At 58.5% G+C, this 135610-nt stretch overlaps 9 protein-coding genes across 13 annotated transcripts in view; 5 read left to right on the forward strand and 4 right to left on the reverse strand.

Moving 5' to 3' along the window:
* Window positions 1–9190: 9190 nt before the first annotated feature.
* NPDC1 (neural proliferation, differentiation and control 1) lies at window positions 9191–31846 on the forward strand. Its single transcript, XM_032708677.1, is given in 13 exon segments — window positions 9191–9521; window positions 20936–21049; window positions 22622–22672; window positions 22675–22764; window positions 27121–27228; window positions 27355–27534; window positions 27651–27717; window positions 28674–28701; window positions 28703–28759; window positions 28893–28972; window positions 29205–29301; window positions 30259–30283; window positions 30286–31846. Coding segments are annotated over 13 exon segments (1278 nt in total). The 3' UTR covers window positions 30336–31846.
* A 3982-nt stretch (window positions 31847–35828) lies between these two features.
* Window positions 35829–40605, forward strand: LOC116797126 (POU domain, class 5, transcription factor 3-like). Its single transcript, XM_032708388.1, has 5 exons — window positions 35829–36329; window positions 37964–38075; window positions 38479–38609; window positions 39144–39308; window positions 40028–40605. Exons 1-5 carry the CDS (start codon window positions 35829–35831, stop codon window positions 40277–40279), a joined length of 1161 nt encoding a protein of 386 aa, XP_032564279.1. The 3' UTR covers window positions 40280–40605.
* A 2695-nt stretch (window positions 40606–43300) lies between these two features.
* FUT7 (fucosyltransferase 7) lies at window positions 43301–44594 on the reverse strand. The gene has a single exon (XM_032708425.1). The coding sequence runs from the start codon at window positions 44579–44581 to the stop codon at window positions 43538–43540; it is 1044 nt and encodes a 347-aa protein (XP_032564316.1). The 5' UTR covers window positions 44582–44594; the 3' UTR covers window positions 43301–43537.
* Window positions 44595–49519: 4925 nt separating this feature from the next.
* On the forward strand, window positions 49520–84084 carry ABCA2 (ATP binding cassette subfamily A member 2). The gene is given in 65 exon segments (XM_032707925.1): window positions 49520–49701; window positions 56920–57013; window positions 57869–57871; window positions 59313–59424; window positions 59861–60027; window positions 60230–60357; window positions 60574–60678; window positions 61131–61316; window positions 61398–61448; window positions 61450–61617; window positions 62193–62527; window positions 62761–62920; window positions 63147–63275; window positions 63553–63725; window positions 64451–64497; window positions 64500–64547; window positions 64945–65118; window positions 65199–65301; window positions 65836–65847; window positions 65849–65874; window positions 65877–65924; window positions 65927–65946; window positions 66301–66332; window positions 66334–66364; window positions 66366–66492; window positions 66636–66787; window positions 67078–67283; window positions 67745–67826; window positions 67828–67885; window positions 67888–67911; window positions 68210–68390; window positions 68678–68890; window positions 69207–69379; window positions 69382–69402; window positions 69487–69653; window positions 69655–69670; window positions 70105–70289; window positions 70381–70501; window positions 71208–71498; window positions 72563–72651; window positions 72653–72764; window positions 72930–73032; window positions 73404–73470; window positions 73472–73539; window positions 73541–73574; window positions 73576–73726; window positions 74196–74409; window positions 74575–74683; window positions 74984–75095; window positions 75501–75561; window positions 75790–75964; window positions 76050–76165; window positions 76671–76818; window positions 77017–77140; window positions 78017–78149; window positions 78322–78439; window positions 78558–78736; window positions 79056–79197; window positions 79538–79672; window positions 79842–79945; window positions 80222–80314; window positions 80602–80704; window positions 80840–80977; window positions 81223–81429; window positions 81688–84084. Coding segments are annotated over 65 exon segments (7506 nt in total). The 5' UTR covers window positions 49520–49635; the 3' UTR covers window positions 81724–84084.
* Window positions 84085–84509: 425 nt separating this feature from the next.
* CLIC3 (chloride intracellular channel 3) lies at window positions 84510–87195 on the forward strand. The gene is made up of 6 exons (XM_032707924.1): window positions 84510–84548; window positions 85433–85542; window positions 85893–86018; window positions 86153–86259; window positions 86506–86681; window positions 87034–87195. Exons 1-6 carry the CDS (start codon window positions 84513–84515, stop codon window positions 87193–87195), a joined length of 717 nt encoding a protein of 238 aa, XP_032563815.1. The 5' UTR covers window positions 84510–84512.
* Window positions 87196–88122: 927 nt separating this feature from the next.
* PAXX (PAXX non-homologous end joining factor) lies at window positions 88123–90489 on the reverse strand. Of its 4 annotated transcripts, none has more exons than XM_032707920.1 (7): window positions 90398–90489; window positions 90255–90315; window positions 90074–90108; window positions 89775–89965; window positions 89155–89226; window positions 88603–88696; window positions 88123–88510 (listed from the first exon to the last, which is right to left on the reverse strand). In XM_032707920.1, the coding sequence occupies exons 1-7, from the start codon at window positions 90481–90483 to the stop codon at window positions 88471–88473; spliced, it is 579 nt and encodes a 192-aa protein (XP_032563811.1). In that variant the 5' UTR covers window positions 90484–90489; the 3' UTR covers window positions 88123–88470. The 4 variants fall into 4 exon arrangements, 3 of the variants coding, with proteins under 3 accessions (XP_032563811.1, XP_032563810.1, XP_032563812.1); XM_032707919.1 differs by having other exon boundaries at window positions 89155–89229; XR_004360537.1 differs by having other exon boundaries at window positions 88480–88510; window positions 88603–88727; window positions 89155–89229.
* TMEM141 (transmembrane protein 141) lies at window positions 90478–92332 on the forward strand. Of its 2 annotated transcripts, none has more exons than XM_032707922.1 (5): window positions 90478–90609; window positions 90797–90863; window positions 90968–91051; window positions 91204–91374; window positions 92022–92332. In XM_032707922.1, the coding sequence occupies exons 1-5, from the start codon at window positions 90556–90558 to the stop codon at window positions 92099–92101; spliced, it is 456 nt and encodes a 151-aa protein (XP_032563813.1). In that variant the 5' UTR covers window positions 90478–90555; the 3' UTR covers window positions 92102–92332. The 2 variants fall into 2 exon arrangements, with proteins under 2 accessions (XP_032563813.1, XP_032563814.1); XM_032707923.1 differs by having other exon boundaries at window positions 90479–90609; window positions 91243–91374.
* Window positions 92333–93866: 1534 nt separating this feature from the next.
* ENTPD2 (ectonucleoside triphosphate diphosphohydrolase 2) lies at window positions 93867–105221 on the reverse strand. The gene is given in 12 exon segments (XM_032707926.1): window positions 93867–94965; window positions 95952–96086; window positions 96363–96482; window positions 96678–96944; window positions 97270–97497; window positions 97598–97757; window positions 98402–98496; window positions 98498–98550; window positions 99027–99073; window positions 99075–99121; window positions 99123–99143; window positions 104970–105221. Coding segments are annotated over 12 exon segments (1485 nt in total). The 5' UTR covers window positions 105081–105221; the 3' UTR covers window positions 93867–94764.
* Window positions 105222–124565: 19344 nt separating this feature from the next.
* SAPCD2 (suppressor APC domain containing 2) overlaps window positions 124566–135610 on the reverse strand; it is an 11110-nt gene continuing 65 nt past the window's right edge. Inside the window, exons 1-6 of the mRNA XM_032708359.1 lie at window positions 135244–135610; window positions 130157–130290; window positions 126761–126907; window positions 126515–126613; window positions 125862–125975; window positions 124566–125005 (exon numbers count right to left, since the gene is read on the reverse strand). The exon at window positions 135244–135610 is cut by the window's right edge and continues 65 nt beyond it. Coding sequence (XP_032564250.1) covers window positions 124877–125005; window positions 125862–125975; window positions 126515–126613; window positions 126761–126907; window positions 130157–130290; window positions 135244–135610 — 990 coding nt within the window. The 3' untranslated portion in view covers window positions 124566–124876. The remainder of the gene's footprint in view (window positions 125006–125861; window positions 125976–126514; window positions 126614–126760; window positions 126908–130156; window positions 130291–135243) is intronic.

Here is a 135610-nt window from a genome sequence, read left to right on the forward strand (position 1 = left end):
TCTACACCATCTTTGCACAAGGCCAGCATTGTTTGTTATATTTCCTATTAGCCAGAGGAGATACCAGCCCATACCGCTCTCCCAGCTACTCTTATCCCCCAGGTCCTTCCTGTCTCTCTGAAGATTGGCTTTTGTTTGTCAGCTTCTACTCCTCCATCACAACCCAAACTAGCAAGTAGAGTACACGCCTCTCCTTCAACCTTCATTCCTTTTGTGGTGCAAAGCCTGGCATCACATCCCTGAAGGCTTCTCCCATCCTGCTGGCACACCTCCTTGGATTGAGTCCATGAATGCTCCCAGGTGCTCAGACAGCCTGAGCAGCTGAGCTTCTGAGGTTGCTCCTCCTCCCTCCTTGCTCGCACACATCCACCCAACGCTGGGCACCAGGACAAACCCACAGCCCACCCTGGCCCTCTGCATTGTGGAGCACATCTTCAGCATGGAAATGTTGTCCTTGTTCCCTCTTGGAGTGCAATGTCATTTGAAGGTGCTTAATCCTCTCAGCCTGGCATCCGCTTCCTCTTGGCTCCTAGGAGATGCTCCCACCCTTCTCTCTGGAAGGACCTGGTGATAGCTCAGTCAGCAACAGCAGGTTCCTGCAGGCTTTTGTGAATGGCTGATCATGTCCTGGCTGCTCCTCCTCCAAGCTTTAGATTCACACTCAAAATCTTCTGTATCTCATCTTCCTTTACTCCTGAGCTCCAGCTTCCCATTAGACCCAGAGTCTTCCCTTTTCCTGCATGCTAATATCTCTGCTTTTCCTTACCGTCCTCAAACCTGATGGAACTGCATTTCTGTCCTCCTGTGATCTCTCAGACACTCAGAGGTCCCTCCCTTGTGTTGTTTTCTCAGGGTGACCATGAAGCTGACATCCTCAGTGCCGTATTGGCCAGAAGGAACCTTCTCTGTCCTACATATAAACATTGTTTATTTTTTTGAGGTCTGCTTCCATGATCTGTGACAGAGAGGGCAAGCAGGAGACCTTTCTGTATCTTCACTAAAGGTGTAAACACAATTCGTTCCCAGCAGCAGCTGTTCAAGCCAGTCTCCAACCTGTGGGATCTTTAGACCAATCTCCTGTTGCAGGTCAGGAAACCTGGAAGGAGGAGAGGAGCTGCTCTCATCTGCTCTTGTTTAATAGTCCCTGGGATCCTTACTGATCACAGAGGTGAGGTCCCAGCTCTCTCTGGTGTCCTTCAGGTGTTGTCTTAAGGATTGAAGCCCCATGGGCTCAGACCTGCCCCCACAGTTGTACTCCCACCACGCCTCTGGATCAAGGTGTGGGCAGTGCCTGGACCAGTGGCACAGCTCAGCTCACTACACAGCAGAACCAAGGGCTGGTGATTCCCCATGGCAAGGGTGAGCACTCCCCTTCCTTCTACCTGTCCTTATCTCCAGCTCTTCCGGTAGATGAGCCCCAAGCCCCTGCAGCAGGAACGTCTCGGTGCCCCCCCATGTTCCTTCTCTTGGAACTTTCCAGTGTCAATGGAGGAGAGATAACCCCCTGTCCATTCTTCTCACTCATTTACCTGATGATGGTGCTGGGCAACCTGCTCATTATCACCCTTGTCCGCTGAATGTGCACCTGTACTCCATCATGTATTTTTCCTGGGCCACCTCTCCTTCCTGGACATCTGCTGTTCCGCCACACCCCTCCCTAAGATCCTTGGAGACTCTTCTCGTCACAGAAACCACCTCCTTTGTGGTCTGCATCACTCAGATGTACTTCTTCCTTGGCTTTGGAGGCTCTGGGTGCCACTGCTGGCTGCCAATGGCTCAGGACCAGTCATGGCCATCTGCCTCCACTACCTGGCACTGATGAGCAGAGGATGTGTCACTGCTTGGTGGCTGAACAGCTCCTTCTCGTCTCTGATCCAGGCCTGCCCCCAGCCCGCTTGTCCTTCTGTGGGTCCAACGTGAGTGACCACTTGTTCTGCGACCACTTTGTGCTGCGGGCCTCCTGCAGCCCCACACTGTCCTCAGCACAGCCGCCTTGTACACTCTGGCTGAGACCCCTGCGATGGGCTCTTTACTTCTCACTCTTGTGTTGTATGTTCACATCTTTGGAGCTGTCCTGCAACAGGGAGCAGGGACACAGAGAGCCTTTGCCGTCTGCACCTCGCTCCTCGCCATAGTGTCCCTGTTCTTCACAGGGACTGGGACCATTGATACCTAGTGCCTCACTCCAGCAGCTCCAAGGAGACAGACATGGTCCTTGCCCTGCTCTATGCCATTGTGACCACCATGCTCAACCCCATCATCTACAGCTTGAGAAACAGCAAGGTCAAAGGGGCCATCAGGAGAGACCTGTGCTGGGGTGTCTTACAGACGTCCACCAAGGGTGCAGTCATCACTGCTGAGCGACCCCCACCCTCCCTGTGACAGGGACAGGCTCTCGGTGACCCAAGACACGGGAAGAGCCTGGGCTCCCAGTCAGGCAGTGCCAGTGAGGGCACAGCTGGCAGCTTCTCGCTTCCCCTTCACCAGCACATCCAACACTCAGACACATAATTACCCATGAGGACCTGGGGGCTGGGTCCCTAGTTCACAGCATCATCTACCTCTGTGACTGAAAGCCCCCACACCGCTGACTCGGACTCCCAGTGCCAGCTTCAGATATGGACCCAGCTCTGCAGATATGGTCCGAAGCAAGTGAGCTGGGTCTCATCCCATTCCAAGAGCCAGGTACCATCCTCCCATTGCACAGCTCTTCACTCTCTCAGAGGGGTGGCAGAAGGATGGCACACAGTGTCCTCTGGAATAGACTAGGCCTAAGAAATAGATACTGCCCAGACAGATAAGCTGTGCTGGCTGTCCATATGTTGCCTTTGGTGTGCTGGTGCCCTTGGTAAGCCTTTTTCTTTTAATCATTTATCTACACGAGGGGCTTTGTCAGGCTCTCTGGAAAGAGCTTTTATTCCCAAGCAGAGTCCTTTTTGAGGTGAAACACTGCAAAGCACAGCAGTAATGCTTGGCTGTTTGCACTCCTGGTTAATGCTGGATGATCTCTTCTGGGCTCGACCTGCAGACACTGCAGAGCTGGATGTCTTTCCCTTAATGCAGCGGAATATGTATGTTGGGATCCTGCAGAGCTGGATGTCTTTCCCTTAATGCAGCGGAATATGTAGTTGGGATCCGGGGCTCAGCTATCCGCAAAGAAGGAGCTGATGAGATTATGTAGCAGGCCAATGGACAGCAGAAGCTGGGGAAAAACTCCTTACTCTGCGGACCTTCCTCACAAGACCTATTGATATTTAACTATGTTGATTGGCCTGTCTCCTGCAGCAAGATACGGAAAGACTTTGTGATGACGTTATCAGACCGTGTAGAAACCCCTTTATTCTTTTCCCCCCCATGTGGTCCTAGCAAAGGGAAAATATTAACCAACTGTGTAACTGTAGCAGAAAATTGTGTAATCTCCCAGTTAACACAATCCATCGCCTAGTTAGCATAACCCGTCCTCCTCATTGACATGTCCTGCCCCCAAGACCCTTGTATTGCGTTTCACATGTTCAATGAAGATTCCAGTTTTCACCCCCAAACCTGAGATTGATTAGTTATTGACCTCTTCATATGTATACATAGAAAAACCATTGTCAGTGGACTGATCTTTATAGTTTTTGAAGTCAAAATTAATTCTGGGTACAGAGAGCTGCTTCCACATGCGAAATAGTGGCAGTGAAGCAGGAGTGCGGGTGGGAAAGCAGATGGATCTGGTTCATGTCGTGTTTTCAGGAAGGGTTCAGGGGGTCCCAGCACATGGAGCTGAGGGGATGGTACTTGGTGGTCATAAATAAAGTGGTGGGAAAGGATGTTGTGAGCCCTGCTCAGTGTGTGCAGGGACTCTTGACAACAGATACAGTGAAATGTGTTCTCCCTGGACCTCGACCCAATGCTGGTTTGGGATTGCTTTACAAGCAAAACCCTGTAAGACTCCTACTGAGCAGAAATTATGGAAACTAGTTTCTTGTGACTGATGGAGTCAAGATTTCCCAGTGGGAACCCAACGTGCCTTATCCACTCAGGTGAGGCTGCACCACATCCTCCCAGAGCACACGAACGAGGCAGGGCCAGTTGGGGAAACAGGATTTTACGACACCTACAAAATCAGCAGCTCCTTTGGAAATAAAATGGGAATTTCCCATCCCTTCCCACCCATGGTCCCCAGGGCACGGATGACCTGGAACAATCTGCCACCCCTCTGCTCTCCTACGGCCAGGGAAACCTGAGAATTCACAACTACTCATACCAGGTGTGCTGGTTTAGTATTTGGCCGGGAATGCACCTCTGGAGGTTATGAGCAGCAAGAGAGGATGTAGCAGGGAAGGGCTGGGCACCATGAGTCTGTGCTTAGCCTTCACTAACTTGAGACACTGATGGGTAAGGTCACACCACAGTATGGACCAGCGGAGCTTGCTGAAAGGACCAGTAGCATTGCCAGGGATAAAAGAATCATAAATCCCTGCTATCAGACTTATGAGTCATGGGAGACTCCCACTTTCTCTGGAGCAGCCGTCTCCAAAGAGGAATGCATGCACCCCTGGGGTGCAAAGAACAACCCATTAGGATGCAGGAAGAAAGTATATTTGGTATCATTAAGAAATAAAATAAAATCATATTTTTAAATCAGTGTTTATTTAATCTTTATCTTGTCCTTTTAAAATGACTATTCATGTATATGTTTTATAATCTACATGTATATAACTTACAAATAAAGGAAGACATCTCTGCTGGGGGGGCTGGAAGTGACTGTGTCCTGCAGCCAAGGGAGAGGCACAAGTGGTCCTGGGGACAAGGCTGGTGTGAGAGGAGATCCCACGTCATGCCAGAATGAAGGCAATGGGGATGGGTGGTGAGCCAGGCTCCGGGGGCTGGCAGGGAGGCACAGGGGATGACATAGCAGTGGGACAGGCAGGTTGGGAGCAGCACCCATATCAAGGACTCAGTGAGGGTGTGCACAAGAGGAATGGAGTGCACAGGATGATGTAGAGGGCTGAGAGATGTGAAAATGGGACAAAGGAGAGGTGATGGGTACAGGGATATGGGGGACACTGGGGCATGGAATGGATGCTGGGTATGGGGGGTGTAAAGGAAGGGTGTGTGTAGGGTGAGAGGGTTTGGATGAAGGGGTAGAGAGGAGAGGTGCAGGGTGAGGCCCATGCAGGCAGGACATACGTGAGAAGGTGTGCGCAGCCGTTCAGAGCCTGAGGCTCCATGAGCTGCCTGAGAACGAGGAGGCCCAACATGGGGAAGCTCGGCAGCATCCTGGAGGAATCCCCGAGCTCATCCCATCCCACCACTTTCTCCTGCAGGGAAAGACCTCACCAGCTGTGGCCTGGTCAATATGGACCACGCCAGCCTCAGCACCCTCCTCAGTACCTGCAGTGACGGCAGGGAGATGAGGAGTGCGGGAGGCAGATCCTCCATCAAGCCCCTGCCATCAGGATGAGAGCTTCCAGACAGCTGTTCTGGGGGTGTTTGGGATGATGGGTGCTCTGGCGGGTCTGCATGTGTGACCAAAGTGCTCCAGTGCTCCAGTGCCACCCCCATGGAAAGAGGAGGTTTGGGGACATTTGTTCAGGCTGCAGACACATTGCTGTCCCTGCAGGCAGATAAACTGAAGTAAAAATTAAGTGAAGCAGAACCAGGGCAGCGACTGTTCCTCTGTACTCCCCGTCACTGCCAGAAAGACATTGAGGTACTGGAGTGTGTCCAAAAATGGACAATGGAGCCGGGGAAAGGTCTGGAGCACAAGTCTTATGAGCTGTGGGCACAGGGACTCCTGGCACGATGGCCCAAAAGCGGCCCCAAGCACCACTCTGAGGAGGGGCCAAGCACTGGATAATAGCCAGAAAAGATACTTCTTAATTTTTTTCCATTCACCAAGGAAATTTTAAGATCTGAAACTCAGCAATAGGAAGAGATGTGGCCTTAGCCGCGTTTTGGAAATTTGGGAAATAGCAGCCATCTGCAACAGACAGTCCGTTGGGAGCTTGGGCTGAGCTTGTGGCAAGCAGCAGGAATTGCTGCAGAGAGGGGGAATGGGACCGAGGCACCCCGGGATAACTCAGGCTGGAAGATACTTCGGAAGGTCTGTAGTTCAGCCCCTCACCACAACAAGCCCCAGCTTTCCCAGACTTTCATCCAGTAGGATCTTGCAAGCCTTGAAGATGGTGACAGCATGGCTTCAGTGAGTCCCTCTCTGGCTCCCACTTCGCTGCCAGTCCTGCTTGTTCCTGATGGGTCAGTGCTGGAGGATCCAACTCAGCCCTGCTGTGATGAGGGCTCCTCCCTCTCCCTACCCACCTCTTGCTCCCAGATGAAGAAATGGTGACCCTGCCCCTTGGCTGGGTGCAATGCTGGGGAGTGCTGAGGTCCTCATAGAGGTGATTCGCGCTCTCATACATCACCTGTCCATGGAGGCAGCATGGGGATGGGGTCTCCTACCCTCCTCACCAGGACTCACAGAGTCTCATTGGCACACACCCAGTGGCCTCCGAGTTACTTCCCACTGCTCTTGCCCAGCCAGGTGGCTGCAGGCTTGACATGTAGATGGGGATGTGGCTGTAGCCCCATCCCCTCTTGCCTCCCCCACAGACACCTCTCCGAGATACCCCTGATCGGGGTCCCCACACTCCAGGCCAGTGCTCAGCTGGCTTTCTTTGCCTCTGCAATCCCATCTCTGGGTCCCAGCCATTTCCCGCGGGGGGTTTATAGCTGCTCCTGGCCACAGCCACATTGTGGACCTGTGGCTTAGATCAGCAGAGGTGGTCTCCGCGATCTTCACTCCCAGCAGAGCCAGTCCCCACCCCAACACTCAGAGGGGGAACCCCCAGCAGCTCTGGGGCTCTAGAGCCTGTGGTGGGGTAGGAGCACCAACCACCCCATGGAGAGTGCACAGGCCAGGTTGGCTGTGGCAGCTGGGGATGTCCCCAGCCCTGTGGGTGAGCGGTCCAGCCAGACCGTGCCCCAAAGTGCCATGCAATGGCACCTCATGCTGCACCAGGGCACTCACGGCCGGGAGCACCATTCCCCTGGGAGCAGCTGGAGATGCTGGGTCTGGTGGCACATGGGGACAGGACCTAGCAAGGACTTGGCCCATCAGATGAGGTCGGCCCCTCCATCACTTGGTGACAGGGACAATGCAAGGCAAAAGAGGAGCTCGACTTCTTCATAATGGGACCAGTTTGTCCCAGTAACTCTTTGGCCCAGAATCCATCCCTCCAACCCCACATTCCTGCAGGGCAAAGGGCAGCAGGTAGAAGATACTGTTACTGGCCCTGGCACAAGCAGTTGCCCCAGTTCTCCTGGCACCATCACCTGGTGGGATTACTGCTCCCCCGGGGGTGAGTGTGAAAACTGAGAAGCAATTAATGAGCACAGAGCTCCAGCAAATTTAGGGAACAAAGAAAATGCATATGTCCTGGTTTCGGCCCAAATCAGTGGAAGGGGGCATAGCCAAGACATTCGATACCATCTTACGTTTATGGCCAGGGTGGGGAAAGGGACTCTCTCACTTCTGAGAAGAAGGGACATGGTTTCCAGTCAGGAGCAGTGTGATGGAGTAGTCCGGGTGGGGTGCTGCCAGCTGTGGTCACAACACATCGCATTGGGTCAGGCTCTGTGAGCCTTTTGCATGTAAATCACCCTTCTTTTTTTTTGTAGATTTTGGTTATTAACATTGTTATTGCTCAGTTTCTTATCTCATTGCTGTTTTCAGTAAATTCTTATCTCAACCTGTAATTTTCACCTTTTCTTGTCTCCAGTTCTCAACTCCATCCCTGGAGCAGGAAGGGGGAGGGGAAGAGAGGAGGAACAGGAGCAAAGGCCGAGGAAATTAAGGAATAAAGAAAATTTAAGAGATAACTATTCTGCTGCAGATGACACAGCTGGCCTCTGCCATGCTGTCACCCATCTCTGCCAGCACCTTCCTGCTCAGCCATGGTGGCAGCGGCAATTCCTGCCAGAGCTGAGCCTGGTGTCCCTGGCACGCTGCACTCCAGCGGCTCGCTCTCGGCATTCCTTGGGCAGGCTCAGAGCAGGCTGACAGCCTGCCAGGGCACCACGGATGCCGTAACAGAGCTCCCGCTGCGAGCGTGTCGGCTGGGGCTGAGCCCAGCCCCGTGGCACAGCAGTGGCAGTGGGAATCCCTCCTCTGAGAATCAGGCAGCACATGTCAGTCAGTAGGATCCGGATAGAAGGTCCCATCCAGCACCATGTCATCATGTTTGTGCCAAGGCTCAGGTCTGTGCCTGGAGCATGGGGCCAGAGATCAGATGCTGAGATTTTGCAGAGCTGTCTGCCTTGGCATTCCCTGACTCCACGGGGGAAAACCTCAGGCAGCCTGGGAGCTCTGCAGCACACAGAGACACTGAGGATGACAACCTGGTATCCTTGCTGGACGTGGCTGTTGGCATGACTAGAGTGTCCATGTGGCATCCCTGGGGCTGGCAGCTGCAAGGGCACATCTCCACCAAGCCCCCACTGTCCTGCAGCCAGATGGGACATTCATGGTCTGAAGGGATATAGGGGTGGAAAACAAACCGTACAGATGTGAAATTAATTCAGGATGTGGGAAGAGGCTTTGCAAGGGAGCTTGCCCTGTAGTGACCCAGGGATGTTCCTCTAACTGGGAAGGGAAGGGGTGGTTGGCCATACACAACTCTAATCAAGGCCAGTGGCTGCAGCTGAGGTCTGACAAACTCAGCACTCACAGCCAGGTGCTACAGCTGTGGAGCAGGCAGGGCTATGTCGCCTCCTGCCATCAGCCCAAGCATTACCCCAGCAACAGCATGACCCACAAGTGGGATTTCCAGCCCCTCATCCCCAGCATAGAATCACAGACTGCGTTGGGTTGGAAGGGACCTTTCAAGGCCATGTAGTCCAACCCCCCTGCCATGGGTAAGGACACCTTCCACTAGACCAGACTGCTCAGACCCCCGTCCAACCTGGCCTTGAACACTTCCAGGGATGGGGCAGCCACAACTTCTCTGGGCAATCTGTGCCAGTGTCTCACTACACTCACAGCCAAAAGTTGCTTCCCAATATCCCATCTAACCCTGCCTCTGGCAGTGGAAGCCATTCCCCCTTGTCCTGTCCCTCCAGGCCCTTGTCCCAGGCCCCTCTCCGGCTCTCTTGGAGCCCCTTTAGGCACTGGAAGGGGCTCTAAGGTCTCCCTTCGGGATCAGCGATGCCGGGGCGGTCCATCAGCGGAGCAGCAGGAGAGGGCGGGGCTTTGGGGGAGGGGGCGTGGCCTATGCGAAAGCGGAGCCCCGCCCCCTCCGGCCCCGCCCCCTCCCGCAGCCGCGCGGCCCCGCGCCCGCCGTGCCCGTGGACGATGGTGGCGGCCCGGGGCGCTGCCGCCCGCCGCGGAGCGCTGCTGGTGCTGCTCGCCGCCCTTGGATCCTGCCCTTTGCGCCTCGTCCGTGCCGGTGAGTGCCTCTCTGTTCCTCCGCCAAGCTACGTCCATGTCCTCTCGCTGCCCCCGCGGATGCTCGTGTTCCCTCCCACGACGAACCCTGGTGCGGTTCCCCCCCCTTCCTCCACCATTATCCCACTCCCACGACGGATCAGCATCCACGGGTGCTCATGTTCCTGCGTGGAAGCAAGGTAGGAAATACCCCCCACGTAGCCCCAGTGGGGTTTCTCACACCCCTCAGCGCTCCCTGGGGACGGCAGCGCCGCACCGTCACCCTCCTGCCCGCTGCTTCAGGCGGGGACCTGGCAGCGGCTGGCAGCGGCGCAGGGCTGGTCCCCAGCAGCTGTTTGGGGGGTTGGAGGGACCCTGAGATGTTGGCGGGGGGCAGGAGGGAACCATAGATATGGATCCTGAAGTGGGGAGACAGCATGGAGTCATGGGAGCGGCCCACAGGAAGCACCTTTATTGGCAGGAAAAAATACTAAAAAAAACCACAAAACCCTCCATCAAACAAAGGAAAAACCAAATAAAGGTACTGCTGTGAGCGAGCCATCCAGGGGAGCTGCCGGGAGGGCTGCTCGGGAGGGAGCTCTGTTTGCCCACCTGCCCCATCGCCCTGGGAGCGGCTGCAGCATTGCCCCGCGGGGCTACTCCGGTGATGGTGACATTTCTGCTCTCTGCTGGGGCAGAACTTCGCTCCCTCCCCCCCAGCACCACCCTCAGCCGCCCTGCTTGTCTACTGAAGCATTGTTTTGGGGCGTTCAGGTTTGATTTGTTTGAGTTCGGGGTCTGAGTTAGGGCATTTCCCCTCCCAGGGGGTCTGGCACTGATATGCTCTGTGTCCCCTCGCTCTGTGCCCACTGCTGGGGTGTGCAGGGCTGCGATGGGCAGAAACACCACCCCAAAAACCCCAACCGGTCCTGAGCATTGCTGCCTGCGGGGAAGGCTGGGGCTGCCCACCACTCCCACACCGGGGAGGCGCGGTGTCCCGGCCTGTGGTACGGCCTGTCTCGGGCAGGTGCTTTCTGCCTCGCTGGCGCAGGAGCCGGGAAGGGCCTCCTGGCTCCCAGCATTGTTTGCAGATCCAATATTGTTTCCCTGAGCTGGCTCCCGGCGGGGCAGACGCTGGGCAGGCGGACGCCAGGCAGGCAGCCTGCTGTCAGCCGGGGCCCAGGCGGCCTTGCCATGCTCCCACCTTCTCTGAGGGACAGCGGGAAGGTGCAATAATTGTTAAATCTCCCAGTGGATCAAAACATCCAGATGCTTCCATGCTGGGGCATTGGAGGTGGACATGGGGATGCTCCTGCACTCCGCCTCTTCCCATGAGCCAAGGCTGGGGTGGCCCAGCCAGGGGTACTGCTGACGCAGGAAGGAGAGCCGGGCAGCTCCAATGCAGCCATCAGTGATCCGGCACAGTCTCTGCTGCTCTCGAATTTAAGGGGTTGGTGTGGGATCATCGGGGCTGGCAGTGCTGCTGGGGTGCGGTCTTTGAGGGGCTGGTGGAGTGGCTGTGCCTGGGGGCTGTCTAGGGGGGTAGTTTCCCCTTCCCCTCCTTTCCCAGCCTTGCGGGTGCTGCTGGAGGTGCGACGAGCGCGAGAGGCCTGGCTCTGCAGCAGCAACCTGCTCCAGCACTGGGATATCGCATGCTCTTGGCGCATGTGGGGTTGGGATTTTTGGCTCAACCTCTTTGCCCCGTGAGATGCTGGGGCATCTTGTCTTTGAGCTTTTCCTGATGGCAGCATCCCTTTGCGGGGAGGTCGAGGTTGTGCAGCATATGGCAGTGGGGAGCTCCAGGCGGGTTTCTCCTAGAGATGTCTAGAGAAACATCTCTGGGATGCTGGACAGGGAAAGGAGTCACTGTCCTGCCCCCACCACCTTCCTCACTGAGCACAGTGGGGCACAGGAAGCGTTGACTGTTTCTTCCCACTTTATAATTGCCCTTTCTGGGTGGGTGGGCCAGAGCTTGGCTTTCTCTGGGGACAGCTGTGAGGTGGAGGTGGTAGGGCCAGGGGCAGCTCCCGCCTGTGGTGTGCTGGTGAAGCTGGCTTCTGAAGGGCAAGGAGAGAGTGGGGGAGAAAGTCCTGGACCACCATACCCGTGTCCTCCTGCCTCTGCGGCTTCATCAAAGCTTTTTCAGGTGGGGGTTGGCATCTCCTCTTCCTCGTCCAGCACTGCGATCCAGAGCCCCTGCAGCAGATGCCATCTCCCAGGATGCAGCTGCACATGGCACGGTGACATCCTCATCTTGCCGTGGGCCTGATCCAAGCTGGAGGAAGGGCAGCAGTGCTTTGGAGGTGCTGTCAGGGTGGTTTAGGTTGCTTGCTGCTCCTCAACTGTTTTTCTCCCACGTGTCCCTATCCAGTGCACCTGGCTTTGGGAAGGGCCCTGGCCTCGCCTCATTTTATGGCTTCATTTCCTGGAACTTGAGTGAGGGCCAGACTCTCCCCCCTTCCTAAGTAATTGAGTTGACAATTTTATCTGTTATTATTATTAAAAGAAATGTTTTACAAATGTGATGATGGGCTAGAACCCCATCTTTTAATAATCCTGAACCTCCCGGCTCACTACAACAGTCAGCACTTCACATCCCAACATCCAGAGAAGCTACTCAGCACAGCCCGAGTGGTTCTTTCCAGTCCAAGTGACCCACTTGGCCGCACGTGACCTGCCAGCTCCACATTGCTGCTCCTACTTGTGCTGCTCTGCCAGGATGCAGGTGGGAAACATGTATTCTGGTGCTGATACCAACTGCCCCAGCTTTGCGGTGGTGCAGGGACTGCTCAAGGTCCCCCAGCTGGGCACGGCAAGGCAGGAGCCATCCCCTGGGAAGTTCCCATGGCTCAGCCTGTGGATGAGATTGTCCATCTCTTGGCTTTTCCTTTGCTTGCTTGGCCATTGCTGCACTGGGGAGGCGTGAGGGGCACAGTGGCTCCACAGACCCCCCATGCTGACCATTGAAGCTGGGACAGCTGTTGGGAGCAAGGCAGCAGGGCTGGTGCTGCGTCTGTGGTGCTTGCAAGGGCCTGGCTGCCCTGCCGAGCTCCCTGGGGCTCTACCCAGTGGGTGAGCAAAGGGTGGTCTCTGAGCACCGCAACATCCTGCAGATCAGTCTGCAGAAAGCAGCCCCAGCTTTTTCTTGAGGCACATTGAAGGTTGTCCAAGTCCCCCCGGGAGCAGTTGGCGGTGGTGGGCAGTTGTTCTGCTCAGCCACTCCATCCCTTTGAGCCCCTCATGGCTGCATGTCAGAGTGTCCTCTGCCACGCTGGTGCAGACCAAGTGTTGCCCCACACTGCAGCTGGGGTGCTGCTCCCCTAGGAGCTGTGTGCCGCTCTCAAGTTTAATTTTCCATGCAGTTCTATTCTTGGAGACAATGTCCCCACCTTGTTCTCTAGGGTTACATTTGCTGAGCTGGCACCTTTCCGTGGGAAAGGAGCTCTAGTGGGGGCTAGATGTGGGGGAGCTGGGACATGGGGCACAGGCATCCCATGGGGCTCTGTAGGCCAGTACCCATGCCAGGGACCTGGGCAGGGCTCCCTGCACAGGCCTGAGGAGGGCGAATGGGTGGAAAGAGGCTCCTAATACCTGTGATCCCAATTGCAGAATCAGCATCAAGGAAGAGTTTATGGAAGAGACAGGGTGAAAGTCCCTCATCCTTTTCACTGCATCTGGCTGGGGGCCCACAAACCCATGTGCATCTCAGCCGTGCCTTGTGGGTGCTGGTGCAGGGAGAGCTGGAGCTTGGGCAGGGAGGCTGAGGTCCTGGAGCCTGGGTCATGTGTAGGGTCAGGTCCTTTGGATGTGCATTTTCCCTGGCAGCTCTGGAGATGGGTCCCCCACCCCAAGGATCCCTCAGTCCCCAGGGGTGCTCGGGTTCTTCGCACAGCACAGAGGAAAGACACACTGGGGACGTTTGCCTGAAAAGTCTCTTCTGGGCCATGGGGGTATTAAGGGAGGTAATCGGCTTAGCCCTGACAGGCGCTTCCGGGCGGGAGCGGGGACAGGGGGGTGCCAGTGTGATCAGGACACTGGGGACAGGGAGGTTGGTGATGGGGATGTTTGAGATAGGAGGGGTGTTGGGGGTATCAGGGGTGACAGTGTAGCAGTGGCAATGGGAACAGGAAGGGTCACGGGATGGACAGTGTGCTGGGCACAGGAAGAGATGTGTGGCTACACTGGGACAGGAGGGGTCATAGCATGGCGGGGACAGTGGGAATGGGAAGGTTGATGGGGGCTGCTGGGGGCAAGAGTGTCATTGTGGTGATGGGGATGTTGTGGACAGGAGGGGTGGTGGGGGTGCCCAGAGACAGGAGGGGTGATGGGATGGCCTCTCCTCAGGTACAAAGTGCTGGGTCCCTGGGCGCAGGGTACAGTACCTGCCATCAGTCTCATCCCTGCATTAATTCCACAAAAACAGTACCCCGGTGCTTGGTAGTTCTGAACAGGAAGTTCTGAATCTACTCAGGGGGACAGTGGCTCCCCTGGGCCAGCTGCCCCCCCAGAACCCCAGGGCCTGGCCCCAGCACCACTGCCAATACTGGGGCGTCTCCCTTCCATGCCTGAACATTAGCCAGTGCTGCTGCCACAGAGTGACCAGTGCTCCGAATGGCAGCTGCAGGCCTGTAATTAGCCACTTGGTGAGCTAATGAGAATTGCAACGGGAAGAAACTGGCCATTAAGTGCCTGGAGCGAGCTTTGAATTGAAGGAAGGAAACATAGCTGGAGCAGGTCCAGGTCCCTGCCTTATCCTGTCCTGGAGCACCACGGGCTGGCAGCTGCCCATCTTAACCTGTGCACACCATGGCGCATGCTGGGGTCCCTCCTGCACGGATGGAGGACGGCAAAGCCTTTGTGGGGGGAGATTTGCTCTTTGGGTGGGAACCCATCTCTCTAGATGGGTGACATGAGAGGTGACATATCAGCTGAGGGTTGGCAGGGACCATGGCTCATGGTGGGACAGAGGTCCCCTGGATCCTGGCCCTTCTTCCCTTCCTGTAGAAAGGAGACTGTGCTGGAGGTGGAGACAGGAGGTATGGAAGGTACAGCTCTCCAGTGCATCCGTAACACCTGTGGGTGCTGCCGGGGCTCAGCTGGGGGTCAGCAGTGGAGCATTCCTGGGAGCCCACAGCTCGTGTGCAGGAGGAGCAGCTCTGCCTTGGGGATTTCATCATCTCGCATCTGTTGGGGATTATTTCCCAGCCGCCTGCTAAATCGGGAGAGAGGGCAGCCCTGGTAAGCTGCTGTAATGTGACCCATCCTGTGGCCATCCTTCCTGGCTAGGATGGAGAGGGTTTCCCTGAGCTGGCTCTTCCTATGGGGCATAAACCCCCAAATCTCTGGGTCCAGCTCTTTTAGCACCATCTGCAGTCCTTTTCCAGGAGCCCTGGGATGCTGCATTCACCCGCATCCCTGGGATGCAGCTGTGCATCCCGTGGATCCCCAGTTTCTGGGCTCTGCCCCATGGGACATGATGACCCCACAGGTCTTAATCGCTGACAGTGGCTGAGTCAGCGCCATCGCAGCCACAGGTGCAGCCCCAGTTGGGTGGGGAGCTGTGGCCCCTGTGTTTCCGCCTGCCTCTGGCCTTGCGTGTCCACTGGCACATGGTGCCCTCCTGGGGTGCCCTTGCCAGCCCTTGTTCCAAAGGCTGTTGTTCCACTGGCTGTTCCTACAGCCATAAAGGTCGGCCCCTATGAGCCCAGTAGCCATGAGTAAGGGGCTGTGTCCCCAGACACCTGTTTCAGGGTGATGGGCTGGTGGGAGCGCCAGGGCTGGTGTGGCAATCAAGGAGTGGACAAGAGGAGCTGGGCAGACAGGCAGACTCCCTGCCCTGACCAAACTGCCTCCGATCTCCAAGGGTGTTTCATCAGCAAAATCATGCCAGTGCCTCTTTCTCAAAGGCTGCAGGATGTCTCCAGTGACAGCGTGGGCTGCAGCGGGGGGTAGGATGGCTTTGACTTTGCCAAAGAGCATCTGACATAGGTGGGCACAGGGGTGCTGCTCCTCTGGGCGGGTATTTCCAGCCCGGCAGTGGGATCACATGGGAGCCTATGGCTGCTCGCAGATGGCTGAGATGTGCTGAGCTGTGCTGGCCCCTGGCCTGGCAGCTCCTCATGTGCATGGGCTGCCCTCTCTCACCTCCCCACCATCAGCAGTGGCTCCACAGGGAGAGCTTGCCTGAGGCTGCATCTCTGCTGTGGCTCACTGGACAGGTGGGCACCCTTGAGGTGGTGCCCTGCTGATGGGCCAGTGCCCAGGAATGCCAAGAGGAAAGAGCTGGACCCTAGTCCTTCTCTCCAGACTGCTCAGCACTTCAGGTGGCTCCATGGTGCCAGGGCTGCCCATTCCTTGCCATGCCAGCACAGCAAGGGTCCAGCACCATGCTGTGCTGCTCATTGTGGTGTCTCAGAGCACCCCAGGGATGCAAGGAGGGGTCCCCATGCCAGTGCTTGCTCTGCACCGTGGCCCTGGCCACCAGCTGCTTCATCTGTGGCATGGTGCCAGAGCTGCCCAATAAAAAGGGAATTAAAGAACCCCACCTCTGTCCCATCCCCAGCCCCGGTGGGCTCAGGGCAGGTGTGAAGCCTGCTGGTTTTTACTTCAGCAAAACCTGATAAACAAGACCTGAAGTGGGTGGTTCAAAGAGCAGCCAGGTGCATTATGGAATGGGGTGGCACCAGGAGCAGCTTGGGGTCCCTGACACGGGTGGATGTGCAGTCAGCGAAGCAGAGCCAGCAGCCAGTTTGGGTGGGCAGCCCCAGGAAAGTGGCATGTGGCACCTGGTTTGCCTTTTGCTCTTTTTTTATTATTTCTTCTCTTCCTGAATATCTGAAGCCACTTGTGGCTGGAGACCCCCTGGCACAGTGGGGGCACAGGGGAATGCAGTGGTGCACATCCTGGATGTAGAACAGCCTCTGCGGGGCTGGAGCTGCGGCTGGCAGTGCCCAGGGGGTCTCACTTGGCTCGATGCCCCCCTCACCTGCCACAGGCAAGGAGGACCACATCTTCTGCTGCCTCCTGACTCTGCCCAGTCCCTGCTGGTGTCTGGATCCATGGTTTGCTGGAGCTGTTTCCATTCATCCAGGTGCCATCTCCCCTTCCCACAGCCCTACCACTCCAGTCCTTCACCTTGCATGGCAGGCAGGCTGCCAGGGCAGGGAACATACATTTTTCTGGCCATTTAGGGGATTTGAGCAGTTATGACACAAAATCCCATGCCCTCAGCCTGGTGGAGACTACTTGGTGCTGCCCCAGCCTACGATCACAGGACCAGCTTGGGATTTCAGAGTGCTTGTAAATGGAGTCTCCCCTAGAGCAGGGGCAGGCTCAGGGAGAACACCGGTGGTTGGGAGGTGATGCGCTTGGGGATGCCAAGGGTTTGGCATCTGCTCACCTCTGCAGAAGCCTCACTCAGCCCTCCTGTCTCTCTCTTTCCCCTTGGCATTGAACCTGGAGCAGGACAAGGCTCTGGAAGCCCATTGTGATGCCCTCAGGGCTGCAGAAGGATGTGCACCTGTGCTGCCTGTATTCCAGGGCTCCATGCTGGTGGCCCCAAAGCAGCAGCAGCAGGGTGGGTGTGGGTTGAGTGCTGATGGAGCCATTTCCCATCAATCCTGGATGTTGCTCGTGGGAGCGTTCCCTCCCTGGGAGCAGGGTGCAGCAAGGTGTTTGCTGTACAGGCAGGGAGAATGCTGCCACGGGGTCCCTGTGGAGGTTCCCTTGTCCTCCAGTCTGCAGCATGGGGCTGCTGACACTGTCCCTTGGCCATGACAGAAGCTGTGCTGGAGATTGTCTCTGCTGGCTGAGCCAGATCTCAGTGCCTACCAGCTGCAGCTGGGAGCCAAGATGTGAGCCCCGATGGCCTCGGGGACGGGAGTTGGTGGCATTTGGCCTCTGCCTGACCAAATCTGCTGAAGCACAAAGCAATCACTTCCAGCTGCTCCCCTCTTGGTAGCATGGCATGGGCCAGCGCTGCTGCAGGATGCGGGGCCAGACTGGTGGCCCTGGCTGTGCCACATGCTCCATCCTCAGCAGTGACATGATGTGGCCAGCGTCCCCCCACTCCCAGCTTGTGGGGTCAGCATTGCAGAGCCCCACTCCACTGCCGTGGGAGGGGGGCTCGACTGCTGCATTTTCGGGGGCAGGAGTACAGAGGTGATTGTGAGCAGCTGCTGGCAGTGGTGGGGCTCCCATGGGGGCTGCCTGAGCAGTGGTGCCAGCTGTACCCAGGAGCGGGGATTGCTCCAGGACTGCAGCCCAGCCACCAGCATAGTGTCTGACCTGCAGTCATGGTGTAACCCTTGTGGTCAGGGTGTGTCACCCATGGCCACTGTGTGCAAAAGGAGTGGTGCCAGGGCTTGGTACTCCAGGCATCCAGCCTGCCATTGGCTGTGTTAGCGCAGCTGTCAGCAGTCATGCCGTGACCACCTGGCTCCCCTGGGGGGGCCACACCCCGGGCACAGGCAGTGGAGCTGGGGTGTTGGGGTGCTCAGCAACCCCTGTTCCTACCTGCTGCTGGACAGGCTGTGGGCAGGGGGAAGTGAGACCTCAGGGGCTGGAGTGTGGTGGGGAGCATCACATCAGCCTGCCTGCCCCAATGCCTCCCTGTCTGCCTGCCCAGGCCTGCTCCAGAGCACTCCTTCAGAGCCAGGAGCAATTTGTAGAGCCAGGAGGGAGCCCCAGACAGTGGCAGCTGGCAGAGGAATTGCTGGGAGGGCCAGCAGGCTGCAGGCAGGGCCCACAGCAGCTCCCACATCACCTGGCTGGAGGAGGAGGATGAGGAAGAGGAGGAGGAGTGACCTTGGAGTGGAGCTGGCAGACACAACACCACTGCAGGCCCCACGGGGGTTGCTGTCGCTGCCGGGGCTCTGTCATATCCTCGCCATGGTCTTTCCTCAGCCACAGTCATGTGCTACCGTGCAGGGCCTCAACACGGGAGGGAGACCTGCATCCCTGTTCCTCAGACACCCCAATATACCCCCATGCCCTGACTCAGTGCCCATGTCCCACCAGGGGCATATCCTGCTGCCATAGGGCCGCTGGACCCCTGTGGTCCTGGGCAGGTTGCTCTGGTGGGCAGGTGTTGCTGGTGCAGGGATTGTGAGCACCCACACCAGTGCTCAGCACTACTTAATTGTCTTCTTACATTCACTTTTATCTCTCTGTCTGCGGCAGTGATGCAGCGAGGGCAGTCCCTGCTTCCCGGCAACCCAGATGTCCTCCTCGGGTTTATTTTTTGTTTCTTTTTCACCTATATGTTTTGGCACGAGTGTGGAAGAGCTGCTTCACCCAGGCTGTGACTGCCAGCGGCTCCATGCTCTGCCCAGGCACCTCCTGTCACAGCATTCTGCTGTCCCCGAGTCCCACCCGGGTGCCCAGCATGGCTCTCCCCAGGGTGGGTCCTTGTGGATGGGGGATTGTGCTCAGCTTTCCCCCATGGATACACATCCAGGGGCCACGGACACACACCTTGCAGTTCACACACCCACATTTCCTCCTGGGCATGGGTCTATTCCTGCTTACATGTGTCCCTAGCTTGTGCCCCACCCACTGTCTGTGCTGGCTGCAGGGTGTCCTGTGCACCTGCTACCCTTGGGCTCAGCTCCTGTCTGGGATCCTGCCTGCAGGGAGCCACTCACCTCCTCCAGCACTGGCGGCTTCGGAACAGCCCTCAGCTTGGTTTAAGGGGTTGTGCTGGGCTGGGCTTGCTTACCACCTGTACGGGAGCTGTGCGCCATGGCAGGGCAGTGACAGCAGCTGGAGCATCCTCCTCCTCCCCGCACCCCACATCATTGCTTGCTCCTCTGGTCTGTACCATCCTGCCAGCAGGTCCATGCTCCCTTCCATCCCTGTCCCCCAGGATCCAGCCTGAGTCTCTCCTGACCGTCCCACCTGTGGGCTGCCTTGCTGGGCTGGCACTGATGCCAAGCAGGGGCATGGTTGGGGTGGGGGCATCCAAACTCTCCCAGATTCAACAGCAGCCTCACCGGTGCAGAGGCAAGATGGGGCAGCTGCAGCGGGTATGCTGGTACAGGTGGGTGGCATGGTGGTGACATGGCCGCAGCTGGGTGGAATTGGGACCCGTGTGCTGTGCCATTACCCACCTTTGGGTGGTATTCAGGAGGGTGAACCCGTGGCCAGGGCACTGGGGAGCCAAGGGGTGGTGGGAAGGTTGGGTACACCCAACATGGACGCTGGACCCCACCACCTGCCCGCTTGAGAATGGACAGATGGTACCTACCCCCCCAGGACATGTGTGGGTGTGCAGGGCTGGGGCAGCATGGGGGGGCAGGGTGTGACAGCCCCCCAGGGTGACAGTGGTCAGGGTGGAGATGCCCCCGGGGTGCCTGGGTTCTGGCACACACGGCACTCAGTCCCTGTCACGTAGCATGGCATTGAGGTGCCCACTCCCACCAGCACAGGGCTCTCACTGCTGGGCTTTGAGGTGGGCTTAGAGAATGGCAAAGCCTCGTGGGCCCCCTCAGCCCACAGGGGTGCCCATGCAGTGATGCCAGCTCACCATCCACTGACTGGTGACACATGAGGAGCTCTGAATTGCAGCCTGTGACAGCTGGGCAAGCACAGCTCATTCCTCAAACAGAGATAACAGCCTTCACTGGGATCCAGCCTGGGCTTTATTATTTACCTGGTGCTGGACTCTGGCTTGGGGCTTGTGCTCTGGCTTGTGCCCCTGTAGCCCCTCCCACTCCCCAAGGTGGCTCTGAGGGTGTTGTCGAGGTCTGGCACTGCAGGGTGACCCTTGCTTGGGTAGCTTACTCCACCAGTCACCAGCTTTTGGCAGCACCTGTTTTGGGGGAAGTGTTTGCATGAGCCTGTGGCACAGGCGCTCTGGTGTCCCTCCCAGTGACCCACGCGGCTGTGGCATGTCCCCAGCCTGGGGCTGTGCAGTGCCACATCATCTTCCTGCCCCTCATTTTAAACGGAGGAGGCCTTGAGAGTAACCCCAGAGAGGTGCAGCCAGTAACCAAGTCCAATTTCTGTGCTTAAACACCTGATTATTTTCCCATTAAGCACTAATTACCTGGCCGAGGCCCTCGGCAACTCCAGGGAGCAAACCCGGCTCCCACAGGCAGAGTGGGCTCTGCCTCCCAGCAGGAGCGAACACCCTCCAGCTTGCTGTGCCTGGTTTGGGGTTCAGACAGCCCTAAAATTGCAGCTGCTGCAGGAGAAACCTCTACAGTGAGGGCAGCTCTGCCCCTGACACTGACAACCGGGAGGGGAAGTGATGAGTGCCTCGGGAGATGCAGTGGGGAGCGGGCTGGGGGCCATTAGTAGGGGTTGCACCCTCTGGTGAGCAGTTTGATGGTGAAATATGGCCATGCAGAGGGCGGGTTGCTGTGGGTGGCATATCCCACTCATCTGGCTTTGGGGTGACATCCCTCCTGTGCCCTTGCCGGGGGAGCAGAACTGTCATGATTCGTGTTCTTGGCAGTTCCGTCTTGTTCCAGGACTCTCCAGTGTGCACAGGGTGCTGCCTCCCTCGCCCCTGGTGTGCTGCAGTGATGGGGATCAGGATAGCCCCCAGCGTTGTGGTGCCCTTCCTCGTGGGGTGCTCGGTGCCAGGGCTGCCCCCCAGTGTTGCTATCCCCAGGATGCAGGACAGGCAGATGGCAGGTGTGTTGCTGGTGCTAGTGTGGGTGGCAAGGGCTGGCAGGGCTGGCTTGGGGTGCGTGGGCTGGTGCTGGAAGCAGCTCCTGCTGTGACTCATCGCCAGCCTGGGGGCGGCCAGCCTGACCCTGTTCCCGGTGCAGCCCCACAGCCCTGCTCCCTACCCAGTGCTGCCTGCAGGAACACTGTGGGCGTGGCCATGCGTGGCAAGGTGAAGGGCAGGGTAGGGCAGCTGTGTGCTGTGCCCCCATCCAGCTCTGCCTCCCATCCAAATGCGCTCCCTATTCAGCCGCACCTCTCGTTCAGCTGCACTTCTCCTCCAGCTGTGCCCCCTCCAGCTGCACACTCCCATCCAGCTGTGCCGTCATCTTTGCCTCACATCCAGCTCTGCTCCCCATCCAGTTGTGCCCCATCCAACCCTGTCTCCCATCCAGCTGTCCCCCAATCCAGCTCTGCCTCCCATCCAGCTGTGCCCAGTCTGAGTGCTGGGCATACTGAGGGTCACCTGGTTCCACACTGCCACCAGCTTGTGAGGGAGGGACACTCATGCTCATGCTGTGGCAGGACCAGCAGTGTCACCATCAAAACCAGGCCCCCAGTGTGTCCCTGCAGCCCCCCGCTGAAGGTGACACCTGAAGCCTGGCTCTGTGTGTCACTGTCCTGTCTGGTCACAGTTCCTCCCTCCAGCTCTGCACATGGTTGGCCACCATCACCCAGTCCAGGACTCAGCTTTGTATAGGACACAGAGACTCTGTGTCCCCCTAGGAGGTCCCACTGGCCTGAGCCTGCCTGGGGTGATGAACCAGGGTGCTCCCGGCCATGACAGCGCTGCCGCGGTGTGATGGGTCAGGTGAGGTGGAGCATTGCGGGGCTCATGCCTGTTCCCAGGGAGTGGAAGTGCCCCGGAGCTGACATGGACATGAGACACCACATGACACTGCAAAGGAGGTTTGGGATGCAGTGCTGGGAAGGGCTGGCTCCCACTGCTTCCCCTGAGCAATGCCAAAGGGATGGGATCCTACTTGCCAGTGCTAGCGCTGACCTGTCACAGCCCTACTGAGGCTTTGGGGGTTGATTTGGGACTTTTGGTTTGACAGTCACCACACGAGCTTCAGTCTGTGCTAGCTGGATTTCAGATCCCTGTGTGGGGCAGGCTGGGGTGGGAGACCCTGGTCACTGCCAGATCTGTGGGGCTCAGAGTGTCCTGTAACACATCCTACCATGAGATGGTGACAACCCTGGGGCTGGAAGTATGGGAGTATGGATACTGGCTGCTCTTCCCTGAGGCAGCAAACTTGCAGGTCATGGGATCACAGACTATCTCAAGTTGGAAGGGACCCATAAAGATCATCGAGTCCAACTCCTCAGTCGTTAAGCCTGTCGTTAATTGCAGCCAGTAATAGCTTTCTGGAGGCAAAGCAGGGCCAACGGGTGGCTCTGGTGAAGCCCTTCCATACCTGGGAGCTGCAGCAAGAGCATCCTGGGGCAGCTGGATCCCATTCCAAGAGGCCACAGACAGACCTGGAGGCGCATTTGACCCCTCTCCTCCTCCTGAGCTCTTTTCTCCTGTCCCCACAGCAGTGTCCTGTCCCCGGAGCCTGGACTGTGCCCTGCAGCGCCGAGAGTTCTGCCCCCGGGGTCGGGTGCCTGTGGGCCCTGCCTGCCCCCCTTCCAGGAGGACGACCACGGGCGCTGTGTCCAGAAGCAGTTCTCACCCAGTGGTAGGTGCACCCACTCCACAGCAGTCTCTTCACTCCCTGCCTGCACACCTGCCCCTCACCTCTGCAGCTCTGGGAGGTTCTGTGCCTCAGGGAGCACCCTGCCCCATCAGCACCCCATCCTCTGCTCTCTCCTCTCCATGGCAGCCATATCTCTGTGGGGATGGCTGCTCTGCTCCCTCTCACTCTGCTCACCACAGCTGAGGGTGGTTTTGGGGTTGGCAGGAGCATGTGGACCCCACTCTGCTCCCCATGCATCCTTCTTGGGTGACTGCGTGTGTGCCTTGCCAGCACCTCAGGGTCCCAGGACCGCTGGGGACAGGAGGGGCCCAGGTGGCTTCCGGGGCTCTCTGGGGTCTGCCTGGCTGTTCCAGGGTGCAGGCTCTGCAGGAGCAGGGAGGCGGTTTCAGCACACAGAGCTGTGACTTGTGCTGACCCTGTGGTTGAGACAAATGGGTGCCCACAGCCTCACCCACCCCGGGGCTGAGTTGAGACATTGGCCTGTGGTTCAGGGCTGCTGCCTCGTCCTTGGTGATGCCCAGCATCTGTGCCAGGAGGGCTGGAGTCAGCAGCGCCAGGCAGGACCGTGCCTGCCTGCGCACTGGGGTACCAAAGGCTGTGCAGGGTATTATTCCTGGCTCCTTTCCGGAGGGATATGAGGGGCTGTGACAGCCTGGGTGCTGCACTGTGCCACTTGGGAGAGAGACAGGCAGCAGCCTGGGAGCAGCAGCCCATGGTCACCCATCCACTGCTGCTGCAGTAGATGGAGGGTGCTGCCGGTGTAGCCACCGGCACTTATGCCCAGTTTGGCTGCAAAGACAGTGCCAGGCACAGGCATTTTTTAGTCATGACCCTCAACTCTTCATGATGCTTGGAAAGCTGTGGCAGAGCTGTCCTGCCCCCTTGTCGTGGGCTTTTATGCAGGTTCGACGCACAGGTGAATTAAGACCGTAATTAGGGCTCCACACAATTATTTTTCCTGTAACTATAGTGGAGCAGCCTCTGTGTCTGGGGAAGAGGCCAGGACTGGCCGTGCCCTTGGGCTGCTCCTGGTGTGTTTCTGCTGGAGACCATCTGGATGCAAGGTGACAGCTCTGGAGCACCTCTGAACCACCTCTTGCTGCAGAGCATATTAGCATCTCCCCCCCAGCCTGCCCTTCTCCATCTGCTCTTCGCTCCCACTGGCCCCAAAAGCCTCCCACTAGCGGGGTGCCAGGTCCTGGGTAACTTCCAAAAACATGCAGGGTGGCTTGTCCTGTGCCAGGCAGGATGGAAAAGTGCTACTCACTGACCCAGAGAGGCAGCTCCCCTTGTATTTGAGTTCCATGCAGATGTGGAGGGGGCCTCTGGATTTGGGGGATTGCTTTATGTTCTTGAGCATGTTCGGGGTCCTGTCGGGGGGCAGCCAGAGCTGCTCTTTTTGCCCACGGCTCAGCCTGGGTGGGCACATGGGGGATGGCAGAGCCCAGCATGCCTTTAGTGCTGTTCCTCGTGGCAGGAGCATCACCTGTAAATCAGAAGGGAGACCCCAAAGTCTGACCCCTTTAGCTGAAATGGGAGTGATGGCTGGAGGGGATGAGAGGTGATGGCATGGGGATGGGGTCCAGGCTTGGCATTTGAACGCAATCAGGGGTTCATCACCCCTGCCACAGGCTCCTTATCCACAAGTATCAAATGGCTTTGGCAGTTGTGTATGTTTTATTTTTTAATATGAAGTCTTGGAAGCAAATTCCCTTCTCAGAAGGGCTGCACATGCGCTGGCATCTCCATAGCAACCCAGCTCCTTTCTGAAGAATGCGACCACAGTTGTATCTTCACCCGGATAGATGTAGGACCACGGTACCATGCTCTGAGGACCCACCCTGGGAGGATAGTGACCATCTGGGTCCTCTCCCAACCCCATTCTATTGTCCCATGCAATGCCACTAGCTTGTGGCAGCAAAAGTGTGGGTACTAGGGTAAATGAAAAAGGGCGATCCCCTCCCAAATCCTCTGTTTTAGCATCCCGAGGATGCCCAGCTCCTCTTGACGGTGAGGCACCAATTTTTTTTTGCCATGAGGGCTTTTACATCCGGCCTGTACCTTGATCTGGCAGCAGCACTGGAGAAGGTTGCAAGGATGAGGAGGGGCTGTGATAGCTGCATTTTGGGGGGGATGCAAGGCAAACAGAGGGGACTGCTGTGGCTCAAGGATGCCTAACCCTTTAAAGGGAGTGCCCCTTTGCTGTGTGGTTAGGGATACTTGAGCCACTTGCAACTGCTACTGACGCTGATACCAGGATCTCAGCTGCTGCCGGATCCCTGCAGGAGCTGGGGATCCTCTCGCGAGAGCAGCTTTTTGGGATAAAAAGCATCATCTGGGGTCCTCAAGAGCGATGCACGTGAGTGGTGTGTTCCTGCCATTTGGTGGCAGTGGGGGGGGGGGGGGTCTCGGCGTACCCGGCACAGACAGCATCAGCACAGAAGTGAGATGGGATGCATAGAATCTCGATGCAGTGCATCCTACAAGCTGGCTGCCTGCACATAGCTGGTGCTGTCTTGTGCAGGGGTCTGAGCCCCCCAAAATCCCATGCACATCATGGTGCTGCATGTGTATGTGCTGTGATGGGTTTGAGTGATGTGCTTTGGGCTGGTGGGTCCCATGCCTGCTTCCGCTTGACCAGCATAGAGACCCACCAGGCTGCAGGAAGCACTTTGGGAAAGGGTATCTAAGCTCACATATAGGGGGGTTCCCCCTTTCCCATTTGCCAGGCTGCTGGCACCAAGGAGGGTATCAGCATCCTGGGGCAGGACTATAGAAATCAATGGATTTGTGCCCTCCTGTGGACACTGTCAGCCTCAAATTTCCTCTGCCCGGGGCAGAAGTCACACTTGTCTCTCCTTGGTCACTGCTGTCCCCGAAACATCACGGTATCTGGTGAGACCTCGATGTGTGTTCCAGGGTGAGCCTTGAGGAGGGAGAAGCCCCCAGGAGGGGCCGGGGGCAGAGGGGAGGGGCTACGGGGCTCTGCACATCCTGGCTGGTGCTATCCTGCTGCAGGCGGCAGTGGGATCCTACCATGAGAGGGCACCCGCTCCCTGCACAAGCCCTGCCTGCACCCTCTGAGTGCCCTGTGCATGTCCTGTTTGTCCTGTGTGCCCTGTCCCTGCCCTGCGTGCCCTGTGTGCTCGGCCATACCCTGCCTGTCCTGTTCCTCCCCAGCATGCCAACCCACTGCAGCATCTCTACTCTGCTGTTCCTGGGACGGTCAGGCAGGAATTGGGGCTCAGCCTGGCCCCCTGTTCCCTGTAGCAGCTCAGGGCAAGTGTCTCACCTGGGAATCAAGCTGCCGGTACCATCTTGCCTTTGTATGTCTGGATTTATCCTCCAGGGCTTTCCATCTGAATATGGGCAGAGGGAACAGGCATAGGGATAGGGATTGGGATGGGAACAAAGATAGGACAGGGATGTCTCCCTGCCTTTGAAATTGAGATTAATCCTGTTAAAGCAGTGGTGAGTGTCAGAGCTGGACTCTGCTCAGTGAGCCTGAGAAGAGCAGCTCCATTCCTGCTCCACACTGTCACCCTGTGGGTGGGCATCTCCAGGCTAGAGTGGGGGTCCTGCCCATGCCTGATGCCACAGGAGCCCTCTGCAGGTTGGATTGTCCCTGTGTGAGCACTGTGCATGAGATGCCACCCATGAGATGCTGGGCCAGCCCCTGGGATACAGGGTGCTCCTTGCTGCATGGGGCACCCCTACTCCCTTCCCAAAGGGCTGCATCCTACCAGGCAGAAAATCAGCCCCTCTGCTGGAGCGAGGGCTCCCACACTCTGTTGGACAGCCCAGCTGAGCCCTGCTCTGGGGTGGCTCCAGGGCCCCTGGGCTGTAAGAACAATTTGGGGTGAAAAACCAGTGTTCAGGTGTCCCCTGCCTGCGACTCACACTGCTGGAGCTGCCCCTCAACCCTGCAGCAGAGGGGCAGCCGTGGAGTGTCTGTCCTGGTCCAGCTCCCATCCCTCCACACTCGGGGCTACTGTGTGGCCCTGGGGGCAGGACATGAAGCATGTCATGCACAGCAGATGCTGGCATTCCTGCCTGCTCTCACAGGATCTGCAGGACCTGCTGCCTCTGTCAGAGGGGCAGACACTGTTGCTCCTTCAGCCTCCCACGCTGGTGGGATGAAAATCCCTCCAAAAGCAGCAAGGACACACATGGGTCCCTAGGTCCCCAGCTTTGGGAGGGCTGCATCTGAGGGGGCTCAGACTCACCACCACCTATGTCTGCTGGAGCTGGGATGCAAGCCCCTTCTTGAGGGGTCTGGGGGTGGGCACACGGCTGCACCCTGCAGTGACCCACCTCATGCCCCACGCTCTCCCGCAGGACGGACGTCCATTCCCAGCTTGGAGGCAGAAATTGATTTTCTGGCCAGATGTGCTGGCAGGCAAGAGGCTCCTTACCACCACCTGGTACAGGATGGCAGACCCAGGAGTAAGTGCTCTCTCCTCCTACTCCCAGTGGTGCCAGGGACCCCCATGGCAGCCAGATCCTGCACCCCAGCTGTTTGCCCTCCAGAGCTGCACGGCAGCTGCTCACAGCTCTGCCTTCTCCTCGCCGCCACGCTGGTGTGCCCTAACGGCAGCAGACAGCGCCTGGCCAGCGGCTGAGGAGAGGGTGCCGACTGCAGCGGGGGTCCCACCAGCACCACAGCAGCCGCCACCCTCCCACCACTGCCACGGTCCAGAAGAACCCAGTGGAGGCATCCCCCATATCCCGCAAATGACAACGTGGTGCTCGGTGAGACCCCAGGGACTCGTGGGAAGGGGTTTCACACCCCTCACCACGGAAGCACGGGCTGGTGGCATCGTGCCACTGGCTCATCTGCTGCCCTCGGTGTCCCTCTGCCTCCACAGGGCTGATCGTGGTGTGCACAGTGGCCGGGAGCTCGGCGCTGATTGTGGCGCCGTCTGCTGAGTGCAGGTGGAGCCGGGGCTGCTGACTGCCACCAGTCCCTTGGTGTCCCTGTGCCCTGGACAGTGTATTCCCATGCTTACCAGGCATGAGGGGTTGGAGGAGAGGCAAATAGCTGCCACTTGCCAGTTCCCCCCAGCCATGGTGTCTGCTGGCCGGGGTGGGAGGACAGTGGTAGAGACATCCCCATGCCAGGTGCAGGCTCCTGTTGTGGGCATTGCTGTGGCACTGGGTGCTCACACTCCCAGCACGTTGGTTGCCCTCGTGCCCAGACCCCATGGGATAGAGGCGGCTATCGCGTGGGGTGCCACCTGTCATGGGTTGCCATCTCAGGGAAACAGGGATTGTGAGTGGGAGAACTGAACCCCTCTGACGGTTCACTGGCTTATTGAATGGAGTCGTCTGCTCCATAGCTCCCAACGTCCACTAGGATGGACTAGAGAAGTAATTGTCCATGGTGCTGGGCACTGGTAAGGCACCTTGAATCCTGGGGTCAGTTTTGGGGCTGGAGCATGTCCAGAGAAGGACAGTGGAGCTGTGGAAGGGTCTGGAGCACAAGTCTCATGAGGAGCAAATGAGGGAGCTCAGGGGGAGGGGAGGGACGGGACAGGGCTCAGCCTGGAGAAAGGCAGCCTTCTCACTCTACAAGTCCCTGACATAGGGAGCCGGGTGGGGGTTGGGCTCTTCTGCCAGGTAACAAGTGACAGGACAAGAGGAAATGGCCTCAAGTTGTGTCAGGGAGGTTTAGGTTGGATATTAGAAAGGGTGGTCAGGCACTGGAACAGGCCTGCTCAAGGAGGTGGTGGAGTCACCATCCCTGAAAATGTTCAACAAATGTGGATGTGGCACTTGGGGACATGGTTTAGTGATGAACTTGGCAGTGCTGAGTTTCTGATGGACTTGATGACTTTAGAGGGCTTTTCCAACCTTAGTGATTCCATGATTTCGACTCCCCTCCCCGGCAGGCTGCAGAAGGAGGTCAGGCTGGCGCAGGAAAGCAGACTACTCGACCCAGCGAGTGGCCAGCCCCCTGCCCTACGACAAGATCTCGGTAAGGCACGTCCTCCCCTGTGGGTTTTGTGGTGCTCTGCTGGAGGGATTCTCACATGGTGTAGGCCCCCCCACCAGCCAGGCTGGGGCAATCCAGAGCCTGGCCTCCACAGCTATTCCTGCTCTCTCTGCAGCCCGGGGATAAGACGCTGGCTCAGAACGCCCAGATGTACCACTACCAGCACCAAAAGCAGCAGATGATCTCCCTGGAGAAGTAAGCAACCCGTCAGCAGACAGCATGTCCTGCCATTAACTGGGGTGCCCCTAATCATCCCCCTGGGCTTCACCCCCTCTCTGTATTCTCTCTCTTTAAGATGAAACTGGATGTGGCACTTAGTGCCATGGTCTGGTAACCACGGCGGTAGTGGATCAAGGGTTGGACTTGATGATCTCAGAGGTCCTTTCCAACCCATCTGATTCTATGATTCTATGATTCTCCCCAACAGGCATAAAGAGGAGCCCAAGCTGCCGGACTCTGCATCCTCCGATGAGGAGAATGAGGATGGAGACTTCACTGTGTATGAGTGCCCCGGGCTGGCTCCGGTACGTGGGCTCAGGGGAGCTGGGGGTCCCTGTGCATGTAGGGGGAGTCCAACATGTGTCTGGGATGTGCAGTTCCTTGTAAGGACCTTTTTCCACATGTTCTTCATCAAACCTTGAGGTAGTCCAACCCCTCTGCTCCCTCTCATTGGAGCTCTCCAGGGGCAGGAGTGCATGTTCTGGCACAAGGCTTTTCGCTGGAGCAGAGAGCCAGGGCAGCCCTTGGCACATCTGACCCACCTTCCCTGGGGTGCCAGGGACACGGTCACCTCAGGCTCCTGAGGACCAGGAGTGGAGGGGCTAGTCCTAGTGCCACCCCAGCGTCTGGAGCATGGACCTGTGACCCCTCAAAGCCAGGAACGTCCTCACTGGCTGGCAGGGGACCCAGGGGAAGGGCACCTTCTAACAGCCTGGGTACAAAAAGCACAAAGGGCTGGTGAGAGGGCTGGTGAGAGGCCTTTCACATGGTAATAGGTGCGGAGCCCGGCCATCAGGGCCCAGATGGAGGGTCATCATTGGGTCTTTACAGGCCCATTAAAGGGCACTTGATGGCAGGGAAGCAGGCAGTCGACTAGGCCACCCCATTCCTGCTGAGGGGCCCATCCTGGGGTCCCCAGTCTGAGCAAGGAGCCCTATTCCTGACAGCCACCCTGGGAATGCTGTCCTGCGATCCCTAGCCCAGCTGTGGGGTCCCATTCCACCTGGGATCTTGAGTTTTACACATCACCCTACCCCAGCACCCCCAGCCCCACCTGGCAGGGAAGCAGCACCTTTTCAGGAGTGATGAGGGTCCTGGTGTGTGTCACCCCATCGCAATCCACTAGGTCACCCCCCTCCTCCCTCGTTCCTGCCACGTTGGGGTTCAGACCCAAACCCCTTTGAATGGGGCAGCTGAACCCCAACTGTTTTTCTGATCTCCTGCCTTTTCCTTTTCCCATCCCACTCCCTCCACCACGGCAGACTGGAGAAATGGAAGTGAGGAACCCGCGTTTGACGACTCCTCCTTACACCTCTCCAACCTCAAGTCGCATCAGTAACACCCCTCCAGACTCCTGCAACCCGAGCTCGCTACAGGACTGTGCCTGCAGCCGGGGCCCCGGCGGGGCGGCCCGTGCCGGAGGGGCACCCACAGCAGGGCCCAAGGGCCGCAGACCCAGCGCTGCCAGACTGTTCGACGCCTGCCCAATAAACACCCACTAACAGCTATGGGAGCGGGGTTGTCCCCGTTTTCCAGCGTCCTTGTTCTCTTTGCTGCTGTGATCGCGTCCCTGCCTTGCCCTTTGCTTCACTGCCCTCGGGGACACGCCAGACCTACACATGGGGGGTGGCTGCTGCTTGGCACAGAAACTGGGGGGGTCTGCGGCACTGTCTCTTTGCAGCTGGCTTAAGGAGGGGGCTGCTGCCCTGGCTGCAGCTAGGCTGATATGCAGCAGCTGGGAAAGGGATGGAGAGAGGGTTAGAAAGCAGGAGAGGGCCAGAAAGGCTGGGCATGCTCATGTCTGGCATCAGGGCTGCCAGCCTGCCCAGAGCCCCTCTGCCAGGGATGGAGCCTTTCCCTGGAGCAAGTGGCATCACTAAGGGCTTCAGTGCCCATTCTACCCCTCCTTCCCAGCCTGGGCAGCCCCTGGCAGCAGGATAGTGCTCTGGGAGCCAAGGGCAGGAGCAGGAGTGGCTCAAGCAGGTGCTGGCATCACTCTCCAGGATGCTTCTTCAGATGCTGCCCCGGGGCGCAGACAGTCCCAATGCCACTGTGGCCTGGGTGCCCATGCCAGGTGGTGCTGGCAGAGGATGAGCTTTTTCTTACCCCAGGCCTTGGTGGGGTGAAAACTTGGAAAAAGGGTTCAGGATTTTGTTTTTAAGCCTATGTGGCCGTGGGGGAGGAAGGACTGGAGGGAGCAGAGGCGGGCTGGGAGGGTAGCCAAGGCATGGAGCCCACGCCCTGGCAGCATCCCAGTGGAGTCTGGCACTGCGCACTCTCCAGGCATCCCTCCGTGGCAGGAGACAGTCTCCCCTGCTCCATCTCAGGCACCTCCTGGGCCTCAGACACCCCCTGCACCCCTCTCTTACCAGTGTCTAGGCTCACCAGCCCTCACCAACACGTCCCTGCTCGGAGCCCAGTGCTGCTCCCCAAAGCCTCCCGGGTGCATTGGCCATGACCTTCCAGCAGAAGGCCCAGGACAGGGTTTGAGTTACTTTTCACAGGTTGTGGCTTCATGTCCAGACCCTGTTGTGGTCTGTCATGACCACAGGTGACCTGTTGCATGGGGGTGACCTCTTGCACTCACGGAAGCCATTGCACGCTCAGGCAGACACAGGCAGGGCAGGCAGCAGTGGCAGGGACGTGCCGGTGACATGGTGGTGGCATGGGACCGTTACTGTCCCTGTCCCTGGCGAGGTGGCTGACAGAGGCTGTCACAGCACAGATTCTGTCCCCATGTCCTGTGCTGCCCCTCCCCATGGGCTGCTGCCCCTCTCCCCACACCTCTCGTTGTTGTATGAATTGTAGTTCTTTTAAAAGATTTTATTAAAAGACCGTGTTTGAGACCCATGTGAATGTGTGGTGTGGGACCCACGGCTCGGGGGGCTCCTCTCGAAGCGGGGTGGGTCAAGGAGACAGGGGAGGGAGCATGCTGTGGGTCCCCCAGCCCCAAACCTTCCTTGGGGAATAGCGAGTAGCCATCCTGCTCCTGCAGCTGGAGGAGCCTTTAAACCTTTTGGAAGGGTTTTCCCACACAGGGAAAGAACTGAGGGTTTATTTTCTTCTCAGTGTTTGCCAGGAGAGGTTTCCCCAGGGAAGAGTCGGGTGGGAGCCCCCGCACCCAGCCCTGAAGCACCGAGCACCCACCCTGCCCTCCGCACATCGCTCCCAGGGCCCTTCGCACCTCGGGAATGGCAGATAAGGGCTATCGCGTCCCCTCATTGTGTGCAGCCCAGCTCCTTTGATCACGCCAGCCCCCCCATCGGGCTGATACCATCTCTCTTGGTTTCGGCAGCCGGAGGTGGGTGCTGACTCACCGCGAAAGCACTAGCCAAAGCACCCAGCCGGAATGCTTCTCTCATCGGTTCTCCCGCTGAAGCCGTGGGTGATGCACACCACAAATAACCCAAGACCCCCCCCCAGGGCTCAATCCTGGGGAAACACAGCCTCCCACCCCCTCTCCCGAGGTCCCCAAATTTGTCCTTCCTTTGTTCTCAGAGCTCACCAATCTCTCAGAGCACGTCCAGACTTTTTGGGAAGTTCTAGCTTGGAGTAAAACCTGTCTGTTCCTCCTGGGAAGACCCCCTTGCTCCTGGCACAGCAGTTGCAGGAGCCCTGTGTCCCCTGGGAATCTGCGTCCCCACAACATGTGCCGGCACGGAAGTATCATTTGTCCAGGGCCAGGGGCACCTGTGCTGCAGACATCCCAGGACACCGTGGGGGCTGGGTGCAGGGTCCATGCTCAGGCCCTCCTCAGTTTTCCCAGCTGTAACACAGCAGGGAGGACCCACTGGTGTGTTCGGGCAGTGTGGTGGTGAGGGTGTGACTGTAATGAAAGCCCAGGGTCTTTGTAAAGAGGCTCTGGGATTTTCCCCTCAGACAGGTTTGGAAGAATCGACTCCAACCTGCCCACCCAGGCCAGCTGCAGCCCAGCAAGCTGCACTGACAGGGAGCAGGTCAGTGTTCCTCCAGAAATGGGGCTTCTGGAGCTCAACCCCCTGCCCACCCTTCCCTAGAAGGTCCTAGGGTGACCCCTTCATCATGGGACCCTGACCCAGCATGTGCAGGGCTGCAGCCCCCTGAGGTGTGATTGCCTTCAGTGGTCAACTCAGGGGGACCCAGCACAGGGCTTCTCCATCACCTGCCACAGTAAAGGGTGGGCTGACCATGAATAAAACATCATCTGTGGTCATCCACTCTCTTAAAATCTCATCCCCAAGTCACACCAGTGCCACACCAGCACACGGAGCAAAGGGAGGTGCATCTCTGCATCCCCCCAGCCTGCTGCCATCTTTGTGAGCCAGAAGAACAGATGCCTTTCTTTCCGTTCCCCTTTTCCTCACAGGATCTCATTGATCCCTAGCTGCCTTAGACCACAGAGCCTGGCCAAGCCTGGAGCACCAGCAGGTTCAGCCATGGGGTGATGGAAGGCTGCATCCATCTTTCTCCTCTGGATCAGGCAGAGGAGACAGTTGGCCATTGGTGCTCAGTGACCCCACACAATAACCAGGCAGCTCACACAGCTCCCCCAAAATCACCCTATTGAAATGTAGGGGGGGACACACACACCGAGAAACCCCACTGACTCCCTCCACATCCCCCAGCTAAAACCATCACCGCCACAATGGGCCTCGCTCCTACAAAGGGGCCGGTTCAAAGTCAACGTCTCCCTTCCCCTCCGTCTGTATATGAAAGGAGCAGGAATGCGTTTGAGGGCCGAGGGGGGGTGGGGGGGAAGGCAGGGCTGGGAGGCTTCCTGGGGGGATGGAGAGAAAGAGCAGGTTGGCAGGAGGAGGGGGTCCAGCCCGGGAACAATAAATCAAAGGAAAGGGGAGTTACTGCCCGGTCAAGGAGCTTCTGAAACCCTGGGCCACAGCAGGAGTCCGGGAGGAGCAGGGCTGATGGCTGCCATCGGGGTCCCGCAGAGAGATTTCCTCTGCCCGCTGGCAGTAGGCAGCAGCAGGCAGGTCTGCCTGCACAACACTGGGTCCAGCATTCCGGGCAGCACAGCTCAGGGTCCAGGTCACCCCTGGGCACGACTGAATTCAGTCCCTAATCAGGAAGGTGCCTCACCAGCTCTGGACATTAGGCCTCCCAGGTCCTGCAGCCACAGAGCTCAGTAAAGGGTATACAACCCCACTGACAGGGTTTTTAGTACCATCCGTTCATTTTCCTGGGGCTTCCCTCCCTCCCGGAGCAGCCTGACACAACCAGGTTGGGCAGCCTGATAGATGTCCTGCCAGGCGTCAAGAAAGAGACATTCATTCCAGTTCATCCATTTGGCCATTATTTTTTTCCTTATAAGAATGTCATTAGGAGGGTTAGCTGTTCAACTTCCCCCAACATGTAGCAGTGCCAGGGGCTGCTGCTGGCACCGTGGATACCAGTCCTTGAATGCCAGTCCCTGCATGTCAGTCCCTGGGTACCAGGCCCTTGGTGCCAGTTCCTGGATGCCAGACCCCAAGCACCAGTCCCTCCGTGCCAGCAGTAGATACGAGGCTTGGGGTGCCAGTCCCTGGGTGCCAGCCGTCTCGGGAGCCAAAGCAAGTGTTTCATAACCAGCACTCAAGCGCTTGCCCCTAGTTCCCCCCCAGAGCCTCATCCTCATCCCGCCGCGGGGGGAGGCTGCTCCAGCCTATCTCCTCGACATATCTCCAGTGCGAGACAGCAGCAGCTCCCGGTAATCCGGGTTAATAAACAGGGAGCAGTGTCAGGATCACTGTCAGCAGCGGAGTTGCTCCTCGCCCTGCTCCATCTGGAGTCAGGGGGTGCCAGCAGTGGGGTCACATCTCACCCTGCTCCAGCTGGGTTCAAGGAGTGCCCACACCACTGGTGTCTGCCCACACACAGGAGCTGGCATCAGGTATATCCAGAGGCTGATGTGATGGCAGTACTGGGATCAGGGAAGCTCCCGGTGCTGAGCTAGGAGGGAAGTAAGGGGGAAAAGCCTAGAGGTGACCCCAAAAGTGCCATTGTGAAGGGCGGTGCGAGGGGAAAGTCCTTTAGAGAAAATATGGAGCGTGCTCCATTGTGGAGCCGGTGGAGCCAACAGCTTGGGCTGCAATTCCCTCTCTAGCAGCACACCCTGAGCTTTGGGGTCTCAGGCTCAGACATGCTCCTCCACACCACAACTTTTCTCTGCAGAAAGAGGAAGAGCAGAGGGACAGTGAGGGACAGTGAGAGTGTGAAAGGTCTAGGGAAGCCCAGCTCTGCCCGTGCTCGCCATGGAGCCACAAGGCTCAGGCGATAACACCAGGCGTCAAGAGGGGCAAGAGGTGATGGCCAAGCTCTGGACCATCCCTGCTGCTGCACGATGGCACTGGTATCCAGGGACCTGTCCACCATCCTGGGGACAAGGAGCTGCTGCAGGCGGGTGGGCTGCCCTCACATCAGCCCCTGGCCACGGTTCATGACGCTGCAGCTCCCCAAAGCCATCCCTTTCCCTGCCCAGGCCCCATAGCGCTGGGAGGGTTCCCAGGTGGGGAGACTCCGGGGCTGGTGCTGCCCTAACACTGTCGCGAGTCCCCCCTCGAGCAGCGCTGGGCCGGAGAGGTGCCAGGCTGCGCGGGAGGGTCGGTATCCTCCCCCTCTCCCTGTCCCGTCGGGGCCGTCCCGTCCACCTCCCCGCGGCAAGGGTGTGAGCCGGTGCTGCCCCCTCCCACCGCACCTTCCCCCCCGTGCCCCCCGCCCCCCCGGGGGATCAAGTTCACGCCCGACCCACTGATGCGGGGCGGCCCGGCCCGGCCCCGCCGCTCTCAGAGGCCCCGGCGGCGCCGCAGCAGGGAGGCAGCGGCCGGCAGCCCCCGCATGGAGCCCTAGGGCGGCGGGCAGCATGTTCAGCCCGGACGGGGGGCTGCCGGCCGCCCCCTTCGGCCTCCTGACCGACGGCGGCCCACCCTTCACCCGTGCCGGCTTCGACGGGGCGCCCGCCCAGCCGCTCTTCTTCCCCTTCGCCACCGCCGCCGCCGAACCCGAGCCCGCCCGCGACCCGCCGCCGGCCCGCACCTGGCTGCCCCCGCCCGCCCCCGCGCCTCCTGCCAAGGCGGAGGCGCGCCCGAGCCGGTCCTGCAGCCAGCCCGAGCCCGAGCCCCGCACTGCCGCCTGCTGCGGCCCAGCCTGGCCGCCCCCGCCCTGGGCCGGCCCCGCGCCCCCCGGCCCCGCCGCCCTGCCTGGGCCGCCTTTCCCCGGCCCGGCCGCCCCTGCTTTCCCCGGTCCCCAGCTCTGCCCCGCCGCGCTGCAGCCGGGCGCCGGCGGCCCCTCGGGGCTGGGCAGCAGCGGCAGCTCCAGCGGCGCCGCCAGCGAGGGCGGACACTCCAGCGACAGCGGCGAGGAGGTGAGACCCCACGGGGTGGGGATGGGCGGCCTTCCGCCGCCCGCACACGGCGTGTCTCGGCTTTCCTCCTCGCCTGGTGCCACTGCCGGGACAGGGATCAGAGCCGCAGATCGCCGAGACTCCGCCGGTGCCTCCTGTTCGGCCCTGCCGTCGGGTGCCCCCGGGGAGAAGCCCTGATACGGCGCTAGGGCTCACCCCGGCTCAGCGGGGGGAGCGCCTCGGGGAGGGTGCTTTGGGGTAAAAGAGGGGGGTTTGGGGACTTAGGGGAGCAGTTTTCTCTTTGTTCTGTCGCCCCTGGTACGCGATGCGGCGGGGCCGCCCCGGGTAGCGATGTCGAAGGCCGGCTCTGGAGGGATACTGGGGGCAGCGCCGCACGGTCCCCAGCCGCTGCTCCCGGAGCTCCGTGGGCACCCACGGCCGCTAGGGCAGAGACAGATGAAGGCGGGGGGGAGGGGTGGGGCGGCAGCACTGCTTACCGGCACGGCCGGACCTGTGGTTTGGGTTAGTTTTTAATATTTTTTCATCTTGGCATAACACGAGCTCGCTCCGGGAGCAGCAGCGCGGCCGATGCCAGGGCTAGTCTGTGCGGGGATTGGGTGTGTTTGCGCAGCCGCCTCCGGGCCGTGGCTGCGGGAGCTCCCACGCACAGTGGGTGCGGGTCCCCGGGCCGCAGTCGGCCGCGCTGGGTAGGGGGTGGTCACGAGTAGTGTTTCCCGGCTGCGGGACGGTGAAGAATGCCCCGTGGGAGAGATATTCCGGGCTTCCCGCTGCTGATCTACGCCTGGAATTATAAGCCGCGGCTCGGTGACAGGAGGAACGCCTAGAAAACCCACAACTGTGCTAAAAAATGGAACTTGGGTAAAAGACTTAAAAATGCCACCGCAGCGGCTGAAGACTGCGCGGCAGGGAGGTGGGAAGCGCCTGGGTAACCGCTTTCCAAAAGGCAAGAGCCTGCTGGTGGCAAAGAGGAGCTTGAGTCCCACGCGTCTCTCGGGCGCTTTGGTCCCTCGCTTCACGGGAGCCTTTTCCCTGTCCCGGGCGCAGGCGGGAGAGCAGTTGGCGAGGGGCTGTCCCAGCCCCAGTGCCATGGCGAAGTGGCCCACGCCGCAGGAGAGCTGAGTCTTGGTGTCGTGTGGTGGGATGCGTGGGAGTGGGGCGAATCGGGGGCCGTCAGTCCAATCTGGCCGTCGGTGCTGCCTCTGATCAGGCCAGAAGACCGCGAGCTAGGGGATAAAGGGGACATTCCCAGGGCGTGTTGAGGCAGACCAGGAGGTCTGGGTGCTCATTGTGCCACTCTTGGCCGCCGCCGCGCCGGCGTGGGTTGATCTGGGCAGTGTTCGTAGTCCGGGGGGGGGTGGGGGTCCTGTGTGGGGCATGGTGGAGGTGCTTCGTGGTACCAGAGCAGAGTCCCTCGTCCGGGGGTTGGGAAAAACCGCTCTGTCGCCCATCCCATCGCCCAAGGACCACATCGCATGAGCACTTGACCCTTTGCATGTCCGTGCTGCCGAGGGCTCAGCTGAGTCTCCCTCTGCGCTGTCCCCGTCCCACGGAGACCTCGTCAACCCGACAGACCCTGCTCTTAGCAGCCCCTGGCCGCGAGTCGTCTCCTCTCAGTGCTTCTCTGTCCCTGCCAGGATGCGCCAACCTCTGGAGAGCTGGAGCAGTTCGCCAAGGACCTCAAGCACAAGCGCATCATGCTGGGCTTCACCCAGGCCGACGTGGGGCTGGCCCTGGGCACACTCTACGGTGAGGGGCAGAAGAGGGTCGGGGGAGGGCCCTCTTCTCCCCCCACAGCTTGGGGGAAGGGAGAAGCTGGGGAGGGGGATGGTATTACCTGGCCCAATGGAGACTTCTGCTCCTTAACGACCCGCAAAAGAGCCGACAAGCACCAGCCCTGGGGCTCCCGAGTCGGGAGTTGGGGGGTGGGCCCAGCCCTGCGGTGAGCTCGGAGGGTTCGATAGCAGGGAACTGGTTTAATTCAATAGCTACAGTTGCTTTTTCAGAGCTTTAAATCCCTGCTGAAGCAGAAGAAAGAATCCGTTCCCTGGTCTTCCAGGGACAGGGGAGGTTTGGGGGTAGCAGATCCTGGGGGGCTGCAGATGGGGGCAGCTGGACGGTGCATGATGCCCTGCCCTCCCTGCCCATGCAGGGAAGATGTTCAGCCAGACGACCATCTGCCGCTTCGAAGCGCTCCAGCTCAGCTTCAAGAACATGTGCAAGCTGAAACCGCTGTTGCAGCGCTGGCTCAACGAGGCGGAGAACACGGACAACATGCAAGAGGTGCGGGCTAGGGAGGGTGGGAGCTGGGGTAACCCTACGCCTGCAAGCCCTCAAGCCACAGATTCTTCTCCATTTCCAACATGCCTTTGGGGAGAGAAGAGGGAAACAGGAGGTATTTTGTGCCACAGCAGCATCTCACTGCATGGCTTCAGTCCGGCTTGGGGGGATATCGCTGGGTATTGCTTTCTGCCAAGCTGAGGGGAGCCCAATCCCCCCACAGACACCTAGTGATTATGGCAGCTCCCATCCTGGAGCAGCCAGGTCCTGCTGGAACCTCAGAAAGGCTAAATGTGCAGCTTACTGCTCCCTGGGGAACCTGGCGGGGGTGCAGGAAGATGTGTCCAGCCTCCCCACACCAGCTGCTGGCAGGGCTGGGATTCTGGGAATGGCCCCAGTCACAGTGGAGTGATGCTCAGTGGAGAGTCACAGGGACACAGTCTGTCCCCAGAGCTCTGCAGCCAGCCACACGTGTGCCCAGAGCCTGGTGGAGACTCTTCCGTCCAGTGACCAACATGTTCCCTCTCTTGTTCCCAGATGTGCAATGCGGAGCAAGTACTGGCCCAAGCCCGGAAGAGAAAACGCAGGACCAGCATTGAGACCAATGTGAAGGGGACACTGGAGAGCTTCTTCCGCAAGTGCGTGAAGCCCAATCCCCAGGAGATCTCCCAGATTGCTGAGGACCTCAACCTGGATAAAGACGTAGGTTGGGAGGGTGGGAAGGGTGGGTGCCCAAATGTCCGCAGCTCCTGAGCATCTGCATCAGGCCAGTTTGATACTTTGTCTCAGAGCAGAAGTGAGCAGTTATGAGGTATAGCTCATCAGTATGAAAAAAACCCCACTTGGCTCCAGAGGAGACTTTCCTTCACAGATGGAGTATTTAAAACTTTACAGGGACAAAAATAATCCCCAGACCCAACACAACACCCATCTGTGTTTGTGTGTATGCGCATAATATATAAAAGTAATCCTTTGATACTAATTCACCTCTAATGAAGCTGATTTTTGCCCCCAAGAACCCACATGGAAAGTGAAAACTTTTTTTCTTCATTGGAAGTAGAAATGCGCAAGAAGACCAACGAAACACAACCTACGAACAATACGCAAGTTCCAGTTGCAAATGCATATTGGCTTCATCTGATAATGCCACTGGCCTTTGGAGAGAAACCTTTCTTTCAATTCGTCTTCTTTCCTGTTTAACATTTTCTACCTCTCTCATCTCTCAGCTCTGGAAGCAGTGGAAAAGTGTTCCTGGCTGGAGTCCATCAGGGCTCAGACCAGGACAGAGATGTGTGGCAGGGAGGGGGCTGCACTGGCAACTTGGGGTGCTGTGGAGGTGCCACCAGTAGAAGGGTCTCCTTGTCACCCACAGAGTGCCTGGGGTCACCCCCTCACCCATCTCTCTGTCTCCCTCCCTGCAGGTGGTCCGGGTCTGGTTCTGCAACCGGCGTCAGAAAGGCAAACGGCTGCTGCTGCCCTATGGCAACGAGGCTGATGGGATGATGTACGACATGAACCAGCCGCTGGTGCCGCCCACCCTGCCCATCCCAGTGACGTCCCAGGGCTACAGCCTGGCACCCTCCCCTCCCATCTACATGCCGACCTTTCACAAAGCTGAGATGTTCCCACAAGCGCTGCAGCCTGGGCTCTCCATGAGCAACAGCGGCCACTGAACCGGGGGCTGTGGGGTCACTGCAGGTGGTCTGGCAGCCCCCACTTTGCCCCGGGCTGGCCCAGGCAAAGCCCTGCTTCTGCTCATTGGGCTGCTGTATGGGGCTTTATGGGGTGCAAGGGGCTGGGAGCCTGTCGCTCGCTGTCTACGGTTGCTTCCAGCCCTTCCCAGTTATGTGATCTTACTGGTCCCAGCAGCATTGGCCCCCCCCTCTGACCTGTCCTAGGGGCAGCTGCTCCTGCCCCACTGCACCCCCTGAAGCCATGTGCGCCCAGCCCCAGCCGCTCTTCTGGAAGACCCAAAAAAAAGTATTTTTTAGATTTTGGGGTGGGGGGAGGGGGGTGGTTTTATTATTTTTTGAAATGGTTTTTGGTTGTAGTTTTTTAAAAGCAAAAATTTTTGTAGTGATCTAGTTTCCCAGGTGCCTCCTCCCTGTCATGTAGAGCAGGGCTGGAACACCATGCCCAGGGCTGAGGGGCCCTGGTGGCTCTGCCCACCCTCCTGGGCAGCCAGGGTGAGCTGAGGCCAGGGGCAAGGGGTGGAGGTGAGCCCCCGCCACCCTTTGAGCTGTGGCACAGGAGAGCTTCACCCTTCTGTGGGTCAGCTGGTGAGGCCTGTTTGGGTCGGGGGGGTCCTCCCCAGCGCTTGTGCCCAGTACAAACTGGGCAAAGGGGACTGAGGACCCTCAGCCCCCTGGGCCCTCCTCACTCTCCAGCCACTGTCCCCTGCCCCAGCCTGGCTTGGCTGCCCAGAAACCACCTTTCCCTGGGGGGTCCCAGCCCAGGAAGCCAACAGCGCCCTGTCCATGCTGCTAGCACCCCAAGCCTTCCAGCCTGCTGTAGTTAATGATGATTTTTATATTTTTTGTTCTTAATCACATTCCCCCTGGCAGTGAAATAAATCTCAGAGTTCTTTGGGGCAAGAATGAGTTAACCCTTTCCTTGCTTCACTTGCATCCCTGCTCCTGCAGCCCAGCAGTGCAGGTTTGGCTGCATGTGAGGGCACAGCGACACTGGACCAAGGCTCCCAAAGAGAATGGACGTGTCCCTGTCACACTGGCAACACCCAGCTCTTGGCTGCCTGCAGCTTGGCCCCTAAACCAGGACTGGTGGCAGCTTGGTTCTGGAGGGGCTGTTCCCCTCCTGAAGCAGAGGGGGTCAAAAGTGAAGGGGCGGTCATCTTCCACCCAGTTTAAACTGCTGGTTTGCTGTAGCTGCTGGGAAAGGGGGAAGCAGTGGGTTCTCATTTGCAGGCTGCTTCAGCAGCTGCCATGGACAGGGAAGGACTAGGGAGGATGTAGACTGGTAGGCAGGGAAGAGGTCTGGGAAGGTGGGTTTGTTCTCACCCACAGGGCTGCTGGTGTGACACTGATGGGCAAAGGATGGATGCTCCCGTGCGCGTGGTCCATCTGAGTCAGCCTCATGCTGGGGTGATGCCAACCCAGCCAGGCAGGTCCAGCGGGCATTGGGAGCTGAGCCAGTGGGAACTGGGAGTGTCTGGGGGATGACTTCGCATTTCCCCACCATGGTCTCGGCAGCTGATTTGCCTCCAGCCCTTTCCCTCGAGGGACCTTCCCCCGAGCAGAATGAAATCCCCAACCAAGCCTGTAGGGAAGCTTCTGGAAAGCCCAATTTTCAGCTCGGCAGCTGATTTGGTCTACAGGTCTGCCTGGAGTGGGGGCACTTTAAGGAGCTGCTAACAGAGCACCCTGGGACTCTGCCGGGCTGGGTGCCAGCCCTGTGTGGCAGGACCCCCTTGGCTCACTCTACATCCCTACTTGTTACCCAGGGATACTTCCCTGCCTGCCTGTGGAGTGGGGGCACAGCCATACATGGCATCCGCTAGAAACTGTCCCTGTCACAGCTGCGCAGTTTAAGGGTGTGGGAGGATGGTGGGGTTGGGAGCAGAAAGCTGAGAAGGGTATCATCTCCCTAAGGTCTGCTTGTCTCCACATTTCCACCACCTGATTTTCTACTTCCAGCCAGGCAGGAGCCCCAACCCCCATATCCCACAGCCCTGGCACCCTGCCCATGGGCACCCAGCACCTGTCTGTGGGCACCCACAGCCCCTGCTGCTCCACTTCTGGTTGACCCAGAAAACAAAGCGGAAATCGGAAGCCACAGAAGTCAGAAGAGCGCGGCGTGCCTGTTCAACTGCCGCCCCACCAGGGCTGGCACTAGGGCAGGGTTGCCCCCTCTACCAAGGGGGATCTGAGTCCTGCTGGGCACCTGGTGGGTCACAGGGTGGCAGGGGTGGAGTTGGGTGACTTCAGAGCTGCAGGGAGGAAAACTTGGGGAAACTTGTGACTAAAAGTTGTTGATATCACTGGGGTTGATGATACCGAGCAGAAGGGCATGGGGCAAGGCATGGGTAGAGCAGTGTGTCTCACTCCCTGGTCCTATCACTCAAACCCAAAATCACCACTGATCCTGGATGGTGCCCATGCTGCAGGGGGTATACATGGTACTGGGTGCCCATAATGTAGGGTGCTGTCTGAGCAGGATGTGTGCATGGTGCAGGGTGGACATGGTGCAGGGTCCCCACAGTGCTATGTCTGTGTGTGCAGGGTGCCCATGGGACTAGCTTTGCTCCCGGAGGCCACTGGCTTGCTTCCTTCCTGCCACAGCAGGGAGGGAGTGACAAACCACAGCATCCCTGTGCCTGGCTGACTTTGAAATTGCCCTGAGAGGATTTGCTGTCCTGTGGCTCCTCACTGGCATAGTGGCACTCACGATTCAAGGGGGGCGGGGGAGATGGGTGCTGCCGGGAAATGGGGGAGCTGGCTGTGTTCCCTCCTGGCCATGGGGTGCTGGGCCCCCCTGTACTGCTTGAGCATGGCTCCTCCACCCCAGCCGCAAATGTCACCATGCGGCCTCTGCCACCGGGGCTTTGGTACCCAGCAAATGGTGCTGGGGGGACACTGAGGATCACAGGGGAAGGTTGGGGAGCCCTCAGCCGCCCACCAGCCACCTGCCCTGCCCACACCTTACACCACAGGCACAGCCTCTGCAGCAACGTACCATTTATTTCCAAAGCACCCTCTGGTCCTGCCAGCACTCTGGCAAGATGGTCAACATTGGGTCAGGAAAATTAAGTCATGGGGAGTTGCTCAAGGTCCCAGTGTGGCAACAGCTGGGTTGGGACAACAGTGGTCCTCCCTTCTCTCCGTGCCCCACATCCTGGTCCGCAGGTGGGTGCCTCACACACCTTCCACCCCTGTATCCTCTGCCTGGATACATCCCAATGGTGCCGGCACACACTAGGAGTTGAACCAGCTCTGCAGGTCGGGATAGAGGTGGCCGCGGGGCAGGTGGGGGTAAGCGGTGCAGATGGTGCAGATCCGCTCCCTCCAGTCAGTGTAGAGCTTCACACTGAACCTCCTCTGCCAGGCAAAGAACTGCTGGTAGCGGCTGGAGTTCATGGTCTTCAGGAAGATGGCCAGCTCCTCCAGGGAGTTGAAGTCATCAACGTGGATGAAGGAATCGGCAGGAATGAACTGCTCATAGTTGGCCCGGGGTGGCCCCAGCACCACGGGCACAGTGCCGGCCAGCAGCGAGTTCCTCCAGAGCTTCTCTGTGATGTAGTCCCGGTGGATGGAGTTCTCGAAGGCCAGGTAGAACCTGGACTTGGATGTCGTTGGCAAGAGGCAGTCCTTGCAGAGGGGTTTGTTGTTTGCTTTCCCGTACACATTCACATGGAGGTACCTGGAGAGGTTTTTGTAGACTTCAGCTCTTTTCTGAGTCCTGTGGTAGTTGCTGATAACCCAGGATACCAAGTTGGTCTTTGCAGGGATGTTCATAGTGGCCGAGCGGTTGGGCACAAGCTTGCCATAGGGGATAAAGATGTCTGAGTCCTGCCTGTAGGTCATCACCCAGTTGAAGGTCTGGTTCCATCCTGCTAGAGCTCTACTGTTGGAGGGGGACTCCAGGGAGACCCATACCCAGTTCTGCCTTGGTGGTCTCTCCTTGGGCAGCCTGTCCTGCCCAGGCTGAAGCCTGGCATGGGGGAACACCACCACATCGGCCTGGTGCAGGAGCTGTCGCTCTGTGGTGAGCCAGCAGCCTGTGATGCCGTACAGCTCGTGGCACACGTCCCCACTGACATTGGGGACCTGCTTCGAGGGCCATTCCCACACCAGCACCAGCAGTGGCTTTGTGTGTTTGGAGTCTTCTCTGGAGCCATTGGAGGGTTTGAGGAAGCACCTCAGGTTCCAGAGCGTGGTTACAAACACCCCAGCAGTGACCAAGGTCTTCACACCAGGCCGGCCCCATGGCGACCATGGCAGTGGTGATGCCCGGGGCATGCTGGCAGGATGGCTGTCACCTCCTCAGGTGACAAAGCTGATGCCTGGGACAGAGGAGAGACCACCAATGGCCATCGTCTCAGCTTGCTGGGAGCAAGGGGTGACTGGGAGGTGCTGGGATCTGAGGGGCCAGAGACAGGCCTTCTCCATGAAACCTGGTCCTCAACATCACCCCTGGACTGTCTGCTCCCCTGTACCACAGGGTTCCCTGTGCACCTGGTGTCACCCCAGGGTGGTCTTTGTTCTCCCTCCCATGATCCCTGGTGTCTCCATCTTTGGGCGAGCACAGATACTGCCAGAAGGTGCAGAGCTGATGGGAAGCATCCACTTGTGCCTCCTGCCCCACTGCCTGTCACAAGAGGTCCTTGGTGCTTGCTCTGTGCCTCAGTTTCCCCACCTGACATATAGCCATGGTCCCACTCCTTACTTTGTCCAGAATATGTCAAACCTGATATGCAGCCAGCCTTGCCGCAGCTGTGCGCCAGAGGATGAGGAAGAAGATCCCAGTCCCACCTAAATAACCCCACGGTGAGGCCCCAGCTGCAAAATGAAGTGTCTCTGGGGCTGACTGTGAAGTCTGAAACTTCATTCAGGGAGTTTCAAGACTGGAGTGTCCTGCCCAAGAAGTGCCCCAGCATTCTCCTGCAACAATGACAAGGCAATCCCCAAGCTCGAGGTGCTCTCCCCAGATCAGGGTGCTATCCCCAGCCCCCAAGGACATGAGGAGCCCCAGCAAGCTGGGAGGTTGTAGCCTCAGTGCCCCAAACACTCATATTTTACATTCAGAATGTCACAGATGGCCAGTGCTTTGCTGTGCAGGCACGAAGGGCAGGGAGGGCAGTGAGAACAAAAAGGGCAGCGTGGGAAGGGAGGGCAGGGAAGGCAGGGAAGGCAGTGCAGCACTTGGGGCTGCCACTGATGGGGCTCAGCCCGCAGGCACATGGGCCCTCCAGCTGTGGGATACTCACCCTCCTACGGTGCCCATCTGTCTGCCTTGGGCCTCCACTGTGGTTTAACCAGCAACACTGCTGGGAACAGAGCAGTGGTGAAGGTGGCAAGGGGGGATGCTTGGCTGGGCTGGAGACTAGCCACCAGCTTGAGCCCAGTCTGGAGTGCCAGTCCCAGGACAGGGCTCAGTGCCTGCAGACCACCCATGGCATTCAGTAGCAAAGGCAGCCCGTGTGTTTCTCTTTTGTGGAAACCTCTGGAAACACACGGGCTGCCTGCATCCTGGTGCCAGCTGGGGCTGGGCCCATTCCTCCAGTATTGGAGTCTCCTGGAAAGCAGTGCCCTACTTTTCCACCCACCCCAGCACTGCAGCTTGGCTGCAAAAAATCCCTTCCTTGCCTTGGCCCGCTCCATCTGTCCTGCTAAAATATACCAAGCTAAGTTTAGGCTCCAGACAAACCTGGCATGGGAAGCAGAGAGGACTGGGAAAGCTTTCCTGGTTCCCTGCACTGCACATCAATGCTGTGGGTCCCTCTCCCCGGCCGTGGGGATGCCGCCCCCATTTTTGGGATGATCTGAAAGGGAACCTCCTACTCCAGCAGTGCCAGGGGCTGCCCCATTTCTCAGCCCCTCTCCCCTTGGTGGTCAGCGATGCTGAACTCAGACTTACCGGGACGGAGGTGAGCAAGATGCCAGGTGCGTCTGCCTGGGCGCTGCCGCACTGGGCTGGGGCACTCAAAGGCTTCCTCTTTTTCTGTGGTTTTTGCCTTGTCCCAACCCCATGGCGGGTCCTTCCTGCCCCATGCGGCAGCTGGCACAGCCCGCTCCCAGCACTTCCCCTGAGCCACCCCAGGGGCTGGTATAAGCCCACAGCTGGGTGGGTGCCCTATGGCCAGGTGGGTACCTTGTGCCCTGGGTGGGTACCCCATGACTGGGTCGGTTCCCTCAGGCTGAGTGGGCACCCCATGGTGGGTGCATGCCCCAGAGCAAGCTGGGTGCCCTAGGGCTGAATGGGCGCCCAGTGACTGTGTGTGTCCTGTGGCTGAGTGGGTGCTACATGGCTGAGCATGTGTCCCATAGATGTGTGGGTGCCCCATGGCTGGCTAGGCACCCTCAGCCTCGACAAGGTGCCACCCATCTGCCACCTGCAGCCTGGTTGCAAACAGGATACCAGCCCGACTCCAACTCCCACTGACTCATCCTGAAACTGTAAATGAATGCAGCCCCAGCACCCCCACAGTGCTGCTGAGCCCTGGGCATTGCCCTGCCTGGGATGTTTCCTGCCAAAAGGGGAAGTGGGCACGTGTGTGCCTCAGTGGTGCATGCACGAGCTGTCTCCTGGGTCCCGGTCCCGATCCTGCCCTGCTCCCGGTCTGGCTCAGTTGTGTTCTCTCCTGGCGTTGCTGTCCAGGACCCAAGTCTCCCATGGCAGGCAAAATGAGATGGCGAAACTGAGGCAGAGGCATGGAGGGGACTACCAAGGTGTGCAGCACTGTTCTTGAAGCTGGCAGGGGTATGCCCTATGCCCTGGCACACACAGAGCTGGGAACGAGACCCCAAACAAGACCTCCCTGGGGGTTCTTGGGCTGCTCTAATGCCCCTGGGGTCTGCACCCAGGGACCTGTCAGGTTCCTGGGATCCCTGTTGGGCATGGTGCCATGTCACTGTGCCAGGGTGTAGCAGGGCTCTGTGGTTTCAGTGTCACCCCGGGGAGCCCTCAGAGGCCAACTGTAGCCCCAAGGCAGGGTGTTCCTTCCTCTGTAACCGTGTCCCCAGCTTCCTGTCATCTTTTCTCACTCTTTTTCTGCATTTCTTCCACTGCATGATTGAGAGCCCAGATACCACAATCTGTGGGGACCATTCCCAGCCTGGCCTGGGCCAGCCCTGTCAGCTGTGGGCAGCAGTCTCTGCCTGGCCGGAGCATTCACCATCATCCTGCTGCTGTCCCATATCTTGAGGGTCCAGGGCCACACTGGCTGGGGCCGTTCCCCTCCACAGACAGCATTGGCAATAGAATTTCCCTGAGGGATTGAGGATGTCTTTTGGAGCAGGAGGGAGCTTTTTCATGGCACTTGTAGCTGTCACCTGCAAGTGCTGCCCCAGGACACCCTGGTAGCAGAGACAATGCCCCAGAAGGACTTGCAGCCAGTAGGTCCAGACACCTTCACCCTGTTGCCCAAGGAACGTGGCTCTGAGCCAGGCTGGGAGCCAGGACCAGTGCTGCCTGGGTGGGCTGGGCAGAGATCTGGGCCAGGAACCAGGCCATGGGACCACAAAACAGCACCAGCACAGAGCAGAGAACTGTGGGTGGGTGGGTACGGCCACCTGCAGATGACCCCACACAGAGAGAGGAGCTTGGCCACCCCAAAAGGAAGTCCCCTGAGAGGTACTCGGGGCTCCATGTCCCCAGGGCTTCAGGCCCCGGGTCCATGAAGGATGCTTTTCCCAGGGCTGTGCTGTCCCATGGTACGCTGCTGTGTCTGTCCCTTGCTGGCCCTGCAGAGGGTTCCATCGTCATGCCAAGCAGAAAAGAGAAGCTCCCCAAGACTCACACAGGGGCAGCAGGAAGGGAGGGAGCAGGAGACTCAGGTCAGGACTTTGATCCACCTGCAGAGCCCCCCCTGCACCCTTCTAAGCTGGGGAACCTCTCTGCTGCAGGACAGGGGTTTTGAGGTGCTTCTTGTGTGGGCTGGGGATAACCCACATGCAATCCCATGCAGGAAGCCAAGGGTGACAGCTTCCCTCCTTTCCCAGGGACCCAGCAAAAGCCCAGCTCCTCTCGATTCTGGGCAGCTCTGTCCATACCCCTGCCTGCACACCCAGCAACCCTCCCAAACTAGCCACTCTCCCCAGGGCACAGAGCTGGGTGCACGATGCCTCTTCACCACTGCATCTCTTATCCTCCCGTGCCTCAGCACAGTGTTTCACCCAGAAGTTTGGGGAATAATGGCACTTTGTGTTGGACAAGGGGAGCTTTTGTTAGAGCCGTGCAGCTGCCGAAGGGCCTTCCCTGAGTACAGGGGACCCTTTGCAGCACCACTGGGTCTGCAGCAGCCAGAGGGCGATTCATCACTCCCAGCTGAACTTGGCTGGAAAAAGAGATGGTCACAGAGAGTTAGAGGGAAGGAGACAGGAGAGGGAGAGGAGGCTGCAGAGAGCAGGAAGAGGGAGGGACAGATGGGAAATGGAGAGAACCAGAGTGATGGGAAGAGAGAGGAAAAGAAGGATGGAGGGATGGATGGAAGCAAGGACGGATGGAAGGGAGAGAAGACAGAAGGAGGGAGAAAAAGAAGGAAGGAAGAAAGGATAGAAGTAAGGATGGATGGGAGGACAGATGGATGGGAAGAAGCATGGATGAATGGAAGGAAAAAAGGATGGATGGAAGGATAGATACAAGTAAGGGTGGATGGGAGGAAGGAGGAGAGCTAGCCTGGCTCGGTGTTTATTGCTGCTGAGAGCATCCTTTCCAGCCCTGGGGTTAGAGCTGATAGTGGACAGCTGTGGCAGCAGGGTTGGTCTCTCCAAAAACACCTGTGGATGCCCCAGCATATGCCCGTGGGAGGGGTCAGGCAGGAGCAGGGGCAGCAGTGGCACTCTGGACGCAGACCCCGCAGCCGCGGGCCAGTCCGTCCTGTCCTGGGGAACACGAGGGGCAGAGGCGCGGGGGTAACCTGTGTCTGGCTGCAGGGAGTGGGGGCGGCTCGGGGGCACCGAGGGTTTCCCGGCACCTGGTGCAGCAGCCCCCCTCCGGACCGGCCGCACGGGGACACCCCAGTTGCCGGTAGGAGCCGGGCCCGCCCATCCAGCGAGGATCCCCTGGGGCCGGTCCGGCTGTGCCGCCGCGGTGCGGGCGGAGCGGGCGGGCCCGGCGGTGCCTTTAAGGGGCGGCCGCCGAGGGCTGGGGGCGGTGTTGGTTCTGCGCAGGGCTGGGCAGGGCGCGACGCGGTGAGGCCGAGGCCGAGGCCGGAGCTGGAGCTGAGGCCGAGGCCGCTTCGCTCCTTCGCAGCCCGCGGCGGGCAGAGGCGGCGGCTGGGCGGGGATGGCGGTGGGCAGCGGGTGACGCGGAGCCGAGCGCTGCGCAGCCCTGCAGCGGGGCCAGCCTGGCCATGGGGTTCCTGCATCAGCTCCATCTCCTGCTCTGGAAGAACGTGACGCTGAAGCGGCGCAGCCCGGTGAGCGGGGGCGGGGGCCGGGGGGCCCTGCAGCCCCGGGGGGCGAGGTCGGACCCCCCGCGGGGGTGGTGCCGAGGCCTCCCCGGGATGTTCCCCTATCCTCTGGTCCTGCGGTGTCCGCTTGCTTGGCGCCGCCCGTGCACGAATCCCTGGAACGTCAGGAGCGCCCCGGCGGCCGCCACCGCGGCCTCGGGCCCGGCGCGCCCCCCGTGCGGCCACAACAGTTGGGGCTCCCCCGCCCCGCTCCCATTCCATGTCCGTGGAACCCCCCCGGGCCCAGGGCCCGCAGGAGCCCGAGGCCGGATGTCGCCCCCCCTCCCCGAGTGGGATCGCTCCCTTTCATTCATCCCCGCTACCTGCCGCCTATAAATAGGTTCCCAACCCATATGTGGGTCGGAGCCGCCTCTCTTCCGTGGGCTGGAGAAGAGCTGCGCGTCGTAGGGCTGGGGGTCGGGGGACTGGTATGTGTCTTCCCCAGGGGCGTAGAAGGGGGGCGAGGTGGCACCAGCTGTGCTGGGGCCGCGGGGTCACACTGCCGGCCCTCCGAGGCAGGGCCAGGGGTCCGGTCAGGGTGTGGGTCCGTGGCCCGAGGGAGCCAGTTATTTTTAGCAGGTGGGGGAAGGGAGCGAGCTGCTGCTTCCAGGCTGGCATCGCTCTCCTCTTCCCCTACTAAATATCCCGCAGGCCCAATCCTGATCTTCCTCACTGGCAGCCTCCAGCACCAGACTCCCTGTGTCCCGATGGCCGAAGCACTAGAGACCCTTGGGACAGGAGCAAGGCCGGGCCTGGTGCTGCAGGCAGGTTCCCCTGCATGGGCAGCCTCGGCGCCCCCAAAATGCATGAGGGGGGGATGATGCTCTTTGGCTGAGTCATTGCCTCTCACCCTGAGCAGAGCTGCGTGACCTCATTGGGAGGCTGCCCCAGACGCCTGCCCTCGAGGGCAAGCAGGCTGGCACAGCTAGGCTATGGCATGTGCTGGCTAACCCAGTCCTGGCTGCCATGTCCATTGGGTTACAGATTGGGGGTGCACACAGCTTTTAGGGACCTATTTGTCTGTGACCCTCCCCAAGTCCTGTGGGCAGCATGGAGGTGCAGCGCAGGAGGCTGTGGTTGGAGGATGAGGAGCCCAGGCCCCGTCACCTCCATGCGTATGGACCGTCACTGGAGTGCCACTGCTGCAGACAGGGTGGCAGGGTAAGGAGCAGCCCCTCCTTGCCCATCCAGCAATGCCACATGTGGATGGGGCATGCGGGGGACCAGCTGTGTGCCAGGGTGAGAGATGGTCCCAGTGCTGCGGGTGCTGATGAATGGATTTGGTGCAGGTCCTGGGACAACCGTGTCCTGTGCATGTCACCTCTTTCCTTGTGCTCCTGCTGCGTGCAAGTCCCAGTCACCTGGTGTCCCTGGATTGTGCAGAGGCCCTCATCCTGCCCATTCCCAGGGGAGCTCTGCCCTCTCCCAGCATCCCTGAGCCGAGCTGTCGGCACTGGGTGGCCAAGGCAGAGCCAGGCCCTGTGCCAGAGCTTGGGAGTGGCTGCGCCTGGCGCTCGGCAGCAGCAGGTTCCCCAGCGCAAGTCTACCTGGCACCGGCCAGAGAAGGATGTTTCACTGAGAGAAAACAGCTCTGTATTCCTCTGGGGTAATCCCAGTGGCTGGGGGGTTGGAGCAGGGAAGGGGGAATGCATGAGCCCCCTCTCTTGGTGGGGATTCACCCCAGCAGTGTGGAGTTGGGGGTCACTGGACTTCTTCCAGCCTCACAGAGGGAACATGCTGTGTGCCAGCAGTTGCCCACTGGCACAACCTGGTGCTGCCGAGGGGTCGGTGCCTCGCCACCATGCGCTTCACTCCCGGCAGCATGCAGAGCAGTGGCTGTGGTCCTGTGGGCTGGGGTGGGAAGCGGAGACACCATGTTCGGCTGAGGGCTCTGGACTGGGATTCGAGAGCTGGGGCAGTTCCCTGCACTGCCTATGAGTACTGGTGGCCGGGAGAAGAGTGCCCATTGTCCCAGCACCAGGAGCTGTTCAGGAGCAGGATTGCAGCAAGCTGCAGCCGTGGTTTTGGGACCGACTTTATTTGCAGGCACTTGACGAAGGCTTGGCCAAGCCACTTGTGGATGCAGTGGCGGTGGGTCCAGGGAGACCTGCAGCATGGCCAGGCACTGTTCCGTGGCACTTCTGTCAGGTCTTGTGTCCAGCCTGTGGGAGATATGGACCATGCCTGGTGTGGCTGAGCTGTTCTGGGTGATGCTCTGGGATTTGGCCCTGATTGTGTTCTTCCCAGAGCAGAAATTCAGGCAGGAACCTCTGGGGTGATAGAGGTCTGAGCAGAACAGTATCAGTGGCTCTGGAGTGCTAATGGCAGCCCTGGCGAGTGCCAGCTATGCCTTGGTTCTGCCGGGATGGGAATGTGTTCAGGGGTGGGCTCTCCTATGACTTTGGTATCTGGATATAAAATTACCAGGTACTCTCTCAAAAGTCACCAGAGGCACAGTTCAAGATGTTCATGTACCTATCCTCTGCCTGCTCTCTGTGCCCATGCAGTTGGGATGGGCAGGCAACCACAGCTGGAGCTCCCAGTGATGGTAGTGTGCTGCTGGGTTTGTTGCTGGGTTGGCTGTGGGTTTGCTTGGCCTTGGGGAAGCATTGGCAGGAGGGGGGTCTTCGGAGGAATGGTGAGCAGGAGCTGAGGCTCTGGGTGCTGCTTCAGTGCTGCAGCACATTGGAGGGGCTCCTTGTGGCATGGGCTGTAGGGGGGGGGGGGTGTAGCAGTGTGGCTGCTCTGGCCTGGTCAGGGTCTGTGCCTTCTACTCCTTGGCCCAGAGCCAGAAAGCTCCCTCCACACAGAGGAGCTGGCCTGGCAGATCTGTCCCTTTCCCTGGCTCTTGGTAGCAGAGCTGGGCAGGTGGGGGGGGATATTGATGCCTCCAGAAAAAGAAAGGCTGAAACTTGGAGGGCTGGAGGGCTTGTAACAGTGCCTCTGCTGGGGCACAGCATCCCTAGGGAACAGTACACCCCGTGCCTGTGGCACTGCCAGCTCCTGCTGTTGGGGCTGGGAGGGGGCTGGTGCCGGATCCTGCAGCAGGAATCGGTTGGGCGCTACCCCACTCTGGGCACTCTTTGGCTCCTCACTGTTTGCAGTGGATGCCGGGAGGGGAAACGCAGGTTTGGCGGGGGCATGTCATCCCTGTCAGTCCCTGCTGACCGGGTAGATGGGGGACACCTGTTGCAGAAGCACCTTCCTCTACACTGTGACTGCTGACACGATGCTGTGCGTGGGCCAGGCATCTTGTGCCCTCTGGAGCGTGGCCATGTCCCAGTGCCATGTGTCCCCCCTCAGCCCAGCACGCTGGTGCCCAGCTGACGTGTTGGGGAGAGCCATGGTGGGTATTCCCTGGGCTCCCGTCTCAGGAGAGGTGTTGGCAAACACCAGCAGGGATTTCCTCCTCCTCCAGCCTCCCCAAGGCAGGACCCCAGGCTGCCGTTCCAAGGCTGCCAGCAGGATGTGAGGGGTGGGGATGTGCCCATGCTGCAGTCAGGGGCTAGTGGGACAGGAGGTGACGGACACAACTGGCAGTGACTAAAGGGGTGAGAGCTTCCAGGCCTTGGCAGGAGGGGAGTTGGCAACCCCTGGGCCTGCCCTTGTCTCTCTCTATGGGGCTGGGTACCTCAGGGAGCCCTTTTGGGTCCACAGCTGGGTGGTGACCATCAGTGGGTGTCCATGGTCAGGTCCCCCGTGGAATTAGGGAACTTGGCATAGCCTCATGGGTCTGCCTGGCCAGGGGGCCTGGCTGCCCCCCCCCTCCAGTGCTGATCTCCCAGTGACCATGTCTGCTTCCTGGCTGTGGGCAAAAGTGGACGTTCAATGGTGATTAAAGTCCAGAGCCATCAAAAAGTTTAATATATTTCTTCTGCCAGCCTTAAAATGCTGTTGGAAAAGCTGGATCCTGCAGGAGCTGAGCCCCATCCCTTGGGGTTCCTGGGGTCCGGCATTACAAGCAGCACTGGCATGGGCAGAGAGGCTGGCAGGGAGCAGGCAGCAGCTCCTTCCTCCTGGGAGACGTGCAGGCAGACTCTGCCCTGGCAGACCTCTGTCCTCTGGTGGGTACGTGTGGGGTTTTTGGATGCTGAGCTTACCCTAGGCTGTGTGTGGTGCTGCTTCACCTATGTCGGGGCTGATAAACCCCTCGCAGGTGCCAGGCTACGGGAGACGGGGGCTGGCATGGCAGGTTTGGGGTCCAGGGGTGTTACTGGAGTTGCCAGCTTGAGGGTCTTAGGGTGGGGCTGCCCAGCACCTGGCTGCCCCTCTGCCGTGCCATGCTAGCTGGAGACTGTGCCTGTGGGCTTCAGGCGTTGCTGGGAGAGGGCAGAAGGGAATTGAGCAGGCTTTGGGGTGACGGTGATGGACGCGGAGAGGTGCCTCTGCCTGGCCTGGCTGTCCCCACAAGGATTGCCGGTGGGATATGAGTGCTGCCACATCCTGGGGACACTGGTGGAGTTGTGCAGTTTTCCGTGACCCAGCACCCATGTCCATGCTGACCCTGGCTCCAGCACATATCTCAGCTGCCCCGGTGCTGGCTGGAGGGTGGGCATGGTGGCACCGCTGCGTGAGGCCGGGCTGTTTGCTCTCCCACTGTCCTGTGGTGCTTGTCTGGCCTTTTGACCTGGCTGTGTGGGAGCTGTGTATCCTGACGGGCACCGCTGCCTCTTCCTCAGCCTCCTTGCAGCCCCTCACTCCCATCTGACGGCATGGCAGAGGATGAGTCCAGGTGTTGAACTGCTGTCCTGGTGCTGCCAGGGGCCAGTACCCTGCTGTGGCATCCACCCAGCTCTGCCTCCCTGCCAGGGGCAGGGCTGAACACGGGGCCCAGCAAGCACAGGTTATCCTACCGTCCCTAGGGTGGCAGGTGGACACCCAGCACTTGTGCAAACCCAGGCAGCACCTACGGCCTCATCCTGCTCACATCCAAGCAGACTGAGGTGAACATGTGCCAGGGGAGATGGATGGGGTGAATACCACCACCCAGGAGTTGCCCATGGCCACTCTCACCTGGGCACAAGGACCCCTGGGACCAGTGTCCTATCCTGGTTCCTGCACCCACACCAGGGGATAGATGGGAGGGCAAGGTACATTGGTTGGTGCAGGGTATGGCCAGCTACTGGCAGGTACTGGCCTCTCTCATCTCCCTAGCCCTACCTGCTGGGAAGCATTTTCTTCCCAGCTGCCTGCATCCTGGCCTCTCCCCACGTCCTTGGTTCCTCACCCAATCCCAAAATGTCCCCCGGGGTCCTGCGCCTGCAGGCAGGGACCCCATTGTCCCCAGGCTGTGCTGGTGCTGGGTGTCCCTGCTGTGTGCCTCTCTGGGGGGCTGAGGCTCCCTTGGGGCCCTGCTGTGTGCTGGTGCCTCTGCAGCGCTGTGGGTGTGGGGCAGCCCTGGCCTCGCCACCCTTGAGAAGCCTCCACTGGGGCAGCCCTGGGGACCAGGGGGTAGGATCAGTCCCAGAGGTGCTGGCTGGGGAGCGCCCCTCTTCTGCCTTGTCAGCCTGTTGCCTTGTCACTCTGGGTGCTAAAGGTGGGGGACAGCCTGCCCTGGCACTGGTGTATGTGGCAGTGCAGGAGGGGATGGGGACAAGGGACATCTCTGGGGATGGAGATGAGCAAAAGGTCAATGACCCCCATCAAAAAAATAAGTAACAACAAGCAGGTTCCTGCTGCTGCCACCAAGGACGGTCCTCATGGGAGCCTGGTACAGCCCAGCATGGGTGTGGGGGGATGGTTCCCCTGGTGCCTGGGCACAGAGGCCCCATTGTGTGCCTGGTAAACAGGCAGGGGGTGGGGGCAGGCAGCCAGGAGGACAGAGTAGGGGCCACGGGACAGCAGTGTGGGTCCCCTGCTACCCCACCTCGTACAGAAACAGTGATGCCAGGGACTGTCCCTGGGACTAGTGGTACCAGAAAGATGGGAATCCCCTGGCACTGCTCCTGGGGCATTCTCCATCCCCTCCAGCCCTTCTTCCTCTGGTCTCTGCCTCCCCAAATCAGGAGCTCTGGGGGTGGTGAGGGCAGCGTGGGGTGGACATCATGCTCATCCTACAGCAGCAGCACTGTGACCATGTGCCAGCAGGGACCCAGGTGTGGGTGTCCCTCTGCTCACCACTGATGGGGGCTACTCTGACTTTCTTGACAGAATGTTGGCAGCCCCTGGGCGAGCCAGCATAGAGGTGGCACTGGAGATAGAAGGGCCTGACCCTGGCACATGTTGCCAGCTACATCCTTCCAGGCAGCTCCTGCCATGTTAAAGCCCACTCTGCCCACCTCGCTGGCTTGCCCCTTGGCAGTGGGTTACTGGTGGGAGCCTGGTGGAGGTGTGGGTGCTGCGGGGAGCACCTTCCTGGCAGTGGAGCTGGGCCCTGCCTTGCCCTGCCCATGGTGGCAGTAGGTTTCAAGGTCTCAGCGCCTGCCTTGGGTCTGATCTGGCCCTGGAGCAAGGGGAAGTTGGCTCACCTCACACTATTTCTCAATTTCCCCACCTGCAGTAAATCCCCCACACTGGCCAGTGGGGCCGTGATGCATCCGGGCACTCCTGGTGCAAAGTGGCAGCAGCTGCACTGGCAGCATGCCCAGTGCCCACTCCTGCTGGCTGAAGGCTCTGATGCCCATCCCCAGGGCCTCTGGGCACAGAGCCCAGTCTGGGCTTCCTGAGCCACTGTGGCCAGGGATTGCTGGGGATCTGCTGTGATTTACCTTATGCTGCCAGTGGAAATCCTGTGCAGCTGGAGCCTTTTATGGGGGTGCCAGGGCACACCACTTGCACCTGGAGCTGGTGCCAACGCCTGGCTGAACTGGAGGTCTGCCCCCTGCTAGGACTCATGTATGGGACCTGGTGGGACTCAGGGCACGGGCACTTCAGGACTTGGGGTCATGTCTGTGGGCAGCCCCAGCTGTGGTGGCCTGTCGAGGCTGGGCTCAAGCCCTGGCACCCCGTTTGCACGGCTGGAGGAGGGATCCGTCCTGTCTGTGCACCCTCCCATGTCCTGCAGTGCCCCAGGCAGCTTGCAGGCAGGAGATCGTAGGGTGCCCAGGAACCTGTTTGCCTCTGGCTGAGCTGTGACAGTACCACACTGCACCAGGATACGGGGACCCCTGCCCTGCCCGCCCTCCTCCCTGGCAGCTGAGTTCTGTCCTTAAGTGTCATGATCCCTCTGCTCTGTGTCATCCCCAGTGGGTGCTGGCCTTTGAGATCTTCATTCCCCTGGTGCTCTTCTTCATCCTCCTGGGGCTGCGGCAGAAGAAGCCAACCATCCCTGTGAAGGAAGGTGAGTGCCAGTGAGGCGGTGCCTGGGGTACTCCTACACTTGAGGGCACCCTGATGCTCTGGGGAGGTGCTCCAGTCCCCTGGTGACAGCCTGGAGATGGGGGGAGGACCCAGAGAGGCCTTTTGAGGGACATAGCACTGGGCAGGGGCTGCAGCCAAGAGCTGGTAGGGCAGACATGGCAGGTGGATCTGTCCCAGCCTGGGGCACTCCCCTGGGAGTGGCAGCACTAACCAGCCTGTGGCTGCCATTGGCAGGAAAGTTTTGTGGGAGGAAGGGTGACCTGGACAGTGCTGGGACAGCCAGGTATTTGAGGAGCAGCCAGAGTTGCTCCTGGAAGGACTCCCCAGCAGCAGGGAAAATGTCCCACAGGAAGCCCTGTGCCTGGGGAGCTCAGGGGCCTGGCAAGGTGATGAGACTGGAGGTGGGGACTCCTGGAAAAGTCCAGCCAGAGCTCTGACCAGGGCACTGGACTCCACTGCCCTCAGGCTGTGCTGCTGGGAGGAGGTGGCAGAGCAGAGCTGCCAGCTCTCCAGGGCCCATGGGATGCCTACCTTGTTGAGTGCCCTGGCACAGGTGGCACAGCAGGGCCAGGGGAGATGCTGGGTACTGGAGGTGACCCCACATAATGCTGGTTCAAGCCTGTGTTTCAGCATGTCCCAGCGAGGGAGAGCCCAGCTGCCAGTGCGGTCCGGCTGCAGCGGGCACTGCCCGGGTTCCTGTCCCAGTGCTGACGTGCGCTCTGTGTTTTGTGGTTTTTTGGTTTGATTTTTTCATTCTTTTTTGCTCATGTTTTCTTTTTCTTTCCCACCATCTCCCCTACCCACCTGCCCTTCATGCCTCTACTGCATGCGCCAGTCTGTAAGTTGATGGGGTGGGTGGACGCCTCCCCCCCCCTTCCCTTGCCTGTGCCGGCCTTGTAGTCTGGGGAGAAAGAGCCTGATTTAGATCAACTCGCTCTGGCCTAATTCACGCCTCTGTAACCCTCTTCCCTTCCTCTGCAGCTGGTGAAGATGAGCTTGGGCAGCACAGCATGGCCCCTGCCTGCTCCTCCCTGGGGGCTGACCAGTTGTGGTGGTGTCCCCCCTGTGTGGATGGTGCTGGGTTTCCCAGGTGCTGGTGCCACTGGTGGCCATGTCCTCAGCCTCCTGGGCTGCAGAGGGCTCTCCAGGCCAGGTGGAGGCTTGTCCTACCCCTTCTTCTCACCTCCTTACTGGGTGCCGTCACCCCTGTTAACACCTAGTCTTACCGGATCACCAAAGGGCTTGGGGTGGCTCCCACCCCAGCACCACCACTAGGTCCCTGTCTTGGCCCCTTGTGGGTGGGACAAGCTGGGATGTGGCACTTCTAGGAGCCTGGAGGCCTGCAAGATGCCACCCATGCACTGACTTTGTCACCAAACCGTGGCATGGCCACCAGTGTGGGTCCCACTACCCTAGCAGGCTGCTGGCCTGTCCCATGCTGCGCCTGTCCGTGCCCTGGGCTGTCCCTCGTCCCTGCCAGAAGCCCATCTTCACCAGCCCCTGCCCATCGTGACTGTGCTAACAGCACTGACCCGCCTCTAACCAAAGGGCCACCAGCTGGGGTGGTGAGAGCAGGGTCCCTGCTTGGCACTGCCTGGTGATGACCTCTGGTCCCCTCATTGGGCAGGGCTGTTCTGGGCTTGCCCTGCCCCAGGGGAGGACATGAGAACGTCCCAGTAGAGACAATAGCTCAGTGCCAGTGGAGGGGGGAAGGTTTACCTGCCCCTTGCTGCTCCTTGTTTCTTCCATCTTCCCCCTGCATGTCTCCATTTCCACCCACCTCCAGCCACCACACGTCAGGGCAGCTGGACTGGGGGGAGGCTGCGGGCTCTGGGAGCTGCAGGTGACAACTCCATTTTCCCTGTTGTATTCTTCCTCGCCTTCCTCTGGAGATCTGCCAGTGCCTCTGAGGTTACTAACAGGAAGGGCCGGGAGCCTGGAGGAGGTTGGTGGCCATCCTGGGGGCAAACAGCAGAAGTTGGCATTGTCCTAGGGCTTGAGGGACCCATCACCCAGGGCAGACTGGGTGGGAGCAAGAGGGCTGGAACCAGGATGGCAGGAGCTGCCTGCAGCCCCACAGGGCAGCCAGCCAGGACAACCCTGGTAGAAAAGCCATCGACTTCTGACCATGGCCGCCAGCCTCCCGTGGACTCGCAGACCCTGGCGCGTGCTTCTCTGAACCAAGTGTCTGTTTCTCTGGTGGCCCCCTCCCCCTTCCTGCCTTTCCTCCCCCGACTCGCACCTTCCCTTGGACTCTTCTGCTCTCTTGCTGGCTCCAGCTTTCTACACGGCGGCCCCACTCACCTCAGCCGGGATCCTGCCCGTCATGCAGTCCCTGTGCCCTGATGGCCAGCGTGATGAGTTTGGCTTCCTGCAGTACTCCAACTCCACGTGAGTCCTGCTCTTGCCATGTGCTTCCCATCCCACCCTGCACACTACTGCATGCTCTTGCACATAGCCTACCCCTTCCCATGTTGACGCTGCAACCCTGGGGGTGAGGCACAAGCTGGTGTCCCCCAAAGTGCTTCGGTGCGGACCACCATGTCCGTGGGGTGAAGGGAACACCTCAGCCCATTCCACTGCTGGTTCCTGAGTGCTCTGTGCTGGGAGGAGGATGGAGGTGGCCCCTGTGGACACCTCAAGGCATTGGGGCTCTACTGTGCTCTAGCACACTGGATTCAGTGTGCAGGCAAGGGCAGTGGTGCCCCATTTCAAGCACCAGTGGTGCCCCCTTCCCCTGAGGGGCTCACTCCCCCCCCCCCGAGCTCTGGGGAAGGTGTCCCCATCCCTCTGTCCCTAAAGCCAGGGCGATGCTGGGCTCTTGCAGGGTGACACAGCTCCTGGAGCACCTCAGCGAGGCAGTAGAGCAAAGCAGCCTCTTTGATCCACGGCACCCGGGGCTGGAGGAGGAGCTGGAGTCACTGCGCCGGCACCTAGAGGCCCTCAGCAGCTCTGAGCCCAGCTCCATGGAGACCCACTTCAACAGCCAAACAGGTGAGCTGTGCCCTGCCTGCCCCTGCTGCCTGTGCGGGCAGGGACAGAGGTGCCAATCTGCCTGGCATCCAGCAATGCAATGGTGTGTGGCAGTGCCCTGCCACTGTCCTGCATCACTGTGTTGGGCAGGGCCAGCTGTGGTGCCACACCGTGTCCCTGATGCTTGTGGGCTGCCCTGACCCCCTCCCCTGCTCTTTCCCAGGGTCCGGTTTCACACTGGCATGGGCAACCAAGGACCAGGGCGAGCTGCAGCACTTCCTGATGCAGAACATGTCCCTCCCCAACAGCATGGCCGAACTGCTCCTGGGCTCCAGCATTGACCTGCAGGAGGTGGGTGACTACCAGGCTTTGCAGAAGTCTGTGCTGCCTCATGAATGGCATATCCTGGCCCAGACTGAGCCCCGACCATCAGACCCATGGGATGGTGGCCAGTAGGCACCCAGCTGGGATTTATCCTGCCCTGCTACCCTGTGCCAGGGCCTTGCTGGGCAAGCGAGTGCCTCTGCTCCCAGCACACCTGGCAGCCCCACTCCCATCCTGGTGCAGGTGTACCGCCTGTTTTTTGGTTCCTTTCCTTTGGTACCTGATGAGACCCATGAGCGAGACCTGCGGGATGGATTTGGCGCCAGCGAGAAGATGACATGGCTGGAGGTGAGGAGTGGTGCTGCATGCAGGGAACATGGTAGGGCAGAGCCCATCCTCTTGTCCCATCCACATCCCACCACAGAGACATCTGGGGGTATCTGTCCCAGTAGAAGGGCTGTGATGGGACCTTGTCAGGGGGCAGAGCAGGAGCAGGGATGATTGGGGTTCATCCCAGTGCTGCCACCAGTTCCCTCAGTGCTATGAGGCGCAACAGTGCCTGTGCCTAGGTTTACCATTGCAGTGGGGGATGGCACTACCTGAGCGCTGGCTGTGGAGGGAGCAAGGGGAGATTGTTCCCTCCGTGCGGCTAAGGTGCAGGGAACCCCTGCACTTTGCATCTGCACATCCTTTTTCTTCCCCTCCCCATGGAAACCGTGGGTACTGTGGGGCTGTTCACGTATGCTTGGGGACTTAGGGAGCTCCCACCCCACTAGCCATCCCTGTTCTTCCTCTTGCAGAAGAGCCTCCCCAGTGACTGGAGGAACCTGCGGGAAGGGCTGGTTCACAGGGCACTGCGGGACCCCGTGGCAGCCTCACGCCGGCCGGCACTGCTCCGCATGCTCTCCCAGGCCCTGGGCCTCGCCAGCGCCGCCATGGCACCCACTGCCTCTGACAGCCCCCAGGCCTTCATCACTGAGATGGAGGTGAGCACCCCGTGGGGCAAGCTGGGCTGCCCTGCCAGGGCAGGCACTGCAGCACTGTTCCCACAACTTCCTGCCCTGTAGGGTGTCCTCTTCACTGGGCCAGTGCTGGAGCAGCTGACATGTGAGCAGAGCCCGGGGGGGGCTGCGCCGCCTCTTGCGCGTGGCCCCTGGGCAGCAGCCACTGCTGGCGGCGTACCGGGCACTGGCCTGCAATGGCAGCCGGGCCACCCGCCGGGAACGCTTTGCCCAGCTGGCCACCGAGCTTCGGGAGCAGCTGGACACCCCCAAGATCGTCAGCAAGGTGAGAGCTGGGCAGGTGGGGCGACCTGGGGGCAGAGATGAGTCTTGGGCAGGGTTTCTACTCACTCGGGGATGTGTTGGGGCAGAGGACTCTGTTACATGGCTTGACCTCTCCTGGTCACCCCTCTCCATGACACAGATGATTCCTCCTCTAGCACCCACTTGGATACTGCCTGTCGGGTGGGGCTACGTGTCCCCAGCATCCTTCAAGGTGTCCCTGCAGGCTTCTCTACCCAGGACTGGCAATGCCCTTGGTGGCACAATTCAAGACTGTCTCTGAGGTTCCCCTTCTAGTCCCACCCAAGTCTGATGCATCCTTTGCAGTCACAGAGGGCCACCTTCCTGTCTTGAGTGACACCTTGTGTTCCTCAATACATCCCTGCCAGCATTTGCCACCACTCCCACTGCCTGATAGCCACGGATGCACAGTGATGAGTCCAGGGCCCTAGCTAGGCACAGCTCCAACCTTTTAACCAAGAAAGTGGAGTTGCCACTGCTTGGGGTCTCCATTGTTTCCCTCCTGCTTGACCCTGTTGCCCCAACAGTGGGTAACTCCTTGTCCACTCATCCTTGCAGCTGAAGCTGGATGAGGTAAACAACACAGCTGCCCAGCACCGCCTCCGTGCCCTCCTCGAGGACCTGGTGGAGATGGAGAAGGTTCTCCGGGACATGGACATCCTCTCAGCGCTGGCCAAGCTGCTGCCCAGGGGAGCCTGTTCCAGCAGGGCCCCGCCACCCACTGCCAACAGCACCAGCTGGGCCGGCACCAATGCCACGGCTGGCAATGCCACAGCAGAGGAGGAGGAGGGTGCTGAGGGGGGCCCAACTGGCAGTGACAACCCCCAGGGGCAATTCTCGGCATTCGTGCAGCTCTGGGCCGGGCTGCAGCCCATCCTCTGCGGCAACAACCGGTAGGAATGCTGGGGGATGGCTCCAGGCACTCCCTGGTCAGGCCAGGGGTGTCACCGCTTGCTGAGCAGGCAGGATGGATGCTGTACTGCAGCCAGGGATGCTTCCTGGGTTAGGCAGCACTGTGCAGGCACGGGAACAAGTGTGACGTCCCCTCATGGGCAGGAGTGGGAGCTGCTTGCAGCAAGGGGTGCTGGGGCTGGAGTAGATGTGGACAGCTTGAGCCCCTTTGCAGGACCATAGAGCCTGAGGCGCTGAAGCAGGGCAACATGAGCTCGCTGGGCTTCACCAGTAAGGAACAGCGGAACTTGGGCCTCCTCGTGCATCTTATGACCAGCAACCCCAAAATCCTGTATGCACCCATGGGCACTGAAGTGGATAAGGTCATCCTGAAGGTGAGTGTGCATAGGCTGGGACCCCCATCCTTCCTCTCCCACCAGTCCTCCTCTGCAGATGGGCTGACTGGCAGGGAAGAGGCTGACTGGCAGACACAGGCAGCCCTGGCCCTTGCTGGGAAAGCAGTGCCTGTGGGAGGTGGGCAGGTACCTCTACGGCCGCTAGCCATCCCAGAGAGCAGGAGGCTCCCACCTCTGCCCTCTGCGTGACTTCCCCCGACCACAGGCCAATGAGACTTTCGCCTTTGTGGGAAATGTCACCCACTATGCCAAGGCATGGCTGAACATCTCCCCTGAGATCCGAGCCTACTTGGAAGAGGGCAGGCTGCAGAGGCGCATCCGCTGGCTCCAGCAGGTAGGAAGGACAGTGTGGTGGGGACCGACCCTGCCTGGGATTTACTGCCCTGCCAGTGGAGAAGGGGGTGTCCTGCCCCCAGGTACCCTGTAGCTTCTTCATGGGGTGCTTCCTGGTACCCCCCTTGCTCTTGTGGAGACTAGTCTGGATCCCTGCATAGGGTGCACACTGTGCCCCATCCTCAGGATGAGCTTTGGGTCCTGCATGTGTCCATGGAGAGGACAGTGACCTGAGAGGTAACGCATAGTCCAACTTCTCCCTCTCATGTCTGTCTCAGTTCACTGCTGACCTCCACAAGCACCCAGAGATCCTGAATGTCTCTGACAGCGATGTTCTCCACAACTTCCTCAACGGCAACTTCTCCCTACCCAATGCCAGCATCCTGCTCCAGCAGCTGGACACTATTGACAATGCTGCCTGTGGCTGGGTCCGCTTCATGGCCAAGGTGAGGTGGTGCCCACCTGTGGGAATGTAGAACCACCCACAGCTAGGCTCTGTGGGATGAAAAGGGGCAGATCCACTCAGACCTTAAGAGCATGGGATGGAGCCCATGGGGGCATGGGAGAGATAGTGGCTTCTGAGGTGTCAGGAGATTTGGGGTAGATGTCAAGGGTGGAGGTGCCCGTACACTGTTCGGGAGCTGTGGGGTGACTTAGGGTGGCACATGCTGTACCGTGTGGAGGGTCTGTGTGCTAAACCCATCTTGGCCTGGGGTCTCACTGGCCTACTGGAGTGTGTCCAGGAAAGGGCAACAGAGTCAGGGAAGGGTCTGGAGCACAGGTCTGATGGGAAGCAGCTGATGGAGCTGGGACAGCTCAGCACGGAGAAAAGGAGGCTCAGGGAGAGCTTTATAACTCTCTGCCATTACCTGGAAGGAGATTGTAGCCAAATGGGAGTTGGTCTCTTTTCCAGGTGACAAGTGACAGGACAAGAGGAAACAGCCTCATGCTGTGCCAGGGCAGGTTTACTTTGGATATTATGGAAAATTTCTTCACTGGAGGGTAGTCAGGCAATTGGAACAGGCTGCCCAGGGCAGCGGTACTATCCCTGAGAGTGTTCAGAAAGTATGTGAATTGGCACGTGGGGACATGGTTTAGTCCTGGGCTTGGCAGTGCTTGTGTTACTGGTTGGACTTGATGATCCAATCTTAGTGATTCTGATTCCCCTCCCACTAGGTCAGCAGTGGACATCTTCAAAGGCTTCCCAGATGAGGAGAGCATTGTCAATACACACTGAACCAGGCCTACCAGGACAATGTCACGGTCTTTGCCAGTATGTCCCTGGGAACCAGCCCCTTTGCGGGGTCCCTGAAGCCATGTACTTCTCCAGCATGCCCAGGAGCCATTGGCTTTGGGACGTGGCTCCCTTGATGCATGCGTTGGGTGGGTGAACAGGCTGAACATCTCACAGTGCCCCTCCTCTGCTCCAGGCCGAGCACTGCTGGATGCAGCACCCTGCTGCTGTCTCGGCTTTCCCACTGCCACTGCCTTCTGTCCACATGCCCTTGCATCCCGTGGGGGTCTCACATCCCGGGGCCATGCCACCCTTCTAATCCGTGGCAGCCCGTATAGCGTCCTTGGTTGGGGCATACTGAACCCTTCCCCATCCCCGTGGGCTGGCCAATGTGGCTGTCCCTTGGTGGACTCCCTGCCTCTCCTGCTGCCTGCAGGTGTCATCTTCCAGACCAACAGGGATGGCTCACTGCCCCCCCACATCATGTACAAGATCCGGCAGAACTCCAGCTTCACAGAGAAGACCAATGAGATCCGACGGGCATACTGGCGGCCTGGCCCCAACACTGGCGGCCGCTTCTACTTCCTCTATGGCTTCGTCTGGATCCAAGGTAAGTGTCAGCATCCTGCCACAGCTGCCCATGTCCCTGGCCCCTGCCCACTCAGTCTGACCTCTCCTCCTCCTCCACAGACATGATGGAGCGCGCCCTCATCAACACATTTGTTGGCCACGACGTGGTGGAGCCTGGCAACTATGTACAGATGTTCCCATACCCGTGTTATACTCGGGACGAGTGAGTAACACCCACCTGCAGGACTTTTCCCCTCCCCCTTTGCAGCCAGGACACTTCAACTCAGAGAAGGGGACGAGTTTGGGGGCCTGAAAGATTAGTGACATTAGGAGTGATAGCAACTAGTTAAGCCAGTTCCTAGACCACCAGGCTCAGGAAGGTGGTTGGAAATTAAAGGGATGGCATGTGGGTCCCCTGGTGATTTGGATCACAGTGGTCTGGAGACAGCACCTGGAGAAGTCCCAGAGCCACTAATGCTCCGGACAGGAGGGTGGAGAGAGGACCTCATCCACACCAGGTGGGCAGGGCCCTGGACTGACGCCTGCAGCTGCTACCTGCCTGCCTACCAGCCAGGACAGTGGATTGTCCTGTGGGCTCACTGGAGAAGCTCTTTCAGGGCACTAAGGAGGTGCTGGGCTGGGGACTGGTTGTCCCTGACGGTGGGAGAGGCCCCTCCATAATCCTGTGCCCCAGGGTCTCCCTGGATCTCGCAGCACTGCATGATCCAGCTCTCTCCTCTCTTCCTCACCTCGCCAGCTTCCTCTTTGCATGAGCACATGATGCCCCTGTGCATGGTGATTCCTGGGTCTACTCGGTGGCCATGATGATCCAGCACATTGTGACTGAGAAGAGCATCGCCTGAAAGAGGTGGGATGGTGGGAGAGATATCTGGGGAGGAGTGGGTGTCTTTGAGCTCTACATCTGTGCTGTGCCCTGGTCACCTCCCTGTGTCCTCTGGTCACATGACCTGGGGCAGATGTAGATCCCACATCCTGGACTAAGCTGGTCTCTTGATGTCCCCAACATGAGATGAGTCCTACCCAGCGCTGGAGGGAGCTGAGCTCCTTAGCACCCTGGCACAGGGTTTCTGGTGTCCTGCCTGCTTCCCAGCAGCCCCCACGACCCTTCAGTGCTACCCCCTTGTTCTCCCAGCCCACTGAGAGTGGCAGCAGGGGCGCACAGGGTCGAGAACAGCCCCACTGAGCAGTTTTGACCTCACAGGTGATGAAGATGATGGGCTTGAACACGCAGTGCCTGGGTGGCTTGGTTCATAACCGGCTTTGTCCCAACTCTCCATCTCAGTCACGGCACTCACTGCCATTCTCAAGTACGGCAAGGTCCTGATGCACAGCGATGTCCTCATCATATGCTTTTCCTTCGCCATCTATGCTGTTGGCCACAATCCATGTTCTGGTGAGCTGCCCCGTCGAGCACAAGTCCCCCCAGGCAGCTGATTTGAGGAGCTAATTTATCACCTCAACACCACCAAAACTGGATGGTGTGGGGAAAGCCCTGGGGGGGTGGGATCTGAGGTGATGCCTGTCTCTCCCTTGCAGCTTCCTGGTGTCAGTTGCTCTACTCCAAGGCCAAGCTGGCCTCTGCATGCGGTGGCATCATCTACTTCCTCAGCTATGTGCCCTACATGTACGTGGCCATCCGGGAGGAGGTGGCGCATGATAAGATAACGGCCTTCGAGAAGTGCATCGCGGTGAGTGGCTGCGCTGCTGGGGAGATGCTTGGCCCCAGGTTTGCCCCATGCATCCCATGTCCAGTACAAGGCCACCAGCTGTCACCAAGACCCTGAGCAAGCCTCCTGCTGTATGAACCAACTCTGCTGTGGGGCTTTGGAGGCATCTCCAGAAGGTTTGTGCCTCTCAGGCCAGGAGCATCTCCACCCAACTGGGTGGAGCAGCACTGGGTAGGAATTCACCCCAACCTGTTCCTCTGGAGCTGGTCTGTGGTTCCTGCTGACCTCCCATTCCCTCCACCTCTTCACAGTCCCTCATGTCCACCACAGCCTTCGGGCTGGGCTCCAAGTACTTTGCGCTGTATGAGGTGGCCGGTGTGGGTATCCAGTGGCACACCTTCAGCCAGTCACCTGTGGAAGGAGATGACTTCAACCTCTTGCTGTCCATGATGATGCTGGTTGTGGATGCCGTGGTGTATGGGGTGCTCACATGGTACATCGAGGCCGTGCACCCGGGTACGTGCAGGTAGAGGGGCATGAGGGCACCTTGGACCTTATGGGAGCTCTTTGTTGGGGAACACCTGCCCACATGCCCTCAGCCACTGGTGACACCAACAGGTTCCTTGGAGATCTTCAGCTGAGTGTCTCAGTTCAAAGGCCAGCTGTAGAAAAGGTGTCCGCAGCTAGGACACTGATCCCCTTATCCTCCTCGGGGAGGTGTCTCACCTGCTCCCTTTTCTTTCATCCATAAGCATGAGCCAACCAACCCAAATCCCAAAGGACGTTTCCTGGCACAGCCCAGAGCACTGCCTTGCGCCCAGCTGGCTGGAGTGCTCACAGCCTCTACCCCACAGTGGTGACCCTGAGCTGGGGAAACCCCCATGCTGTGGGGACCAGCTCTGCCCTGGCCCTAAGCTGACCTCTGTGTGGCCCTGGGGGCAGGGTTGGCCCTGACTCCCCGGGGCTGTGGTTGCAGGCATGTTTCGGGCCTGCCCCGCGGCCCTGGTACTTCCCTTTCCAGAAGTCTTACTGGCTGGGCAACGGGCGCGTGGAGACCTGGTGAGTGGACCTGGCCCTGGTCACACAACCACCGCCTCAGCATCATGGAGGAGGATCAGGCCTGGCCATGGAGAGCCGGAGGCTGGGTGAGGGCAGCTGGGGGTGACAGTGGGTGGCACAGGGATGGCCCTGGCTCTGCCGCAGGGTCTTGCTGTGGCTTGTGGACCCCTGTGCTCTTGTTGGGGTAGGATCCTGAGTCAGGCACTGCAGCCTGTCTGAGAGCTGCCACTGTAGTGCAGGAGGGGGTAAGCTGGCAAGAAGCAGAGGGGAAGGAGCCAGAAGCCAGCACAGCCACCATGGGATGGAGGCGGGTTGTTTCATACTCCAGGAGCCCTGCTCCAAGCCTGGCTTCCTTGGCTTCTCACCATCCCACTGTCACAGCAGAGGAGACACGGGGCATCGAGGAGGAGCCAACCCACCTCCCCTTGGTTGTCTGCATCGACAAGCTCACCAAGGTCTACAAGACAGACAAGAAACTGGCACTGAACAAGCTGAGCCTCAACCTCTATGAGAACCAGGTTGTGTCCTTTCTGGGGCACAATGGTGCGGGCAAGACCACTACCATGTGAGTGCCTGTCAGGGCAGAAAGGGGCCATGTCTCTCTGGCCAGCTGCAGGGGGTGGGGAAAGGGCTGTGGGATATCCCTGCAGGATCCTATGGCAGCTGGTGCCATACCCAGAGGGTAGCAGTGTGGGGCTGGCACAAACATGGGACAGGCAGCAGGTTCGTGGCCCTGTGCCGATGTTGCTCTGCCTGGGGCCCAGCAGATGCTCCCAGAGGTGGTGGTTGGGATCGGGAGCAGATTGAGGAATACAAACTCCCTCATATTGTTGCCTTTCTCCATCCATTCAGGTCCATCCTCACTGGCTTGTTCCCTCCAACCTCCGGCTCCGCAACCATCTACGGCCATGATATCCGTACAGAGATGGACAAAATCCGGAAGAACCTGGGCATGTGTCCCCAGCACAATGTGCTCTTTGACAGGCTGACAGTGGAGGAACACCTCTGGTTCTACTCACAGCTCAAGAGCATGGCAGAGGAGGAGATCCGCAAGGAGATGGACAAGTAGGCACCCTCCAGCTCCTTTGGCTCCATCCATGCCTTTGGCATGAGTGAGTCTCCTTCCTGCTGGCTGTGCTATGGGGGGCAATCTGGTGGCAGAGATGTCCCCTAGAGCAGCTCCACCAGGTGTTTTCCCACCCTTAAATGTATCAGGCTGTGGAAGCAAGCAGAAGAGGCTCATAGCCTGACAACAACTGGGCAGTCCCAGTGGCCAAGGGCCACAGGTACCACGTGGGGAAGAGGTGTCATGTGCTCCCCATAAGCACTGAGCACCAATACAGCTCCCCCAGCATGCCTGGTGCTTCTGCCCTGTTCCCAGGATGATTGAGGACCTGGAACTCTCCAACAAACGGCACTGCCAGGTGCAGACCCTCTCGGGTGGCATGAAGAGGAAGCTGTCAGTGGCCATTGCCTTTGTGGGTGGATCGCGGGCCGTTATCTTGGATGAGCCCACAGCTGGCGTGGACCCGTATGCCCGCAGGGCCATCTGGGACTCATCCTCAAGTACAAGCCAGGTGAGCGGAGCTGGGCAGAGCCTGGCATGTTCCCCTGTCCATGGCAGCCCTGGCCCCTCTGCTGAGGCTCTGTGCTGCCGTCAGGGAGGACCATCCTGCTCTCCACACACCACATGGACGAGGCCGACCTGCTAGGGGACCGCATCGCCATCATCTCCCATGGCAAACTCAAGTGCTGTGGTTCCCCACTGTTCCTCAAGAGCACCTACGGTGATGGCTACAAGCTGACGGTGGTGAAGAAGCAGTCAGAACACCAGGAACAGCACAGGTTGGAGAGCAGCAGGACCCTTTGTTTAGAGGAGTAGGTAGAACCCTTTTTCAGCCCAGGAAAGGAGCGAGAGGTCAACACCCAGGTGTTCCCATCCTGAGTCTTCTTAGGCCGTATGGAGGGCAGAGGGGATGGGAGAGGGGTGTAGGAGGTGCCATGACTTCTTCCAGCGGAGCCCTTGGTCAGATCCTGCATGGTGGCGTTTGCCTCCAGGTGCTGGTTCTCTCCAGCCTGTGGGTTGCCTACCAAGACATCCAGTGTGGACTACAATGCAGAAGCCCATCCCCAGTCAGGCAGGGTGACCGGGAAGCTGCCAGCACCCCATGATGGAGGCCGAAGGAGCCCCCATGGCACTGGGTGGTAGGGGGAACGTGGTGGGTCATGGTGGGAGGCCAGGTATGAAGTGACCGATGGGCGCTGCCCCTCTGCCCCAGAGCCAGGCCAACCACACAGCCCCCTGGCCCACTCCTCTGTCAGCCCCTGCTCTGAGCCCCGCGTCTCCCAGTTCATCAAGAAGTACGTGGCTTCCTGCCTCCTGATCTCGGACACCAACACAGAGCTCTCCTACATCCTGCCCAGTGAGGCTGCCAAGAAGGGCTGTTTTGAGAGGCTCTTTCAGGTACCTGCAGGGGCTGGCAGAGTGGGCAGGCAGGGGGCTGTGGTACTGTGGGCATCTCCTGCCCTCATCACACACCGCTTTCCCCCCACAGCACTTGGAGCAGAGCCTGGAGGAGCTGGACCTCACTAGTTTCGGGCTGATGGACACCACCCTGGAGGAGGTCTTCCTAAAGGTGTCTGAGGAGGACCAGTCTCTGGAGAACAGCGATGTGGGTACGGGTGCTGCGGGGGTTAGCGAGGGGCTGTATGCTCTTCCTTGGCTTGGTGAATGCAGGAGACTCCTCTCCTAAGGGGAGGAGATGTTTCCAGCAGAGCCCATCCCAGCCAAGGGCAGCCAGCCTCTGCTCTGCTCCGGGTTTACTCCCGCCTGGAACACTGTGTCCAGCTCTGGAGTCCTCAGCACAGGAAGAACTTGGCCACAGAGATGCTCTAGGGCTGGACACCTCTGCCAGGGAGACAGGCTGAGAGAGCTGGGGGTTGTTCAACCAGGAGAAGAAGAGGGTCTAGAAGATCTTAGAGCCCTTCCACTGCCTAAAGGGAGCTTGAAAAATTAAAGAGAGGGACTTTATGTGGGCAGATAGTGATAGGATAAGGTGGAATGGTCTTAAACTAAAAGAGGAGAGGCTTAGATTAGTGTTAGGAGGAAATCTTCCCTTTGAGGGTGGTGAGGACCTGGCACAGGTTACCCAAGAAGCTGTGGCTTTCCTATCTCTGGAAGTGTTCAAGGCCAGGTTGGATGGAGCTTGAAGCAACCTGGTCTAGTGGAAGATGTCCCTGCACATGGCAGGGTTGTGGAATGAGATGAGCTTTAAGGTCCCTTCCAATGCAAACCAGTCTGTGATTCTATGATCCATCCCCGCTCCATGCATGCTGCAGTGAAGAGGAACACGACTGATGGCAACCCATTTTTTCATTCCAGATATCAAGGAGTCCAAGAAGGATGCCCTGCAGCCACCCGCCCCTGAGCTGGACCCAAAGCCCGAGGCCAACGGGGAACCCCTGGCCGAAGCAGCGATGCCAGAGAAGCCCGAGGTGGAGCTCAGCAACCTGGTGACCTGCTCTAAGCTGGCACAGTCACAGGCGTCCCTGCGCTCAGCCTCCTCAGTGGGCTCCGTGCGGGGTGACGAAGGTGGGGCTTATTCCGAATTCTTTGGGGATTATGCGCCCCTGTTCGATAACCGGCAGGACCCCGATAACATCAGTCTGCAAGGTTGGTGCCACTGGTGCCCGGCCAGCGGCAGGGGCCAGGGGAGGCACTTGGCTGGGATACGGAGGGTTCACCGGGGCAGGGCAGAGCTGGTCCTGGCCCCCCAGGGTATACGGTTGTGTCCAAGATGGGGGTCTGTGCCTGCTGGGATGAGAGCCCACAGGGAGGGGCCTGATGGTGCATCCACCAACACAACACCCAGAGAACCACAGCCTGGGTGGGAGGGCTGGGAATAGGCTCTTCCACCAGTTTGCAACCCCAAACTGACAGGTAGGGTGTGGGGAGGGGGTCTCGTGCTGAGGCATAGAGTCAGCGGGGGCAGCTGGCATTGGCTCTGCCTCTGCCTCTTGTGGGTCTCCAGTGCCACCTTGCAGACTTCTCCCACTAACATGCCCACTCCCCATACTGGCACCCATTGAGTCTCTCCTGGCCCCTGGGCGCAGCATCACCTTCCAGCTGGTGGCTTCACCTGCCATACCCTGCCCCAGGTGCAAGGCTCTCCCTTCCTGGATGCTGGGATTGCTGGATATGGAGGGTGCAGACAAGTGCCTCGAGGTTGCTGCTTTAGTCACAGATCCTGTTCTGGGTTATCTCAGCAGCTTTTGTGATTAATTCAGGGATGTGCCACCTTTAACCCCCACCAGAGCTGCTCTGAGCACTGTGATTTGGGCTGTGGGAAGCAGACCTGGGACAGTGCCGTGGCAGAGCTCCCACTACCTTGCTGGGCTCCCCACCTATGTCCTGTACCCTGTTCCTGACTGTGCTGACCCTTCACCAGCTAGGAGAGCTGATGGGAAAATGGAGGAGTCCTGCAAAAAAGCACCAATTTAGCTTGGGTTTTTTTAAACTGTTGTCTAAATTTACCATTTGGGGCTAAGAGGAACCTGCCAGCCAGTGGCCTTGCTTCACACCACACTGCTGCTGTGGCTCTGTAGCAGTCAGGGTTGGGTGCTGCCCTGTCCTTTGGGCAGCTGTCCTGGGCTGGGTGTCCGGCTCAGCTTTCTGGGAGCCCTGGCAGGTGTGGGAGCAGCTGTGCCAAAGGGCTGATATCCCTCTCCCCTCCCCAGAGCACGATGCAGAGGTGGAGGCAGGGCAGGGGAGCTTCAAACTGGAAGGCTCGTGGCTGAAGCTGCGCCAGTTCCACGGGCTGATTGTCAAAACGCTTCCACTGTGCCAAGCGCAACACCAAGGCCCTCTTCTCACAGATCCTCCTGCCCGCCTTCTTTGTCTGTGTGGCCATGACTGTGGCCCTCTCCGTGCCCGAAATAGGTGCGTGTGTGCCACCCACCTTCCTGCATGCTGGGGATTACCTTTTCTGCCTGCCCTGGCGTAGCCGATGTGGACACCGGCTGTAGGAGGACAGGGTCAAGGCACAGTCTGCCTGTGTGCGGTGGTGCTGTAGGTGTGAGCAGGTTCCTGTCCTTGTCCCCACAGGTGACCTGCCACCCCTCATCCTCTCACCATCACAATACCACAACTACACCCAGCCCAAGGGCAACTTCATTCCTTATGCCAATGAGGAGCGGCATGAGTACCGGTGAGAACCGCCACTGCTGGTGACCAGTATCCCGTGCCCCAGCCCCATCCCTGTCTCCATCCCTGGGACTTCAGGGAGGGTAGGGAGGAATGCAGCCCACAGCTGGCCTGGCACCAGCGCTGGCTCAAGCTTGGAGCAGAGCCCGGCTGGTGCCACATCCCCTGACAGAAGCAGCCTCTGTCTTGGCCAGGATGTCTCTAGGAGAGGTGCCAGCCCTGACACTGCAATCAGCAGCCCAGTCATGCCAGGCACAGGTTGTGTGTGCCCATAAGTGCCAAGGCCTCAGGGAGGTCCCAGCAGAAGATGGCCAAGGTCGTGAAACCTGTGTCTCCTGCTCCTTGCTCTTCCTTACTGGCTCACTTTCCCTGCAGCATCAGACTGTCTCCCGACGCCAGCCCTCAGCAGCTCGTGAACACTTTCCATCTGCCCTCTGGTGTTGGGGGCCACCTGTGGTGCTCAAGACCCCTTCAACAACACACTGGACCAGCCATGCAGACCCTCAACCTTACAGCAACGAGTCCAAGATGCTGGCAGCCAAGTACTTTCGATGCCATGTGCATCGACTCCTTCACACCAGGGCCTGCCGCTCTCCACTTTGTGCCACCACCTCCATCCCCGGCTCCCTCTGACTACCCCGTCTCAGTGGATGAGGACCTGCTCCGTGCCTGGAACTCTACGACCTCTGCTGTCAAAGGTATTACTTGTGCTGGGTGTTCAGATGTCTGGGATTTGTCTCCTTCAGGGAGATGATGCCTTTCCCCACAGAAGCAGCTCCAGGGACCCCTGGAAGTGCCTGTCAGTCTGGCCTGGCCACAGCAGAACCTTGTTGGGCTGAATTCTTGGCTCAGGACCAGTGCTCGGAACACTGTCTCCATTCAGCCCCCACCATGCCAGTTGAGCCCCAGGGTGGTGACATTGTCACCAGCCCCGTGGCCAGCTTTGTGCCACCTTTGCTGGGCGTTCTCCCCCGCCACTGCTTTCTCCAGGCATACTTCATAGCTCCTCTCTGAACCATTCTGTCCCCCAAAGCTTTTCCTCCCATCCATCTCTTGGACCTTCTTAGTCACCCAGGACCTTGCCCAGCCATCCCATCACCCTCATGCTGTCCCCAGCAGCCGGGGCAGGCAGGAGCCTGCCTGTGAGCCACCCTCTCTGCTCCTCAGGGACCGTGACCTTGGCCCCCGCTCTGCCTCGTATCATCCACGAGCCCATCAAGTGCACATGCTCCATGCAGGGGACTGGCTTCTCCTGCCCCAGTGGTGTGGGGGGCCACCCCCCGCAGATGAAGGTAGTGACGGGGGACATCCTGGCAGACATCACAGGGCGCAATGTCTCTGAGTATCTGCTCTACACCTCGGACCGCTTTCGGCTGCACAGGCAAGAGGGGAGGCTGGGGGGGTCCGCCCTGCACCATGGAGCAGGGGTGAGGATCAGGGACTTGGGGATACCTACCCCAGGGTGCTGGCTGGAGCCAGAAATGGCTCCACTCCTGGAGGTAGGGGGCAGCAGTCACAGCTTCCTCAGCAGTGCCTTGTCCGCCAGGTATGGGGCACTCACCTTCGGCAATGTCCAGAAATCCATCCCAGCCTCCTTTGGTGCCAGGGCTCCTGCCATGGTGCGCAAGATCGCTGTGCGGAGACGGCCCAGGTGGGCGGCACTGCACCCTGGGGTGGGGGAGATGGGTGGGGAGGAGAGGGCGGCGGGTGGGGCCCTCTGGCCCACTGTTCTGCTGCAGTGCTCTCTCCTCCAAGGGCTCTGAAGGGGCTCCAGCTGGGTGGGGGGTGGTCAGCAGGTCTGGCCCAGCACAGTCAGCGGTGGCCTGCTCTCCCCACAGCCCTGAGCACAGGATGCCTGCCCTGTGGCTGGCTGTCCACCCCATCCTGTCCCTCTCTCCCAGTACATCTGGTGAGTCCAGCTCTCTTGCCACCTCCCACCACTCCTCCTCCTCTAGTTCTTCTACAACAACAAAGGCTACCACAGTATGCCCACCTACCTCACGCTCTCAACAATGCCCATCCTGAGAGCCAACCTGCCCAAGAGCAAGGGCAACCCTGCTGCCTACGGTGAGGAGCTGGAAGGGTGTTTGAGCACAGAAGCACATCAGGAACAGCATTAGGCATGGTCCATCCAGGCTCCAAAGTGCAGTGTTCCATCTTGGGCCTGGCTGGGTCAGAGGTTTCACACACTTGGCTCTGAGATGTGAGAGCTGGGCAGAGCCTCTGAGGTCTGGGCTGGGGCAGAATGTCCCAAGTGCTGCCTGATGGTGCCCAGGCTTGTGAGGGTACTCTCCAGGGAGAGAGGGCTTGGCCTCGAGGTGCTGGGTTACTTTGGGGAATGCAGCTCCTGGCTAGCTTCTGGTTGAAAACCTGTCCTGCTCAGAAGTCGGGACCAGACAGGACTAGGGACGAGGTTCTGTGTCCTGAGCCAGTTTTCATGCTTCCATGGTTTCTTCTTGGTCCTTCTTGCAGGCATCACGGTCACCAATCACCCCATGAACAAAACGAGTGCCAGCTTATCACTGGATTACCTGTAGGTCCAAGGAGCTGGCCTGAGGGAGGGTGGCTGTCTCATGGGAGGTGGGGGCTCCTCACTGGTGAACGCTGAGGCTCCTGCCCTGCAGGCTGCAATGGTGGGCGACAGGGTGGCTGTGATGTGGCAGTCCCTTTGCCCTGTGCACAGTGACTGTCCCACAACCAGGATGGGTGGCCTTTCCCCAGGCAACTGATGGGGTCCCTGCTCTCCTTGCTCCTCATCCAGCCTGCAAGGCACAGATGTGGTGATCGCCATCTTCATTATTGTGGCCATGTCCTTCGTCCCAGCCAGCTTTGTGGTGTTCCTGGTGGCCGAAAAGGCCACCAAGGCCAAACACTTGCAGTTTGTGAGCGGCTGCGACCCTGTCATCTACTGGTTGGCCAACTACGTGTGGGACATGGTGAGCAGTGCACGTGGCCCTACTTGGCAAGCCCCCAGGGCTGTGCCAGGGAGTGGGCAGCCACAGAACTTTCTGTCTTCTCCAGCTGAACTACCTGGTGCCGGCCACATGCTGCATCATCATCCTGTTCGTGTTTGACCTCCCGGCGTACACCTCTCCCACCAACTTCCCTGCCGTCCTCTCCCTCTTCCTGCTCTATGGGTACATTGCTCAGAGGGCTGGTGAGGAGGCACTGGGGAATCCCTCCAGAGTCTCATGGGGTGATGGTTTTAAACTAAAAGAGGGGAGATTTAGACCATATATAAAGAAGAAATTTTTCACAATGGCAATGGTCAGACACTGGCCCATGTTGCCCAGAGAAGCTCCTGCTGCTCGATCCCTGGATGTGTTCAAGGCCAGGTTGGATGGGTCTTGGAGCAGCTTGATCCAGCTGAAGTTGTCCCTGCCCACGGCCGGGGCACTGGATTAGATGACCTTCCAATCCAAGTCTTTTTATGATTCTGTGCCCCATCTATGCTGTGGCTGTGCAGGCAGGGCCTGCCCTTGGGGCTGATGTTCTGCAGTCCCCAGAGCTGGTTGGGGTGGATTGACTGCAAGGGCTGGGGTGTGAGAGCCTGGGAGTGGCAGGCTGGGAGATGGGCGATCTCAAGGCTGGGGATCCCTCTCCTGCCATACTGACGTGTGCTCCTGCTGCTCATCTCCCCAGCTGGTCCATCACCCCCATCATGTACCCGGCCTCCTTCTGGTTTGAGGTGCCCAGCTCTGCCTATGTCTTCCTCATTGTCATCAATCTCTTCATTGGCATCACAGCCACTGTTGCCACGTTCCTGCTGCAGCTCTTTGAGCACGACAAGGTATAGGATTCATGGCTCTGCTGAGGGCCATCAGGAAGGGAAGCACTGCCACTGGGTTATGGGATGGCTCAGGCTGGGACAGAACTTAGGAGGTCTCAGCTCCCAGAATGAGACCTGATCAGACTGGACCTTGGGTTCCCGATCTTACCGCACACTCAGGATTGTTTGATGCTTGTGTCTTCTCCACTGTCCCCACAGGACCTGAAGGTGGTGAACAGCTACCTGAAGAGCTGCTTCCTCGTGTTTCCTAACTACAACCTGGGCCATGGCCTGATGGAAATGGCCTACAATGAGTACATCAATGAGTACTACGCCAAGATCGGTACAGCCTCTTGCTCCCTCCCTGCCTCTCTTGCTCCAGGGCATGTGGGGCTGGAGGGAACGGTGATGCTGGCACATCCCCTCTGCTGGCCCAGTGGGGTGTCCCAAGGCCCAGAGCAACCTGGAGCAAAAACCCAGGGGGGTGGACTAGACGGGGCACAGGAAGAGATATGGCTGAAGGTCAGCCATGGCATAGTGCCAGGGTTGCTGAAAGTGGCTCCTTGAGCCTTCTCAAATAGCAGCCTCACGGGGAGAGGAAGGTGTGAGCCCTGACAGAGGTGTGCAGTTCTGCTGCTGCTTCTGCTACTGCACACTGCCTGTGGTGGGTCATAGTGGGGCCGTGGTGGAGATGTGGTGGGCTGTGGTGGAGCTGAGGTGTGTTATACTGGGGCTGCGTTGGAGATGTGGTGGGCCATGGTTCAGCTGTTCTGGGCCGTGCTGGGGCTGTGCTGTGACAGGAGGGATGGGGGCTGCAGGGACTTTCTTCTCCCAGCTGGGGTCTCTTGGCTGCTGCCCAACCGAAACAAGCCTTTTGCCACTCCCAGCTTCAGCCTGGCCTCAGAAGCAACCCTGCTCTCTGCTTCTTGAGTAGCTTTTGTACATAACCCAGATGCTGCTGGCACCATGAGGGGGAATTTTGGGTTAGGATCTGACAAATCCGACTGATACTACTCTCAGTTGGATTTATTCATCCTACTGAGGTTGAGAAGCTACCAGATGATTTCCACAGCACCTGTGCTTTGAGTAGGGAAGCATGTTTTGACCAGCCCAGGCAGCTGTCGTGGGGAGCATGGGAGCAGTGTTGTTGTTACGGTGTGGTCAGGCTGTCCCCTCAGGAAGGTGTCCCCAACCACTCTCTCCTCTTCCTCCCACTCAGGGCAGTTCGATAAAATGAAATCACCCTTTGAATGGGACATAGTGACACGGGGGCTTGTCGCCATGACAATCGAAGGCTTCGTTGGCTTCTTCATCACCATCATGTGCCAGTACAACTTCTTCCGGAAGCCCCAGTGAGTGCGGTGGGCAGCAGGCATGGGGGGCTGGCCATGGGGTAAAGCTTTGCTGTTGGGACACCAGAGCTCCAGGCTGCCCCTCTGGTGGGTGTGAGCGGGAGCTGCCCAGCCCCAGTAGGGATATAGCTCCTAGTCCCACATCCCCCTCCACCCATGTCCCCTACCACAGGCGCCTGCCTGTCTCCACCAAACCCATCGAGGATGACATTGACGTAGCCAATGAGCGGCACCGGGTCCTGCGTGGCGACGCCGACAATGACATGCTAAAGATCGAGAACCTCACCAAGGTGGGGGCTGCACCAGGCTGCAAGGAGACACCTGGGACCAGCCTATCTCAGGGACATCACAGGGCTGGAGATTCAGGTGGCTCCTGGTGAGCTGAGCTCCCATCCCTTGCCCTACCAGGTGTACAAGTCCCGCAAGATCGGGCGCATCCTGGCCGTGGACCGGCTGTGCGTGGGCGTGCGCCCTGGGGAGTGCTTCGGGCTGCTGGGCGTCAACGGCGCAGGCAAGACCACCACCTTCAAGATGCTGACGGGAGATGAGAGCACCACGGGCGGAGAGGCCTTCATTAATGGGCACAGGTTAACGGGGACACGTGTTGGGTGAGGCTATGGGCTGCCCGCTCTCCTGGGGCCTGGTCGAGGTTTGCTTGGAGGGCTCCCAGGATGAAACAGTGTGAGTGAGCCTGTGTGTTCCCAAGGGACACTGCAGCTCTGTGTCCTCTGCGTCACCCACCTCGGATGTGAGGCAAGTGACAGCGGCCCTGGGCTAAGGCTGCCTGGTGGGGTTTTACCTGGGGGAAGATGCTCCAGTGTAAAGACATGTAAGAGGGGCCTCAGCAGCAGGGTCTTCATGAAAAGCAGTTCCTTCTCCCCACTTCCCCTCCATCTTCTCCCACAGCATCCTGAAAGAGCTCCTGCAGGTCCAGCAGAGCTTAGGCTACTGCCCCCAGTTCGATGCACTCTTCGACGAGCTGACTGCCCAGGAGCACCTGGAGCTCTACACCCGCCTGCGCGGCATCCCCTGGAAGGATGAGGAGCGGGTAGGGCTCTGGGTGGGCAGTTGGCAGCACCCAAGGGCTGGTGCTGTGCCATGGGGATGGCGTCTCACTGGGTAGCAGCGGGATCCTGAGCCAGTGCTGCTGTGCCCTCATGGCAGTGCTGCCCCGGCGGTGTGCCCATGTGGGCTGCCAGGGCCAGGCACACATGCTCACAGGCCCCCACTGGCACTTGACTGTGCCAGGGGCTACCATGGGGCTCCCCTGACTGGCACATGGCTTGTGGTCCCATCAGCAGCTGATGTGTGCTGTGTAGCCCAACCCGTGCCAGCTCTGCCAGCCCTGTGGCCTTGGCAGGGTGACAGCAGCCCCCTGCACCTTGCAGGTGGTCAAGTGGGCACTGAAGAAGCTGGAGTTGACCAAGTACGCGGACAAGCCTGCCAGCACCTACAGCGGGGGCAACAAGAGGAAGCTGTCCACAGCCATCGCGCTCATCGGATACCCGGCTTTCATCTTCCTGGTGTGCCTTGGGGGTGCAGAAATAACCCTGGGTGGGAGCTGCCCACCCCTGGCTCCTCCACACATGTCCTGGAGTGTGGGACAGTGTCCTGAGCTAGGCTCAGGACAGGAGGGGGCTGGTAGGGTCCCTTCCGGGGCTGGCATGTCTGAGGGTGCTGTCTGTTCACCAGGATGAGCCAACCACAGGGATGGACCCCAAGGCACGACGCTTCCTCTGGAACCTCATCCTGGATGTCATCAAAACGGGGCGTTCCGTGGTGCTCACATCTCACAGGTCCACGGGGGTTCTGGCTGCGCCCATGATGCCTCCAGGCATCTGGGGTGCTGCATGGGAGGGAGGGAGCTCCCTTGTCCCCAGGGAATAGAATTTGGTAGGGGCATGGGGAGCAGGGTGAGCCTGGGACACGCTCTGTTGCCTTCTCTCATCCCTGGTGGTGTGGCCACAGCACCCGGGTGATGGTCTGGGGAGCCCAGCCCCCTACCTGCCCCCACCATAGCCCTGGCACTGTCCTCCCGTGTACCCCCACTGAACCCTGCCCTGTCCCTCCAGCATGGAGGAGTGTGAGGCGCTCTGCACCCGCCTGGCCATCATGGTGAACGGGCGGCTCAAGTGTCTCGGCAGCATCCAGCACCTGAAGAACAGGTAAGAGCCCTGCGGGAGCCAAACACCCTGTGTTCACTGCAGGGCAGGAAGGAGTTGGGCCCCCATGGTTGGGTGACAGTGTGGCACCGGTGACAAGATGCCAGCCCTTTGTGTGGGTGCTGCTTTGGAGGTGGGCGGGAAACAGGCTCACTAGAGTGCTCTGGCACTGTCCTGGTGTCCAGCGGTAGCAGCCTGAGAGCATTGTCCCCTTCGAAGGACTCAGTCCTTCCCCATGGGGGTTCAGATGAGAGGACAGGTCCTCACAGGGTCCCTTGTCCCCCGTGCAGGTTTGGTGATGGCTACATGATCACGGTGCGCACCAAGTCCAGCCTCAATGTCAAGGAGGTGGTGAGGTTCTTCAATCGCAACTTCCCCGAGGCCGTCCTCAAGGTGAGCTGCCCTCGGTGGCCATGCTGTTCCCTGCCAGTCCCCACCTTGGGGCACAAGCAGCTTTCATCCTCTGTGGGGTGACTGGAGGGGGTCTGGGAGTGAGGGCTCAGTACCCCACCCTGTGCCCACCCCCAGGAGCGGCACCACACCAAGGCCCAGTACCAGCTGAAGTCGGACCAGATCTCACTGGCACAGGTCTTCAGCAAGATGGAGCAGGTGGTGGACGTGCTGGGCATCGAAGACTACTCTGTTAGCCAGACCACACTGGACAACGTAAGACTGGGGACAGCATGGGCAACTGGACACTTGTCCACAGGGATGGTGGCCGTGACAAAGTGCCAGGCAGGATCTACCTTTGGTGCAGGAGGTGGAGCTGGATGGGGAATACAGTGGCAGCCACCACAGGGTGGAATGCACTGGGTCCTGTCCTGGCAGCACGAATGACAGGCGAGGGGTGGCTGAGGGTAGAGGCACCTGCAAGGATACCTCTCATTCTCCTGTCCTTCCCCCACACCCAGGTGTTTGTGAATTTTGCCAAGAAGCAAAGTGACAACCTGGAGCAGCAGGAGACCAGCCCCACCTGTGTCCTGCAGTCACCCCTGGAGCGCTTGCTGAGCCTGCTACGCCCCCACACTGCCCCCACTGAGCTGCGGGCCCTCGTGGTGGAGGAGCAGGAGGATCTGGAGACTGATGATGAAGGCCTCATCAGCTTTGAGGAGGAGAGGGTGAGAGGTTGTCCCTGGATCAGGGTGTCCCTGGTCCCACCTATGTCCCTGCCATGGAGCCCTAGGACTGGGTGCTGCAGCACCAGGAAGGGGACATGGTGGAACCAGGGCCAGGCCATGCCGGGGGCTCTCTGGAAGGGGTGGGGGTTCTCTGGGAGGGATGGCGGCTCCACCACCTGGGCTGGGCTCTGGCCCCAGATGCCCTGGGTGTGGTGGCAGAGTGGGCAATCCATGAAACCTGCCTGTCTCCCTGCCCAGGCTCAGCTTTCCTTCAACACCGACACACTGTGCTGAGACCCTGGGGGCAGCCACATTCCCGTCTGTGAAGTCACCGAACCCTTTTGGCCTCTTTCCTCCCTTTTCCCTGTGGAGCGGAGCTGCCGCGGCTGGAGGCACATGCCAGGGAGGACACAGCAATGCTTGGATGGACCTCTTGAGCCACCATGGGTGGCCTTTTTCTCCTTCAGTTCCGGAGCAATATCACTGTGTGGTGACAGGGGCCATGGTCCTCGGCCTGTCCAGCAGGCACGTGCCATGGATGGAGACTGCAAAGGAAAGGACACAGTTTGGCGCTAGCGCTGCCGGCCCCACATGCCTTGGGGCAGAGACACCCAGGCCTGTGAGTGGTGCCTTTGACTGGACACTTGTGTTGCACTCAGCCCAGGGACCCTTGGCTGTGGGACCCTGCCAGGCCTGGCCCCATGGAGCTGGAGGAGGGATGACTGCTTCTATATTGCCCCTGGCCGGCACTGCCCTGGGCACCACAGGGACAGGTCTGGTGCTTCACCCACAACCGATTTCTGTCCTCAGTGGGATGTCACTGGGGGTTTTGGCCCTGCTGATATGTCCTGCCCACCCTGGGGTCTGTCCACCCCAGCCCTGCCTGGCCTTGGGCACTGACTCCATCCCCAGGCAGCAGCACTCCTGCAGAGGCACGCAGGGGGGCAGAGGGGTATGTCACAGGGTATTTCACATGCTGGCACCAGCTGTTTTCCCCTCTGCCCCTAACCACGTCCCTCCCCCTGCCTCCTGCCTGCCCTCACCATCCGCTTCGCCCATCACAGGGCATTGCTGCAGCTCTGCCATCTTTTTGCTGTGTCCCTTTCAGTGTCCCCTTGCCCTGGCACTCATTCTTCCGTGTCCAGCCCTGTACAGGAGCCACCTGCACTGGTTTCTTATTGTTGGGTCACTGGCGGTACTGGAAGAGGGGTTGCTGCACCCCAGGATATCTTTGGAAGGTGGTAGTGGGTTGGCCTTAAGGTACGAGGTAGGGACAGTCGAAGTGGGCATGGGCACAGCTTGGCAGGGGTGCCCGGGGTGCTGGGGAGGGGAGGATGGACCGTGGCAGTGGGGCTGGCAGTGTCACTGGGCCAGCAGTGGACACCCCCTCGGCGAGCAATGCCCCTCCTTTTTGCAGAGGGTCCTTCTGCCTTGTCACCCACAGGGACCATGTGGGTGCCTGCTGCTCTCAGCAACCTGCAGTTGTGCCCAGAGGCAGAGTGACAGCAGGGCCTGTGATGCTGACTCTGATCCCCAGCCAGGCTTTGGCAGCACCCCAGGGTGGCCATGCACCTTTCTGGGGAGCACGTGAGGCCCGGCTGCCCTGAGAGCTCTGCTGTCCAGCTGGCTGCCACAGGAGGTGTGGGGCACACGGCGTGGGGAGGCCTCTTTGAGCCACCTCTGGCCCCACTTGGGCACAGGAGCAGGGCCTGACCTCCACTGTCCTCGTGCCCCCCTGGTCTCACCAGCCTTGTATGCCACCTGCTATAGATTGTGATACAATATACAGTATTTTCAATAAGGGGAAAACTGGGGGGAGAAGCTCTATTTTCAGATTTTTCAGACCATATTTTTTTTAATGGCATATGGGAAACTGGCTGTTTCTGGGGTGGAGTGGATGGCACATGGGGGCAGCCCCCACGGGCGTGCCCTTGCTCCCTTGCTGGGCACATTCTGCCTTCCTGGGTGAGTGTGGGGGGACGAGCCAGCTCGAGGCTTGCCCTTTGCCATCAGGGAGAGGGCATGGTGTCATCTTTGAGTCCCCAGCTGTCGCTTCAGTGGTGGCACCCTGGGGACCCTGGGGCACACTGGGCAGCAGTGCTGCAGTGCTCTGGGCTTTGTCCTCACCCCACAGCTGCCACACTGCCCTGTTGCTCAGGACTCTGGAAGGGCACTGGCACTCCACTCACAGTGTCTCCCCTTTTCTCAGCCCTCCCCTCCACCACCATGCCATTGTCCCTATGGCTTTGATGGTCAGTGGACATGCTCTGGTGCCCATACAGCCTGGATGGCCACGGTGGTCTCCCTGCCCTGGGCTCAGGGCTGCCTGGGCACAGACCCTGCTGGGGCCACCCCAAGGGTGGCAGCAGGGAGGGAGCAGGAGCGTAGTGCCCCAGGGCATGTCCCCAGGGCAGGGGTGGCTGCTGCCTTAACACTGTTCACTTGGTTGAGTTTGGCCCTACTTCCAGCCTTGCCTCCCCCTGCACGTCCTTGGCCACCAGCCACGGGTGCAGCGCCAGTGCCATGCTCAGCCCCAGGCATGGGGCCTCTGAGGGGTGGGGAAGTCTTGGAGCTGCCTGTACATTGCTAGCAAACAAACAAAAAAAAAAGATGAAATGTGAAAATACTGATCATTTTAAATAAAAAATAATAACTGGATCCAGTGAGGCTGTGTGGTTGGTGATGGGTGGGAATGTCAGGTCTGGGTGCCTGGGAGGGATCAGGCTGAGGAGGGGGTTGGCAGTGCCCAGGGTGGGGGTGTGGGAGCCTGCTGTGGGCAAAGGGTCCTGGGCCCAACACAGGGGTGTGCCCAGTGCTTGGCATCATTTGGACAGTGGTGGGGTGGCTGGGGGTGCAGGCAGGAGCCGTGGCAGCTGGCAATGCCACCAGCCTCCCTCAGCGGCTCAGGGCTGGCGGCAGCTGCGGTGCAGGGGCCCCATGGCAGGGCGTCCCGCCTGTGCCGTGGGGCCAGGTGTGGGTGGGAGCGGGTGCACCCTGCAGAGGAATGTGGGCTGGGAGGGGCTGCGGCTCCAGCTGGGGCACTCAGGGTGCAGCCAGCACTGTGCTGACAGCTGCCACCCAGCATGGCTGAGAAACTCCAAATCCAGCTCTTCATCAAGGTGAGGGGGGGATCCTCAGGCCAGTGGGCACTGCTGGCTGCCACCACTGGCAGTGCTGCAGTGGGGTGACCCGGCTACCCTGCCCACCACAGTGCCCAGATGTGGGGAACTGGGGAGGTAATGGGCAGGGGATCAGGCAGCAGGTAGGGAGTGGGGCTGGCAACAGGCAGTGTGCCAGGTAGAGGTCAGGTAGGAGTAGGGTGGGCAGTGGGCAGCAGGCAGGCAAGGGGGGGGCAGGCAGCAGGCATGGCTCTTCTCCACAGCACTGCCTGCTGCTGCCTACCCCGCAGGCAGGGGGGCTGTGAGGGCTCAGCCTGGAGAGGTCAGACTGGGATGCCCTCCACAAACCAGAGCCCAGCAGCATCTGCCTGCACCTGCCAGGCCCTTCCCAGCTGCCGCCCAGCCGGGGCAGTCTGTCCGGCTGTGCCAGGCAGGACAGGGCTTGCCTGGGATTGTGCCTGGGGGTGGCAGGGCCACCAGCATTGCTGTGAACTTCCTTTGGTGAACAGTCCCTGCTACTAGGCTGTCCCTGCCACAGCTGCCCCTGCTGCCACTGCTGCTGCTGCCCCCAAGCCCTGGCCCCCCTCGGCACTGTGAGGCTGGCACAGCCTGAGGGTCCTGTTCCCTGGGGGGGTGCCAGGGCCAGCACTCACTGTGCCACGTGGCTGCTCTGGGGCATGGCCTTGAGGCCCTGGGAGCACTCAGGGGCTGGGGGCATGGTGCCCTGCCTGGCATAGCAGGTGCCACGGACTGCAGCACAACTTGCCAGCCTGTGTCAGCCAGGCTGGGCCGGGGCACATGCCTTGCCACCCTCATCCAGGGCTGCCCCCACCGTAGCCATGCTGGGGTGAAGGGGCAGCTGAGCTCTCCATCTGTGCCCACAGGCAAGCGAAGACGGGGAGAGTGTTGGGCACTGCCCCTTCTGCCAGCGGCTCTTCATGGTGCTGCTGCTCAAAGGGGTGCCCTTCACCCTCACCACCGTGGACGTGAAGAGGTGAGTGGTGGTCCTCTCCCAAAGGGTGCCAGTCCTCGGGCCAGGGCCATGGGCAGGGTAGGTGGGTGGTATGTCCCCAACAGTGTGGGAAGGGGTGTGTGAAGGGTGGGCAATATGGCACGCACGGAGCTTGTTGTACCCCTCCAGGTGCCCACCACTGCCTGGGGAGGGTAGTGGGCATTTCCCTAGGCACACACAGAGGCAGGAGCAGCCTAGGGGCACCACTTCATCCCTTTGCTTGGGACACACATGCACACATGAACACGCACACACGCGCGCACACACGTGTGCATGGGGCCAAGCAGAGCCCTGGACATGCCAGACATCAGCAGCGTCTCCATCTCCCGCAGGGCACTGGATGTGCTGAAGGACTTCGCACCAGGTGCCCAGCTGCCTGTTCTGCTCTACAACGGCGAGCCCAAGACTGACACCATGATCATCGAGGAGTTCCTGGAGGACCAGCTGGGCCCCCCCACGTCAGTGGCCAGTGCTGCCCTGAGAGGACGAAGGGGCCAAAGAGGGGCAGGACAGCCTGAGAGAGGAGGGGGCTGACGGCATGTGAGCCTGTTGGCCCCTGCCACCTGCCTCAGCTGTGCCCACATCCCCACAGGTGCCCCACTCTGGTCCCGCAGTACCGGGAGTCGAGCCTGGCCGGGAACGACATCTTCCACAAGTTCTCCGCCTTCATCAAGAACCCGGTGCCTGCCCAGGACGAGGGTGAGGATTGAGTAGGGAAGCACCCTGTGCATCTTTTCAAGTGTCAACCCCTTCAAAGCCTATCCTGGTCACACCCAGCGCCCTCAGTCCTCCCCATCTATGTGGGTCAATGTCAGGTCTCTGTGGGAGGGCAAGGAGCAGGTGCCAGCCTGGGTAAGGTGGGTGCTGCCTGGGCACAGGGCTGTGCTGGCAGGGGGGCAAGGCAGAGCAGGAGCCCCCGCCGTGACCCAGCTGCCCTCCCCACAGTGCTGCAGCGGAGCCTGCTGCGGGCCCTGCTGAAGCTGGATGAGTACTTGCGTGCCCCTCTGGAGCATGAGCTGGCCCGGGACCCCAACCTCCGGGCCTCCCAGCGACGCTTCCTTGACGGAGACCACCTCACGTTGGCCGACTGCAACCTGCTGCCCAAGCTCAACATTGTTCAGGTAAGCAGGGGCATCCCGGCACCCTGCCCTTCTCCTTTCCCTGGCATCTCCATTCCACTGGCCCCATGGTCTCTCTTTCCTCTTGGTGCCTGTAGCAACCCCCGGCTCCTTTCACAAATGCTGTCAGCCCTGTGTCCTCTGGCATCCTTCTCCCCAGGAGCCCTGCCCAGCAAGTGCCTTCCCAGAGATCCCATTCCCCTCTACATCCCCTCCTAAGTGCCAGCCTTCAACTGTGCAGTGCTGGGGATGTCCACTGGCCCCCTGCCTTCCTTCCCAGCTGGTTCCTTTCCTGGCAGCTGGGCCCTCCTTGACACACAGTACCAGGCACAGTTCCCCCTGTTCCTGCCCACAGGTCGTATGCCAGCACTACCGCCACTTCGGGATCCCCAAGGACCTGCGGGGCGTGTGGCGGTACCTCAACAGTGCCAGTGAAACCAAGGAGTTCAAATACACCTGTCCCAACAGCCAGGAGATTGTACAAGCCTATCGCTCCGTGGTCCGTGCACCACAGTGAGCTGGGTGTGCACCCCAGTGGGTGCAAGGCCAGGGTTGGGGTCAGGCAGGAGGTCAGTGCCCAACCCATTCCTGCCAGCATGCACTTGGGAGAGCAGAGCATGAGCTGTGCCCCTGGCACCCAGGTGCTAGCAGCAATCTGTGGTGCACTGAGCCCCCTTTGTGCCACCCTCCCTCCCAGCCAGGACATGCTCTTTCCTGGGACTGGGGGGCAAGGGGGCAAAGCCATGGGCACCATCAGTGCCAAAGCTGGGCCCTGCTGTGGGCAGGGGCAGAGCTGGGGAGGACAAGCTGCCCAGATCACAGGGCAGCCCTGCAGCCTCTTGTGTGGGCACGTCGAGCCACCCTCTCATGAGGGTCCAAGGCCCAGCTGTGCCTGGGCAGCAGGCACTGCAGGATACCCTCACACCTGCACTGGGTGAGGGGACCCAGCATAGCCATGGAGAGCCCTGAGAACAGAGCTGGCAGGGGATGGCAGAGGCAGTGGGTACGGGCCAGTTCCCAGCACCCTGGGTGAGGGTAGCAGAGGGTACCAACCCCCTGGAATCTGCGGTTAGTCTGCTCTCAGGAGCAGATTTGGGGGTTGTGAAGTGGGGCAAGCCCAAGCCAAGCTTCAGAGCTCCTGGAAATCAATAAAGGCTTTGCAAGCAAGACCAGCGTGAGTCTGGAGTGACACACCAGCAGCTCTCCCTTACAGGGCTTTGCACTGACCTCCACTCTCTCTCCCAGTGCCAAGCAAGGCAGAGTGCATCCTCCCAGCTCTCTGGAGGGGTTGGGCAGGCTCTAACCACCCATCTGCCAACCCACTTGCAAAAAGCTGGCAGGGAAGGAAACTTCTCTGAGTCCTGGACCTCCGGGTTCAGCTGAAACTGGTCCAAGGCTTCCTGGGAAAGGGAGAGGCAGAATACACCGACACATCCACGGAGACTGGCTGGCTAAAAACACCTTTACTGGAAAGAAGATAAGCACAGGCAATCCTTCCACTCTGCAGTGATACAAAAGTTCCTTCCAAACCCCACCAATTCAAGGAAAATGAAGTCAAGAGGTGGCCCCTGCCAGCAGGGAAGAGCTGCTGGGAAGAAAGCAACCACTGGTGTCTCCTCAAAGGCCCTGCCACCACCCCAGCGGAGGGTCAGCTACCATGTGCTGATGGCTCTGTTGCCTCCCTGGGTGCGAGGGGCTCAGCTGGCCCCAGACACAGGGCACTCTCTCCTCCACCCACGCACATGCTGATAGGGCTCCACAGGGCTGTCATCAGGGCACAGGACAGCACCACTCAGGAGTCCTCGAAATTCACTCCAGATGGTGCTTTCTTGCTGGGAGGAGATGGAGGGAGCATCAGAGCCCCAAGCCCCATGCCCCAAGCAGAGCCCATGGGGTCCCTGTGCAGCCAAGTCCCAGCACTGACCTTTTGAAACCAGGGTTAATGAGAGACTCCCCCGGGACCTTCCTTTTGGCTGGTAAAGCTGAACCAGCAGCCCTGTTCTTCCTGGGGCTGCGGTCTGCCTCAGCCAAGGATAGGCAGGATGCAGATCGCAGGTCAGCCAGGTGTTCTGTCAGCCCTGCCAGTCCCTCCAGGGCCAGGGTGAGCTTCCAGCAGCCCAGCCTGGCAGGGCCAGCAGCCATGCAGGGTGAGGAAGGGCCAAGCCTGGCCTCCTCTCCCAAAGGAGCCACGGACCTGCCCCGGCCCCCAGTCTGGAAGCACAGCAAAGCCTGCCTTTCTTCCGAGGCTGGTGATGACCAGCCTCTGTCCTGAGCACCCCAGATACCCCGAGAGCCACCACAGTGAGCCCTGCCCCTGCTCTGTCGGGAAGGGCACCAGGACAGTGGGTGCCTGACAGCAGCCACAGCCGAGGGCACTCAGTGTGTGCTGAAGAGCACATGAACACAGGACCAGCAGCCTCCGGGAAGGAGAAGGCAGGACAGCAGGACCAGGGCAGGTGCTCCTGGCAGTGCCTACCTGGCAGGAAGAGCTGCTGGCTCTGGGCAGTATTCTTCTGAGGGCTGCAGGAAGATGCCAGTGTCTCCACGGCTGCTGAGACAGGAGCCAGAGCCACAGCTTGTGACAACACACCCCAATACAGCATGCAGCACCCCAAGCCTCCTCAGCTAAACTGAGGCCTGTTCTCCTCTCAGCGCTCCCACCCAAACTGCTGCTGCCACAAAATCTTCCCAGACCCCTCAAATAGAGATGTCTGTAAGGTGACTCCCACATTCAGGATGCTGGTGTGGTGCTGGCCATGAGGACAGGGCTGTGTTTCCACCCAGAGACACACCACTGTGTCCTCTGGGCCCCAGCAGGGATCCTCTGTCTGGAGCTCTGGTGAAGACCCTGGCCACCTTTAGGAACTGGCCAACTGAACGGGGAAGCGATGGCAGCAGCTCTGCTGCTGGCCCACTGGGACTGGTGAGGAGAAAGCACCTGATGTGATACTCGGGAGGCAAAGCCCTCTCCCGCTGAGAGGCCCAAGGCTGAGCTGGGGCACGTGGGGCACTTTGGGTGGGGATGACGATCCCATGAAGGTGGCAGGAGCTGCCGGCCCTCCCCCTGTCCTCACACCTTCCAAACCCACCACGGACCTTCCAGGCGCCTCTCCAAGGTCTCGATGCAGCCGGCCATGCCGAACACCAGCGCCTGCAGCTGGCTGCGCGCCTCGACGGCGGGCAGCTGGGCGAGGGCGACGGCCGGGCACCGCGGCTCATCCGGCATCCGCAGCGTGGCCGAACCCGGGCCCAGGCTCAGCTCAGCGGCCCCGCGCCCCAGGGCGGCCCTGCAGGGATAGGGGGCGAGGGGAGCGGGGAACAGGGCGAGCCCGGGGTGAGGGGAGCCCGGGATGAGGGAAGCCGAGGATAGAGGGTGTCGGGGCGGCGGCACCCACCTGAGCATCGCGCCGTGCTCCTCCGGCGGGCACCGCTGCAGAGAGGGAGGAGGAGGAGGAGGAGGAGGAGGAGGAGAGCATGTCCGACACGGCCTAACCCGGGCCCGAGTCCATCCCCGCCCCACTGGCACGCCGGGCCTCAGGCCCGAGCCCGACCGCCGACCCCGGCCCCGGTACATACGCAGCCAAACGCCGGACAGCCGCCGAGGTCCCCGGCCCAGACTTCCATCGCGTCGGTTACACTGCGGGAGGCAGCGGCTCAGGTCGGGGCTGCTCGACCCCCGCCCGGCCCCGCTCCCGTTCCCGGCCCCCGCCCGCTCTCACTAGACAGCGCCGCCGGGCCGGCAGTAGCAGAGGAACCGGTCCGGCCCGGCTCGCAGCACATGGAAGGGCCCTGCCGGTTCCGCCATCGCCGCGCCGGAAGGGGCGGGCGCGAGCGGCGGGTCCCGCCCGAGGCCGCGACAGGAACCAACAGCCCCGCCATGGTGAACTTGGGGCTGCGGCGGGTGGAGGATGATGTGGCTGCCAAGCACCCGGTGCGCCCTGCGGGGGACGGGCTGGGGGGCCCGGTTGTGCCGGTGGGGCCGGGGCTGCGGGGGCCGGGCAGAGCCCGGCTGTGCCGGTGGGGCCGGGGCTGCGGGGGCCGGGCAGAGCCCGGCTGTGCCGGTGGGACCGGGGCTGAGAGGGCCGGGCAGGGCTCCAACCCCTGACGCGTCCCCGCAGGCGCTGCAGCAGTACGCGGCTTGCCAGTCCCACGCCTTCATGAAGGGCATCGGCACCTTCCTGGCAGGTACAGCCCCGTCCAGCCCCCCTCCTCAGTTGTCCCCGGCCGCTCCCCGGGGGCAGCGGGGACGGCCCGGCTGTGTTCGGTAACCCCGGCCCCGGTCTCGGCAGGCAGCGGAGCCACCTTCGCCGTGCAAAAGCTGGCGCGGCAGAGGCTGCCGTACAGCCCGCAGTGGAGCCTGCTGCTGGCCGTGGGTGAGTGCCTGGCCCGGGTGATGCTGCGGACAGAGAGGTGTTTGCCCTTGCTGTGGGGGGCTCGTCCCTAGCTCCGGTCACCTCTCGACGCCCCGGCCCCGGGGGTTCCGGAGGGTTCTTGGGCAGCTGCATCAGGTACTGTCCCCACCAAGGTGCTGCTGGCGCTGTCAGAAGCACCTCGGCCTCCCCAGCCGCAGGGTCCCTCGCGAGCTATGCGGTAACCAGAGCTGAGACACAGAAATGCTCCGACTTCTGGATTTATCTGGAGACAGGCAAGTCCCCACAGCAGCTCGCCGTGACTGGTGTGGTGTCTCAGCCCACAGGTACGTTCACAACTCCCTGTTGCTTTCCCCAGGCTTGTCGTGCCTGGTTCTTCCCTGCTGCAATACTTAGTTTGCTATTCCTGTCTCATAATTAAACTGGTGACTGTGTAATTGCCAAAATCTCAATGTAAGTCCCACACTGGCACACCGCATCCGAGGAATGGGAGCAGAAGGACATGTGGTGGCTGGAGCTCCATACCTGATCTCATAGTTCCCATGTCCCGCTATGTTCTGGGCACAGCGGTACCTGAGCAGACCTGGAGATGTGGGCTGGGTGCACTCGCTGCTAACTGGTGCCCTGCCTGCTTTGGGGATTCACAAGAGCCAGCATGAAGGGCTCGTTTGCTGGAAGAGGACGGAAAGGGTAAGGGATGGAGAGAGCAAATGAGGTGTAGAGAGGTTTGCTGCTCTGTAGAGTGGATAGAGCTGGAGGGGCACTAAGAGAGGCACTGGACAGTTCCCATGGCTGCTTGCCGCTCTCTGTCACATGTACCTTGAGCTCCCAAAGCACCTTGAGGTCCCAAAGTTGGGCCTACCTGAAGAGGCTTTAAACACTTCACTAGAGCTCTGTGGTTCTCTCTCTGCCCGCCCTTGGCAAACACACCAGGGTAGTTGGAGGTCCAGGGAGCTTGTACTTTCTGTTGCAGAAAACCTGCTCAGCACAGAGGACAGGGGCAGCGTCGCACTGCCGGTGAGGAGGAACAGGTACGGGGATGTGGTGGAGTAGCCGGCAAAGCACAGCACTCTGTACCCGTGTCGCACTTCAGCCCCTGCTGCCTGCCCAGCCTGTCGCTGCCCATGCTGCCTGTGCATCTGGTAGGCTTGATGGCACTGTTGGGAAGCTCAGAGGACTTGATCCTGCAGCGAGAGTGTGGTGGAGGCACCACAGGGATCACTGCTGCCCACCTCATGGCCTCTGAACATTGCACTGAGGGTACAATAAAAGTCAAGAACTGAAGGTGCTCATTGTGGATGAGGTGAAGGCTGGCAGTGGGACAGGCAGAGCAGGTGGTGAATGTCACCCCGAGGGAACAGGTGGCACTCACACTCTATTGGCACGTGGATTGCTGCAAGCTGGCTCTAGGCATGGGCAGGTCTGGGCTAAGCTACGAGGGCAGAGCTGTTGTTGTGTGCTTTCTGTACCCTGAGCCCAGCCAGTCCCCATGTCCCTACCCCTGCAGCAGCAAGGCTTTTCCCACCCAGCTGAACAGGGCCGGGCTGAGCCCCGTAGCTGGGTGGCCTCTGGGGTATCCTCTGCCCCTGCAACAGGGGTGACCATGTGCCCAGGGCCCCTCTCTGTGGTGCCCACCTATCACTGGCCAGGGCACGTCGTCTGGCCAGTCCCAGATTGCCCATCCAGATCCATAACCAGTTGGCAAGGATATGGTACTGTCTCAAATCCCATGCACAGAGAGGGGCATGTGGGGTTTTTCCTAATGTCAGACTCCAAGTCCTAACTAGGTAAACTGGCTGCTCTTGGTGGATGTCTAACTCTGATTCAACTGCATCTGAATTTCTTAGAAGAGGAAATGCAGCCTGGATTCTGGAAGGTACCTGGGTTCTTAGAGCAGTGTTTCAGCTTCAGGGACCAGAAGCACCTCTCCCTTCCATGTAAGATGTGGAGACAGACCCTGAGCCTCACTCCACCATGGGAGGGAGTCCCTGTGATGGGGAGATGAGGGATCTGGGGAAGAAACTCGGGTTTAAGGGTTCAGAACATCATCTGAACTGGAATCAGGTTTGCCTTGTGCAGAGAGATGGGGAGCAGCCAGTGGAGCAGCTGAAAATGAAGTGCTGCTGGGAATGGGTGGGTTAAGCCAAGCACAGCATTCCAGGAGCTCAGCCAGAGCAAGGAAGGGGTGTTGGGAAGTGAGCAGACCTACTCACCAGAGCTCGTGCTGCCGGCAGGAGCAAGGAGGGCAGCAAGAAACCACAACTCCCTACAGCCACTCCTCTCTGGAGTGTTTGGGGAACGTGCAGGGCGGGGGGGAGGCTTCCTGATGGATTAGAGAGCTGGGACTGGACCCACACAGCTGTCAGGTGCCAGATGTGTCACAGTGTCTCTGAGCTGCCAGTGACTGTACTAGGAAATGTGGGTGCCCTGCTTGGGCACCAGCACTGGGGCCCGGGAGTGGAGGCCTGCCAGCAAGTTTTCCGTGCATGGGAGCTGTGGCAGTGAGGGGCAGCTTGAGCGCTACCTGCTCCTGGCTTTGGGGTGACTGCACCTCCAGTTACTGGGAAACTTGAACTCGATGACTGTGGCTGGCTGGAACTCCTCCATCTCCAGGTGGCCCTTGGACTGGAGTGAGGTTTCCAGCCCACCTCAGTCCATCTTGGGGGGTCTCCAGGCTGGTACAAACAAACAAATAAACAAAGTCATGATGGTGTCCCAGCACTGGATGGGCTGGAAGGGATAAGGCCTTCGGGCAGAGCCTGACCCTGGCTCTGCCAGGCTGATCTGCCTGTTGCTGATCAGGAGCCACCAAGCCATAGCAGTGGTTACAAAGGTTTATTTCAGATCATAAAAGAAACCCCAAACAGACAAAATCAAAGCTTCTGCATGTTTGCATGTCTGTGTTCTTAACTGGAAAGAAGATGCATCCCCCCAGCTGCCCGGCATAGGGTGTTGGCAGGCTCAAATCCCAGTGCAGAGCAAAGCCCGGCTCCCACAGCAAGCCCATCGCCTCTGTGCTGGCCATGGCCATGCACCACGGAGCTGCTGGCACCGGGGGATGGAGGAGTGGCAAAGGCAAGTCTAGCATAGGAACCACAGGGATGGGGAAGGCACCATGTGTGGTTGCTGAAGTGGGACCTGGAAGCTGCTGGCTCCCCACATCTTGTTGTTGTTAAGCCCTTACCCAAAGCTGAGAGCAGTGGAAGTCTAGGCCAAGATTTGGCCTTCAGGAAGGTCAGTGGGGTTTGTGTGCTGGCCAGAAAGACAAGTGTGGGCTCTGGGTGCTGCCCAGAGCTCCCCAGGAGGCAGGGCTGTTGCTCCAGGGACAGGCTAGCAAGGTCAACTGTAAAGACTGGTATAAATAATATTCCCCACCCACCCCCATACAAATGAAAATAAATCCTACTGTTGCTTTGGCTCATTGGCCCAGTCCAACTCAGTTCTGGTGGCAGAAAGATGTCCCAGCTCTGAATGTCCCATTCCCAAACCTGCTGCCGCGTCCAGTAGTGCTGGGAAACCCTTCCTCTTCTGTCCCTCCTTTCCTACAGCTTGAGGGCAAGGGGAGGGCAAAAGGGGACAGCTTTCCTTCTGGGACAGTGTCAGGCCTTGGAAGAGGACACTGAGCACTCACTGCATCCCAAGTGTTCAGACCATGGAGACTCCAGCAGGTAGGATGGTGCTGAGTCCTGCAGACACGGCCCACCCAGTCCCCACCATCAGATCACACTGGACTTGCTGCGCCGGAGCAGGCAGACGGCAGTAACCAGGGACGTCAGGGTGGTGACCACAAAGAGCAGGATGAGGAGGACCCAGTAATTGTACAACATGCTTTTGTGGGAGGAGGGCTTCTCTGCCGGGATCATGTTGGTGAGATTCAGCATGTAGCCCAGGGCCCAGCCAATGGAGGTTTCTCCTGCCTGTGGAAAGAGCATGGCATGGTCAGCCAGCCAGCCAGCGCAGCTCTGTGGGCCTCCGGAGACCTTAGATGTCTTTTCTAACTTTAATGATTCCATGATTCTAAGATCATGGAGTCCAACCACTAACCCAGCACTGCCAAGGCCACCACTAAACCATGTCCCCAAGTACCACATCCACATGTCTTTTAAAATCCCTCCAGGGATGGTGACTGTTGCTTCCCTGGGAAGCCTGTTCCAATGCCTTAACGCCCTTTCTGTGAAGGAATTGTCCCTATGATCCAACGTCCCCTAGTGCAACTTGAGGCTGTTTCCCCTTGTAGTGTCACTTGTTACCTGGGAGATCTCAAGCCATACCTGACCTCGCCCTCTTTTCAGGTAGTTGTAAAGAGTGAAAAGGTCCCCCCTGAGCCTCCTTTTCTCCAGGCTGAGCCCCCCACCCCCAGCTCCCTCAACCAGTCCTCATTAGAGTTGTGCTCTAGCCTTTTCAGGGACCACCTCAGTGTCAGCCCAAGGGAGGAGAAGGTGTGAGGGACCCAGAACACCCTGAGCTCTTGCTTGCCCATGGATCCAGTCAGCCCACGGACAGAGCAGTGACCATCCTGTGCTAAAGTGGGCTCATCCCATGGGAGCAGAACCTTGTCTGCTCAGTTCAGTCCTGATCTCATTGCCCATCCCATGGTGTGTGCAGCCAAAAGTGGGATCCTGCCCTGAGGTAACTTCCCAAAAAGCCTAAGCAAAGCATAGTTTGGGATGGCTGGTGTCTTGAGGGCCAAGGAAGGGCTGAAGGACCTCACCCCACCCTACAGCGAGCTCAGCTCATTTTTTCCCATTCCCCGGAAGATCCAATCAAAAACTGAGAGTTCTGTCCTGCCCCTGTTCCCCAAGATCGTCCTTCACTCTGCTTGGCTCTTTCATGGTGTAGAATCATCTCCTCCCTAACTCCAGAAAGATCCCATGGAATGGAGATGTGCTTTGGTGCTACTCACTTTCTTCTGAAAGACGATGTTGGGGAAGGAGTGGTTGTTGAAGTTGTAGCCTCTGGTGGTGAGCAAATACACGAACGTGCTGACAGCACAGTAATCTGGCAGCCTCTTCTCCAGCTTGGGGGCTTTCTCGAGTAGCTGGGTGGGATGCATGGAGGGAAGGAGAAGAGGGGTCAAGCCAGCAGGGGCCAGGCTTGTGTCTGTGGCCTGAAGCTCTGGGTGGTTGCATCTGTCAGGCCAAGGCTGCCCATACCCACCTGAGCCCCTCCTGGTCCCATGTGGGAGCTGTCACCTGCCTTACTCCTACTCCATGGGGGCCGGGACACCCAGCCCCCTCCAAGGGCTGCTCTCAGAGCCTGGGTTATGCCCCCCACAAAGCAGGCCCCTCTTCCCTGCTGTGCCTAGGGAACCCACCTCACTCCAGCTGGTGGCACAGATGGTCTCCGCAGCATCCTTCAGGTCACCAGGCAGGTGCACGGGTCTCTCCATCACGGTCTGGATGAAGTCCACCGTGTAGAAGAATGCAGAGAAGGCCTGATGGAGGAAAGGGAGCAGCTGTTGGACAGGTTCTTTCTCTGACCATGAACAGAGACTGACCGGTGTGGTGAGCACAAACCCCCCCTTGCAGAGCTGGCGGCCTGGCTTTGCTGCCATGTGATGCTGGGGATGCTGGGGACAACCTACCCACCCGGCAGCTGGGTCGCCACCCTGCTGCAGGCCGGGACTTACAATGAAGTTTCCTGAAACCTTCGGCTGGAAAACGCCATCAAAGGAGCAGTGGGAGAAGGAGCAGGTAGTGAAGTCGAAGAGCTTGCTGACGTGCAGAGCACAGAGGTTCCCGTTCCCGGTGCCAAACAAGGTGACGGTGGTGTTGAGGACAAGGCTTGGCCTCTCCTTCTCTGTGCAGGGGCTGTCATAGATGCTGCTCAGTGACAGGCTTTTGTTGTAGCCCGTGGGCCAGCAAGGATTGGGAACAGTTGCTTGGTAGCTCTCAGCCTGCCAGAAGAAGGACACTCAGGATGCACAAGCTGTACCATAGCCCCAGCTCCCCCCTGGAGCTTGAGCAGCGAGACATGGAGCAGTTGCCACAACTGTCTCAAGATGGCTTGGGGTATCTTGGCTCTAGCCAAGGGGTGCATCACCTTATGGAGATGGTGGGTGGAAGCCCTGGGAACACCGGAGAGGGTTTGGAGAAAAACCCAAGAGTTGGCTGGGAAACCCAGCTGGCTCAGGGCTGGGGGACACCCCTGTGTAAACACCAGGGTGAGGGGGCAACTGTGGGGTTGTGACAGCCAGCATCCACATCAAGCACACGCTGTACCTGGAGGAGCTTGGAGAACAGCCTCTTGAGGAACTGGTCCCTCCCGTAGCAGAGGAAGCTGTGGGTGTACACTTTGTACACTTGGCCGTACAGCTTCAGCATCACCTCGTTTCTGGGGTTTTCAATAGTGTCCTGGGTTTCAAAGGTGATCTGTGTGGAAGCACCCCCAAAGTCCATGGCTCCCAAGGTCTTCCTGTGAGGCTGGATCCATTCTCCAAGCCAGCCACGCTGAGCCAGGAAGACAAGAGTGAGCATAAGGATATGATGACCTGTGGGACAGCCCAGCCACCACAGCCATCCTGCTGGGTATCAACTGTCCCCTGCCCACCTTGATGAAGTTCTCCAGGAGGTAGTTTGCAGTGACCCAGCCAAAGACCCCTTCCTCTTCCCCTGACAGGATTTTTGCCCCCCGGAAATCAAAGGGGTATGCCTTCAGCGTGGCTGCCACAGCTCTGAGAACGGCGTCTGATGCCTGTGGGTCGCAATGCTGTGGGCCAGGTGAGAAGACAGAGTGATGGAACTGCACTGGGGTGCAGCAAGTGGGATCCCAGCCAGTCCCCAGAAGCCCTTGGGGACCAGCACTGCCTCGATAGGGGGGTGGGAGATATGTGAGTCCTTGCCTGGGTACCTACAGGGATGTCCCCCAGAAAACCCCAGCTAATTCCCCTTTTCTCTTCTGGACAAGGCAGGTAGTGGGGATGGAGGTGTGCTCCCTCTTCCTGGGACAATGGGATCCATCCCTCCTGGGCTAGGTGAGGGGAGCACAACTCCCTCCTCTGTGTGCTTTCTGGGGGTTGATTATTGATTATTTTCACTGTGCCCTGTCAGGGTGGACAATGGGTACAGGGGGATTTTCCTCCTAGCTAGACAAAAAGTCTGAGTGGGTTATCCTGGTGCCGGCCCCACACCAGCCCCTTTCCACCAGTTCTTTGGCTGGCTGTGCCCTGCAGGCATATCCTGTTCTGAAAGGCAGGACCACCTCGCAGGGGACATGGAGCTGGGCACTTGGGTGGTAAGGAGCTTACCCCGCAAAGGGGCAGCATTTCAGCTGTCTTTCACCACCTCCACCACTGCTGTGTGTGGCAAATGGCATGGCAGGGTGACGTGGCAGGGCCCCCTGAGCAAGCACTCACTGAGCAGGCGCATGCCAGCTGTGGCACCAGGTAGAGGGGTGGCCATGTGCTTCTCCTTGGGCACAGCTCTCAGGGCCTGGTTCAGGCACTGCTCCCAGGCTTGTCCCGGCAGCTGGAGGGTTTGAGCTATAGCTGGAGATGCCAGGACCTGCAGAGAGGAAACAGCAGTGCGCCCTGTGGGGTGGGGGATGGTACCCAGTGGGCAGCTTTGCCCCCCCTCCCAGGGTTTCCAAAAGGCAGGTTTCTGTGACCATGGAGCCCACATGGAGCCATCCAGGGTCCAGCCACACCGCATCCCCTGCTGACTGACAGCCTGGGGAAGGGTGATTAATAGAGAGTAGAAACCAACCCTGGCTCCTCACTGGGATAGACAGGAGCTGGATTGTTTCCTGGTGGTCAGTGCCTGCCGGAAAGATAAACCACTAGAATGCATGGCTGCAAGCCTTGGGGGAGTTGGGAGCGGTTTCAGGAATAGAGCTGAACCCCTTAGAACACTTCACTGCACTGATGGAGTACAGAGGAAGGCAGCTGGGCATGGCAGGGGCACTCACACCATGGTGCCCTGCCACAGGGACGTGACAGACCACGCCATCAGCCCTGGCCCCAGGCCAGGGCAGCCCTTACCCTCCACATCGCACATGCCATGTTCGCTGACCACTCCAGTGTCGTCTCCTTGTCCGAGGCCACTGGTACACAAACATGGCGGTGTGGGAGGCACCCAGCGTCCAGCACGATGCCGTACTGCGGGGGGAAGGCTGTGGGTCAGGCCTGGAGGGCGGGAGGCCCCCAGCTGCTCCAGCTCCCCACTGCTCCAGCCCTTCCCAAGGGCACTGGTTGTGCACTGGAGTGCACAACCGCTCCTACCCTGGCAGTGCCCAGCATCTCCAGAGCATCATCTGGCAAAGGCGAGCTCTGCTGAGCCCAGCCTGGCACAGCTGTGTCCACACTTGCCTGCGCAAGGCACTGCCTGGGATACAAACTAGGAGCAGTATACTGGCCATCCTGGGATGCTGCTTGGAACGGCATGGGGACTCTGGCTTTTGGGCACGGGGGACCCCCTTGAGTACAGCCTGGGGACTCTTCCCCTGCTGCAGGCTCCCATCTCTCCAGCATCACTCCTTGCTGCCTGCATCCATGCTGAGCCATGCCAGCAGGTCCCTGGGGCCAGTGGCAGGGAGGACACCTGGAGTGGCCCTTGGGATGTACTCACCAAAGAAGGGCAGCCAGGCACCTCATCCTTCCTGCCCTTGTATGGCTCGGCCATTCTCCGACTATAAATAACCCTGCTCCTCCTGCCAAAAAAGGTTACCCAAGCTCCCAGGGAGGGGACACTCCACATACTGCCTGCAGCCCCCCAGGCAAACCTTTCTGCCTGACCCCCACTGCCTTGGGCTTGGGGCTGCCCACACTGGCCCCCACTGTGCCCCCTTGGGGCTGTGAGTCTGGGGGGCAGCAAAGGCAGGGCCCAGCACTGTCCCAGCAGAGCATCTCTGGGGTGAAGCATCTAAGGGTTGAACCTCGTACAAGGCTTCATCTGCTCCTGCCTTGCCCAGACCCAGGGCTAGAGTGGGCAGCTCCTCTCGCTGCCTGGCTCCTGGGAACCACCCCAGCCCTGCCTGCCATGGGTGCCCCTATCCCCTGGTCTTGGCCAGCTCAGGCAGTGTAGTGTCAGGGCAGAGGCAGGGGCTCCACTTATAGGTAGATCTCATTCCCCCATGTACCCATGGCCCCACACCAGTGCCACACCCTGCTTCCCCAAGGGACCATTTCACACCCGTGACCTGCCCCCAGCCTCCCCCAGTGACTTGCTTGCCCTGGGCCAAAAGCTACAAAGCAGCAGAGAATCCCCCTCTGTGGCCAGATTGGGGCTGGTGTGCCACAGCACTGGTGCGAGAGATCAGCTTCCAGTGCTGCCAAACCCTGCAGATGGGAGGAAAGGGGCTCTGACAACTTCTCCCAACACCCCAACCTAATCCTTGGGCTGGGTGCTGGGGTGAGGTGTTCTGCGCAGGCTTCGGGGGGTTCTCAGCACCCCCTCTGCCCACTGCAACATGGGCCATGCACCCCCTGGCACCCCAGTCCCTCCTCACCATAGCACCCTCTGCACCACCAGATGGGGAGTCACCCACCAGCCCCTGTGGATGCACCTCTGCAGCACATGTGCCCACGCACCCTGCAACCACCATGTCCCCAATTTTCTCATGTGGCAGCGCACCACCCCAGGTATCACCTGGAGTGACAGGTGGCAGGTGACAAGGCTGTCCCCAAAGGGAAACCATTGACAAGTCACCCCCAAAACTGATGCTGAGTGCAGCCAGGACCCTAGGAGCGGTCTCCAGCTCTGGGATGCCATGGAGGGGCTGCAGCCTGCAGAGGGGGATAAGGCTGGAGACAGGGATATCTACATGGTGGCAGGGGCTGAGAAATACTGGAGCGTGAGGCAGTGAGGACGACCCACAGAGCCAGGGATACCTGGTGCCACACATCAGGAATGGGGTCAGCTCGGGAGGGAGATGCTGGGGACACCAGACCAATGCCATGGCAGGAACAGACATGACCACGTGGCTGACTCCAGGGTGAGCACGACCCCACCACCCGTGACAGGGGGAAACCTAGTTTCAGGGGGTTTCCTCCTGCCTTCAGAAGGTCTGGCTCAGCTACGCCCTGCTTCTCACCCACAGAGAGCTAGTGCGGGGGTGCATGCGTGGGGGTGCACACCTGGGGTGGGGTTGCACGTGTGGAATGTATGTGTGCATGTAGTGTGCATGCTGCAGGTGTGCACGTGTGGGTGCATGGGCATACACGTGTGTACAAATTCAGGTGTGGAGATGGGTGCATGGGGGTGCCTACGAGTGTGCACAGGCGAGGTGTATGTGCACACAGGTGTGCCAGTATGTTTGTGTGTGTGTGTGTGTGTGTGCGCACGTGGGGCACCTGTGCTGTGTGTACATGCCTTTAGGAGGGGGTGTGTGTATGGGTGTGTAGGGGCACACCTGGGGAAGTGGGGCACACCTGGGAAAGTAGGCACACCTGAATGCAGGTGGGTGGCAGTGAGGGGCAGCATGGAGCCTGTACCCAGGACAAGCCCCATGCAGAGGTGACGTGTTGCGGTGACAGTGACAATGCTGGGGCAGGCTGCAGAACCAGCTGCTCCACATAGGCACATCCTAGTGCCCTTTGCTGTCAACACTTGTGGATTGGGGTCGGGGGGGTCTCTCCTCTCGGACCCCCGGCCCATTGCTGCCAAGTGTGGACTGGTGGGCGAGAGACATCCTGTGGGACCCCTGGCTTTGGTGGCAGAGGCAGCAGCACTCGGCTCAGCTGAGGTAACGTGTAGCAACGTGACCAGCCACAGGGAGTGCCTGGTGCCCAGCCAGTTGCTGCCCTATAGCCACTCCAGCATAAGAGGAGCCACCACAGCCTCATGTCAGCCCTCCTGTTCTGCTCCCGGGGGGCAGGGTTTGGCACTCCAGCCTGTCCCTGCAGAGGAGCCGTCCTAGCTGGCAGCACTGGTGGTGGTGAGCACGGGTGGAAGCCATGTGTGCAGGTATGGTCTAGTAACCATGGCGGTGTTGGATCAAGGGTTGGACTTAGTCCCTTCATGCAACACATAGAACCATAGAATCATAGAATCAACTGGGTTGGAAAAGACCTCCGAGATCATTGAGGCAGACCTGGACAGCCAAGAGCATCCCAGCAGTGAAGGAATGTCCCCTCCTCCAGACCCAAGGGTACCACACGTCTCCAGCATCCACATGGGAATCATGGATGAGATCACCCACAGCAGTGCTGCAATGGTGCCAGTTCCTGGCCCAGAACCTGTGCCTGGGCATCAGAGCCACTGCATTCCCCGTCTGGCAGCAGCATGTGCTGCCATGCGAGCACGAGTCATGGCTGAGCTGTGGGCACGGGCAGGTGGGCTGCAGGGGCCCTGCAGGTGGGAAGCCCCAGGAGGGAGGACAAAATTCTATTCCCTTAGTGATTTGCAGCATAAGCACTGCCCTCAGCTCTGCCTGCTGAGCTGCCCTGTGCCTGCCAGCGAGCACACTGCAAATGAGGGCTAGGGAGACCGAGGATGCCCTGGCAGACTCCCGCACCGGTGCCTGGCTCCCATCACCCTTCTCATCTGCCCTTGGCATGCTTGTCTGCCAGCACCCAGGGCTTCGCAGGGTCTCATACGTGTGGGACAGTCCCCAACCCCAGCATCTCCTGGTGGCACAGGGATGACAGATTTTTCTATCAGGACCTCCTGACCAGACCCTGGTGATGCTGCAGGCTGAGGGACATAGAGGGGTCCCCCGTAGCAGCCCCACACTGGTAATTTTCCCAATGCCAGCCCTGGCCCTGCTGCCTCCTGGGTCACCCATGGCCTCATGGCCTCTGCCTCAATGCAGCATCACTCAGCCCAGCCCCAGCCAGCGCTGCTCAGTCCTAAAGCCCCTGCAGAGAGGACACAGAGAACAGTGATGTCCCCAAAGGCCACGGGCAGGGCTCAGGGCTCCTGGTCAGTGCATGGCTCTGCCCCAGAAATGTCCCCACACCAGGTAGGAGGTGCACAGGGACACTGAGAATGCCTCATGTGCTGCAACCTGGCACCATGCCTGATGGACATGCCCAGGACTCCAGCTCCCCACCCCACAGGCTCTCCAGGCTGCCCCATGGTGCATGTGAGGTCAGCCCTGCACCCCAACATCCTGCCTCCCTCAAGGGTGGCAACACCATGGGGCACCCAGTTTACAGGTTTCCTTCCTGCTGCAGCAGCACAGCACTGCCAGCATGACTGGCATGGGAAGAGCCCACAGGTCATCGAAATGGCCACCGAATACATTTGCCAAAAGAGGGAAGAAAAGGGTTAGAGAGAGGAGGCAGCATCTCAGGGCTATCAGGCCATGAGCAACACTGCGGACCCACAAGGGAAGTGGGATGCTGCTCTGCTGGGATCAGTCCCTCAGCAGCCAGATAACTAATCCAGGATGGCATTAGGACTATCTTCCAAGCAAAGGAGCTGGAAAGGGAAGATGTGCAGCTATAGCTCAGCAGGGAATAGCACTATCACCCAGCAGCTAATGTGGACTGAGCCACCAAGGACCACGTCTTGCCCAGATGGGTGAGGGACGTGCCCCTGAGTCTCCCACAGCAGGACTGACCTCTAAATGGTGTGGGCATCTTTTGGGCTGAGTTAGACTAACATAAAGTTCCGCATTGCTAAAACAGCCCTGAGCTTTGTGCAGAAGCAGCTTCTTAGTGCCTGCCTGGTGCCAGCCCTATGGGAACAGGCACTGCTGGACACCAGTGCACAATGCTGGACTGTGACACTTGGCAGTCCAGGAACTCTGAGTCCCTGGTTGGGCAATGCAGCCTTGGGCGGAGCAGGGCCAGGACCCACGTGAGTGTTCAGGGATGCTCATCCCCAAATCGCAGACTGAAGTGCTACCACGCAGAGAGAGAAAAAAAAAAAAAAAAAAAAAAAAAAGGCACAAACCTAAATTTCTGGGAATTCATTTGGCTTAAAACCACCATCTTGGAACCGGAGGAAGAAAGGCTTTCCAGGCTGACCCAAGTGCTACATATGGGGGTCTTGGTACCAATCTAATTCCCCCATGTCCCAAGATAAAAAATCCACTTTGGAAACAGCTGAGGCATGGCCAAGATGCCCCACCATGTGGCAATGGGTGGCAAAGAAAGGTGTCACAGGGAAGAAGTTAATCATGCTAGTTATACTAACAGCAGTGAGGATCATCTTTGCTAAGCCAGCTCTTCTTCTGATCTTAATCTTCATTACATCTGACAAACCCAGAGAGAAGGCAGCACATCTGGCATGCAGGCTGGCTCAGAAAGTTTCCATGCAAATTTCTTGGGATGAGAAAAAGGAGGGTTTAGATGAACCATTTTCCAGGGACAAGAGCCTGGGACTGTTTTAAAACAAAAGACTTAAAGTACAAAAGAGGTACTTGGTCAACAAGAAATTATTCGGGGAACTTCTTTCACCATCTGAATTTATAATGCAAAAGAAGAAAAAAAGCAGCTTGCATTCAAAGGGAAGTGCATTTGTCACCCAGCAGCGCTGGCTCAGGCGATGTAGCAGAGCCCGGGAAGCTGGGAGATGCTGGGGTGCGCCGTGGAGCCCTGACCCAGGCAGAGCTGCAGCAGCAGATGCTGACACGGCTGTTCTGATCTGGAGGGCCGCTATCTTTCCTTATGTCCAACCAATTCCCTTCCTAAAGCGCAGGTCTAAGGCACCAGGGATGGACGGCCGGGGTTCACGCAGCCGGGGGTCCCGCACGGGGGTGACACACTGGGGGTCTCGCGCCCGTCCCTGCGCACCCGGCGGGGGCTTCTCCCTGCGACCCTTCCCGCAGGTCGGTGAGCCCTCAGACCCGGCGCCTCCCATGACGCTGGGGACCCCCTGATGCCGGAGCCTCTCCTGCACGGGCATTCCCGCACACCGGCGTGCACACGGCGGCTCCCCCAGCCCGCGGGTGCCTGGGACCCCCCGGTGCCCGGGACCCCCCGGTGCCCGCCGCCCCGACCACTCCGCGCACGGTGCCGCCCCGCCGCCCCGCTCACCTTGAAGCCCGGAGGGCCTCGCGTGTCCCCGGAGCCGAGGAGCAGGAGGAGGATGCCCAGGAGGCAGCCGAGGGCCAGCATCAGGAGCAGGGCGGCCAGACGTCGGGCCATGGCAGGGCCAGACAGGTGAGCGGCTCCGCGGAGGCTGCGGCGGCTCCTGCCGCTCCTCCTCCCCCGCCTCCTCTTCGCCCCGCCTCTCCCGGCTGAGTCACCGCCGCCCCGGCCCACCCGGGCGGGACACCGGGCTCCGGGGCACTGCGGGGGGCGGCACAGGGCTGCGGGTCCCGCTGCTGCCCCTGTCGGATCTTCCGGCCACCCCGCCCTGGGACCAGCCCCAATCTACCTCTCCCGGGCACGGTCTTGTCCCCGGGATCAGCCCCCAGCCCGGCCCCTCGGACATCACTGTACCGGGGGGCTCAGCCCCATCCTGTCCCTCCTCCCTGGGCACAGTCTCTATCCCTGGGATCAGCCCCAGCTACCCCTCCGGGCACAGTCCTTGACTTCAGGCTCAGTCCCATCCTGCCCCCACCCTGGGGCTTAGCCTATACATGGGTTCAGTGGGAATGTCAGAACACCCCAAGACACAGAAAAGCTCCAAGAATCTCACAGCTACCATGATTTAACAACTATGGCTGTGTTATCACTTTAATCATCACAAGTTCATGACAGCCCTGAGGAGTCCAGACACATATTGAGGCTGTTTTAATACGGTCACAAGTGAATAATGTGATGCATTTGCACATGGAGCAGTGAGCCAAAGGAGGTTGGGCTCCTGGCTCCAAGAAGGACATTTGGAGCTTGCTTACACAATGGGATAAAACAGGGAACAAAATAATAACAAACAGATATCACTAAGGAGAGGAGGCTGGAGGACACAGCTCCCAGCGCAGCTGTGTTTGCAGGCTGAGGGTCACACCTTCACACTGAGGGTGTGAGCTGAGGCTCCTCACACCATGCCTCACTTCTATTTTTGAAGCAAGGCACTTTCCTGCCACTCACAGCTGACCCATGCATGGCACACATTGCACCAGTGCTGGATCTTCTGCAGAGCTTCCTGCCCATTGATGTGGTATCGGGGTGCAGAGGTGCTTGTGGGGCTTAGCCTGTGCTGAGGGCTTGTGATGCAAAAGCCCTCTGCCTGACGTGCCTCTCCATTGCAGAAGTTCTGCTGCTGGAGGTCTCACAGGGACAAGCCTCCAGTGTGACAGCAGTGACTGGCAACAGAGTCTGGGAAGAAAATGTCTCAAAATGGATACAGAGAGTGACCCTTACCACAGCAGTGCCTATCACTGCGGCACAGGGCTTCTCTGCAGGACTGTTATGTTCACCCTGTCGGTCTGTTTGTACGGTGTTTTACCTCCTCACTTTGATTCCTTAAGCATTTAACCCTGGAAAAACTGTGTCAGTCAACTCCAAGATACTAATATATTAATTTGTGCGAAAAAATTATTCTCCTTTGCTGATGCTGATGCCACAGGAAATGATAGTCCTGTCCCCGAGGCTGTCACAGCATTGTTTCCGCTGCCTTTCTGCTTTCCCAGGCTAACTCTTCTCAAGTTTCCACAGAAAAATACCTGCCTGTTCTTGACTGTTCTTGCCGCCCACCTCTGAGGCACACATCTGCCATCCTGTACAGTGCAACTGCACTGGGGATTACCACAGAAGCTGAGAGATCTTCTCTGGATTGCACTTAATTCCTTTCTCAATAGCTGCCAAGCCTCTTGCTTCACTCTTTGAAGACCTCTTCTCACTGCTTGTCCACCTAAGACTGAAAGGGAACAAAAAAAATCTCTTTTCTGGGTGGTAGCAAGCAGAGACAGGGTTTGGAGAGCCCTGTGCGGGTAGGGATGGTCCCTTGTTCCTTATCCTTATTCTGCTTTTGGGGACTTTGGAGTAAATCCCTGTCTGGCAGGAGGCTCTCGGTGTGGTGGGACCCTCCTGGGATTTGAGTATAGATGTGAGTGTCCTACTCTTGTGTAGATTTGGCCACCCTATTCCCAGGCCTGTCTGTATGGTGGCATGGGGAGGGGTTGACATCTCTTCCCCTCCCCAAGGGCAGGTTGCTCCTCCTTCTCTTCATGGGGTCATATTTGCCACCCTCTTTCCGGCCCCAAGGGGGTAGGAGGGGTTGAGTCAAGGTCTGAGCGAGCCTGTGCCCAGCCCTGGCCAATGCTGGATACTCAACCTGCAGTGCAAACAAGAAGGCACCAAAAGCTAGGACAGCTGGATTGGAAATGCTCCAGTTCCCAGGGGAATGACAGCCAGGCAAACCCACACATAGCCAGAGCAGTACCCCTGTGATGGTATGTTCTGGCGGGGGAGCACATCGATACCGCTGTCTGAGCTCAGCCTGGCGGGGTTGAGCACTGCCAGCTGTGGCCCCAGCAAGGAGGGCTCCTGTTATCTCTCCTTTCCCATGGAGCCCACCGAGGCACCACGTGGCTGGAGAACAGGGCATAGAGGATGCAGCACCTCTGCCCATGCTGTGTGGGCAGCCTCAGCCACCCATAGAGAACCCAGCCATGTCCCTTGGGTTCCCCAAGGTGGCTGTGCTGAGGTGGCCACCCTAGGTGGGCAATGCCCGAGCTCCAGGCACAAGCGAGTTTGGTGGGGAAAAGAAAGTGAGGGGCAGGGAGGGCTTTCTCTGCCATGGAAGATGAAGCAGGTGGCCTGCCCTGATGCCAGAAGGTGAGCGCAGCCTTGTTCGTCTGAGGAAACAGGGACACGGATTTTGGGCACCACCAAAGCAAGACAATAATAGATGTCACCTCTGCAAGACTGAAGTCGTGAAGCAAAGGATCTGCCCAAACAAGCAGGTTCAATGTGCAAGCAGCTGTGTGGGGAGGCAGTCTGGCACAGCCTGGCTGTCCTGCCACACTGCCACCCTGCCTCTCTGCCATCTGTCTGGCTGCCATTCTCCCACCTCTGTCCTTTGCAGCGCCGTTCTCCATACATTCATCCTGTCTTGAGCATCCCCAGGCACAGAGGCACATGGTGAATTTTTAGGGGGTTGCTTTGATAGCAGGAGGGACAGATCCCCTCAGCATGATCAGACCTGAAAACGGTATTTTCAGTAACCTGAAATAACCAGATAATCCACCAGATGCAGGGGCAGCGATTGCTGTGGGGCAACAGTAAGTTCCCCACAATTTGATGCCCATTTTGCACGATTTCAGCCTGTGTCTGGGGTGTCACCACCATGATGGGACCACAGTAGAAAGGGGCCAGTCGTACCTATGAGATGGGTAAGGTGTTGAGCTCTTCTCTCTGCTGACCAATGACAGGATCTGAGAGAACAGCAAGAAGCTGTGTCAGGGGAGGTTTAGGTTGGATATTAGGAAAAGGTTTTTTCCCCAGAGGATGGTGGGGCACTGAACAGACTCTCCAGGGCAGTGGGCACAGCCCCAAGGCTGACAGAGCTCAAGGAGCATTTGGACAACACTCTCGGGGACATGGGGGTATTGTTGGGGTGTCCTGTGCAGGGCCAGGAGTTGGACTCAATGATCTTAGAGGTATTTTCCAACCTTAATGACTCTGTGATTGTGTTGTCCTTGTGGGTCCTTTCCACTTGGGGCATTCTATAGTTCTGTCATTCTTTGTGGCACGGGACAGGAGCCCAGAGAAGGGGATGGATGTCCCAGGCAAAGGGGAAACCACATAAGGAGCCCTGACTCCCAACTGTGCTGGTGCCTTTGGCTCACCCCATACCTGGATAAATAGAGAGCTTAATCCCAAGGAAAGCTGGATGAGGATGTGTCACCAGCGTGCCTGAGGCACCTGAAAACTCTTGCCTATGTATCTACAACCCCTGCAGTTGGTGTGGACACAGGTTCAGCTCAGTGGTGCAGAGAGACAGGGCTTTCCTCTTCCTGCTCCAAGGACAGGCACAAGCACAGACTCCCCAGAAGAGAGAGGTCATGCTGGCACCCATCCCAACCAGGCAGAAAAGCCTGTTCCCACCATGAAGCAGCAGAAGTATTCCCTGGGGGCAAAGCGTCAGGTGAGTACAAAGAGGAGAAGGTGAGGAATTCATTACTCATGCAGCAGTAGGGGACTGCAACTCCCCTGGACAAAGGAGAGAGGTTTTCCTAATCCATCTCTTCCAACAACAGCCTCGGAGGTGGGGCCATCTGGGCGAGGGCTGCAGGGCTGAATAAGGGATAAAAGGAGACACTGGAGCAGGAGAAGGCACTTACCGGTGTCTCTGAGAGGGTGGGGTTTGCTGTTTGTGGGGCTCAGGTCTGCTCAAAAGCTTCATTAAACATGGAGGAGCACATCTGGGAGCACTGGTGGGCGGCACTGCAGCTCCATATGTGGTTGGAAAATAACAGGAAGAACAGATTGAGCTTGTAGACACTGCAACGGGCTGGGGTCCAAAGGGAGGGATTAGACACAGGGTTCTCTGCTCCCAGCTGTGAGCTCCTCAGCCAACAGCAAATATAGGGGAGATGCATCCAGGAGCATTCAATAGCCTTGGGATTGGGATGAGCCACCAGTGTGGGCCAACCATGAGCAGTGCACAAACAATCCCTCAACGTGCTCCAGTGCTGCTACAGCACAACACTGATTTCAGCCCTGGCAGGAACCCCAGGAGGTCCTGACCTGCACCTGAGAGAGCACCCGAGGGCAGCGGAGTCCGTGGTTCCTCTGCAGGGCAAGAACCAGCAGGGACAGAGAGGGGCTGGCAGGAGTACAGCCTGGTCCCTGTGGCAGTCGGAAGCACATCTGGGGCAGCATGAGGCTACAAAGGTGTCCCCAGCAGGAGCACAGTCCCTATCTGCCTCTGCAGCGCAGACCAGGAAACAGGGGCAGGGACTTGCTCCTTGGTCTCAGATTGGGCTGAAGCTGCTCCAGAGCCCAGGCTGTGGTCCATGGGAGGAATCCTACAGCCCTGCTCTCAATCCTAACCCCAGTCCCACTCCCAACTTCAGCTCTGCCTGGGAGCAGCACTGAAGGCACAGAGAGATGGAAGAGTGGGAACCTGCTCCCAGTCCCCAGGGCTCTGTTACTCCTGATGGAGTTGGGACCTGGACTGACCCACCCTGGGGACTCAGCTGAGACATCAGGTATATTTTTTGGAGAGTGCAGGCCAGTGCAGGCCACTCTGTATGCCCAGAGATGCCTCTTCCTTTTGAGCCTTCAGGCAAGCCGAGTCCTTCATCAACCAAAGGACTGAAGTGTCTGGGCTTCCCCAGCTGCTGGGGCTGACTGTCTCCCCAGCATCTTGTTGCTTTGCATAGAGGAGTCACAGAATTGTATGCAGTACCAGGAAACCTCCCAGCTGCCTTTCCTGATGGTGGGTGCATCTCTCAGCCCAACAGAGATGTGTCAACCTAGAGCCAGAAAGATGCTTTTGCTCTGGGTGTACCCACCTGCATCTCCACATTGGGATCCAGACAGGGCTGAAAGGGAAGAAAGCACCTGTCAGGAATTTGTGGGAATGCCCACACCGGTCCCAGCACTGAGTAAGCCCACAGCACACACATGCAAGGCATTTTGGGGTATTCTTGAATCTGTGGACAATGAAGCTGCAAATCCAACCAGTGCTTCCACTGGTAGAGGAGAAAAATAAGGGGGTGCAACAACCGTCCTCAGCCAGGACCTCACTCCTGAGTGAGTGCAGCTCCTGCTGAGCCTCTGTACCATGAAAGTGGGAGCGCACTGATGCATTCCAGCCTCAGCTCCAAGCCCAAAGCTTGTCCTCCTAGAGGCATTGAAGGGGTGGAAGGATCTCAGTGTATCCAAGGCTATAATCCCCCTCCTGGCAAGGATCCTTGCCTGGAAGGAAGATCAAACCTAAGTACAAGTCTCCATTCTCGACTCACTTTTTAAACCCTTTTCTGTCTCCCGTTTCCCAGGGCAGCGTCTCTGTTATGCCAAGTGGGGGGAGTTCCATGGGCAGGGATCCCTGTTGTCCTGGCACTGAACCATCCAGGAAGTAGGCAGCTTCTCCAGAAAAGCCCCACTGGTTTCCCCCGGTTGTCTTGCCAGGAGCCCTCTCCTGCAGGGACAGAGGGCAGGGAGGTGTTGGAGCACAGGACAGCCCCTTGGGCTGACAGGTGTCCTATGCTGCCAGCCCTGCTCCTGCAGCCATGGCAGGGTGCCTGATGAGCTTTCCCCAAGCTGTGAGCCTGGGGATGCTGGCGGAGGACACGAGACCTGCTGGCAGACCGTAAGTCCCCTACACTGTGGCCCCAGGGCAGAGGTATCCTTGGCACACAGAGACCCAGGGTCATGGTCACATCCCACTGGCTCCATGCAGCCACCATAGACTCACCTATCCCTAAACCTGTGGGACAGGGTGGGTGGACAGGAGTGAAGCATATGACATGAAGGAAGGGAGCACCATATGCAGACCCTCCTTGGGCAGACTGTTGGCATGGGGCTGATCCCCATCATCAGTGTGAGGGAGGGGACAGTAGTGGGGTGGGGACAGAGGTGGTGGGACGGAGAGGAAAATTATCTTCTGCTAGGAACAAAGCAGGGAACTGTTTGTCACTTTTCTTAAACTGGCCAACACTACCCAGGGCCTCCACCTTCAAGTGAAAAACCATGGTTTGAACAATCTCAGCTCATCCCCACAGGCACCAGGCCATGGCCACGATGAGCAGCTGGGCCACGCAGAGGCTGAGCCCTTTCCTGGCTCTTGGGGTGATAGGCTCGCTGTGGCAGCCCACAGCCACCACCACAGCCCCATGCAGAGCCACAGCAAGGAGGGGGCAGCTGAGGGGCACCACTGCTAGTGCTGCTGCTCAGCTCCCCAAGGTCTGGAGCTGAGCAGGGCCGTGGGATGATGCAAAGGTTCCCTGTGAGCAGCAGCAGGACAGGCAGTAGGGCATGGGGAGGCAGGGGTATGGAGATGTCTCCTCCTCCTGGGGTGGGTACAAGCACTGCTGTCCACTTTCCCCCCAGATCCACACACCTCCTTCTACCCTGAAGTGGTCTCTTGTTCCCCAATTATCTATAGGGACTTGAAGGTCCAAACAGAACCTGGTTTTCCATTCTTGGCTATTGCATTGATCTTGCAAGAATTGAAGTAACTGAAAGGCTGTGGCTTGTGTTGGCATCTCTCCATCAACTCTTCTGTGCAGTGAATTTGTTCTTTTTCCCATTGCTGATGCATGGAGAAACCCTCTGCTCAGAGATTCCCTCAAGTCCCTACAGGTGTTAGGGAAAAACAAATGTTTAAGGAGGACTCGAACACCAGGAGAGCTCTGAGCATCGCTTGCTCTCCAGCTGTGCCACAGCTACCAGTTCAGGAGTATAACCCATCACCATCCTGCAGCTCTTTGGCAGCATGCCCCAACCCAGCAAGCTGACACTGTTCCAAGCACCCCTTTCCTGAGCTTTGGGAAAGGGTGGAGGAAAGTATCAGTTCAACCTAATTGCATTTCACACTGAGAAAGATAATTTTTCTTCCCACTGGTGCTTGCTGTAGGTTTGAGGACCAGCGTCCCTTGGAAGGTTCAGCTTGCCGGTGGCACCATCCCATCCCTGCTGCTGTGCAGCACTGTGGCTGGAGAAGCTGTCCTATCCTGTTGCACGGCTCCTGGAAATCTTTGGTATCAAACTATACTTGCTTGATCCAAGACCTCACGCTGGAAACTGAGCTTGTGGGAAAGGAGAGGTCTCTCCTCTTCTTTGTCAGGACTTCAATAAAAACCAGATTTCCAGTGCATCTGGGGCTCCCCGATGCTCCCCCACAAGGTGGGGGACACCCAGCAGCACTTCCCAGCAGCATCCCCTCCCTGTGCCATGGTTCTTCTAGGGGAAGTTCTGCACCAGGGAAGCATCTCATCTGGACTCCTGACTCTGCCAGTCTTTTTCCCCACTGTTTTCCATCAGGAGCCACGAAAGCTGCCCCAGCACAGTGCTTCAGTGCTCCACTCCAGCCTGGTATAGCCCCTCAGCCCAGCACCTGCCTTAACATCCTAAAGTTAAGTATATCAGGAGTTTGTCACTGGATTTTCCTTATGATAGATGGTCACTTCCTCTGTGCAAAGCTACACAGCCCTGAGAATCCCCCTCCAGCCAGCAGGCATGTTTCCAGTCCTTTCCACATCCCAAATGCAACAAGAAATGTCGTGAGAGCTGTTTCCTCTGCTGGAGCCCAATGGCATTTTCCCACCCTCTCCCCACCAAGCTGGGCAGCCAGATCCCTCCCTGCCTGCTGAGTTTCCAGCTTGCAGGCCCAGCCAGCTGACTGCTGGAGGTCAGGAGGTGATTCAAAACCACCCATGCTGGCCCCAGATTGAAAGAGCATCCTTTGTTCCTGAACAAGGACTTCCCAGTGCCATCCTGCTGACTAAGCGAAAACCCCACCACACTGCCCAGCAGCCCCAGGGCTCAGCTCCCAGTGACCTCAGGAAGTCAGTGGTCGTGTGTTCCCAGGGTTCCCAGTCCTTGGTGGAGGCAGAACTCCTTCTGAAGGGGGCACTGGGGAGGTCATGGGCTGCTGTTATTCCTGCCTCCAGCTGTCATTGCTCCTGGCAGCCGAACCCCTTGTGTCCATCAGAGTAATGCCAGTGTGACTGCACAGGCAGGGCAGGTGATGGCACAGACAGGCAGAGGATAGCACAGACACGCAGGACAGATTCATTTCCCATAACTGTGGCAGTCAGGGCAGTGTGAGGTGTCCAGAGCAGCCTGAGGTGCTCCTGGCTGGCTGCAGGACCTGCTTCAGGGCTGGCAGCAATCAACCCACCACAGCACAAGGGCAGGAGAGTGGGTGCTGTGACCCTTTGCCAAGGCTCAGCCAAGGGATCCCTCCCTCTCCCATATTGCCTCTCAGCCCTGGGGTGGCCCCTGGCAGTGTCTCTGCCTGTTCATGCTGCCCAGACCCTGCAGGATCCCAACCCAAACCCACTGACATCTGGGCAATGGGCAGAAGATCTCTCCCAGGTGCTGACAGCTCCCATTTTGGGCAAACACCACTGGCAGCTTGCTTTCCTGGAGATACTCTCTCAACATCTGCCTCCAGGCAGCCCTCCAGCATCTGGACTTGTCTCCTTATGGCAAACCTGAGGGTCTCCTGGGCTGCCCGGGGAGTAGGGATGAGCTTTGTAAAGCCACAGTGAAATCAGCTATTACTGTTGAACTGAATCTTACCCTGGCCAGGAAATTATTCAGCTTTAATCAATTTATTAAATCCACCCTGGGGCCTTTCATGTGAACCCTCTTCCTAAGTTGCTGGTGCACCCCAGCGTCCACCAGCTTTCTTTAGGTCTTTTTCCTTTTTCTCAAATAACTCAAAACTCCAAGATGGGAGTCAGATAACCCAAAATCCTGACACGAAAAAAAAAATAAAATAAAAAAAAAATTATAAGCTGTAGAGATTTTCACTTTTTTTTTTTTATGCTTTTCAGTTTTTGAACATGTCTGCAGAACTGGACTTTTATTTGTCTTTCAAGGGAAATGAGCTTCTGAGCTCACTGTGGGATGGCACCAGCTGCAATGTGAGAAAATCACGTACTGTGAAAATCTAAAAAAGCCCTGGGAAGCCTCATTTGTTTTCTCTTCCTCCACATGCTACAGACCAGTATGACTGATGAGCACCTGGATGCTCCCGAGGATGTATAGGGATCTCTCCAGGTGCAGAGGGACACCCTCAGACACACCCTAGGGCTGCAGGTACCTGTTCCTGCCCCTGAGGCTGAAGCAGGTTGCAGAGATGATGGAGTCACTTTGAGGGGAAAGGAGATGTGTCCTGGGATGATCTCTGAGGCCTTTGGAACTGTTAATGCTTCACTCAAAGCCATGGCCCTGCCCTTTTAAGATACATTTGTGCTTTGTTCCTGGGACAAAAGGAAAAGAAAAACCCACCCGGGTTAATTAGTAGGAAGCTGACAGTGACGTCTGTGCCTGCAGGGATGGGCATGGGAAGGATGTTTGTCCCTGGGCATGGGAAAGATGCTTTTCCCACCTCAGGTTCACTCCTGCTCTCAGGTTTCAGCAAGTGACTTGGATGAAACCACTGAGTACAAATTTTCCGTTTTCAGCTGGACTTTAGTTTTTTGCGAGGTGGAAGAGCAATCATGGCTTCATGTGATGGGAGCTGCAGGGAGACACTGCCCAGCTGCAAGGAAAACTTTGCTTTACTGAGGTGATTTCTTTCAGCTCAAAGTCCCCAGGCTGAAGTTAAACCCTCAGCACAGAAACCTCTTGCATGAGTGTGAAATCTGGCAGTGCCTAGAGGTGCGGGCGGCTTGTCAGAGTTGTTCCGCAGCAGCAGCCACTCGCCTCCTTTCTGAGAAGCAGATGGTGAGATCCAGATCCCAAAACAGCCTGCACCAGGTGCTGGATGAGCTCACCCAGGCTGGTGAGCCCTCTGATACCAGACCAGGTGTGGCAAGCTGCTGTCGGGGCAGACATGGTCCTGCCTGGGATGTATCAACCAGATAGGAGCTGGGTAGAGGCTGCTGTGGATGAGCATCCACATCCTGCTTCCAGTGCATCACCCCCCTGCTCCAGCCTGGTCCCCTTCCTGCCAGGGGGACACCGTGTCCTTGGGACTACATTGGCTAGGTTTGTGTAGTGGGGGGCTGTAGGGTCCCTTAGTGAGGAAGCACCAGAAGCCATCCCCATGTCGGACCCAGCCAGCTCCAGGACAGATCCATCACTACCCAATGCTGAGCCTGTCCACAGTGATAGGGGTTCCTCTGTGATAATGCATTTAAGAAAGAGTAAAAACCACTGCACAGTCTTGCAGATCCACAGGTCAGTGGAGAGGGAGGGGAGGAGGTGCTCCAGGTGCCAGAGCAGATTCCCCTGTAGCCCATGGAGATGACCACGGTGAGCCAGGCTGTCCATCTGAAACCTGTGTGGTCCATGGTGGAGCAGACACCCACTTGCAGGCTGTGGAGGATCCTACACCTCTGCCTTCCCACGGCAGGAGTCTGCTCAGCCTCTGAGGGCTGATTTGAGATCCAAACTGCTGCTGGGAGCCTGCCTGGCTGCCACTGCCTTCTGCCCCCGTCTTGTTGTGCAGGAAGGCTTTATATACCCTGCTAAAGGATTCAACTTCCCTTTCCAACATCCCGCATGTCCCTCTCTTTTGAAAGAGAGCCCCAGGATTGGAAACGTCAGTTCTCCTGTGGTAATGTGGGTGCTCAATCATAGCAGGACTTCCCCAACCCAGGGTCAAGCAGAGCTGCCAAGGAGGTGCCACACCCTGGCCACTTCCACCCAGAGGCACAGAGCCCCTGAGCCCTGTGCCAGGACCATCTCTCCTGTGGGGCAGGGAGAGGTTGGATGGTGGATCCTGTGGCTGAGCAGCAGATGTCTGTGCGAGGAGCCCCATTTCAAGTGTTTGGAATAACTGAGGTCTCCTGGGAGTCATTGGGCAGCTCACCAGGGGACCAGGAACTTGCTTAGACCCCGACAGTATGTTTAAGCTTTCAGGTGAGATCTTTACAGGTGTTTAGTTTAAAAAATAACCATGTCAGCATCCATCTGGAGCCTGTGCTAGCTACGATTCTGGCTGGTACACATCGATCTGAGCAAATAAGCCTGGGAGCAGTCAGCAGTAACACAGCTGCTATGTCCTCACCATCCTGTCATGCCACCCAGTGGTGTCCAGGGATGAGGAAAATGACAGCAAACATATGGGACACTTTCCTTGAGCCCTCTCCCTGTCTCCAGTTGTTCTCAGATGGGGGGACTTCCTGAGCAAGCCACGATTTTCTGATTTCTCTGCATTTACAAACTTCAGTAGATTCCTCCTCTTTGGACTTGTCAAAACCCCTCCCTTGGGGCACAGAACAACGTCCAGCAGCACCATCCCTCACCAGGGAGCTCCTGCACCCCAGCACCAAGAGCTGTCTGCTTTGGGATGGGTTGGATCTGTCTCCAACGTTCACTTCACATGCTGGAAGAGCTGGTGGCTCCATCCCTCTCCAGTCTCTCCAGGACTGTCCTGATTTTCCAGTCCTCCAGCTCTATCTTCTCTGGCTTAAGAGTCCCATCCTGCTCAGACAGGAAGGGTCCTTCCCACTAGCGTTTCTCAGAGACTCTATGGCCACTGTGATGGCTGTTGGCAGGGCTCAGCTGGCCCTACTTCCCTTTGTGCCCTTCCACTGCCCTGGTACATCCTGCGGGGTAGGATCAGCCCGCTATGGTCCTTGTTGCCACGCTGATGGCTCCCACAAGCCAGCTCCCACCCTGCATCTCACCTGGAGCAGACAGGACATCCACCATAGGGCAGAGGCATGCTGCTATCCCACAGGCTGGCCCAAACCTCTGGGTTTTTCCCTCCAGTAATGTACTTTCCATTCCTCTTAAAAATAAAATCCCAGTAATAAAAACTCCAGCTAATTTTATCCCCAGCCTGTTTTTCCCAGGCTGCTGCAGGACAAGATGCCTCCCTTGCCCTTGCTGGGGGGGTTCACTGGGCAGCACCATCCAGGGTGTGTGGGGGGATGTGGGCTGAAGGGAAGGACATTGAACCCCAATAGTTGGTTGCCTATGGAAGGCATCTTTCTTCTTTGCCTTGCTGGGGACCCAGGAATGAGTGGGGATAGCAGGGGGTTGGTGTGGGGCCAAGGGGGACAGTTTGGTGTGGTGTGACCATGGTCAGAGTGTGAGCTGGAAAAGCCACAGGAAGCAGAGATGGGCCCCAGGGCAGAACAGGTGGGGCAGCTTTGAGCTTCCGCTGTCCCCAGGACACAGGGCAGCTACAGTGGGAGCCATGCCCCGCCTCAGACCCCACCGACACAGCTGTCCCACAGGGCACAAAGCAACCAGGGCATTCCTGGAGGTGTTGGATCCTGCAGGATGAGCTGCTTCCAGCCCTGCAACCCCAACAACCCCATCAAGTTTTGCAATATTTAGCTTTCACGGTCCCCTTGGTTTTGCAATTCTGGGCTCCCACTGAATGTGAGCGCTGCAGGGGAAGCTGAGTGATGGGAGTGAAGAAGGCTGAGGACCCTGGAGAGAAATAGACACCCTCTCCTAAAAGTATTACTTGCAAAAGCTGCTTTTGTGGGTTTTTTTCTTCTTTGTTTGCTCCTGATTTCTTGATTTTAGTAGGACCAGGGAGATCTATGACTTTCTGGGAGCTGGCAGTGGTGCAACAGCCTACTCATCCAAGGAAAATGTGAAAAATGGCTGGGCTGGGAAAACCCCTGTAGGATTTGGAACAGAGAAGCAAAATGGGAGCTGACACTCAGGTGTGTGGGAGGTGCAGAGTATGGGATACTGCAGGGGGAAAGCTGCCCCTGCAGACTCTGACAAGAATTCCCCCCAGAATCAGCTATATGCCCCCAGCTGCCCTGGATGCAGGGATGCCAAGGGTGCTACTGGAATGTCCCAATGGGACAAGTCTGGCAGCCTGGCATGGAGCAGCAGCCGCTGGCATTGGTGCAGGAGCATCAGCACTGGGATGTCTCTCACAATCCCAAATTATTCTCTTCCTAAGCCATAAATACTAAATATTTACGACGAAATTGTTAGATTATTTGGTCATTCCCAGCTAAGGTCTTTCCAAGCTGGCCGAAGCCCATCCCTCACAGGGCACAGGACACCAGATCCAGACTCCAGCGTGGCTCCTGGTCTGGCACAGTGGGATGATTGATCCACTCATGGGATCAGGTCTTCCCCACAAAGTGGTTCAGTCTGAGGACTAATAGAGGTCTTTGGAGATTTTAAGAGCTAATGGAGATTTTGGGAGCATCCCAAAGAACCAGATGTTTTCTACCTGGCAGAGCTGCATGCTCAGCTCCTGGAGCCTACAGCACCAGGACAGGGCCATTTCTCCATGTGCTACTGAGAAACAGCTTTGCCCTTCCAACTGGCCTTAAATACAGCAGAAGGGAAAAGAAAAGCATTGAAAAAGCCTGAACTGAACTTAAAACAGTACAAAATACTTAACATATTTTCATTTGGGGCTAAACAAACCCTGGGGGTGGAGGCAGTGTCTTCTGGCTTTCTTGGTTTAGTCAATAGGGCAAAAAAGACTTTCTTTCCCAGTTTCAGCAGCACCTCATGGGACCTTGTCATCTTCAGCCCCATGGATCTGGGGGCTCAGGCTAGAACATCCTGCTTGCACTGGACTGTCACTGCTGTGTCACTCTGCCCTGTGAGTCTGTGGGCACACAAACATGGCCGTGGCTGTGACCCTGACCTGGGGCAGCAGCAGGATACCCAGGACAGGCAGCACAGGCAGCGCAGGCAGTGGAACAAGCCTACAGGTTCTTAACAGGAAGATTAGATCACTTATATCATAAAAATTGGATTTCTTTTCTCCCCAAGAAAAAGGGCCAAGGGACCTAAAGCCACCATGTCCCTACTCGGGGTCTTCCTGGGCTCATAAGGACCCCCAGATCTCCTTCATGGGCAGGAACTGGTTTCAAGAGCCAAGAGCAATCAAACCTGCCTTCCTGGACATGCTCGAGGATGGGGTGTCCTTGTCTGCCCATGGAAGTCTTGTGGGGTCCCTCAGACCCATGAAGGGATGTCTTGTGGGGAAATGGAGGACACATGCCCACAAGAAGATCCAGAGCAGCAAGACTCGCTACTCCCAGTGCTGTCCTCTGGATCCAGCCAGAGGGCCAGCCGGAGTCATGTGTCTCCCCTGCTCCATCTCCAGGGGGCCAGTGAAATGCTGGGCTGTTTGCACAGGCACAGAACAGCCCAGGCTTCCTGCTTTGGGGATGTAACGGTCTACGAAGGAGGGCCACAAAGATGATTAGAGGGATGGAACATCTCTCCTATGAGGAAACATTGAGTGAGTTACAGGTGTTCGGCCCAGAGAAGGCTCCGGGGAGAGCTTAGACCCCCTTCCAGTGCCTAAAGGGGCTCCAAGAGAGCTGGAGAGGGACTTCGGACGAGAGGGAAGGGCCTCAAGTGTTAGATGGGATATTGGGAAGAAATTCTTCCCTGTGGAGGTGGTGAGGCCCTGGCACAGGTTGCCCAGAGAAGCTGTGGCTGCCCCATCCCTGGAAGTGTTTAAGGTCAGCTTGGATGGAGCTTGGAGCAACCTGGTGTAGTGGAAGGTGTCCCTGCTCATGGCAGGGGGTAGGAACTCCATGGTCTTTAAAGATCCCTTCCAATACAAACCAGTCTAGGATTCTGTGATTCTCTGATTCTCAGCTGAGGCAGGGCAGTCAAAGGGTGTTATTACACAGATGGGTTTTGACGGCTCCCTGGGATGTGGCTGCAGCCCAGGTTCAGTGCAGACTCTGCCCTTGCAGAAACTTCTGTCCCTTCAGCTGCCTGCTCCCACCCAGAGCATGATCCCATGTCCTGGGAGGAGCAGCCAGAGGTGTCCTGATAGCAGGACAGGAGGACAGGGTCATCTGCACCCAGTGTCTGTACCCATTGCCACATCAGAGTCCCATGAAGGGACACTTTGGGTCTAAGGGAACCCACACAGTGTGTGTCCCCCAGGGTGCTGGCCATGACCTCAGCCCTTGCTCTGCTCCTTGACAGATGCTTTTCTGGGAGTGGAAGGATGATGGATATCTGCCATGGGCTGTTGCCTCATTGTGTAATGTGTGGGAGTAAAGTCATGGTCCCTGTGACACACAGCTGCAGAGCAAATCAGGAATTCTGAGTCTCACCCTTCCCCATCACATGGGTGTCCCAGAAGGAGCATCTGCCTTCAATCAGTTGTACCTTGGAACAGACTGGGTTGGCTGCGCAGGCAAAGGTGAGCACGTGCACCAGGCTGGAATCACAGCCATGGGGAGCCATTGGATCTGGCAGGGACCTGATGAAACATTGAAGCAGAGCCAGGATGCTGTGCTTGATTCTCTCGGGATGGAGATGTTGGGGGTCCCTGGCACAGCTGTGCTGCAGTTTCCCCCCCAGGAACGAGCCAGGATGGGGAGCAGAGGCTCAGCCACCACTGCCCCTACTGTACCCCACAGTGGGGAGGGCAGGCCCTGTCCCTTCCACCTGGGACTGGGTCTTTGCTCACGGTGCTTCAAATGCCAGCCACAGGCACGGAAGGGGGACACGGAGCACTGGGAAGTGCCAGGTAATGCCTCTAAGGAGTTTATTGCTGCCAAGAGGAGTAAAGTGCTGGCAATCTGGAACATGGGGTACAGGCAGGAGCCCAGGATACAGGTAGGGCTGCAGCAACATGGCACAGGGATGGTCTGGGACAGGAGAACACCCTATAAATGAGGAATCACAGAGCAAGAGGTACCAGGTGCCAGCTCACAGGTCTGAGGTGCACCAGGCACCTCCTTAGTCCAGTCAGCCCTGCATCGCCCAGCTCCCTATCCCAGTGAGAACCAGCGCCAGGACCCAGAGTCTTCTCCAGATCATTACATCCTTAGTTCATCTTCCAAGGAATTGCACTGACAACAGCAGAACAGTGGGTGCAGATCATGGAAGCTGACGGTGCCAGTCCAGGGCAGGGACTCTGGCAGCAGAGCAGTGATGATCATGTGGCAGGAAAGAAAAGCAAAAAGCACAGAACGTTCGGGTTGGGGGCCCACAATGTGGCTGTTCCTGCTGGCGCATAGGATAATTGCTGTGCTGGGAGAGTGGCCCTTCTTTAAGAGGGTAGCTGGGCACTCAGCCCAGCCTCCAAGGGCGTGAGAAGGACATGTAGCTGGGCAGGAGGAGAGAGACACTACAAATAGACCTGGGTGACTGGATTCTTTCCAAACTGCATGGCTGAGGACACAGAGAATGAGATCTTGGATCCCTGGGCAGCCTAGGGGCTGGGCTTGTGTCCAGACTGAGCCCAGGAGAGGGCTCACCCCACTCTCATAAGCAGCTCCAGGTTCTGGCAGTGGGGACTCACCATGGGGTGTTACCCACCATAAATGCCTGGGGACAGGCGTATTGACCCCATGGCGTTGCTCCTGGGTTTGACAACATCCGGTGTGGAGAGGCTGCAGCGAGGTGAGGTGGGTCAGCACGAGTTGCCCCGGCTGGGGACAGCAGAGCCCCGCTCCAGCTGTTCCCAGTGTAACTGCAGCTTCACACAGTGGTTTCCAGGTGTTAACAGAGCCCTAGAGGCACTGTCACAGATCTGCGCAAACCCAGTTCTGGTAGGAACAGAGCCTGAAGAAAAGGGAAGGTGTTCACCCATGTCACCCACCATATATATCGCTTACAGACCTGGGCCTAAACCCAGGTCTCATGGCTCCTGAATCACCATTCAGGGCTGCCAGCCCCCACAGTTAAGGGTGCTGAAATGGACACAGCCCAGACACACAGATGAGGGTCAGGCCCAGAAACAGCATGGCCAGGCCAAGGTGACAGCTTCAGGTTAGTCCTGCAGCTCTCAGGGCACCCCAGTCCCAGCAGGCCCATGGCACTGTTGGCATTCCCCTGTAACCTGCAGCAGGAAGGGGGCTGGGGGCCAGTGCTGCTGGCCAGGGTTGGGAGGACAATCCCCTGGGCTGGGGCAGGGAGAGCTGCCCTGGCTCTGCAGAGAGCAGCCTGGAGTGGGAACCATGGCCTTCTTTTTCCTTTGGAAGTCCTTATGGGCTCCACATCCAAACAAAGGCATGAAATCAGAACTGAGGGCAACTACCACTCTCCTCCCTGCCCCAGCTGGAACTCATGATTGCCCTTAGCAGCACCTGAAAGAGGCTATGGCAGCGATTCCTCTCCAGCTGTAGGACAATTGGCTGGAGTCTCCCTCCTGGGTCCATTCCCAGCAGGGGGTCTCAACCCCAGGGGAGGCTCTGCAGGGTGCAGGGGTCACCCCACAGCCTGGGCAAGAAGGGTGCTCCGGACCAGTGCAGAGCCCCAGGTTCACCCCACATGAGTGTTGCCACCTCAACACAGGGCAGAGGAACACATGCCACAGCATGCCATGCCACTGAGGTCCCCTCTGTCTGCCCCTGAGGGAAGGACTCACTGCAGAGCACCAGCCACTGCTGCCACCACCGTGGGGTGGCTCCAAGGAAGGGCACTCTAAAGTAAATAACAGGTTGTGAACTGCACCAGCACCACCTGAGGAATGCAAGCCTCTAGAACAGTTTCTAGAGGAGCAGACAGAGGAGGCTATAGAACTCGAAGGGGGGTAGGTGGCTTCAAGACCCCATCCCACAGCAGGGGACAGGGGGTCCCCAGTCCCTGGGAAGCCCAGAGGGGATGGGAAAACACATGGGAACATGCCCAGAAGTAGAGACCCCTGGGCTCCTTGTGCTCACCAGACTGTGCAACTTCAGCTCATTCCACATCTCAAGGACAGAACAGTCACGGCCTTCAGGGCTGGTAGCACTAGATGGACTGATTTGGGCAGAGAGATAAAAGGTTAAATTAAATAGTTCACCCCACTTTATTATCCCTACAGACAGGTGACCCTCCTCATAAAGAGGGTTGCTTTTAATTAAACCTTAGGCAAAACAGGCACTGGACACCAAGGTGGCATCACAAAAGGGATGGCAGGCACTGATGCCTAGGAGACAACTAACACCCTACTTCTGCAGGCAAAGGACATGACTAGCCATGGTCTTTGCTCTTCCTCCTCCACCCTCTCCCTGGCACTCTGCTGACCCCCATTCCAGCTGCAGGCATCAGAGCAGAACAGGGATTCATGCCTTGCAGCGAGCTTTAGGTCAGGATCATCCTCAAAGAGCACAGCTGGAAGGGACAGAGAGCAACAGACAAAAACAGGAGTGAGAACAGAACTGGTCTGCACGGTGCCAGCCTAGGGAAGGGCTAGCACCTTCTGCCCAGCTCAGCTCAGTGCTACGGCATGTCAGAGCTTGAAACAACCCTGGAGAGAAAAGCCCTGGTCTTGGCGGTATGGAAGGCCAGGGATCCATGGGGGTTCACAGGGATCTCCAGTGAAAGTACCATGGATAGATACCAAGTACTGAGCCATAGCCGAACATCATTCAGCTCAAGAATTGTCACTGAGCTGGGTGGGAAGCACCATCTAATAGGACCTATCTCAGACCACCACCACCCCACAAGAGAGCTGCAGAGGAGTGCAGCTCACAGTCAGGATGTCACCCCAGGAAGTAGCATCCACCATTAGGACACGCAGAGCTGCCATTTCTCCACGTGAAGATGTGTAAAGAGAAGAGCCTGTCAGCTTCTGCTCCATCACTCATGCTCAGTTAAATACAAAACTGAGTTCCAAAGCCCCTCTGCGAGGTCAGGATGATGTGAACATCCTCAGGCTATGGGACATGACCTCTCCTTTTACAGTCATCACGAAAAGAACTTAATCCTGGCAGCCATCAGGAAACATTTGCTAGGTCAAGCCAAGGAAAGGGTGAGGTGTCTGCCTCAACCTGTCAACAGCCTGAAACAGCAGCTCAGAGGTGCAGGCTACCTCGCTTGGATTTACAGCTCATTCCCTACAGGAGCCTGCAAATGTGTAAAAAGCGACTATGGCATCACTACCACAAATGGGACAGAGGGATTGCCGAGAGAAGCACCAGCTTGGGCACTGCCTGGCCAGGGCAGCATCTCTGGCAGGCAGAACACAGGCAGAAGAGAGGGGCCAAAACAGGCCAAAACCTGTTGGATTTCCAGTCCTGTCTTCCGATAGCGGGACAAGCAGGGGCAAGGCACCCTCCGAGGGCCAGGCTTGCCTGGAGATGGTGGCTGGAGTGTTGAAGATGCACCACCTTTTCCCAAGAGCAGCCAAATCCAGCCTAAGTCAGGCCAAGGGCACAGCAGCTCCCCCTGCACAGGTAGCACAGGCAGCAGCCATGTCTCCTGCACACTGGGGGTTGTGGGGCTGGGGAGAGAGCCCCCACACCCACTTAGAGACAGAAAAGGAGCAGCTTGAGAGCAGCACAGCTGGAAAGCCAGCAGCACAGCAGGGCAGGGATGCTCCCCAGGTGGGGTGCCAGCTTCCTCCTGCAGAGATGCCAATGGCAGTCCCAGACCCTGAGATACAACATCTGGAACAACGGGTGTGATCGGTTTGGGGCCAGAGTTCCTCGAAACCCCTGGGGAAGCTCGACGATGGGGAGGGGGAGGTGCTAGATGAAGGTGGAGTCCAGCTGGCTCGCCTCATGGTTGTTGCAGGCACGAGCCTCAAAGAGCTGCTTGATAAGGGCAGATTTCTCCTGCTCCAACTGGGTGATGCGCTCGCTCTTGTCAGTCACCTCCTGCAAGGGATGGGAGGAAAATGCTGGCAACTTCTGTATTGCAGGTAAGATTTCATAGAACCACAGAATCACAGGCTGGTTTGGGTGGGAGGACCTTAAAGCTCATCTCATTCCACCCCCTGCCATGGGCAGGGACACCTTCCACTACACCAGGTTGCTCCAAGCCCTGTCCAACCTACCCTTGGACACTTCCAGGGGTGGGGCAGCCACAGCTTCTCTGGGCAACCTGTGCCAGGGCCTCATCACCCTCATCTTCCCAATATCCCATCTAGCCCTGCCCTCTGGCAGTGGGAAGCCATTCCCCCTTGTCCTGTCCCTCCAGTCCCTTGACCCAAGTCCCTCTCCAGCTCTCTCAGAGCCCCTTCAGGTACTGGAAGGAGCTCCAAGCTCTCCCTGGAGCCTTCGCTTCTCCAGGTTGAACACCCCCAGCTCTCCCAGCCTGGCTCCAGAGCAGAGGGGCTCCAGCCCTCAGAGCATCTTTGTGGCTGTGTGCTGGGACAGGAAGCCCAGCAGTGAGCCTGGCCCTGGTGGGGGCACCATGGGCATCCCTTCCCCATCCGCCCTGCTTACAGACCCCAGCCGCAGTCTCGTCACCCTCTTGTGACCTGCATTTGTCACAGTCTTTTCCCTCTGACAGGAATGCCCCATCCCTGCCCATTGACTCACCCAGCAAACAGATGGACACGGGCACAGCTGCATGCCAGAGGGTCTCTATGTGCAGTGCTTCTCTGAGATGACCAAGGTTGGCCAAGCTGAAGGAACACTTCCCACTGCCTAGCATTCCTTTCCTGGCCCTATCCCACCTTCCTTTCCCAGCACCCCCAAGGGCACCTCCTCCACCTGTACCCCCACTCACCTTGGTGAGAAGCCGATTCTGCTCCTTTAGCATGTTGATGGCTTGCTGGGAGCCTGTGGAGGCTGGGGACACTGTGGTGACCAGCCTGCTCAGGGCTGAGGAGGGGTTTGCTGGCTGCAGAGAAGGTGAAGGGATCAGACATTGAGCCTCCTCCGTTGTGGCCCTTCCCAGCCTTTCTTCAAGGCTGGAAGCTGTTTCTGTGGCACACAGGGAACTGAGAGAAGCCCAGTAGAGGATTAAAATCCCAGCACAGGCCATCGCAGGGTCTCTGGCCCACCAGGCAGAGGGGGGAAGCGTTCCTGTCAGCGTACCTGGCTCCTACCAGGAGCCCGGCGGGACAGTCAGCTCTGAGGTGGCTGATTCAGCACTTCAGCAGGTTGGATTTCTTATTCACTTGACAATGGTTATACCTTTTGGGGAACCTCCTTTCGTCCCCCAAATGCCTTGACCATCCTCCAGCCCAGCTCAGGATCAGCAGTGCTGTCCTCTTGGCTGCCCCCCATCACCCGTCTTGCCAATGGAGCCAAGTCACCTCTTCAGAGCTGGGGGAAACTCTGGCACCTCCAATGTCAGCCCTGCTACCAGCATGGGGAGGGACAGGATGGGTCCTAAGGTCACACAAACAACTTCAAGCTGCTGACTGCTGTTCTCACCTTGCCAGTGGTGGAAAGGAATTCACCCAGGCAGCGGTTCACCTCCTGCAGCTTGGGGACCAGGCGCCCCAGGTGGCTCCAGCCACCCTCAGGGAAATCCTGTGGGATGAGAGGAAGAAGAGGCCGGGGGTTACCATGGGGCTGGCTCCAGCTCCAGCCAAGTCCCAGTCCAGTTTTCCAAATCCACAGAGCAGCCCCACCTCCTCCCAAGCAGCCAGGTACCACAAGAACAAGCCCCAGACTCACAGCACTGCTTCTCTTCTTCCCCAGGAGCCGCTGGTGCTCCTGCATGAGCTGGATGTGCTGGTGGTACCAGTCTCGAGCCTGGTCTATGAGCTCCAGGCCCTGCAGCAGGAAATCCTTCTCCTGTTCCAGATCTTTCATGTACTTCAGCTGCAGGACAGAGCACAGGGATGTCACTGACTCCCCATCAAGGCCTTGTTGAGTTCCAGGAGCTGGTTTCTTCATGAGGTATGGAGGGATGTGGATATGGGCAGGGGTCTTATCCCTCTCCTCATGAGAAGCCATAGAGGAGTGGGATGATGTCTGCTGACTGATGCTGCTTTGGAGGACAAGTTTTGGAGGAAGAGTTTAGGAGGAAGAGTTCTCTAGTTTGAGAGAACAACCGAAGCAGGTGATGGACACTCAGATCACCTCCACCCTCCTGCTCCCCTTCACAGAAGCTGTTTTCTTCACCTCTTATTTACCCAGGGAGGCAGCAGGAGCAGCCACCCCCAGCTCCCTCCAGGGTGTGAGCATCAGCCCCAGCACAGACACACCCGGATTTTGGCAAGCAGCAAACAGCCCAGCTCACTGTGCAGGCTGCGAGCAGGGGAAAACCTGCAGTCCTGTTTCCCCAGCACTCTGCTTCACCCCGCAAAGTACATTGAGCTGTGCAGAGCATAGCAGAGCACACCTCTCTGCTGAGTGTCTCTGCCAGTCACTCAGGTTGGGGACCTTGCTGTGCCTGGAGAGCTGCTACAGGAGTGGCTGGGGCCCCTGCCTCCAGAGCAGGCCCCTGGGACAGGATGAGCAGAACCCTGTGCCTGGCTGCAACACAGCCAAGGCTGCTGGAGAACAGGGGGTTCAGCCTGCATCCACGGGGGACACAGGGTCCCCATTCCACTGCCACCTTCTGCCTCTACTTCCCTTCAGCACCATTTTGCCACCAGCAATCACAGAGGTGGAGAGGGAAGAGGGGACATCCCCAGGGAGCAGAGTACCCATTCATCACTCTCACCCTATGAGCCCAAGGGCGCTGCTCCCCTTCTCCATGCCAGGCTGCTCCCCCAGCTTCTGTGTCCATCTCCAAGCCAAGGGCATGAGGAGCTGCCTGCCTTGCTGCCTCTGCCTTCTTTGCCACAACACAGCCTGGCCTTCACCCACAGCACAGACTGGGCTCCAACGTGTCTTCTGCTCATCCCACACCTGCCACGCAATACCCTGGGGTTGCTCTTGCTCCCACTTCTGGAAACGCTGTTTGCAACATGAGAGCCTCCCTGCACACTTCTCCGATGGCCCAAAGGGACATTACCCAGAGGAAGAAGTGCAGAGCCTTGATGCTACGGAGGCCGTTTGTGAGGAGCATGAAGAAGGTGCTGTATGTGGCAAGACCCCCACTCAGCTGGGGGTGCAGCCCACTGCTGTCTGTTCTGCCCTGTTCCCACTAGGCTTGCTGGTCAGCACGGTGACCAGAGGAAGAGGCAATATCCCACAGAGCAGAGGGACATTGACAGCCCTGCCTGGTGTGGGGACAGATGACATCTCACAAGGATGGGACACTGGGCAGAGGCAGCTTCAGAGGCATGAGGAAGACAAAGAACTCGACTTGGTTGGTGCTACCTGGGGTTAAGAGGAGGGGATGGAGCTGTGCCCTCAGCTGTCTACAAATGACAGCGCTCAGCCTCTCACGGAAGGTCTCATCCCAGCCACCCTCATGGCCATGGGGAAATCAGACCAGTCAATGAGGGACTGGCTGGAAAACACCAGCTGATGAGTAGGGACCAGCTGTGGCAGTGCAAAGGGTCCTGGGGCTGCAGCACAGCCCTCACAGCTCCACTCCCTGCTCAGGAGGAACCAGTCCTGGTGCACTTTGGGATGTAGGATGGACACAAGTGCTACCATCTGCCACGGGCTTTAGGTAAACAAGTCTATTGACAGTTCCTCGTCCCCTGGGGGCCCAGCATCCTCCCACCATTGGGGCAGGGAGGGGTAGGAGAGGTGACAGCATAAGGATTAGGTCCTTGCTGGACTCAAACCTGTTCTCTGTAGCCTCACAAATGGGACTAGTGCCCAAAGGCTGTGCCCAGGGTGTCACAAAAGGCTGAGACAGGGACAGACACCACTTCTCTGGGCTTAGAAGCACAGAAAGACAGTGCAGCTCTCGGGTATGTTGTGGAGAGGGTAAAAAAATGCAGAGGACCTCTCCCACTGCCCCCACAACTTGGGGAAATAGAGACCAGGGCAACACAAGCCCAGAGCAAGAGCACTTGTGGCAGAGCTGGGGATAGACACAGTGCCCACCAGCCCCTTCTCACTAGCACCAGGTAGGACCTTGAGTTCACAGCAGTGATGGGCTCCAGCCCAGAGCTGTGCGCACAGGGGAGAGCCTTGCCAGGGAAGCGGGGACCTTCCCAACTTCCAGTCACCTAAAACCCTTGAGAAACAAAGCCCTCAATCCCAGACATTCATTTATCACTCCTTATCAGCACCTTTCAGCAGCGACTGCTTGGCCCAGTGGGGGATCCTGGCCCTTGCAAGGCTGTAAGCCCAGCAAACACCCCCTCCCAGGCTGGCATCGGGGCATGTTGTGTCCCCCAAGGTGAGCACCAGGCTGGGCACCACCACTCAGGCCTGCTGGGCTGCAGGAGCACAGTGACACCAGGGTGCAAAGGGTGGAAGTGCAATGGTGATAGTCCCACCAAGCACTCATCCTGCAGGCTTGGTCCTGGCTCTCTTCCCAGGACAATTTAGCTTGAGCCTGTGGGCAACATGCCCAGGCAGCTTCTCCAGGGCAGATCCCTTCAACCAGGCAATCTGATCCAAGCCTCTCCACTCAGGGGCAGAGAGAGAGAAGCAGGTGCCTCCATCCTGGGCTGCCTGGCTAAATTCAATGTGGATTTCTTTGCTTTGCTGGCAAAAAGTCTTTTGAGAGCCAGGAGGATCAGTATGCTTGAGCCCTGACCTGCAGGAAACATCTGGAAGGGGGCACAGCCTGGCCCCACCACTTGCCAGTGCAGAGTACCTGACCCTCACTGGGGTGCTTGAAAGGCCCAGAGACCCACCTGTTGCCACACCTCCACCTTTGCCTTTCCCTGCCCAGGACCTTGCCCACAGGGAAGGTAGCCATGCAGTCAAATGCTAGCTCCACGGGCTGACCCCACTCCAGGGGAAGGCATGAACCTCCTCCCTGTCGGGCACGATTTCTGGCGAAAACAGAAAGAGCGGTGGAAGTTAGGGCAGCACCTCCACATACATCAACAGAGCTTTGTATCCAAAATATCAGGATCTGCCCAATGTCCCACGGCTCACGTGTGCAGGTGGGCAGAGGGGGAGCCATAGCCCAAAGATGGTGTCAGCAGTGAGGGACCCCCGCAATCCACCTTCCCCTTCATGCGAGCCCATGACAGGGCTGTCCCTTACCATGCTGAAATCCACGCCGTTGGTGATGGTGTGTCTCCGGTGTTCTGCACGGCCCCTCTGATGCCTCCGAGTGTCCCCAGCCCCCGGGTGGCCACCATCCCCCTGGGACTGCCCAGCAGATTTTGCATCACCACCTGGAACAGAGGAAGGCATGAGGCCACCAGCCACTTCCAACAAGAACCTCCCCAGGGTTCCCACTTCTGTGGGATGATCTGCAGGGTGGTCTTGCAAACAGGGAGAGGCTGAGCAAAGCACCAGCCTTAGTGCCTGCTCCCATCTTTGTCCAGGCAGGACAGGCTTCAGGAATGACTGACTCAGCTGCACCAGGCTGGTAACAGACCTCAGTGCCATCTTCTGCAGAGAGCAAGTGATAGGAGAAATAGAAACTTTACTCACAGTATCCTAGAATGCCCAAATAAGGAACAATATAATCTTGGAGAAGTCCTAGAGAATTAGATAAGGGATGTACTCAAACAAACAGGAGGTTAACTAAGCTCTGTGTACCCAAAGAAGATAAAGAACAAATGTTACAGTTTTTAGTGGTGAAACAATAATGCTGTGCCTGCTCAAGACCTGAGGTCAAGACAGCGAAGAAGATCCAGAAGGACCAAAGAAGGACTTCCAATATGGGCGTGACTATGTAAAGTAAACTAATGAATATGCATTAAGTGAGAATATATAATTAATATATAAGCAGTATGTGTAATAAAAAGCCCTGTCCATCTGTCGTTTGATTAGAGGAGCTCTCCTCCGAACGTCCAGCGCTGAATAAAGAAGAACGCTCTTTTTAACATCTACAAATTGGCATTAAGAAGTTTGTTTCTGCTGCTTTTTGGTATCACAAGCAGCTTCCAGGCAAAACTAGTCCAGTCAGTGATATTGCTGGCCCTCATGGGACACCCGGCTCCCACTCAGGTGGCACCAGCTCTGCCAGGAACCCAACTTCACCTGAAGGCAGCTCCTGCTTGGTGATGGACTTGGCCATGTGGACATCCCCCCAGACTGCATACCTGTGGTGTAATCACAGAGTAAATCAGGCTGTAGTTTTTTCAAAATTTCATTAAAACTCCAACATCCTATCCTGCAAAAGACTAATCTACCACAAACACATGGTGCTAATGCAAATCCATGCATAACCTATTTTTGGAGATTACGTTCATACTGGCATGTTCCAGGCTGGATCAGACACCTCCTGCCCATCAGCCTCGGTACCTGCACTGAAGTCTGTACAAGCCCTGCACCACCTGCCCTCACCAGAAACCCAGCCCTGTAGCCACAGCCAAGCCAGCTCTGATCTGCCTCTGGCTGAGCTGGCAGAGCAGCACTCTGAAACCCCACTGCCCCAAACCATAGCACCAGGGCAGCCAGGCCTGCAGCCAGCACATCCCCAGGCATGTCTGGGCACCAGCCTGCTGCTCTTCCTTTCCTGGCCCAGCACACCCTGCCCCATGCTACTCCCTCAGTCCTGCAGCTTGCCCGCTCCCTGCACAGAAGTCTCCTCAAGAGTGCTTTTCCCAACCTGGCTTTTCAACAGGAGCATCAGGGAGTTGGCAAATAATGGCAGGCAGCTGGGGAAAATACACCCTCCTCGGGACTGCTCCCCATGCATCTGCCATCCATCGCACATCCTTCTATGGTTGGGCACATGCTGGCTCCTGGGTACCAGAGCTACCTGGCTCAGGTCTGGCATGTTCCCTGCTGCAGGCACATGAAGGGCTGTTAGTGCCAGGACAGGGTGCATGGCATCACCTGGGCTGGCACATTGCTTCCTTCTGCTCCACGAGTTTCCTCAGCCAAGCACATGGACACAATGGAGCTGGGATACGGGGCAAGGGAGATCAGGGGCAATGGCCACAGGAGCCACTCTTCATTTTAAGGCAACGAGATCTGCACTGTGCCAGGGCTGCCACATTCACACCGGTTCAGTAGTGGGAACCAGACTCAGGCTGAGGGGAGAGCAGGCAACGTGACAGCTCAGTCCATCACTACGTGTCATTGGAGAAAGAAGTCACCACGCCACGGGAAAAGTCCTCATGGTCCATCACAGCATCCTGCTCCACCTGCCAGCAAATACTTCGGCACAGGCAGGTCTCCAGCACATCGATATACACGGTCTTTGATATCACCCATCCATGTGCTTTGCCAACTGCCTTTGGTTTCATACACCCAAATTTACCTGGGAGGAACCCAGCAAGACTGGTGTGACCATGTGCGTGTTCTCCTGGCAAATCTGTAGCACATCCTGCTCGGAAAACTGAGAAACAGCCCAAAATCAAGGGTACCTTCAACAGGCAGACTCACAAGGCAAAGCCAGAGCATTTCTGGTAGGAGCTGCAGGACAGACGTGTTAAAAGCTTTTTGCTGCTGTTACCTGGAAGTGCTGGGTTGAACTGAGCTGAACCCGTGATAAGCAGGAGCTCCTGGTCAAACAATCAAGCTCTGCGCACCTGAGCAGACAAGGCAGTGGTTAAAAAAGGATCCCTGCTAATGAGCTTGGATAGTTCTTTTTAGGAAAAGAGCAGGACCAGATCATCAGAGGTGGAAGAGATCCTGACATGAGATAAAGGACAGCCTCCTCCCTCTGGGAGCCTCTCTGCCCAAGACAAGCAGACACCCCATGGTTGTTTTACACATTTCCACACTTGTCCTTGGCAATGGCCCAGACAAGCCCCTACCAACCGTCCCACCCCTGCTGCCAGTGCCACCAGCTCTCCAGGGAGCTGCTAGAGCCAGGCCACCCCTGAAGCAAGGGAAAGTGAAGTGCTGGGGAGGAGGTAGTGCCCAAGACCATCACACACCTCCTGGGCAAGGCACTTTCTGCTCTGTGCCTTGACTTCCCCAGGTCTCAGCTCACAGCGGAACCACAGAGGTAAAGACCCCCAGGAGTGACACACTCAGACATTGCTGTGACAAGGCACCAGCGGGCACCACCACAGTGACTTCCCCAATATCCACCTCACCATCCTTGTGCTTAGAGGGTGCTGTTGGCTCCCCAGGGACCGTGGGGCACCCAGCAGAAGCTTGCAGGCTACCTGAGCACTGCTGGGCTGAGGAGAAGCTGGAAGGTGACTTAAGCAGGGACTTCTTTAGAAGCACTTCAGCCCACACACTAGCAGAACCTAGTGAGAGAAAGGGAATTGTTGTCCGCTGGCTCACTGCACCCCTGGACATGCCAGGAGAGTCACATGGCCCCAACCTCTGCCATTTTGCCATGAGTCACATCCAAATCACCTTTGACCCCAGATCATAAAGCAGAGTTGGGGAGGCATCCTGTGAGCACCCCCTTTCCCCAAATCATAGGCAGGGAGAGCTTCCTCTGACTTGTTATATCCTCTCACTGCACTTACAGAAGCCACCACATGTAGCTGGAGGCTCAGAGCAGCCTCGCACGCAAAGAATATAATCTTAGTGGAGACAGGGCTTCCTGGAGGCACAGGTAGCTCCCAGCACTCAGCACACTTCTCTGTAGTGTGATGGTGCTATGTCCTGACACAGCACTGGCCCAACTCCCTCATGGCCAGCTGAGGAGGATATCCACCGGTTGAACCGCACCCTGGGAAACCTTCCAGTGCTCCAAGGGAGCACTGGGCAGTTGTGCAGGACCTGGAGTTAAAAGAGATGGAGTAACTCTGAGCTGTAACATTTTCCAAGCTGATGAATCAACTTGAAACTCAGGCCTCTTGCCAGAATATGACCTGCAGCCTGGGAAGCTGGCATCAAGGGCTGAGGCACTAATCTTGTCCACAGGCTCCAAACAGTTGTGGAACATCAGCCTATAATGAAAAGATCCTCAGCAAGCAGAAAGCTGCTGCAGTCATTTGCTTGCTCCTTCCCAGGGTAGAGTTTTCAATCTGCTGTCTATTCACCAAGCAGGATTTTTTTCAGGTTTTTCCAGATTTACACTCTTGATGATAGAAGAGTCAGCCTGCTTAATAATATTGCCTTAGATGAAGCTTCAGCGATTAGTCTGGAGCAATATGGAAAGCAGAGTACCTCAGCCACAGTTAAAGTTTCTTCTCCACCCAGCAGAAGGGACTGGGAGGGAGCGGGAGGGAAGAGAAGGCAAACCAGCCTGACATTCTCAAGGTGGAGGAAGTCATGTCATCACACTCAGGTCGTGCAATAACAAACACCAGGTCCTCACACAGACCTCTGTGTCCTCAGATCTCAAAGCACTTCACAAACCTAGATAAAGAATTATTACCTACCTAGATAAGCCCAGAAACTTGGTTTCCTTATAACATCTCCTACTGACTAACAACAAATCAAGACGCCAGTGAAAAGGTCTCTCCTGTGCCAAGGTCAGCGTACCACCCCAGAGGGCTCTGGCAGAGCCACACAGAGACCCCAGGTACCAAGGAAGGGGAAGAGTCCACAGGGACCTGCAGGTGAGCTCTGTAGCCAGAGCCTGGGACAGCAAAGCATGTTACCCTGGTGCCACTTTCTGATTTACTCATTGCTTAATTATTTGTTATTGGGAATAGTGCTGCAGAATGATCCAAACCAAAAAGCTGGATCAGGTTTTGCAATTTTTATTTTGCAATTTTTATTGCATGTGCATGACATTGTGAAAGAATCCTTTCTGAGGGCCACCCCAGCCCAGAGCCCACCCGAGCACACGGCTACTCCGTGACCACAGCCCTCACCCCGTCAAGTTTCCTCGGGGGGTCCCCAGGTCCCAGCCATCCTCTGAGACTCCGAGCTGTGTCAGTCACCCCCGGGGAAGGTCAGGACAGACTCTACGCCCGGGGACAACCACGGACACGTTACGGCAAAGCCCTTAATTCCTTCTGTCAGCGCTATAAATAGCCCAGCGCCTCGCGAAGAGAGCACAGCCCTGGTTGGGCGGCGGCATCGGGATATCCACATCGGGATCGGAGCCCAGCAAAGCCAAACTGAGCGTGGCAGTAACTTTGGTGGAGTTTTACACTGGCCCTGCGGGAAGCGCTGGCTCTAGCCCAGAGGAGAACACAAGGGACCGGGGCGAACAACCAGATTCCAGCCCGACCTCTGGGCGCCAGTCCCCGGGCCCGGCGCTGCCATTAACCCCGCGAGCCCGGAGCGCCCCGCTCAGTCCCGCCACTCACCGCGGCCTCGGGGCTGGCTGTGCCCCGGTTCCCGCTGCCCAGTGTTCTTCCCCCGCCGCTCCTCGGAACAGCGAGGGCTCGGCGGCTTCTCCACGCTCCGCTGCCCGCCGCTGCCGCCCTCAACCGGGTGCTCAGCCCCGGGCAGGGCCGCCCGCAGCCCCAAGACGAACCTCTCGAAGGTGAGGTACCCGCTGGCCGGTGCCGCCTGCCGCAACCCCTCCATCACCCCAGTGGGCAGTTCCCGGGCTTCTGCGCCCCGCCAGCGCGACTCGATCTCCCGTAGGTGCACGTAACCCCGCCGCCGGTCATCCAGGATATCGAAAAGAGTCCGCAGGCTCTGCAGGAAAACCCGAGGAAGACCCTCGGT

This window comes from Chiroxiphia lanceolata, chromosome 21, assembly GCF_009829145.1.
Source record: "Chiroxiphia lanceolata isolate bChiLan1 chromosome 21, bChiLan1.pri, whole genome shotgun sequence".
Classification (NCBI taxonomy): domain Eukaryota; kingdom Metazoa; phylum Chordata; class Aves; order Passeriformes; family Pipridae; genus Chiroxiphia; species Chiroxiphia lanceolata.

Bases quoted from the DNA above. Each gene is read 5' to 3' on its own strand.
- LOC116797126 (XM_032708388.1), top strand. From the start codon at position 35,829: ATGTTCAGCCCGGACGGGGGGCTGCCGGCCGCCCCCTTCGGCCTCCTG. The intron at 38,076-38,478 runs GTGAGGGGCAGA...CTGCCCATGCAG, and splicing joins GGCCCTGGGCACACTCTACG to GGAAGATGTTCAGCCAGACG. The intron at 39,309-40,027 runs GTAGGTTGGGAG...CCCTCCCTGCAG, and splicing joins ACCTCAACCTGGATAAAGAC to GTGGTCCGGGTCTGGTTCTG.
- FUT7 (XM_032708425.1), bottom strand. From the start codon at position 44,581: ATGCCCCGGGCATCACCACTGCCATGGTCGCCATGGGGCCGGCCTGGT.
- CLIC3 (XM_032707924.1), top strand. From the start codon at position 84,513: ATGGCTGAGAAACTCCAAATCCAGCTCTTCATCAAG. The intron at 84,549-85,432 runs GTGAGGGGGGGA...CTGTGCCCACAG, and splicing joins AAATCCAGCTCTTCATCAAG to GCAAGCGAAGACGGGGAGAG. The intron at 86,260-86,505 runs GTGAGGATTGAG...CCCTCCCCACAG, and splicing joins GGTGCCTGCCCAGGACGAGG to TGCTGCAGCGGAGCCTGCTG.
- PAXX (XM_032707919.1), bottom strand. From the start codon at position 90,483: ATGGCGGAACCGGCAGGGCCCTTCCATGTGCTGCGAGCCGGGCCGGAC. The intron at 88,697-89,154 runs GTAGGCACTGCC...TGGCTGAGGCAG, and splicing joins CCAGCAGCTCTTCCTGCCAG to ACCGCAGCCCCAGGAAGAAC. The intron at 88,511-88,602 runs GTCAGTGCTGGG...ATCTCCTCCCAG, and splicing joins ATTAACCCTGGTTTCAAAAG to CAAGAAAGCACCATCTGGAG.
- TMEM141 (XM_032707922.1), top strand. From the start codon at position 90,556: ATGGTGAACTTGGGGCTGCGGCGGGTGGAGGATGATGTGGCTGCCAAG. The intron at 90,610-90,796 runs GTGCGCCCTGCG...GCGTCCCCGCAG, and splicing joins ATGTGGCTGCCAAGCACCCG to GCGCTGCAGCAGTACGCGGC. The intron at 91,375-92,021 runs GTACGTTCACAA...TTTCTGTTGCAG, and splicing joins TGTGGTGTCTCAGCCCACAG to AAAACCTGCTCAGCACAGAG.